Source organism: Rhineura floridana, chromosome 19, assembly GCF_030035675.1.
Source record: "Rhineura floridana isolate rRhiFlo1 chromosome 19, rRhiFlo1.hap2, whole genome shotgun sequence".
In the NCBI taxonomy this organism is placed as follows: Eukaryota; Metazoa; Chordata; class Lepidosauria; order Squamata; family Rhineuridae; genus Rhineura; species Rhineura floridana.
This window is the reverse complement of record NC_084498.1, coordinates 26,936,928-27,058,823: the sequence shown is the minus strand read 5'-3', so window position 1 is coordinate 27,058,823 and position 121,896 is coordinate 26,936,928. Positions and strand designations below refer to the sequence as shown.

Below are 121,896 nucleotides of genomic sequence, written 5' to 3'. Positions count from 1 at the left end.
ATTACAATGGCCACAACAGGCAGTAAAAGCCTTAAGTCATCTGCCAACACTCAACAATTTTCAAGCAAAAACTTTAGGAACCACTAGGCTAGGGAATATTTTCCTTTCTTCTGTGTCATCCCTCACCCCCAAAATTAGAAAGTTTCATGGAAGAGGATCTATCGATGTCTGTTTGCCTTAGTAATGAAATGGCACCTCCACCTTCAGAGGCAGTCTACCTCACAATACTGGCTGCAAAGCAGGGAGGCTGTCACCTCCGTGTGCCACCTGCGAGCTTCTCAAGAGGATGCCAAACACTGGAATAGATGGGCCACCGACTAAGCAATTCTTGTGGTCTTTACTGTTATTTTCCACTGGCAATCTTTCTATTGCTTTGCTTAGAACATTTATAAACATTTATAAACTGCTTAATCAATGTGAACGTAAGCTGTTTTTTTTCTAGAGTTTTATTTATACTCTTAACTGTTTAGGAAAAACGGAGCTAACATTCACAAAACAAACTATCCATACTGGAACTCATTTACAAGGAAGTCACCCTACTACCCTGGAACCTCCCCCACCCCCAATTTTCCCCAGGGGGTCCTGAAAATCACTGTGATAAGCACCAGACAAACAGCAGCAGGGATTTGACCTCCCTCCAGTCAAAACCAAGAGCAACATTTGACTGGATACGAAAGCTCACTTGCGCAGGAACAAGTTGCTGGCAACATGTTACTCCTTTGCAGAGGGAACGGCACTGCTTATCAATCTGCTACTGGGCCAGGTTCAAGGGTGTCATGTTAATTCAAAAAACCCTAAATAACTTGGGCCCAAAGGGTGTCATGTTAATTCAAAAAACTTTTGGTGGTGCTCCATGCCCTGAAGCTCAGTAGCTTTCATCAAGAACTGAGCCTTTAGGGTGGCAGGCCCTGCCCCATGGAACTCTTTTAAAAACTGTAGTGTTCAGACAGGCTTTGGGGATGTGAATTTTTCAACCACTCTTTATCGATGTTTTTATTGAAGTTAATTACCTTTGTATGTTGTACATGTTTACTCACATATAAATAAAGTAAAATAAAGCCCCCCAGGAGACCACAATGAACACCCCCAGAGATAACTGGGTGGGGAAAGTTGCTGCAGAATCTCATTTCCTCTTCCTGCCTTTGGCCCTCCAGATGTTGAACTACAACTCCCATCAGCCCCAGCAACATAGCCAATGGCCAGGGATGATGGGAGCTGCACTTCAGCAAGATCCAGAGGGCCAAAGGTTCCCCACACCTGTGCAAGACTGGCCATGACAGAGCCCCACACTTTTAGATGCTGTAGAAAGCCTTAACACAGGGATAGCCCTCCAGATGTTGCTGAATTACAACTCCCATCATCCCCAGGCACTGGCCATGCTAGCTGGGGCGGATGCAAGTTGTAGCCCAACAATGTCTGGAAGGCATTAAGTTGGCTACTCTTGGACTAAGGGCAAGAGCAAGTACTCCCCACATTCAGAGGGGGTAGAAACTGCTTGAGGATGCTCATTTTTGCAGGCCAGAAAGGTATCTGAAGCAACTGAGGAGTTCTTCAGTAAAGCTCACCTGTCGACTGGCAGCCTGGCCAGCGCTTCAGGATGAGCACTGGCCCAGTTTCTTCTAAAATAGAAGTAGGGAACCTTTGGCCCTCCAGATGCTGCTACACTACAACTCCCATCAGCCTCAGCAAACTGATGATGGGAGCTGTAGTTCAGCAACATCTGGAAGGCCAAAGCTAACCCACACCTGCTCTAGCATCTCATTTTTAAAAAATCTGTTCTTGCAATGCCCCAAAGGATTTTAGAGGCAGGTTTGGTATTATGGAAGGACACAGTCTGACTCGGGGAAGGCCGCCCAATCAGTCCAGCCAGCCAAACACTTTGAACCACAGGTTCATTCATTCTCCTGCTCCTTCGTCATCCCAAAATCACTTTTCCCTGCGCTGATGCTGAACAGGGGGGCAAGTAATTATGTTTATTGCCTCCCTTGGAGGTCAGAATTCCTGCACCACCATTTCAAAACATCAGCCTTGAGATAAATGGAAATTCCACAACAGATTTTTTTTAAAAAATAACACAAAATAAATAAAAAATAAACATGGAAACAAACTGAACTTTTGGGCCTCCTTAGCTGTGGGCATTAGAAAGCCCCCTCCCACCCCACCTATGCTTCTCCCTCCCCACTGAAAAGGGGCAACTCCCACCCCCTTGGATCCTCTTTCCTTCTGCAGTCTGGTAAAGGAATTGGGTGTACCAGCCTTTATATATGAAAATAAAACACTGACTGATCTCCTTTAGCATGACTCCCACAGAGGATCGTGCCTAGAAATGGGAGGGGGGGGAGCAGTTATCGTGCCCTCCCCCTTCTCAAGAGAAAGGCTTTCTTGGCTGCAATTCCTTTTGCTGCAGCTTTCGAATTAGCTCCAACAGATTCATCTGGAGAGTCAGTTCCTGTGAAAGGAAAACAATTATTATTGTTACATCGGAAAGAGCCCCATTCCTCCACCCATGTCAATATTAGGGTGATATATGAAGATATCGACTGGGTTGGGGAGAAGCAAAAATGCACCGAGCCTTATTCCAGCCCTCCTCTAGGCGGTCACTTGCCTGGTCACTTGTGGAAAGTAAAAAATTGCCTCCAGGTGACCAGGAAGTTCCCCCAGCTCATATGTGGCAGAGAAGACTAGGGGGCCATGAGATTTATTTTCAAGGTTGTCTTATCTTTTGATTACCCAGGTAAGGGGCAGTTATCTGTGGAACCTCCTGTGTGGACAAATTAACAACTCTTCTACACACACACCTGAGGGTTTGTTGTAATATAAAACCCAGAGACGCCAGCTTTCTCCAGCGTGCTCTGCTGGTCAACAACTTTCTGATCCAGCTCCAGGACTATTTTCTCATCCATCATCTGCTGTTCATCATGAATCCGCTGCTCCATGGCCTAAGTGACAACAACGAGAGAGAGACAGGAGAGGGAAGGGGACAGGTAACCCAACAAAGGTATCTCCAAATCGAAAGGCGGGAAAAAGACCAGCCGGTTCAAAACGCTGTTGCAGTGAGGGTTTACCCACCCTCCTGATCACGTGGCTGGGCTACTCTTGCAAACAAGCTACAGAGGAAGGAAAATGCCCCACAGGGTCACTAGCCATTGCACAAGCTGCAAGACAACCCCAAATATGGAGGCTGCTCCTTACGCAAAAGTTCAGCCACAGAGGGATCACCAGGGAATTGCCTTGGGAGGGGGGTGGGCCTTACCTCCTGCTCCCTCTGCTGGGCTGCTTTGAGGAGGGGCAAGTTGTGAGGCTTGCAGGACTGCTGCGCCTCCTTGTGCTTATGGTGCATCTCCTGCTTGAGAACTGCAGGCAGAAATGGGGGGCAAGGGAACGACAAAAAGCAGAATGTCATTCGTTTTTCATTCATTCGTTTTTCAAATGTCATTCACGCGGGATAAGAACATAAGAAGAGCCTGCTGGATCAGGCCAGTGGCCCATCTAGTCCAGCATCCTGTTCTCACAGTGGCCAACCAGGTGCCTGGGGGGAAGCCCGCAAGCAGGACCTGAGTGCAAGAACACTCTCCCCTCCTGAGGCTTCCGGCAACTGGTTTTCAGAAGCATGCTGCCTCTGACTAGGCTGGCAGAGCACAGCCATCACGGCTAGTAGCCATTGATAGCCCTGTCCTCCATGAATTTGTCTAATCTTCTTTTAAAGCCATCCAAGCTGGTGGCCATTACTGCATCTTGTGGGAGCAAATTCCATCGTTTAACTATGAGCTGAGTAAAGAAGTACTTCCTTTTGTCTGTCCTGAATCTTCCAACATTCAGCTTCTAGTATTATGAGGGAAGAAAAACTTTTCTCTATCCACTTTCTCAATGCCATGCATAATTTTATACACTTCTATCATGTCTCCTCTGACCTGCCTTTTCTCTAAACTTAAAAGCCCCAAATGCTGCAACCTTTCCTCGTAAGGGAGTCGCTCCATCCCCTTGATCATTCTGGTTGCCCTCTTCTGAACCTTTTCCAACTATATGAACATAATCACCTTCCAGAGCTTGTGTGGTGCCAGCCCCTGCCCCGTCCTCAGGCAATTAGGATTTAGTGACTGTCTGCAGCAACCTTCGCCAACCTGGTGCCCTCCAACTCCCATCAGCCCCAGCCAACACAGCTGTGCTCCCATCAGCCCTCCAGGATTGCACAGCCATGCCAGCAGGGGCTGATGGGAATTGTAGTCCAAAACAGCTGGAGGGCACCAGGTTGGCAAAGGTTGATCTACAGAATGGGGGGCTAGAAGAGGATAGCAGAATGTCTAAACCACCACACAGCCAATCTGTAATTAACCTTATTTCCCCCTTTTAATTATCTGCTATCAAAGCAAATGGTTTGCCATCGCATTTTCTCTCCCCATGACATGGCAAGTAAATGGCTATGCCAATCTGTTGACAGAGCTTAGATATTCATAATTTGAACAATAATATATTCAATACCTGAAATTCTCTGGTATGCAATATTCATAATCTTTGGCTTCAAAAGTCTTTCAGCTCATTCTGTTTGGATAGGTCATGGATTCAGTTTTAGGGGCTAAAGAGTGAAGACTTTAACATGCTTGTTTTAAATTTAGATATCATTTTATACCAGTTTTTTTTAAAGAGTTGTGTGTACTTAACAAAACAAAATGAAAAATCCTATTTTTTTGGTTTAAAGATCATGGATTTCTTTCCACCTTGACCAGAGTTCTCAAGAGGATGTGGGAAGCATTCTTAAGAGCCAAGACACACTTGGTAGAGTCTTCTCTCCCTAATGCTGCAGAGATGCTCAACTCAGGTGCCTCAATATCTACTCAATTTCTGAATTCCCAATTTCTCTCTCCTGCAAAGTGTGTGGTGCAGTTGTGAGAGTGCATATGTGCAGATTGCCTCTGGTCCTGCATGATAATCTCAAACAGTCACCACCTCCTGTACTCATCAACTGGATGAGAGCCCTCATCTCACTCATTAAGAAGAGGAGGCTGAAATCACATATGCATCCCATTGTTTCACCACCCGGAAGGGCGAGGACAAGATGTTGGTTGGTGAGATGCAGCCAATTCATGCACGTGATCTACCCCCTCTTGCCTCGGTGTTCATTGTGCAGCTTGAGCCGCTGGTTGTAGAGGTTTCTTTCCGTCAGGTGCTGGATCTCCAGTAGGCCCTGGACAATCTCAAAGACTGTCCCATCAATGAGAGCCAATGCCAGGTCACTGAGGATGGTGTATGACAGCCTCTGCTGGGAAGAGCTGGAAGGGAAACGCAGCACTGAGTCAAGGACGCTTCAGAGTACAGGGCACAGCGTAACATATGAACAGCCTGTAGGACCAGGCCAGTGGTCCATCTAGTCCAGCATCTTGTTCACACGGTGGCCAACCAGATTCCCATGGGAAGCCTGGAAGCAGAACCTGAGTATAAAGATGGCTACCAATGACTATTAGCCCTGATGGCTACGCTCTGCCTTCAGGGTCAGAGGCAGCATGCTTTTGAATGCCAGTTGCTGGGAGCCACAAGTGGGGAAAGCACTGCTGCACTCAGGTCCTGCTTGCGGGCTTCCCAGAAGATGCAACTGGCTGGCCACTGGGAGAACAGGAGGCAGGATGGGCCCCCTTTGGCCGGATCCAGCTTCAGGGTTCTTCTTCTGCTCTGAAGTTTCTTTAAAAAAACCTCCTCAGCCTCTCTAATGGTGGTAATCAGACAAGAAAACACAGTGACCCACAAAGAACACAGAAACCAGGAAAGTGGATTTACAGTGCAACAGTGCTTTGGAACTTTAGGCTCAACTGGGCTTTCTCTAGTAGGTGGAGAGAGGGAGAAAAACTTCCCAGTATCTACTTTCTCCACCCCATGCATAATTTCATGCGCCTCTGTCATGTCCCCCTCACCTTAACTCGTTTTTTCTAAACTAAAAAAGCTCCAAATATCTTAACCTTTCCTTATACGCTAGTTGCTCCAACCCTATGACCATTTTGATAGCACGTCTGTCATAATACATAAATGTACGATACAGAAACAACTAATAAACGCGTTATGTCCTGAAAGTTGCCACAGTATTCTTTTCGTTGTTTTATGATCATTGTGGGTGCCTCTTTTTCTGCAGAACTGCCTGCAGTTGCAAGTCATTTCAGGGCACAGTAAGTGACTACTACTACTACTACTAATTTATACTATAGAAATTAATAATTTGGTAAGTCCTGAAGGTGCCACAAGAATCTTTTGTTTTATGACCATTTTGAATGCTCCTTTCTCTGCAGAATTGCCTGCAGTTGTAACTTGCTTTGAGGCACTTTATGTAGTAAGCAACTAACAAAGGTTATTATTATTAATAATAATATTTACACTATAGAAGTAAATAATACATCTGGTAAGTCCTGAAGGTGCAGCACGACTCTCTTGACTGAGTAGGGAGAAACACAGATAGATCTAGGAAAACATTGTACATTCTATCAATTATTTTCTAACATCCTCATTAAACTGGCATCTTCCACCCCCAAGCTTGACCTTTTAGCATTTTAGCATGTGTTTTGTTTTAAATTTTTAAATTGTGTTTTAAATTGTTTTTTCAAAGATGTATTTTAAATTGTATTTGTTTTTAGTTACTGTAAACCGCCCAGAGAGCTTGGGCTATGGGGCGGTATACAAGTAGAATAAATAAATAATAAATAAACAATGATCAGGGGGCGGGGGGGGCTCTTCCTGCAGAACTGCTTGCAAGTCGTAAATTGCTCTGAGACATTTTAGGTAGCAAGCGACTAACAAATGTAGTAGCAGTAGTCATCATCATCATCATCAATTTGCAATTTTGTTTTTTCTATTAAAATGGTGAGCTGCCCTGCGTGCTGTTTCTGCAGAAAGGCAAGACAGAAAACGTTGCAACCGAACAAGAAGAAGAATAAACAGCCAGCCCGGCCCCCACCCGGGCACCCCCTGACTAGGCAGCGGCCTTCCCCCGCCCCGAGGCTCCTCCAAAACAGCCCCCCAAGCGGGGCGGGTGCCCCCGGGCGCCCCACCTGGGCAGCTCCTTGACGAGGGCCTGCAGCTCGGAGAGGAGCTGGTAGTGGCGCGCCTGCTGCCGGGCCTGCCGCTCGCCCGCGCCGGCTCCGGCGAGGCCTGTCCCCGCAGCGGCGGCGGCGGCGTCCTCGTAGGCGAAGCCCGTCCCGAAGCGCGCCATGGAAGCAGGCGGCTAGGCCGGAGCGGGGGCCTCCGCTGCGGCCTTTCCTATCCTTGCCCGCTCGGCCTCCGCCTCTCGCTGGAAGGCGGCGGCGGCGGCTGGCGGGACCTGCCCCAGATCAGGCGCTTCTCTCTTCAGGCCGCGGGCGGGCGGGCGTGTCGAGAGGCCGCCCCCGCGAGTGCCTCTGAGCATGGGCAGAGGGCCCTGCCTCTTTAACCCCCCCCCCAAAAGCAGAACCTGAAGTATTTTCTCTTGCTTTTTGCGTGCCCTGTGTAAGGACGAGGTGCTTCTGAGCGATAACAGAGTGCCTCCCCTCCCCCGTCTCCAAACTGAAGTATTTCTTTTACTTTTGGGTCTGCACAGCGAGGGCTAGGTGCATCTGAGCATGGGCAGAGTGTCCTCGCCCCTCGCGAAAGCAGAATCTGAAGTATTTTTCTCTCGTTTTTGTCTGTGCAGAATGAAGACTAGGAGCTTCTGAGCATGGGCAGAGGGCCCTGCCTGTTCGCCCTCCCTCCGTCCCAAAACCCCAGAACCTGAAGCATTTCTTACACTTTGGGGTGTGCAGAATGAGCACTAGGTGTCTCTGAGCATGAACAGAGTGACTCACCCCCTCCAAAAGTAGAAACTGAAATACCTTATTTTGCTTTTGTCTGTGCAGAATAAGGAGTATGTGCCTCTGAGCATAGGCAGAGGGCCCTCCCTATCTCCCCAAAGAAGAATGTGAAGTATTTTCTCCCTTTTTTCTGTGCAGAATACAGGTGGGAGCCTTTGAGCATGGGCACAATCCCCTCACCGCTAGCAGAATGTTTTTTGGGGTACAAAGTGAATGCAAAGGCATAAATTATCTGTGATTCTTTCTGATGCCTGTTAGTGGAACAGGTTTTCCAAGGGCACGTGTTTGCTCCTGGCCATTCATTATTATTTTTCCTTCAGCTGAGCCTCAGCACAAATGGGCATTTTATTTTTATTTTTTGTGTACCTTTCAGGGTCTCAAATACAAAAATGACCAATGGGGCAGGTCTGGAGTACCACTGTTGACCTCTTTTACCCAGGAGTCCCAGCCAATGGTTATTTCTTAAAATGAACAATGTGCGGAGTTTTCCTCCCGGCCTCCGCTCAGCAGAACAGTTAATACATAAAAGCGTAGCACCTCTGAGCATGTTTATAAAGTTCCCCCCCTTTAATCAACAAAAACATGCTTTTGTAAAATAGGGATGTAAAAGTCAGTGTATGTTTGTTAAATTTAATTCTGGCTCTTCACCTCAAGGTTGGCTCACAGGCATTAAATTACGATACGAAATTGTTCTAGAGCTGAGCCCAATCTAGCTTTCAAATAACTTCTGGGGCTGAGCCTTGCCGTCAGTTAAGGCCTTGCAACCAATTCATGTGTTTGCTCAGTAGTAGTGTCATTGTTTATATTTCAACAAGCCTTTTAAGTTGAGACCTATCCCAGTCTGCATCTGTGTTGGAACTGCTTTTTAATATGTTCTTAAACTTTCTTTTTTTAAATGTTTTTAATCTTAGAAGATGTTTTGATAGCTTTTTTGAAGTAATGTTTTTGAAGATGTTTTTGTTTTAATGTGTTTTAAAGTTTGTTTTTATGATGTTTTAATGTTTTTAGTGCTTTTGGTTGCTGCCCTGGGCTCCTACTGGGAGGAAGGGCGGGATACAAATTATTATTATTATTATTATTATTATTATTATTATTATTATTATTATTATTATTATTATTATTATTATTATTATTATTATTAATAATAATAATAATAATAATAATAATAATAATAATAATTTGATTTATATCCCGCCCTTCCTCCCAGCAGCAGCCCAGGGTGGCTAACAAAAGCACTAAAAACACTTTAAACATAATAAAAACAGACTTTCATATTCATATCTCCACTCTGGCATCCTTTATGTTACTGCAGACAATCTTAGGTTGTGCTTTTTCAACGGTCTGCTCTTCATTGATGCCTGCCAAATTGTTTGGGAGCTCCGTAGCTCAGTGGTTAGAGCATCTGCTTTGCACACGCAAAAGGTCCCAGGTTCAGTCCCCGAGGGCATCTCTAGGTAGGGCTGGAAATGTCCCCTGAGAGCTGCTGCCAGTCAGTGCGGACAATAGTGAGGTAGGTGGACCAATGGCTGGACTGTAAGGCAGGTTCCCCCTCCAAGCCACTCTTTGTGTTGCCTTTTGGAGCCATCCCAGAACTGGCTCCACGCAGCAGAGGATAAAGCCTCTCCAAACATTCCTGACTCCTTTTGCCCTTTTATTGACCAGCCTTCCCCAACCTGGTGCCTTCCAGATGTTTTTGGCTGGGGTGGATGGGAGCTGGAGTTCAAAGCATCTTTAAGGCACCAGGTTGGGGAAGTCTGCTCTATGCTGTCTTGACTTCTCCCACAATTCCTTGCGCTCCCCCTCCCCACAACCCCTCTTAATAGCTACCAGATGTAGGTCCCCAGCGTTTTCTAATTCGGCTAGCAAGAGCCGCCGTGCTCAGGATTCTGTCGTTTTCAGCTGCCTGCCTGTCTCTGGGAAGGGCAGGGTGGGTGGTGATACCGTGCCCCAGGAGGGACTTAATACTGGGAACGATCTATCGTCCCCCTGATCAAAATGCTCAGGGAGACCTTGAGATGAGATATGAAATTGAGGAAGCATCCAAACTAGGAAATGTGGTAGTAATGGGTGACTTCAACTACCCGGACATAGACTGGCTGCATATGTGTTCCAGTCATGACAAAGAAGCAAAGTTTCTAGATACTCTAAATGACTATTCCCTAGATCAGTTGGTCATGGAACCGACCAGAGGGACGGCAACCCTGGACTTAATCCTCAGTGGGGACCGGGACCTGGTGCGAGATGTAAGTGTTGTTGAACCGATTGGGAGCAGTGACCACAGTGCTATTAAATTAAACATACATGTAACTGGCCAATTGCCAAGAAAATCCAACACGGTCACATTTGACTTCAAAAGAGGAAACTTCACAAAAATTAGGGGATTGGTAAAAAGAACGCTGAAAAACAAAGTCCAGAGGGTCACATCACTCGAAAATGCTTGGAAGTTGTTTAAAAACACTATATTATAAGCTCAACTGGAGTGCATACCGCAGATCAGAAAAGGTACCGCCAGGGCCAAGAAGATGCCAGCATGGTTAACGAGCAAAGTCAAGGAAGCTCTTAAGAGGCAAAAAGTCTTCCTTCAGAAAATGGAAGTCTTGTCCGAATGAAGAAAATAAAAAAGAACACAAACTCTGGCAAAAGAAATGCAAGAAGACAATAAGGGATGCTAAAAAAGATTTTGAGGAGCACATTGCTAAGAACATAAAAACCAACAACAAAAAATTCTATAAATACATTCAAAGCAGGAGACCATCTAGGGAGACAATTGGACCCTTGGATGATAAGGGAGTCAAAGGTGTACTAAAGAACGATAAGGAGATTGCAGAGAAGCTAAATGAATTCTTTGCATCTGTCTTCACAGTGGAAGATATAGGGCAGATCCCTGAACCTGAACTAACATTTGCAGGAAGGGATTCTGAGGAACTGAGACAAATAGTGGTAACGAGAGAGGAAGTTCTAAGCTTAATGGACAATATAAAAACTGACAAATCACCGGGCCCGGATGGCATCCACCCGAGAGTTCTCAAAGAACTCAAAGGTGAAATTGCTGATCTGCTAACTAAAATATGTAACTTGTCCCTCGGGTCCTCCTCCGTGCCTGAGGACTGGAAAGTGGCAAATGTAATGCCAATCTTCAAAAAGGGATCCAGAGGGGATCCCGGAAATTACAGGCCAGTTAGCTTAACTTCTGTCCCTGGAAAACTGGTAGAAAGTATAATTAAAGCTAGATTAACTAAGCACATAGAAGAACAAGCCTTGCTGAAGCAGAGCCAGCATGGCTTCTGCAAGGGAAAGTCCTGTCTTAGTAACCTATTAGAATTCTTTGAGAGTGTCAACAAGCATATAGATAGAGGTGATCCAGTGGACATAGTGTACTTAGACTTTCAAAAAGCGTTTGACAAGGTACCTCACCAAAGGCTTCTGAGGAAGCTTAGCAGTCATGGAATAAGAGGAGAGGTCCTCTTGTGGATAAGGAATTGGTTAAGAAGCAGAAAGCAGAGAGTAGGAATAAACGGACAGTTCTCCCAATGGAGGGCTGTAGAAAGTGGAGTCCCTCAAGGATCGGTATTGGGACCTGTACTTTTCAACTTGTTCATTAATGACCTAGAATTAGGAGTGAGCAGTGAAGTGGCCAAGTTTGCTGACGACACTAAATTGTTCAGGGTTGTTAAAACAAAAAGGAATTGCGAAGAGTTCCAAAAAGACCTCTCCAAACTGAGTGAACGGGCGGAAAAATGGCAAATGCAATTCAATATAAACAAGTGTAAAATTATGCATATTGGAGCAAAAAATCTGAATTTCACATATACGCACATGGGGTCTGAACTGGCGGTGACCGACCAGGAGAGAGACCTCGGGGTTGTAGTGGACAGCACGATGAAAATGTCGACCCAGTGTGCGGCAGCTGTGAAAAAGGCACATTCCATGCTAGCGATAATTAGGAAAGGTATTGAAAATAAAACAGCCAATATCATAATGCCGTTGTATAAATCTATGGTGCGGCCGCATTTGGAATACTGTGTACAGTTCTGGTCGCCTCATCTCAAAAAGGATATTATAGAGTTGCAAAAGGTTCAGAAGAGGGCAACCAGAATGATCAAGGGGATGGAGCGACTCCCTTACGAGGAAAGGTTACAGCATTTGGGGCTTTTTAGTTTAGAGAAAAGGTGGCTCAGAGGAGACATGATAGAAGTGTATAAAATTATGCATGGCATTGAGAAAGTGGATAGAGAAAAGTTCTTCTCCCTCTCTCATAATACTAGAACTCGTGGACATTCAAAGAAGCTGAATGTTGGAAGATTCAGGACAGACAAAAGGAAGTACTTCTTTACTCAGCGCATAGTTAAACTATGGAATTTGCTCCCACAAGATGCAGTAATGGCCACCAGCTTGGATGGCTTTAAAAGAAGATTAGACAAATTCATGGAGGACAGGGCTATCAATGGCTACTAGCCATGATGGCTGTGCTCTGCCACCCTAGTCAGAGGCAGCATGCTTCTGAAAACCAGTTGCCGGAAGCCTCAGGAGGGGAGAGTGTTCTTGCACTCGGGTCCTGCTTGCGGGCTTTCCCCAGGCACCTGGTTGGCCACTGTGAGAACAGGATGCTGGACTAGATGGGCCACTGGCCTAATCCACCAGGCTCTTCTTATGTTCTTATGTTCTTAAGGGCCGGGTTCCTTGCGGGAACTGCGGCTGTGCCCAGAGATGTTTAACTTGGCAAGAAGCAAACAGGGCGCTGTTAAGAGTAAGGCTGCCTCTTGCAGGCTGCGTTCAGCAAGTGTGGCTTGGCTGGCCAGTGGGGGAAGGAGAAGGATGACTGACGTTGCACCCTGCCGCAAAAGCTTTGCCTGTGTCAGTGTACAACCCTGTCGCTCCCTGGACAGACCACCTTGGGCCCATCAAACATTTCTAGACAGTCCACAGAGCCCTTTCCCAGCACGGTGGGCAGGCGCCAAGAGCCACTCTGAGCCATGGGGCACTCTCCCTTTCTCTGCGGCAAGATTCGCAACGTCACTGGTCGCCTTGGAAGTTTATCCTGTCACTTTGTACTGGAATGCTTTTCTATTGCATCGTATCTTTTGTATTGCTTCCTTAATGGCCTTGATGGCTGGTGGCTACTAGCAATTGCATACACGCCCCCAGTTCAGATGGTGCCTGGAGGAAACAGTTTGATAATCTGGAGTCAGACAGCCAGGGAAGGAGAGAGAAGCCTTGAGGTTTTGTAGCTGGCTGGCTGGCAAGGAGAAGCCGGCTTATACTAAGAACATAAGAAGAGCCTTGCTAGATCAGATCAAAGACTCATATATTAAGAAGAGCCTGCAGGATCAGGCCAATGGCCCCTCTAGTCCAGCATCCTGTTCTCACTGTGGCCAACCAGAAGCAAACAAACAGGACCTGAGCGCAAGAGCACTCTCCCCTCCGGCGGTTTCCAGCAATTGGCATTCAGAAGATTGCTAGTAACCATTGATAGCCATATTCTCCTTCATGATTTTGTTTAAACCTCTTTTAAAGCCCTCCAAGTTGGTGGCCACCACTGCCTCTTGTGAGAGTTAATTCCATAGTTAAATGATGTGCTGAAGTCCTTTCCTTACTCGCAGGGGAGGGTGTGTGTGAGCCCACGGTGGTGGCAGCTGTAAAGTCGTCTTGCCCATGGAAGGAATCTTCTTTCTTCTCTAAGCTTTACTCGCAACCTTTGCTAACCTGGTGCCCTTTGGATATTTTGGCCTAAAACTGCCATCACCCGCAGCCAGTACTGGCGTATGACAATGGGTCTGGTGGGAGTGCGGAGGGCACCCAGGTTGGCAAAGGCTGCTTTAGTATAACTGTGAAGCACGCCTGGACTCATAAAAGACCTTTCTGAGCGTGGCAGCCATTTCCTCCCTGCAAGTCCAGCATTGATGTAATAGTGAACACATTTTTGTAAGAGCGAGCAAGCGCCAGTGGCGTGGCCTCTCCACTTATTCAAGAAGGCAGCGCAAATGCTGTGGTTGAACTGGCTTACACCAGCAACTTCTCAGCCCCACTCCCCCCCTCTCAAATCTCTGAAAGGATAGCTCCTCAAGGTTTCCAGCCCAATTCCTTCTGCTGACAGCGGCTGGCTGTGTTGCAGGAGCAATGCTCCACCAGGAACCCTGCTGGTATTGCTTCTTCACTCCAGGGGCCCCTCCAGACGATCTGTTTCATCAGCATTCATTCACCCCAAGTTCCTTGCACAAAATGTACGGGCCTTAATTGGGCATTCTGGGTTACTTGCCGGCTGTTTACACGTCTTCTCGTTTTTTTATGTACTGCCTTCAAGTCGATCCCGACTTATGGCGACCCTATGAATCTTTTTCTGGATATATTTGTAGGTTGAGTCGTTGGTTTATCTGACACTGTTCGATGCATTTTCCTCGGCACTTTCCTAGCTGCAGAAATGGTTTCTTTAAGTGGATTTGTTGTGCTAGGGGGATAGTGCTCTTGAATGCACTTTAAATTGAATCCCCTCCTACCAAAGAGCGACCAGCAGAGAGGCAGAGCCAGACTTTCAGGCAGCCTTTCCCAGCTTAGAAGCGGGTAAGCAAAGAAAGTGCAAAGGAGCCCTTGCCCCCTGCATCCTGCAGAGGATGTATTCTGGGTGGGGAGGCATCAGCTGAGACAGCCCACGTGGGCCCTAATGAAAGCCAGAGTGATGACATCCGGCTGTGATTTGTGCTCTCCTGCACAGACTAAACAGGGAAAAGAAAAAAGGAACTTTGGAACGAGCCGCGCCACAGACCCAAATATAAACCAGGGAGCAGCTAACAGCTGCGCAGTCTCCAGCAAGGGCATCCCTCCATCTTTCTCTGGTTTCAAATAGTCACCGTCTGCCAGCTGAACCGAGATGGCCATGGAATCGTTTATAAAGACCCGTCCAAATTTTGCTTATGGAACCTGTGAAGGGGCACATGGGGATACTACTAATTCCATCAACATTATATAATATAAATATGTGTATACACAGACGCACACATATCTATATGTGCAAGAGCAGGCGGTGGATGCTGTTAAAGGTGGCAGACCTGTGCCTGGCACACCACCAGGAGTTGACTCATTAGCTTCCGGTCTACGAACGCCCACGGCAGTACCTTGTCCTTGAAGACTGCACAGATCTGGCTCAAGGAGCCACAACCCATTGAGGCATTCTCCTGCACAACATCCGTTCAAATACTCATTTCAATGGGGGACTGTAGAGAAGAGCAGCCCGGTGGATCGTGAGCCACGTTCGTTCGTGGAACAGAAGGCCACCTCTGAGCTTGCAGCCTCTCTCCCTCTTTTCCTTCAAAGCTCATTCCTGCTGGGAAGCCTTTTTGGCCTAGCCCTTAACTCCTGACACTTCACAGCACCCTTTGCTGTCCAAGCGCCCTCCAGTTATTTCGGGCCAAAACGTCCACCAGCCCCAGGCACCGTGGCTGTGCTCCCATGAGCCTCAGCATCACATGGCGGGGCTAGCTGGGCTCATGGGAGCAGCTTTCCCTAGCACTCTGCTCCTCAGAGGCTGGCTCCTACGTTGAGGGGCCATTAGCAAAGAGCCCTCTGGTGGGACTCCTATGGCGGTGGGCCATGGGCCAGAAGCATGTGCTGTCCTGGCAACAGCAATGCGTGGCTGGGAGCCGCCATTTTTAATTTCCCAACTAACACAGCGTCTGTCCCAGGGCACTGTGGGAAATTAAAGTGGCAGCTCACCGAGCCAGGATGGAGGGTCGGGGGCACACTAACCTGCAGGGTGCCAATTCCTGGCCTGCTTGAGGGCCAGCTGACCTTACCCGGATGCAGACCATTGGGAGGAGAGTAGACTATCACCTGGAAAAGGGTGGGGAGGATGGAATGCAGTAAGGGCAGGCAGGGAAACCACGCAAGCTAAGAGAGAAATACATCATTTCTTTTTAATGGAGATAGCTTTCGGTGGAGATGCTAGACTTGCGTACCAAACTGCCCTCGTTGGAGCCAGGACAGGCGGGCTTTCATGGCGGCCATACTGCCGATGCCAAAAAAAAGGGCAGGCCTCCGTCGAAGCCAGCTCGAGGCAGCACGGCTGCACGGGAGGACAGCGCCCAAAACGGCCATGGGGAAAAGCGGGTCCAGTCAGGTTTGGGATGCTAGGCAAAGCCACGTGTGAGCAGAGTCTCCGGGCCAGCGCGAGGCCTGCACACGTGGCCGGGAAGAGAGGAAAAGTAGCCCCCCCTCTAGAGTCACAGAGCAGCCTTTACCAACCAGACGCCCTCTGTAGATGTTTTGGACAACAACCCCAGCATCACACGGCCAAGCTGACTAGGGCTGATGGGAATTTTAGTCCAAAATATCTGCACGGGGCACCAGGTTGGCGAAGGCTGCTCCACAGAGCTTATGCCGTGGCCTTTTGAGGCCACTGTGGCAAGAACCCAACAAGGTTACAGAAAGCCAGCAACTCCATTCTGCAGGTTATAAAAACTGGGACATTCCTAGGGAGAGAAGCAGGGTGTATGCAATTATAATACTGGTACAAATAAGGACATGCCCAACCCACTCTGCTAACCCTCCCCCTCCCCGAGCGCCCAGCGCTTGGTCCACAAAACCCCCTCCCCGCTCCACAAAGGTGGAATGAATTCAGAAGTGCTTTTGGTATGCTGGTGGGGGGGGCTCTGTTGTCATCAGGGTCCGTGTCTCAGTGTGGGGGCCACACTCAACAGTCTCTGCCAGACTCCTGGTTCCCCCCAAGACAGATCTGTCCCTCCCTGCCCAACCCGCAATTCCCACTTCCTCTTTGGCAGGCCTCTTTGAGCCACGAGGCCGCCTTTACTGCACAGTCTGAGGGGACGTGGCGGCAGGTGCTTTGGGCTGCTGCTCCACGGCGACTTCTCTGCTCTTCTTCCTGGGTGGCTTTTTAATGGGGGTTTTCTTGACCACCTGGTCACCGGCCGCAGGGGCTGGCTCCTGGGTGCTGCTGGAGCTGTGCTTCTCCCCCCTTTTGGGGTCACCGGCCGGCGCCTCCACAACGGGGCTGATAAGTTTCTGCAAGTTGGGGGACGTTGGCAGCAGGGGCTTGCTGGACTTCTGGCCGCCGGCCGCTATGGACCGCTTGGCCTTCTGCGGGGGAGTCGGCTTCTCCCTCTGGGCCGGCAGGGGGCTCACCCCGTTCTGCCTTGCACCCCCGTCGCCCCTATTCAGGCTTTGAGTCTTTTCCTTCAGTTGTGCCGCCAGCAGCGTGGCCGCTTCCGAAGACAGATGGGGATGGATGACTTCAGAGCGCAGTTTGCTGTGACTGGGGCTTTTGGGGGCATCACCCCCTTTCCGGTCTGGGGGGTAGCTCCCTATCTTTTTGATCACGTTCTGGACGGCCCCGTTGATGTTCTCCATCTGTTCTGGGCTGGTCTTGTGCCTCTGCTTGAGTTTGGACGGGGAAAGGTGCTCCCCGGAAGCACAGAGGGTCTTGCCTTCAGAGGAGCTCACCTCCTTCGGGTGCTTCGGGGCCTTATCTTTGCCCCTCGCAGGCGCCTTGTCGTCGGGTCGGCCATGGACCCCGGCCGACGTCTCGCTGGGGCTCCTCTTCCGCTTAGCTAGCCCCTGTTTGTGGTCCGACAGGTCGGCCATCCCAATGGCAGGTAAGGAGTTGGACTGATTGGAGCTGTACTTGCTGTGGATCCAAGAGACTTTGGGCTTCGTTGAGGGGTCCGGTGGAGGGGGCTTAGCTCGCTCCGGCGATGGGGGCTTGGTGCTTTTGTTTTCCACAGCGTTTTCATCCTCATCTCTGGACTGCTTGGAGAGGCGAGCTATCCTGGCGTAGAGGGCCCCACTGACCGAACCGGAGCCAGAAGAGGAGCGCTCACTGTCGGAAGACTTGAGCAACGGCGTCTCGCTGCTGTCCACCTGGATGGAGCTGCTCTCTTTTAAGACGGTGTACTCTCCGGCTTCCTCCTCGCTGATGGGCGGCACCACCTTCTCCACTGGGTTGCAAGGAGCAGCGACTCTGTCTTTGCTGTCACTCACACTCTCTGGAGAGGCAAAGCAGGCAGAGCTCATTAGATTTGTAAGAACAGCAGCCGTGTTGAGCCACGTTTTAAAACCCTTTAGACCAAGAATGGGGGAGCTGGTGGCCCTCTAGATTCTGCTGGATGACAGACTGGATTATGGCACTGCACACTACATGGGGCTGCCCTTGAAGATGACTCGGAAACTTCCACTGGTCCAAAATGTAGTGGCCAGATTACTGGCTGGGTTTCCATTTAGACTGCATAAAATTGGTTGCCAGTTCCTTTCCGGGCCCAATTGAAGGTACTCTCAGTGTTTAAAGCACTAGACGACGTAGGCCCCCAATATAAGAGAGACCCCCTCCTTCCCTATAGATCCTCTCAGGTGTTGAGGTCAGCAGAGTGGGCCCTTTTGGTAGTTGTGCCATCCTCAGAAATTGTGTGTGTGTGTGTGTGTGTAACCCGGGTGAGGGCATCCTCTGTGTGGCACCCCCTCCCCACAGAGGTGTGTCTCGCTCCTTCACTGTACAGCTTTCATCCTATGCTGAAGATGCACCTCTTTGCCCTGGCCTTTGACACCTGAGATGTATAATTGTAGGACGCACCCGTTTCTTGTGATTGTAATTTGTATTAACCTGTTTTTCATGTTGCATTTTAAATGGTTGTGACTTGCCCTGGGACCTTAGAGTAAAGGGCAGGTAATAAATCATCATCATCACCACCCCTGATCATTGGCTATGCTGGCTGGGGCGGATGGGAGTTGGAACTCAACAGCATCCGGAGGGCCACAGTCCCCCACCTCGAATAAACAAAGCCAAAGCCAAAAGAATGGAGAATGCAAGCTCTTCCCCATCCCCCTGCATGGTGGGCGGGTGGGGGCGGTGGCTTGATCCATCTGACTGTGTTGCCAAACGGGTCAAAGCAGCCTTTCCGAAACGTGTTGCTCTCTAGCTGTTTTGCACTACAACTCACACTGGTCTTTGGTAGCCGTAGTCCAAAACAGCTGGAGAGCACCACATTGGCAAAGGCTGAACTAGAGAGAGTCAGATATTCCATTTGCATTCCCACCCCCCACCTTTGGAAATCAGGCACTGGTATCCTAGGAGTTAATTTCCACTGGTGGGAAACTTTTGGCCGCACAATTATGGTTTTCTTTTTGCTCTCTTTTTCTTTCGGAGTCATGCATGTGTGGCCTTAGAATTCTTTAGTCATTACAGGGCTATTTTGCAAAGGCCTGTGATTTGCTACAGAAGGTTTGCGGTGGGGCTGGGCTTGCGCCAAATTCTTTTGCTGTGTAACGATTGCCAGAATTAAAGAGAAGGGGACATAAAGGAGCTGAACGGCTGGTATAGCCATTTAACCACCTAGCTGCAGTCAGACTGCAAGATGGAAACTCGGGCTTCTAGCGCTGTCATCGCTGATGCGCCCATCTGCTTTGTGACAACCTCCACTCTTACTGTTAAAGGGTTCTAGTCCTCAGTGCCGCAGATGAAAGCTGAAAGATGACAGCAGGGTCTGCTAAAGTCATATTCTTAAGTCTACCCATTTAAAACTATGGGTCTGCTTTGACAGATGGATACAGCTCAGTATTTTTTGTATATATTAGAAATGTTCAAAAAGTACTTGAATTCTGTAATTACAAATGAATTCTGCCCAGACTGCAGTCCTGCCGGTTTCCCCGGACTGCCACCTGGCCTGTGCTCACCTTCGTGTGGGACACAGTAGACAGGGCCTTCGTCTGTGGTGTCAAAGGATGAGAAGGAGCCCCGCGAGGACCACGAAGGCGACGGCTGCTCCACCACAGAAGGGGGCTCAATGAAGCTGCAGTTCATGGTGTTCTCCAGGTCGTGATGAGCCACTGCAAGACACAGAGAGGGCTGAGAAAGAGGTTCTTGTTCAGCATCTGGAGAAAGGAGAAAGGCAGCCATGCTGGCCCCCAAAGGAGTGGGTGGGGGAACCCACACTACGGATATCAGAATACTTTTATTCGGCTGACCAAGACGTTACAAAAAGGAGCTTTTGGATTGTCCTACTCAGAGGAGCCCCACTGAAATTAACGGGCCCATGTTAGTCATGTCCATTAATTTCAATGGGTTTACTCTGAGTAGGACTAGAATTGAATGCAATGGGTAGTATCCAATGATGGTCCTACTCAGAGTAGGCGTGTTGAAGTTAAGGGACACGACTAGCCTAGGTTCATTGATTTCAGTGGGTCTATTTTGAATAGGAATCAGACACAATCCAATCCTTTACGTTTTCCAGAACACTTCATAAGGTTAGATCAGGGGTGGGATGTGTGGCCCTTTAGAGGTTGTTGATCATCATCATCATCATTTATTACCTGCCCTTTGCCCAGCGGTCCCATGGCAGGTTACAACAATTTTAAAATACGGCATTAAAAGCATTTTAAAACAACCTAAAATCATAAAATAGGAAGGGTCCTATATATACATCTCGGGTGTCGAAGGCCAGGGTAAAGAAGTGCGTCTTCAGCATTTGCCTGAAACGGTACATCAGCCTTTTCCTCCATGGATTTGTCTAAACCTCTTTTAATCCAAGTTGGTGGCCATCACTGCCTCCTGTGGGAGCAAATTCCATCGTTTTAACTCTGCCCCGAGTGCAGAAGCCCTTTCTTTTGTCTGTCCTGAATCTTCCAACATTCAGCTTCGCTGGACGACCCCCGGAGTTTTAGTGTTATGAAATCGACATGAAAAATGTCAGGAGACTGAATCACGACTCTCCCGTGCAGTAGCGTGACGTTCAGCCTTCAGCTGCCCCAGAATGCTCTGCAAAAGCGGCTGAGGCCCGGCTGCGCCGACAGCCTGGGCCCAAGAAGACCCCAAACAGGACGGCTTCTGTGCAAAGCAAACCCCGGGGGATGCGGCGCTTCCTGTAGCCGCTCAGCACTCAGACATCTGGTTCTGGGTGACTCGTTGCCAAATAAATCATGCCAAGAGCGGCTGCGAGTGCGCCATCCGCTTCCTGTGGGCCTCTCGCTTCCCCCCCTGCTCAGAACGTTTCTCCTCACAGCTCCCCATTCCCACTGGTCGGCCTCCTGGGCTGATCCTAATTGGGGAAAGCCTCAGCCCTTGTTTCACTGTTAGAAAAGGAGGCCGGGACAGGTGAAGGATGGACCTACAAAGCAAAGGTTTACACAGATAACGAACTCTTTGGAATGGTGAAAACAACTGAGGCTCGTGGGAGATGCAGGGTGGAAAATCCTCACGAGGGGATAGGGATGTAAAGAGGCAGCAATTTCTGTCCCGTCTGGCATTGGTCACAATCAGCGATGTTTCCATTCTGCTACAGTTCAACTAAAACTTACATTTCACTATCTGCTGTCACCAAAACTCATATTTATTTATTTATTTATTGCATATTTATATCCTCTTTCCTCCAAGGAGCTCAAGGTGGCATACAAACATGGTTCTCCCCCTTCCCCATTTTATCCTCACAACAACCCCGTGAGGTAGGTTAGGCTGAGAGGCAGCGACCGGCCCAAGGTCACCCAGTGAGCTTCCTGGCAGAGCAGGGATTTCAATCCGGGTCTCCCGGGCTCTCTGACACTAATCACAATACCACCACTGGCTCTCAATGACATAAACAATTAATGACATAATGAATTACGCAATCGATTTCAGTCGAAGGGAAGCATCATAAAATCATGGAGAAATCCACACTGGGTTTTCTGGAAAGGAGAGCGAATGCAAAGTGCAAATGCAAAATATGTTCAAGTGTTTGGTGAAAAGGAACAGTAAAACTACTTAAAACGGAGAGCATCCACGTGTGCGATTGCTCATTTGAAATTACAACTCAAAAACAGTGTGACAAGCCTGTGACCCAGGATGGAGTGGGATCTTGTTTTATTTTCAGGGGCAAGGGCCATAGCTCAGTGGAAGGTCCCAGGTTCAATTCCTGGCATCTCCAACTCCAGGTGTGGCTTGGGTAGGTTCCACTGTGTGAAACCCCAGAGACCGGCTGACAGTCAGTATCGACCACACTAAGCTATATGGACTAACAGACTGTTGGTACAAGGCAGCTTTGTATGTTTCCCCACTGGCCTGGCCCGCAGCTGCCGCCGCCTCAATTCTGCAGCCTTTCCGCTGGATGGGCTCCTCCTAAAGCGAGGGTGACAGACAACACCTTCCGTTTCCGCCTTGCATTCCCTTGATGCTCAGGAGAGGAGGAGTTGGTGGGAACTCCACTTCTTCCATTTCCCTCCTGGGGAAGTTGAGATGCCTTCAGGGAGGAAGCTGCAGAAATCCCCGCTGGATCAAAAACAGCTTTGAAGGCGGCAAAGGAGGCGACCCCCTCCGGGCAGAACAAACAACTTCCTCAGCTACTGCAGAAACAGAGACTTTCTTAGCTGTCAAGCAGAAAGGTTAGGCCTGTCCAAGAGCCTGCCTCTTCCTCACAGAGCCAGGGCAGGCGGACGGAAGGTCTGGGAAGCCCTCCAGCCCAGCCCTGACATGTTCCAGGGCCAAGTGGACGAGAGGGCAAGCCTGGAGGTGTGTGCGCAGAGAGGTATTTTTAGCTCCCAGGTGCTTTCAGATCGTGCCTTTTTAACGGCTGTGGGCAAGAAGACATTGTTTTACTCCACTGGCTCTCAATGATAACTAAGAGGAACCTCCATGTGCTGGGGCAGCATATCTCAGAGCACTAGATGCTGGGGGCAGGCAACAGAGGAGGAGGGTGGTTGTCGCATTCATGCCCTGCTTGTGGGCACCCTGGAGGCACTGGGCTGGATACAAGATTCTGCTCTTCCATGTTGGAATCACTGCTGCCTTCTATCGAGCCAGGCCATTGAGTTCCATCTGGCTCAGTACTGTCTGCATTGATTGGCAGCGCCTCTCCAGGATTTCAGGCAGGGGACATTCCCAGCCCTCCCTGGAGATGCCAGTGGGGACTGAACCTGGGGCTTTCTGCGTGCGACACAGATGCTCAGCCGCTGAGCTATGGCACTTCCCCTCAACGTAACGCAGGATTCCAGTCCTCATGGCTCATGGATGTTTTCAGGACTCGCCCTATTCTTGTGACTGAAATGTGTTTTAACTCTTGTTGACATTGTATTTTAGATTTTCTAACCCACCCTGGGACCTATGGGTGAAGGGTCGGCAACAACAACAGGAATACTAATAATTCTGAGCCCTAGCCAGAGATGCTGCCAGGGATTGAGTTTGGGATCTTCTGCATGCCAAACAGATGCTCTGCCCGTGAGCTACCGCCCCTTCCAGAGACCCTGGACTGGCTTTTCAAACTGTGCCAGGATTTCGGAAAGAAAGGAGAGGGAAGGCATGGAAAGCCAAAGAGGTGTGCACGAGCGGGCCCCTTGCCCTGGTCTCCCCCAGTGGCTCCAGCCCAGGCCCCGCCCCTCCTTCTGCTACAGCTGTGCAGGGCCTCGGCTCTCTGCGGTAAGGGATGGATAAAAGGAGCATATGGCAAGGCCCGCACGCCAAGGCAAACAAGAAGCCTGTGACCAAAGCATTTCATTCCAGTGAAACAACAGCCCCTCTGGCAGTCAAGCACAGCCACGGAAAGGCCTGCCTTGGAGAGGGTGTGCGCAGACGGGAGGGGGGGAAGAGAGAGAGAGAGCGCGCACTCCAGCAACAGTGCTAACCAGCTTCTTAATGCCACAGGGTCCAGGCTGCCAGGACTGTGTCCTAGAGCACAGGATCTATTGGCAATACCATGCAAGAGTTCTGTTGTTGTTTTGGAGAGAGAGGGAGATGTACGACGCTGCCATACTGTGCCTGATCACTGGCCCATCTAATTTTGCCTACGAAAGGATTTCAGAGGAGCCCTGCTAGATCAGGCCGAAGGGGGCCCATCTGGCCCAGCATCTGTCCTCACAGTGGTCAGCAGAATGCCCCAGTGGGAAGCCCCAAAACAAGAAGGACCTGAGCGCTAGAGCACTCTCCCCTCCTGTGGTTTCCAGCAACTTGCATTCAGGGGCATCCCGCCTCTGACTCCAAGCAGCCCTACAGGTGGTGCAGAGTAGCTCAGTGACCGTGGCAGACTCCCCTGGGATCCAGCCACCATGAGATGATGGAGATGGGATTCTGGGTAAGCTGGCTTGTTTTAGCAAGGCCAATCTTCCATCCTTACATGTGTCTGGAACTGGAAGGGGCAGTGGAGCTATAGCATGATGAACGAGGACCCCACATTTCTCTTGGAGGCCCCCCAAATGTGTCCGTCCGAGGCAACCTTCTGCAGCTCCAGCGGAGGGAGCAGCCAGAGTTGGCCTTCAAGTCAGCAGAGGCCAAGAGGGGAGCTCTCGCCGCCCCCTGTTTATCCAAAACCCCCGAGGAGCAGCCAAGTGCCAGGAAATGCGGAGACACAGAGCCATTCAGCCTGGGCCTCCGCTTCACAGAAGGAGCCTCTGTTCGGAGGAGGGAAAAAAGCCGGCCCAGCGCCCTTCTGTAAACACAGCCCTTGTTATCGTTTCAGTGGGGAAATGGTTCCCGCCATCCCCAGCCGCAGGCTTGCCAGGGCCAGGGACGTACCAACATGCTCCCCCAGCCGAGGGGGGGTGGGAGGCAGCTCTTGGAAAAAGCTGGATACAAAAAAATTCTGACCAGCTCAAAGTTGCTGAAAAGACGGGACAGGACAGAAACTGGTTTCTGCTAGCACTGCACCAAATGCTTCTCAAAGTTTGGCTTTTCTGTGCAGAGATCACAGCGGGTGTGGGGAGATCCATGATCTTCCCTACTATTCCCCAGGTTTCTCTGGCCCGCTGCTGCTTTGTCATCATATTGTATCAACTTGACAGGGCTTCTTTACTGTTGGGATCCTCCCCGCCAATCAGGGAGCCCATGATGATCAGGATGACATCACAGTGACTCGCAGCCAGATCATTGCAGACGTTGGCTGCATTCTCACACATAATGCTAAGCTTTGATCATCTTAACTACGGTTATTTCAGACAAACCAAGCATGAGCCATCTTCACAGACAAGCAAACAAACCATGGCTTCTTCCCCCAAAACCTGGCTCATTTACCAACTGCTCTCACCTCATGTCTCTGTGGCTTGGTGAGCGTCTGTAGTGGGGCAGCCAACTAAGCCAAGGTAAAGCAAGGCTGATGTGTTCAGACATAACACCAAACCATAGTTCAAAATAAGCCACGGTTTGTGAGCCAACAGCAAACCATGACTTCACATTGTGGTTTCTTGCAAGCAAACAAACCATGGTTAATCTGCCACAGAGATTAATCTGTCAAAAACTATACCAGTGACAACATAATTATTTATTATTTATGTCTTGCATTTATATCCTGCCTTTCTTCCATGATGTGGTTCCCAGGCAGTCTCCCATCCAGGCACTGACCAGACCCAGACCCTGCTTAGCTTCAGCAAGGCAGGGGCCTCATATGTCTTCACACTATATATCTGGAACCAGGAGATAAACAAACCATGGCTTAGAGTCGGGCACAAAGTGGACTGATGTCACTGAGGGCAAATAAAGCCCCCCCATTTGCCTTCACTCAAATTGGGGGACAGAGCCCCATTAATTCAAGTAACTGCATAGATGTTCCACCGTCCGGGGCCGCCTGCCTCTGAATGCCAGTCGGTGGAAAGTGCAGGAGGGGAGAGCGCTGTTGCGTTCAGGCCCTGATTGCGGGCTTCCCCTTAGAGCATCTGCTTGGCCACTGGGAGAACAGGATGCTAGACCAGATGGGCCACTGCTGGCCTGATCCAGCAGGCTCTTCTTAGGTCCTTACATGCTTAGGAACGCTTATACAGCCACAGCAGTGTATTGCGTACACTGACTGGCAGCAGCTCTCCAGGGTTTCAGGCGAGAGCCTTTTCCCAGTCCAACCTAGAGTTGCTGGGGGTCAAACCTGGGACCTCTCGCATGCCAGGCAGGTGCTCTGCCACGCAGTGATGCCCTTGCCAGGCTGCAAGGGGGGTTTCATTGCCTCTCAGCGCTGCACAGGAAGGCTCGCTCGCGTTGCACAGAGTTAAGCGTGACTAGTTGGGGCAGGACATGGACAGGGCCCAGGCAGATGTGCATCCTGGCTCATATTCTTCCCCAGCTGCTCAACCACACGTGAGAGTACTAGGGCAAGGGCGCCTCCGGAATGAGCACCCAGGCTCTTCCCTTCCCTCCTTTGCAAACAGGATTGTACCTCTTTCTACAAAGAGGCATGAAAAGTGTCTGAAACAGGAAGGGTGGTGGCGGTTACAGGAAAGTGAAAAGGTTTGCAGAATGCGCCCCCCCATTTCACCCTCAGCTCAGCTCCTCTCCTTGCTAAATAAAACAGAACGAAACAAAATGAAACCGGAAATTCTGTGCTTATGCAGTTCACGGCCTGACACCAAAGGCACAGACTTCATGAACTGGGCAAATCTGGGTAGTTTTTCTTTATTTGCAGCTGTTAATTTTGCACTGCGTGCAATGTTTGCACAATTTATTCTCCTTTTGCTAGTCAGAGAGGGAGGGGGCAAAGAAGCCCCAAAAGCCCCCGCCCCCAGGACCAGAAATCTCCAGCAAACAGAGAGTCTCAGGAAGCAGAATTCTGGACCCAGCCCTCTGCTTCTTCTGCACCCCTGCAGACTCACTGTCTACACACAGCCCTGCTAGCAGTCATGGTTGCCAACTTTTCTGCTGCCACTGCTCCTGTGCAGCTTGGCTCACAGAAATTGAACGGGTGAAGTGCCCCCCCCCGGCGCACAGCAAAAGACTCACACAGGGGCCCTCCGGCTGTCCTCTGCTGTTGTGCATCCATGATTGTTTGAGCTCATGATGGTTTGGGGGCAGTTCCATGTGAACTTGCTTTCAGTACTGTTTGTACCTGCAAATGTTTTGGGACAGATTTCCGTGCTGAAATCAGGTAAATTTTCATACCCCAAATGTTGGGGGGAAGGAGGGGGTTGTCCTGCTTTTGTTGTGCTATAGCAAAAGTGGCCCCCTCCCAGACAGCAATAATTTAGTCACATTGCAGAACAACTAATAAAGCAGAATGGTGTGTGGACAGTCCAGTATAAATCCACCACTAATGCACTATGATTGCATCAATCACATGTTGTAGAAAACACCTGCAACCCCCCACCAGTCTGCAGGGGCCCCTCCTGAACTATTAGAACGGATCTTGACACACTCGTAAACCTAACCCAAGCCCTTGCATCACCATTACCAAAATTCTAAATCGTTTGCATTTACGCATCGCTCGTTCATCTACACCAGGAACTTTGATGTCCTGCAGTCAAAGACACACAAAGGCTAATGATGGGGTTGTCAGCAAGACAGACCACTTGCAGGCACACCTCCCGCCGCTGATGCCACAGAGACCAACACTTACCGACAACTTTTGGCAGCTTCTGACGGCGAAGAGGAATCCGAGGGAGTTTCATGCTGATCCGGCTGAATCTGCCACAAAGACGTCTCGGAGATTTCTTGTGGGGCGAGTCCTGGTTTGAGCTGCAAAAAAAGAAGAAGGGCATTTGGCTTAGACAAAATCAAGAATTTTGAAACAGAGAGGGAAACAGAAAGCGGAGTGAATTAAAGCTGACTCCACTGTTGCCAAATAAATGCCCTCCAAGTGTTTTGGACTACAACTCACATCAGCCCCAGCCAGCACATCATCTAGAAATGCTCATTACAAAGCGAGAGCCCTGCTCCCTACTCTTGGCAGGAGCTGCCCATGGGCATTAAAATTTGAAGGTGCAGGAATGTTAAGGTCACGACCATTTGTCCAAAATATGCCCCTCTCCAGTGTCTTAACCGCACTGGCAGGGAAGAACGGGAGCTTTACACACACAAGGTCCCAGGTTCAGTCCCCAATGGCATCTCCAGGTAGGGCTGGGAAAGATCCTCGGCTTGAAACCCTGCAGAGCCGCTGCCAGTCCGTGTAGACAATACTGAGCTAGATGCACCAATTGTTTGACTCAGTGCAAGGCCCCTTCCTGTGTCCCCCAAGCAGGACTGCTGCGTTTGGTTAGGAGAATCCCTCGTAGTCCGTTCCCCTTTCTCCACTTCCGGAAGATCTTCAGCCCCTGATCCCACCCTTGTTTTGCCTCCTGTAACTGATGCCCCCTCAGAGCAGGAGGAGCATCTGGAGGGGGAGCCCAGGAGTGAACTGGCTGAGATGTCTCCATCTCTACTGCCAAGGACGCGCAAGTGTCTGCACAGGCACGAGCAAACCAAGCCCGCTCACCAACTGAGTGGTAGGAGTGCCTGTCTGCTCACCCAGTGCCAGGCCGAGAATCGGTTCCCGTGCAAGTAGGGTACCCGCCCCACTCCTACACAAGGGAGTCTCTGAGGGGGGATCAAACATTGCCACAGTGACTTCACTTGAGTGGCCGAGTCATGCCTTGCAAAGACCGAGAGACCAGGAAGACCTGTTATCTGCTTTATGTACCTGTCACGTGCTGAATTCTGGATTCAAGCCTTCCACAGAAGCCAAGTTGGTGCTCCCAAGTCTGATTCCGTGGGGGATAGCCGGGGCAGAATCAGGCCACTGGGCCATCTAAGCTCAGTATTGTCAACACTGACTGGTTGGTTGGTTGGCTGAGTGTATTTATATGCCGCCTTTCTACAGCAAGCTGTGCCCAAAGCAGCTTACAGCAAACATTCAAAATACGTTTCATTGGGGCAGGGGGAGAGAAATCAGTTTACAAAACATAATACATTCAAATGGGACAAAACTCAGCAAGTTAACAAACGTAAAATAAATCCGGTATTACAAAAGAAGTAATCTAGACTGGCAGAGGCTTTCCCGGACTCCAGAGTGGGAACCCTAACTGGAGATGCCAGGGGCGGAATCTGGGGGCTTCTACGTGCAAAGCAGTTGCTCTGCCCCTGAGCGACAGCCCTACCCACGGCTCCTCAGTAAACACCTCCCTCTCCCGAGGGTTGGTTCCCAACATCACCACTTACTCCCGAGGATGGTCCTTCTTGCGGCAGATGCAGCAGCACCAGAGGAGGGACAGCAGCAGTATCAGCAGGAAGGCCAAGAGGGCCCCGGCTCCAATCACCCCCATCCGCTGGTTGGCTTCTGAAATGGAATCAAAAGAGAGGCCCCCCCACCCGCAGAATTTAATTTGATTTAATTATTTAACAGGATTTGTAAAAACATCTACGTGGTTTCTAGAACAATAAAATGTACATTAAAATGATTGATAAAAAAATATGATCTTACTGAGATCACCTGGGTGAACACTCTTAGGGGTCTCCCATGGGGCAGAAGCACAACTCATGTCGACAAGGAGTCGTGCCTTCCATGTTGTGGTTCCAACTCTGTGGAACTCTCTCCCACTAGAAGTCAGATAGGCACAGTCCCTGCTGAGTGTCATGAGCCTGGTTAAATCTGTTTTATTCCAGTAGGCCTTTGCCTCATGAATATCTCCGATGTTTTAGTATTTTCTGATTTGTGGTTTTTTTTGGTTTAAATTTCTGAGATTTAATTTATGTTTCAAATTTTATACAATGTACATTGTCATTGTTGTAAACTGCTTTGAGACCTAGATGGTGGAAAGTGGGATATAAATTTTAAAAATCAATCAACAAAAGTCAGAGTTAAAAACAAGTTAACCGAAAAAAATAAAAATTATAAATAAAACCAGCAGTTATTATATATATATACATAATATGATATATATGAAGGCGCCTGCCTAGTGTCCATGGGCAAGAAGTTCCAAAGTGTAGGTGCTGCCACACCAAAAGACCAACTCCTTGCAAGCACGGAACGGACATTCTGCGGCACTTGCAAAAGGGCCACTTTCACTGATTGAAGGGGTTGAGTGGGCATATATGGAGTAAAGCGATCCCTTCCCATAAACTGGTCCCAAGCTGTGAGTGGGCCGACAGTCTCACCACAGCACTCCCCAGATCCCTAACCCCCTAAGGGGGAGGGTTGGGAACCAGCAGCCTGGGGCTCAAATCAGCCCCCAGACATTGTTGATGTCTATTTGCTGAGTCCTCACCCATGTGGCAGGTTCCGGTCAGGGGGTCGCAAGAATCTTCATGGCAATTGCAAGATTCCGCACAGTTCACGCCATACTGACCAACTGGACACGTCACGTTACACCTGCGGAAAGAATTACTGGGTGAGTGGAAAAGAGAGGAGGAGGAATGGGAGTCACCATTTGCTCTCCTCTCCGCTAGCTGGCTTTCTCCACTGGAGGAGAGGAATGAAAACCAAAAATGAACACCAAAAAAGTCATCACATGGTGCCAAATAGATTTCAGATTTGATGCCAGGTGAGGTTTTCTGGACAGGACACTCCATATGATACACCTTCTCCACATTTAAGCAACAGCACAGCATTTTCAAGCTCCCTCTCCCTCTCCTCTGACCATGAGGACTGGAAGCATGGCGAAGTTTGGAAATGAGAGATGATATGCTCAGGATTTTAGTTACGTTGCTGGAGTCTGCATTCAAGGCCAGAACCCAGGCTTCAAGGCACAACTATGATCACCTGCCTGCGTGGAGGAAGATGTGGCATCTCGATTGTTGACATATGCCAGTTCAACACAAGGTTACAGACTTCTCGCTAGCCACATGATGGGAGGATGTCAACAAACCAAAAAGGCATTCTGAAACCCGGGAGAAAAGCTGCTGGTCAGCAGAGAGTACTGAGCTGTATGCCTCTGAATGCAGTGCTGGAATCACAAGCTCAGGTCCTGCTTTTGGGCTTCCCATAATGGGCATCTGGTCGGCCACTTTGAGAACAGGATGCTGGACTAGAGGGGCCAGTGGCCTGAGCCAGCCGCTGGGCTCTTCTTACTTTCTTACCGACCGACGGTTTGGCTCAGTGTCAGAGGCGGTTTCCTATGTCCCTATGATCAGAGCTTTACTGTATCTGGTTGACGCGGCGTCCCACTGATCACTGGGTGAAAGTCAGGCTAAAGCGGTTGCTGTTGCTCCACCGCCAGCAGTCTCCCAGGAATGTTCATGCCTCTTGAACATCCAAAGCTTTTCCCGTTGGCCTGGGTCCCTCCCTCCTCCATGCCACGTGCCTGTTGGCATGGAGTAGGGAGAGATCCCCAGCTCCTCATGGCAGCTGCAAGCGGCCTTGCTCTAAAGATAGCATTTGGCAAACAGGCTGGATTTCCTCTCCACCCTCCTCCCCCAAATTGTCTTTATATTCTGCACACCTTCAGAACTGTACATTTGTTGCAGAATTCAGTATCTGGAGAATCGCCACAATGCTGCAAGGACAGGCCAACCCCTTCGAGGAAAAGTATTGGCAAGAGATTCAAGGCAGACAAAGAACATTTTTGTCCAACACCTCTTCGTTAATGGATGGGATCTGCTGCCAGAAGAGGCAGCGGCAGGCAGGAGGAATTCAGGTGGCTTGAAAACAGCCTCTGGGCCCACCAGCTGTTTGAGACACATCTCCCATCAGCCCCAGCCAGCATGGCCTTCTGATGCTGCAGGCTGATGGGAGCAGTCATCCAAAAGAGCTGGAAGGCACCAGGTTGGGGCGGGCTGCTTTGAAGGGAGGTTAGACAATTTCAACAGGAGCGGTGGTGACTGGGGACTGTGATGGATTAGAAGGGCCACAGCTCAGTGGTAGAGCCCTTACATTGCAGGCAGAAGATCCCAGGATCAATTCCTGCCCATGTCTCTTGGGTAAAGCCCTAGCGAGCTACTGCCTGTCAGTGCAGACAGTGCTGAATAAGGTGGACCAGTGGTCTGGCTCAGGAGAAGGGCAGCTTCCTGAGAGATACTGGACATGCAGCCTCCAGGTTCAGAAGTGATATGCTGCTTGATACCAATTTTCTGGGAGACAAAGATGCGCACGCCCTGTTTGCAGGCTGCCTGCAGGCGTCTGATGGGCCCCTGTAAGGATGCTGGAGTAGATGGGCCCCCTCTGGCTTGATCCAGCACCAAGTATGTTCGTAGCATGTTCTTAAATAATATATTGTCCAGTGTCAGTGAGTGCGGGTTTCCTTTAGAAAAGTGAGATAACGCCATCACCATGGGTAAAGTGTGCATATAATAACAACAACAACAACAATAATAATAATAATAATATCCCACACTTTCTCCCAGTAGGAGCCCAAGGCGGCATACATTTGTGAAAATAACACAGAAACGCATTATGTTAGAGAAAAGTGGTTTGCAAAAATGTGTACATTAGGAGATATTTGCACTAAATTGCTGATTTACATGAGAACTTTTTTTTAAAAAAAATTGCAAACAGATGTGGAAATGTGGAGAACCAACCCTTAAGATTTGAAAAAAAAGAAGAAATTGAGAGAATCCGAAATGGACAGATCTGCCCATTCCTAGTTCTAAATCAGTTCAGCTTTCCCACCCAGGAGGAGAGTCAATGTTGCCTTGCAGCTGCAAAGCACAAGGGCCTTGCTTCAGAACAGCAGCTGTGGACAGATCTAGATTTAAATGGGGTTTTTTTTGGGGGGGGAGGTCTCTGTGACTCCCCACTCCTACCCCACCCGCAGCTTTCTTGGAAACCGTTCCTTCAGGAGACTTTCCAGCTGAGCTTCATGCTCAGGAAGGGGGGGGGAAGGTTCCCCTTAATTGTCTAGCTGTCATGACTTCATGGATAATTCACAACAGAGCAGCTCTGCCAGTTAGATCTTGGCAAGGCGGCGCTCACCATCTGCAGTCCTCGCGGCTGAAGGACCCCTTTGCCAGAAGGGAACTGGGGCTACTTTCTGTCTCCTTTCTTTGGTGAAACTTCCTGGGCTAAACAGATATAAAGAGATGTTGCTACTGGAACCACTGACTGGTGCAAAATAAGTGGGACTGTCACAGAGACCCTTCTGCAGCTGGACAATCCTCTATGCGCCTGCACAGAAACTTAGTGTGCAACGTGGAGAACAAAGTGTGCTGTTTTGGGGAAACAGGAAGAGCTCAGGGGCAGAGCATCTGCTTGGCATGCAGAAGTTCTCAGGTTCAGTCCCTGGCATCTCCATTGCCTGAAGCTCCTGGAGAGCTGCTGCCAGTCAGTGTGGACATACTGAGTCAGGCAGACCAAGGGCCTGACTCAGTAGAAGAAAGCTTCCTATGTTCCCATTGAAATCAGGTTTTTATTCAGAATCATGAGGACTGGGATCTTACTTTATTTTAAGGGGAAGGCCCACAGCTCAGTGCTTGCAAACTGCTTAGAGGTCTTTTTTTGTTCTAGTAAGCGGCATATAAAGTCTGCTAAATACATAAACAAAATAGCACCATCTGTCTCCTCGGCACAAATTCTGCTCGGGCGGGAGAGGATGAAGCCGGCTCTAGAAGGTCTCTGATCTGTTCTTTAGCTTTTCCGATTAAAAAAAGAGAAAGAAACCGAAACAACACGTCCTTTCCACTCTTGATTCCTCCCACGAAACCTATGCAGAAATCCTCACTTCTTACTCAGGCAATTTTTTAAAAAATAAATAAAAAGAACTGCAAAACAAACAAAGAGCTTTTGCTTTGCAAACAGTCACACCACGGAGTCCCTTTGAACGAAGTCTGTCTTGGGAGCCAGCAACCAAGCTGAGTAACTCCTGACCAAATCTTATTTGTAGCTCAGGGCTTTCTATCTGCTGACAAAGCTCTGCGGTTGGGCAGATTGCTCAATTTGCCAGGGAAGCTGTGGGCAACAGACTCCAAGACATTTAGGTGCCCATGGGGGAAATCCAAATCTCTCTCCCCCCACCTCATTAACTCACGTGTGAAGTTGTCTCATGGAAAGAAACAGGACCTCTGCAACAGCACAGAGCAATGGGTGGGGGACCCACAAACTTTTTTTCAAGCGAAAAGTGGGGGACTGAGGGTAGATGAGCTGGTGATTTATTTAGTTTTTTTAAAATCACATTTATATCTTACCTTTTTCCTCCAAGGAGCTCAAGGTGGCAAAATGGTTCTCCTCCCCCCTCTCCGTTTTATCCTCACAACAGCCCTGTGGGTTAGGTTAAGCTGAGAGAAAGCGACTGGTTCAAGGGCACCCAGTGAGCTTTCATGGCTGAGTAGGGATTTGAACTCTGGCCTCCCAGGTCTCAGTCCGACACTCTAACCGCTACATTGATCCATTTGTGTGCTTCATTTGATATGAAAAGTAGACTCCACCCCTGCTGTCTCATTGCCAAATGGGGTGGCCAGATGCCTTGGTTAAAAACACACACCCATCTAGCGTGGCTCCAAATCACTCTGCTTTGGAGAACGACTCCATAATAGAAAGGCACACCAACGTCCCCATGCCTCTGCTTAAGAGAAGACCCCCCCTGAGTAGAGAGCAAGGGTGAGGACCCTGTGGCCTCCAGAGGCTTTTGGGCCCATTGCCAGGAAAGACGGCAACTGAAGAGCCAAAGGTTCCCCTGGTCCACGCTGACTGGTCCCCAGGGTATCAGGTAGGGGACATCCAGCCCTCCCTGGAGATGCCATTGGGGACTGAACCTGGGCCCTTCTGCATGCAAGGCAGACACTCTGCCACTGAGCTATAGCCCTTCTTGAAATGTACCTGCTGGATTTGAGGACTCGAACCGCACTTGACAAGAGGAGCGGCTCCCATCTGGTGACATATTACTCCGGGCACATAAAGTAAAGCCAAAAAAGGAAAAAGTGCCCCTGCACACTTGCAGATGGAACTCCTTGCTCTGCTGAAAATATACCCAGTGTTTGTTGAGAAATGGAAAAAAATAAGCCCTGGCCCGTTACAATCTGGAGCCGAAGAAGGAAGTGATGAGTAATGGCCTGAAGGCACATGATGACAGAGCTGAGGAGGAGGAAGGCATCATGATGCCCTGATTGGAACTCTTCGAAAAGCCCCACCACTCCCACCCCGAAGGACCGGCACGGGGAACGTGGCCCAAACTGCGCCGTGGGAACAGGCTAAGCAGCCGCATGTACGAAAGGCAGCCAGCTCCCCATCCCCCTTTCTAGGCTTGCTAGAATTACAGCCGCTGCAACAAAAGCCTATTTTTCCTTCCTTAATTTTTTTTTAATTACCACGAGACAATAAATCTAGACCTGAAGAGACAGGACATGCTACCTCACTGAATGTTTTAAAAAATATTGAAATCATCGACAAATGGCGTGGGAATTAATCAACTTTTCTTTTTGCCATTCTTCCACAAATGAAGAAGCTTTTGCAGGGCTGGGGTGTGGAGGGGATTTTATCATTCCAAGCCAAATTGAAATGTGTCTCTTGGTGGTAAAATGTTCCCCTCCTCCCCAAAGGGAGTCAAGTGCGTTGCATCAGCTGCAGGGTACTTTACTTCCCTGGCTCAGTTTCGGCTGGAAAAAAAATGCATGAGACATTTTAATTTTTTGTACACCAATACATGATCATCAGTGGGGACAAAAAAACATTCCAATGGAGGAAAACAAAGACGATTTTGAAAGTTTTTGTTTTGCTTTGCTGTGCTTTCCTCTAGTTCAACCTGACCCACCTGTTGTGCATTCATGATGACTTGTGCTCGTGCTGTGATTGGTGCAGTTACACACAATCCTGCTTTCAAAACACCTGCAAATGTTTTGGGGTGGTCATAGTGCTTCATTTGCAAGCGGTGCATGCTCTGTCACTTCCTGCCAATATCCCAAAACTTTTCACACCACAAACGTTCTGGTTTATTTTTGTCCCACTGTTGTTATGCAAGGGTGCCCCTCCAGACAGCACTAAAATAGTAACACTGGGAAACATAAAAACCTAAGCACAGCCTGATGGAAAAGGCTAGTGGCCCATCTAGTCCAGCATCCTGTTCTTACAGTGGCCAATCAGATGCCTGTGGGAAGCCCTCAAGCAGGACCTGCGCGCAAGAGCATTCTCCTCTCCTGTGGTTTCCGCAACTGGTATTTGGAAGCATACTACGTCTGACCATGGAGACAGAGCATAGTCATCATGGCTAGTAATATGACAGCTATTGGAGTGGGAAACATCACAGATCAACTAATAAAGCAGAACAAATCCACCACTAATGCACCATTATTGTGTCAAGAAGAAGTTGCAGAATAGACCTGCAAACCAACCAACCAACCAACCAACCAACCAACCAGTCCATCCCAGTCTGGAGGGGCTCTGCATTTCTACCCATCTTTGCTCTAAGTAGGTCTGGCCCCATAAGACTGTGGGGGAGCCCCATATAAGCTCTTCAGAGGAAGAGCAGGGACCATATGCCAAATGAAGTATGTCAGAGGAGCAGTCCCTCTCTGAACGCAGTTCCCCGTTTCAGAGAGCTGGCAATGACGCCTGTGCATATTTCATAGCTGTCTGAGTTTCAGATTTGGCATAGGATTAATCACCCAGAGAATCACAGCTTTTGCTTTAAGAGGAAAGCAAGTTTCCAGTCCTCATTAACTGTGATAGATCCTGAAAATGTGTAGGAGTCCTTGGAGGAACCCCAGAAGCCAAAGGACGCAGCTCCAGGGTTCTGCAACACCCTTTCCTACCCTTGCTGCAAGCAGGACTACTGGAAGTGAACATGGTGGTGCAAATTTTGCTTAGTTAATTCTGGCCACCAAATTTGCCCCGAGTTCCAGAAGTGAGTTTATGTCGGTAAAAAATTTGGCTGATTTGCTTACACACAGCCCTGTGGGCAAAAGCCAAAGGCCCGTCTCACCCCATAGATCCCTGCCCGGCAAGTGTGCTCCTCAGGTTGGGCACTACTGAGAGTATTGTGTGCCCCAGGAGTGCCCTTAGTTTGTGCTAGGAACTGGGCTTCTAGTGCTGTAACTCCAGCCCTCTGGAATCAATTACCAGCCACAATTAGACAAGCACCTAGCATCTCAATACTTATTCAACTACTAAAGATATTTTTTGGTGAACAAGGTTTTCCCTGAAGTGTGACCCAGGCATTTACAGATATAGTCGTTCTTTGTATTGAATTTCAAATGTTTCTTTTTCCATATGAAATTGCTTTTACATAAGGAATGGCTTTTTAACTGTTTGAATATATGGAATTGTTCTGAATTGGTTATATTGTGAAATCACTTTGAGATATTTGGTGGGAAGCCATAAACGGAAACAAATAAGTAAAAGTAGAAAAATTGTAATTTTAAGGAATGTGAATTGTATAAACAGGTTTACAAACATTTAACTGATTGAGTTTGTAATCTGTTGCATTTCAGCTACACTGATTGGGTTGGGAAACACTTTATATGTTTGTACATAAATAAATGAAAGAGCGTGGGGGCCCCTGAGCCAGGGCACAAGACACTTACGAAACCCCCTGGAACCCAGGCCGACAGAGGCACCTTCCCGTCTCAAAGTCGCACTCGCCATTGAAACAGTCGCTGCAGACAAAGGCGCAGTCCTCCCCGTAGGTCCCGTTGCGACATTTAGTCTCGCACCTAGAGGAAGGCCAAGATGGAATGGGTGAGGACCAAGAAAGGACAGCATTTTTGTGTGCGTGCTTATCATCATGGCTTTTAACATCATAACCTTCAGCAGTCTATTGTCTTGAGCACGAGACAGGAGTGGGCAGAAAACATCAGGATCTACTAATAGATCTCTGGGTGATTTGCAGTACATCAGCAAGGGCTTCTGGCTCTAAAACGTTTTAATAATAGCAACAGCAACGTTTATTTTTTTCACTGCAATTAGGCTGCTGAAATGAAGAACTCTGACTCGGACTGGACAGTTGCATGAAAGTTTAGTGCCATTCCAGGACTGAAAACAAATTCCTGGGCTCAGAACGTGAATTATACTTTAATTCTAAGTGCATGTCTTTTGTACCAAGCTCTGGTGGACAGATCTTGGGGTTTTAGTTAAAAAAAAAAAAAAGCCTGAAATCAGCCCACAGTGTAATAAAAGAAAAAGCAAGTCTAGAGATTACCATCTTCACCTGCCACTGAGCTGTGCCTGCTTTCCTATCATAGGAGGCTGCCTTATACCATGTCAGGCCATTGGTCCATCAAGTTCACTATTGTTTGCACTGACTGGCAGCAATCTCCAGGGTTTCAGGCAGGGGACATCCCAGTCCTACCTGGAGATGCCATAAGGGATTAAACATGGGACCTTCTGAATGCAAAGAAGATGTTGTACTGATGAGTTACAGCCCTCCCCTGCAAAAAGTGAAGCCACAGGAGAGAAATCATTATTATTATTAATTATACATATATTAATATAGTAAAGACATTGGCCTTCAGCAGCAGGGAGGAGAGGCCCAGTGGCTGGAGGTCTGCACCATTATCTTGAGGGCAGATATATTTCTTGATTGATGCAGATCCTTGTGGCCAAAAAGTCCAGGCTGCCTGTCCCCTCTCGGTTGACCCACACAACAGGGTGGAAATACTGGGAACTTGGGAGCTTAAGCAAGGATCTTCTGGGCTGAGCCCGGGGCCTAGCCAAGGGAACTCCCTGAGTCTGGCCATGCTTAAACTTCAGAACTCTCATCGGATATGGATGTGAAAAGGGGGTCTGCCATGACAACCTCTGTGACTGGCAAGAGGCATTAATCCTCTGGTGTAAACGTACTAATGTGCTACATTTTTATCCCATTCTTCCTCCCAGTTGCTCAGGACAGTATACCTGGCTCACCCACCCATTTTATCCTCCTAACAACCTTGTGAGGTAGGCTAGGCTAAGGAAGGGTACCATGGGTCAGTCCTTGCGACCTACATGGCCGACTGGGGATTTATTTGTGTCTCTCTGTTCCTAGTTCGACACTCTAACCACTACACCACACTGCCTCTCCACTAAATACCCCTTACCTGCCTGGTCAATGGAGCACTCACAAGCCATAAAAGCACTTTTGCAAGTGGCAGATAGTGTTCGTTCCTTAGCTTTATGGAATTAACCCTTTAGTGTGATACACCACCTACCACTTTGGAACTCCCTGCTCCTTGACACCGGGCAGGCCCCTTTGGTGTACTGTTTCCCATCTGAAACCCTGGAGGTGCTGCTGCCTGCTAGTGTTGACACTTTTGAGCGAGATGGACCAATGGTCTGACTCAGTCTAAGGCGGTTCCTAACTTTTTTTGTCACAGGGAGCTGACCCAGGCGGGTAATTTTTATCGGACAATTTTAACACGTGATTTCAGTAAGCATGCGTGTTTCTAAATTGCTGATGGTATTTTACCTTTTTTTTTATGTAGCTTGTTTTTAACATTTTTGTATTCACATTTTTGATGGCTATTTTAGACTGCCTGCTGTAAACCACTTAGAGGTCTAGTTCTAGGGGGCGGCATACCAGTTTCGCTAAATAAAGGAGACCCTGAGCTGCAGACGTCTCCCGCCCCCCTCTGGACTTAGAGCCAGGTGGCAACCCACTGCCTGGCCGCAGGGCCGTTAAGAAGCCCATGGCCCTCCCCCTTCCCGGACTCACCTGTCTCCAATCCAGCCCGGATTGCAGTGAGAACACTTGCCGTTGATGTGGTTACAGGTGTGGCCGTCCTTACAAGGGGGGCAGGCCTGGTCACAGCCCTCTCCGTAAAAGCCGGCGGAGCAGATCTGATCGCACTTGGTGCCGTTCCAGCCCGCTTCACATGCTAGGCAGCGCCCCTCCGCAATCGTGCAAGGCTGCAGCTCTTTGCATTGCCCGCACCTGGAAAAGGCAGGGAGAGGCAGGCGGGTGATGAGGAACACCCACAAAGTCCCACGAGGCAAAGTCCTGTTCTAGCCAAAGGCAAGCCTGGAGCAAGGACTCTGGCACCCAGAGTTGGGGGCATTTGGGGAAGGGCTGTGGTGGCTCAGTGGTTAGAGCATCTGCTTTGTGTGCAGAAGATCCCAGGTACAATCCCCAATGGAGGATTGAGATGGAGATCCCCTGCTTGAAACCCTGGAGAGCTGCTGCCAGTCAGTGTGGACAATACTGACCCAGATGGACCCATGGTCTGACTCATGTGTAAGGCAGCTTCCTGGATTCCTATGTGACCCACAGGGCTGGCCTTAGCCACTAGGGCTGAACTAAGCGCTGCATGTATGTTTTGAAGGGCCGTTTGCCTTCCACATTTATTTTATTTATTGATTTAATTTGACACATTTCAGCCATCTGAAAGACAGCCTCTTCCAGAAGCTGCCAGCATGTGTAATAAGATCTGCTGGTAGTTCCATTTGTAGCCACACTGCAGTGCGTGGCAGGGCCTTTGTGGGTTTGGCACCCGAGTCACTGATACGGAGACACCTGAACTTTCAGCATGCACGACTGGGAATTCTGCCACATGGACTTTGTGTGGCACCCCCTCCTTACCGTCTCCTGCAGCCTTGCCCGTAGAAGCCGGCCGGGCACGGCTCTCGGCAGAACTTGCCGCGGTAGCCTGGCTCGCAGGTGCAGGTCCCGTCGACCTGGTTGCACTTCCCCATGTGGCACTGGCAGTAGCGGTCGCAACGGGGGCCGAAGGTGCGTCCGCGGCACTGGCAGCGCCCGGTGAACTGCTCACAGGGGGAGTTGTTGCAGGTGCACTGGTTGTTGCAGCTGCGGCCCCACCAGCCGGGCTGGCAAATGCAGGTCCCCATCTGCTGGTCGCACTGGGAGTTGAGGCTGCAATAGCAGGTGCTGGAGCACTGGGCCCCCCACCAGTTGGGTTCGCACGTGCACTTGCCGGTCTTCTGGTCACACTTGCCATGCTTGCACAAGCAGGCGTTCTCGCACTTTGGCCCCCAGCGGTTGGCGTTGCAGGTGCACTGCCCGGTGACGTCCTCGCACTGCCCGTTGGGGTGGCACTGGCACATCTCTTTGCAGTCGGGACCCCAGAACTGGCGCGGACACTCTGCAGGAGGACAGGAAGAACGGGTTCACACAGGGGTGGGTGGGGAAGCATTTTCAGCCGGAGGGCCACTTTAGTTTCCAGGGAGCCATCTGGGGGGCACATGCCAGTAGTGGTAGCGGCAGTCTGACGCAAACATGGGCAGAGCAACAAACGTAAATTTTATAGAGCGGGTGTGGGGAACCTTTGGCCCTGCAGCTGTTGCTGGACTACAACTCCCATCGTCCTTGGCCATAGGCTGTGCTTGCTGGTGCTGATGGGAGTTGTAGTTCAGCAACATCTGGAGGGCCAAAGTTTCCCCACACCCAGTTGTGGCTGCTGGCTCTGATGTCAGTGGGAGCTCCTTGAAGGTTTGGATTAAAACCAGGAGCAGATTGCGCTGCCCCACAGACATGGCGCCATCAGCTACTGCTGTCCACACCTGACACAGAGATTTCTTTTTTTTTTTAAGGCATATTCACCATTAGAGAATTGAAGTTTCACAGATCAATTCTGAATAGTATTCTTTTTATTATTTAACAAAACTCATGTATAACTTCCTAGAACAAAAGACCTTTAAGTAATTCCACGTAAAACTGTTGAAGCAGTAAAACTACCATCAAAGCTGAACTGTCAAAGTAAATCTGACGGTAGTAAAGCTGTCCATTTAGGCAAATTTCATATATTCATTTCAAACTCAATTTGGAAGACAGAAGGAAAATAGCCCTGTGAGCCAGTTAGGCCCTCCAGAGGTTGTTGAGCCTCAGACCTGGCAGCCAGCATGGCCAATGGTCAGGGCTGATGGGTGTTGGAGTCCATCAACCTCTGGAGAGATGCTGGTTCCCCACCCATCCTCTAGAGCAGCCCTGCCAACCTGGTGCCCTCCAACTGCAGTATGGTGCTAGGGCTGGTGGGAGTTGTAGTCCAAAACGTCTGGAAGGTACCAGACTGGCAAAGGCTGCTGGAGAGCATCCCTTGCCCCCGGGGTCAGGTGCAACACAGCTCAACCCCGAGAGCTTCAAGGCACACAGAGTCACCACAACAGATAGGCACAGTCCTACAGATGCTCACTCTAATTACTGGTTGGGTGGGCGAAGCTGTCAGTTTTTCATCTTACATTCAACACTCCACAGTTTGTGATTATTACTTTTTTTTTAAAAAAAGGTCTCGTGAAAATTCATCAACATCCAAGTGCAACTTTCTGCTAACGTGCACATTTTTGCATGCCATTTTTCTTAATATACATAGTTTTGCAAAGCAATTCCCCACATTATAAGTCATTTTGTATGTTATTTTCATGAATATATGCATTGCTGTGCACACCTTCCCACAATGCACCCACTTCTGTACACAGTATTTGGCTGGAGAGCTGCATTTGAAAATTCAGAGGAGTGCAAATTTCAAAGGACAGGTATCGTTTCAGAAAGTGCAGATTTGGTTGGTTCGCCTTTAAACACACACTGAGTCGCATTTCCTCCCCTGGCCCTACTTACTGGTTTCGCAGTTAGCGCCGAAGTACCCATGGCGACAGCGGCACTCATTAGGCCTGACACACACCTCGTTCTCCTTGCAGGTGAAGTTCCCCTCACACACGGCTACAAAGGGGAGAGAGAAGAAGCAACTGAGAAAACAGTGCTTTGAGGAGCAGCTGGCAGGGCACCCACACAAAGACAACGGAAGCCTCTCTTGACCTGTGTCTGCCCTTTTCCCCCTGACAGACGTGCAGGTAGGCGGAGACCCCTAGCAGATGCCAGCGAACTTGGCCATCAAGTCAATTCGAAGCACGGTGCAAGAAGTCTACTGGAAAAAAAACAAATTAACCCAGAAGCCATTTCCACAGACAGGGATCCCTTTCTAAGTTCGGTAATGGGCACCGGCTGCAAGAGAACGTGCTAGAAATTGTTCTCTTGTCCAAGTTTCCTTGGGAGTAAGTCCCACCATGTTCCATGGGGCTTGCTCCTGGGTAAGTGTGTGCAGGGCTGCAACCTAAGGGCGGCCTCCTCGCCTCTCACTGGAGTCTCTGTGGGAAACTCCTACAGGGTATAGCAGAGACAGAATGCAATGAATAACCGCGACCACTTTGGGGTTGGTTAAAGGAAGCCAGTTCACTTCGTGTTGGCATAACAAAGTTTTGAAACAGAAACTAAGAAACTGACATCAAAAGTTTCGGAGGTTATTTTTCTACCCTGAGCCGAAATCTCATGGTGGTAAAATGTCCCCAAATAAAGCCCACAAAGTGGTTTGTCAGAAGATGGGGACTTTTCTGTTCCTCTCTGCATTAGTTTATGCTTGAAAAACCACACAGGACATTTTTTTACAACCCCAATGGGTTACTATAGCCTGGAGTTGAAAACACCACCACCACTGCATTTGTAGAAATCTGTTGGTTTCCTTGGGATGTGTTTCTGGCCCAAGTGTTTTTTATTTACGGAACAAAAACTGAAAATGGAAAGTGGCTGCAAATTCAGACAGTTTGCTACTGTCCGGCCAGGCGGCAATACCCTAAAAGGCCCGGATTGTAGGTTGACTTCACTGACAGCATCATTGACCGTCCTTCATTAGAGCACAGGACTGCATTTGCTGATTTCTGGGCTCGGTCATTCATCGGAGGAATGGGGTGGGGGAGGTAGACCATAGGCAGAGCCCCCCAAGTAAAAGGGTCTGCCAGAAACACCATCCTTCCTTCAGGTTCCCAAATTGGGCCTTTGTTTCCCAAGTGGTAAAGCACCATCTACAACCCGGGCAGCAAACTGTCCCCGGCAGCCCCCCCATTTTTCCTGGGAACCACCACCGAACAGACATCGACGTGCTCCCCAGTCTCCATACAGAGGTGTCGAGGGAGGAAATGGAAGGCTCCAGAAAACCCAAAGAAAGACACCAGACAGAAATGCAGAAAAGCACACCGACATTATTAGATCATGGCAGGCTAGACCAAGGGAGGAGGAAAGCAGGAAGGCTTGAACGAAACTCCCAGACCCCAGAGATCAGCCAATTCCCATCACAAGTGAGATGCCAAGCAAAGCACTTACTTACCCGTTTACGGTGGAGACACTACTCTGGCCCCTGGAGAAGTGTTTTGGAAGCATCCGGCCAAGGCGCTAAAGACATGCAAAGGAGGAGTTGGGGAGGGGGAAGCGATTAGTCTTGAAACTGAGAACTCTGAGGTATTAGTTGGTTATGCAGATGACACAAACATTTGCGGACCACGCGCCGTTTCATTAGACAATCCGCAGAAGCCGAAGCCAGCCTGGAAAACAATTCCCATTGGCCTCAGCTGCATCTGCCACGGAGGTTAATCATCACTGTGACGGGGCCCACTTCCAAATTTAAGTCCTGGGCAGGGACCCCCAAAGTTCCAGCCCACAAGAGTACCACTTCACGTGGATGATCTGCCTAAGCATCCCAGCCCCCCTTTAGAGGAAAGGCTGAGGTTCACTGGTGGAGCCCTGCTTTGCAGGCAGATTCAATTCCCAGCATCTCCACGTAGGGCTGGGAATGTCTCCATGCCTAAAATCCTGGAGATCCGCTGCCAGTCAGGGTAGACAGTACTGAGCTAGATGGGCCAATGACTTGACTTGGTACATGGCATTCTCTTGTGAGCAATGCATAGGGGGTCCCTCCCTCTCTAAGAAATAAGAGGCACGTGGCATGTTTCTTGAACAGGTTTGCCCTTTGCAATACATCTGATAGCAAGCATGGAGAAAGGCGGGGTGGAAAACTGCAACCTTCCCCATGTTGCTTGACAGCACAGCCCACCGTCTTTGTCCACTGGCGACACTTGCTGGGGCTAGTGGGAGTTAGAGTCCAACAACATCTGGAGGCCCGCAACTTCCCCACTCCTGAGGCAACGGTAGAAAGCACCAGCTTAAGCCTTGGAAGACCCAGGAATGAAGCTCAGCAGTGACATAACCTCATCCTAACCTAACCTCCCTTACAGGGTTGTTGTGAAGATAAAATGGGAAACAGGGAAGAGTAACTCAAGGTTCCGGGGCGAAAGGTGGGATATGTCTAGATAAGCAAGTTTCTCTCCTGAGTGCCAGTGTGGTGACGTGGTTAGAGAGTCAGACTTGGAGCTGGGAGACCAGGGTTCGAATCCCCACTCAGCCAGGAAGCTCACTTGGGTAACTCTTTCAGCCTAACCTGCCTCACAGGATGAAATAGGGAGGGAGAGATTCACGCACACCACACTGAGATCCTTGGAGGAAGCAGGGGATGTGAAGATGTGAATGCCACACATAAATAAATACATAAACGTTGGGGATGTTTGGCTTGTGGATGCCCCACTGAAAAAACAAGCAGGAGCCGCATGGGTTGTTCTTGGGTAGTTCCCGACAGGAGTGAGGCAGAACTATGGGGAGCTGCCCCGCATGTGGATCAGCCTTGCAGTCCTGGAGGGCAGCCTCTCTCAGGCCTGACTAGGGAGGTGAGCAGATCTGTCCATTTCATTTCCTCATTTTTCCAATCCTAAATTGGATCCTCCACATTTTCACCTCAGTTTGCAATTTAAAAAAAAGTCCTGAAAATTCACCAGCATTTCAGTGCAATTTCTCCTATAATACACCCTTTTGTATGCCCTTTTGCCTAATAGACATCAGCTTCCCCTAATATAATGCATCTTTGCATTCTATTTTCACTAATATCTGCATTCATATCCACACTTTACCCTGGTACATGCATTTTTCTACATGTCACTTGGCTTCGGAACTGCATTGCAAAATTCGGAGATGGGCGAATTTCGAAGGATGCCTGTGTCTCCATTTGTGTCTTCTTCCCCCCCCCCGGAAGTGCAAATTATGTAAGTTCGCCTTTAAATGTGAACTGCATCAAATTTCTCCCCCATCCCGAGTGCTTGCTCAATCCTGAGGCTTCTTGCTGGCTGCCAATCATGGGGGCTGGTGGGACAACTGGAGAGGGCTCTTGAGGTCCGAGAGCTCCAAGGTCCAACCATACGCAGTCCCAGGTCATGAGGATCCTGGCCAACCCCCCCCCCCCCAAATCCCTGGCGTACCCATTCATGTCAACAAGACTGACATTCACGGGGCTTAACCTCCTTGAACGAACCCCAAATGTATCAGTGGTGGAGGCAGATGCCCCTCTGCACACAGCAGGGCTGTCGCTGCTGCCCAACAGATTTGAGCACTGAGCTCCACTCCATCTGCACCTCTGGACAATTACACACACATACAAACACTGACGCTGGCTGCCGCAGAGGCCAAAACGCAGCCACTGTTGATGAGCACTGAGAAATATTACTCCACAGGAAAGGAAGAGGGCCTCAGCCAACTGGAACGGCCGCGGATTTAAGAGGCATCCAAAAATAGCTTCTCCAAGTTTCCCAGCAGCGCCTTGGGACTCTAAGTCCCGAGAACTTGCAGCCTTTCACTGCCGCCCGCCTGCCCCCAATCCCCACTCCATAAAGCGCTACAAAGGATTCTAGCCGTAATCTTTGGATGCCAAGTTCCAGAGGCGAGGGGAGCGGGGGGAAACCTTCTGGCCACAGACATAATAAAGAATGGAAAAAGGAATGGCAAAGTCTGCTGCTTCCTCTGGCCTAGTTCTTTGCCTGCACAAGCAACAACTCCACTAAAAGTACTCAAGGCCCCACACCCTGGCTGTTTGGGGGCATGAGTGATGCCCTTGCTTGGTCCCTCAGGTGACCGAAAGCCAGGGCTGCTGGCCGTCCACTGGCAACTTGAATTCCGCAGCATGAAAAGCCAATTCTGCAAGCTGTACAAATTATGCCTCCTTTGCATAATTTGTCCGGGTTCGACTAGCAATGAGTGCAGGAGCAAGAAGCTACAGGAGACAGGGCAGTGAACAACCGGATAGCTGACTCCACAGCTGATCTGCCTTTTCCACTAGGCTTCTATACCAGGCAGTGTCCTCAAAGTTCCAGCTGTATCTCAGCAGTCACTAGGACTAGAAGCTTGCTTTGGAAAATAAAAACAGCGAAGCTGAATTCTACCCCCAATATCACGTGCGGTGGGTCTCTACCACTCCTTTGGAATCACAGGCCATGTAGACAGCACTTCCAATAGCGCTTAGGATGGAGCAGATTAGAAGCAGGATACATTGTCAAGGTCTAGTTTCCCATAATTGGGCAGTACACAGTCCTAGTTGACCGTGGCCTCTCAAAGCTTTGCTTCTACCTATTCGTTTCTACACACCATATATTTAAAGCACTATGATGCCACTTTAAACAGTCATGATTTCCCACAAAGAATCCTGGGAACTGTAGTTCAGGGTGCTGAGAGTTGTTGGGGGACCTCTGTACCCCCGACAGAGCTACAATTCCCAGAGTTCCCTGGGAAGAGGGATTGATTGCTAAACCACTCTAGGAATTGTAGTTCTTTGAGGGAAATAGGCAGTCTCGTAACAACTCTCAGTGCCCTTAGCAAACTACAGTTCCCAGGATGCTTTGGGGGGAGCCAGGGCTATTTAAAGAAATATGATACTGCTTTAAATGGATGATGTGGATGTGGCCACAGACTAAAGCTAACAAAATAGATACATAAAGAGAGTGACTGACTGAGAAATACGGCACCACATTGTGAGCATCTCTATTTAGTTCTTGTTTTCTGCACGTGTGGCTTAAAGTTGCAATCCTGATAAATCTCCCTTGAGGGGCTTACTTATGAGTAGACCTGCACAGGACTGCACCTTCAACTGTGGAGGGGATGGCACAGGCTTAATTTGAGCCAGGATGTCACCCTGGCACCTGTCCTCACCCTCAGTACCTCGCCCCGACCTTTGGGGTGCGTGTCCTAATGGAAGAAGAGGCTGTGTTAGAGCATGGACAGAGTTCCTTCCTCTCACCACTGAATGACCCCTGCCAGGTGACAAGCAGGCAAGGAGAAAGCTGGGCTATTAAGCCCGCTCAGCCCCTAGGCTGCCCCCTTAGAACATTTGCCGGAGGCCCCATTCCTGAATGTTTGCAAAAGATCTAGCTTAACAGAGTCTTTGGACACAGGCAACTCTTGCTAGCACAGACCCACATGTCTCTTTGCTCTGCCCCACACTGTAAGGAAAGGCCGTAGTCCAGCGGCAGAGCACCTGCTTTGCATGCAGGAGGACCCAGGTTTGATCCTTGGCATCTCCAGGCAGGACTGGGAAAGACTCCCTGCCTTAAACCCGGGGAGTTGCTGCCAGTCAGTGCAGGCAATACTGAGCTAGATGGAAGAGTGGCCTGGCTCAGCATAGTGAAAGCGCATAGCTCAGTGGCAGAGCCCCTGCATTGCATGCAGAAGGTCCCCAACAGCGTCTCCATGTAGAACTGGGACAGGCTCCCTGCCTGAAGTCCTGGAGAGCTGCTGCCAGTCAGTGCAGACAATACAGAGCTCGATAACCCTGGCCCCATGGCACCCACGGAGATGAGCCCAGCAAAGGAGTGCCACAGGTGGATCTCTTGGACAACGGAAGGGAAAAGGTCTCTCTCCCCAAACCGAAAAGAGAAGAAGCGCATTCGTTCTGGGCAGCCCCCCAGACCTGCTCAGGAAAGGGATGACGCTGTCTCTTACCGATTAAACACTCCTCGCCTTGTTGCCTCCATCCCGAGCAGCAGACAAAGCCAGCGGAGCTGCAGGAAGAACGGTAGAGGAAGCCAGTTAGAAAAAGGGCTGCAAACTCACACGCCTCCTCCTTTCCAGCTGTAAATTCACACTGCAGCCTCAAAGGAGGGAGAGGGAAGCGCTCGCTCAGCCTGAGGGCCGCACTCCTCCATGGGGGGAACCTTCTGGGGGCTGCATGCTGGTGGTGGGAGGGGCCAAACGCAAGAAGGGGGTGGAGCAAGAGACATAAAAAGAAGCGTATAGGCTACATTCTGGCCACTGAAAAGCCGGAGGTTTCTGCGCCTCCTGCCACGCAAGCAAGAGACGTTATTGCTTTCGGAGATATTATTATGTTTATCTATTGAATTTATTTATTTATTGAATTTATTATTTATTTATTTATTTTCATTTCTAGACCGCCCATAGCTAATAGCTCTCTGGGCGGTGTACAAAACGAGATTAAAATACAATATAGAATAAAATCAGTAACAAAGGAACACATTAAACTAAAAACATTAAACATAAAGCATTAAACATTAAAATGCCTGGGAGTATAGCCAGGTCTTAACCTGGCGCCTAAAAGAAAGAACCGTAGGCGCCAGGCGTATTTCCTCCGGTAAGCTGTTCCATAATTTGGGGGCCACCACAGAAAAGGCCCTAGATCTAGTAACAGTCCTCCGGGCATCCTGGTAAGTTGGTAAGTTATTAGTCGCCCATCTGGCCGGTTATTCAACCACTCTGGGCGACATACAAAATAGACATTCAAATACATTAGACATTAAACATCTGAAAACAATGATCATAAAATCTAGCCCACCCCAAAAGCCTGCCTGAAGAGCCAGGTCTTTATGATACGTTACAGTTTATTGCTATGCCGCCTTTTGGCCATAAAGGCCCTCAAGGCAGCTCACAAAAAATAGACACAAATACAAAATACACATCAGAAAGGAACAATACAGTTTACAAACATTTAAACAAAATATTAACACTGTTAAGAAAAAAAGCAACAGCAACATCTTTCAATAACAGCACAATAACAATCAGCGCTTTCCTAATGTCTACTAGTTCTTAAACCGATCCAGTCACCTTTACTGTGCAGAGGAATCTGGAAACGAGTGCTCCAGCAAAGCTGTTTCTACCCCAATGCTGTAAGGTCTGGCCCTGATTCGCCTTCCTCTAGCGGAGAACTTCCTTGCCCATTTCCAGACTGGCATGGAAACTTTCCACGCTTGGCAGAAAAATCAAGGCATGACCAATCGGATGTGCCCTGAGGGTGTCAGGAGTGGCGTGGCGTGGCGAAGTCATCACATGGGACTGTTTCCAGCTCCCTCCCCTCAAAAAAGGGTAGCATGGCATCTAGACCTTTGGCCAAGATTTCATCTGTGTGCATTCTCATCCAAAACTATTCAAACCACTTACAAGAAGCCATTTAAAAACAGTACAGAGCTGTATACAAATACCCAGTTTGACCATCATATGATCAAATGGCTTCAGTTGTATGAACTGTCTGGGCCTGAGCAGTCTGGCTGTTCAAAATGCACTGAAGGAATTAGACACAAGAAAATAAAAACCTGAGTCTTATCTGCAACGTCACTTCCCCCAGTCTGAACCAAACTCTCCAAGCAGCTTGTTTCTAGGCAAATCATGGATGAGGCAACACTATCAATAAGGATAAACATCTTCAGTTTCAGCCAGCCGCACATGCACAGAAGTCACTCTAATGCTATTTGGAACTCAAGGAGGTGCACATGGAGGCAAGGAGCAGACCATGATGTGCTCAGCTACAGCATGGGTGCTACATCAAAAGAATCCACACCAGCCTTCCCCAACCTGGCGCTCTCTGGATGCTTTGGATGATGGCACGTAAGGCCATAAGGAGAGTCTGCTAGATGAGGCCAATAGCCCATCTAGTCCAGCATCCTGTTTTCCCAGCTTCTTGGAAGCCCCAAAACAGGACTCTGAGTGCAAAGGTGCTCTCTCCGCTTGGTTTCCGAGCAACTGATACTCAGGGGCATATGAACAGAGGAGCTAGGACAGAGGTCAGTAGCTGTTGATAGCCTGACCTCCATGAATCTGTAAGTCGCCCCGAGTTTCATTTTGGAAAAAAGGGAATAATAATTAATAATAATAATAATAATAATAATAATTCTCTTTTAAAGCCCTTGCTACTTCTTGGAGGAGCGAATTCTGGAGTTTAACTGTGTGAAGAAGCACATTCTTTGGCCTGCCCTGAAACGCTCATCAGCGGGGTGGGGGGGAACCTTTTTCAGTCCAAGGGCCGCTTTCCCTCCTGGGCAAGTTTCAGGGGGCTGCAGACCAGGGGTTGGCAGGGCCAGAAGAAAAAGTAGGTGGAGCAACAGATGTGACTCTTACGGTAGGCTACAATGGCTCTGTGCAGAACCAGAGGTCTAAACACACTTGCTCCCCTCGTTCCCCTTCCAGACAAGCAAGATGCATTATCCCAGGTCAAGGACATGTCCCAGCAGCGGTGGCCGGTGGCTCTGTGTCAGTGGGACAGTGGAACCCACTCTGGGTTTTAATCATGGAAATACAAGGCGCTTCATCACCTTGGACAGCTCCTTGAAAGTTCAGACTAAAACCCAGAGTAGATTCCACTGACCCACTGACACGGAGCCACTTGCAGCCACTGCATCGCAGCCTGGCAAAGCCACTCGGAACAGGGCTGGTGAGGGGAGGGTTTAGGGGGCCAAAGAGAGTGGCCTGGGAGGCTGCATTCGGACCGTGGGGCCAAGGTTCCTCACCCCGACGTATAGGATTGCACTGCACGCTGTTAACATATTCAGTCCAAAAGGCATTTCCACTTCATGCCTCTCCTTAGTTAAGAGCCTGTTCCTCTTTAAGAAAGTGTCAGGACCTAAAGTTTGGATGAGGATCGGCAGGCATTTCGCCAGCGTCCAAGCGTTTTTGTGATGCACAATCCTGCCAAAGGCTGCCTCGGTTTCAATAAATGCGGCAGGCCAATATTTCTTACCAACTTCTCCATCCTTAAAACAAAGCACTTCCCTATGGTTGGTCTTCCTGAGCCTAAATCCAGCTTGCTCTTCCACAGTTATCTTACGTTGTTGCATCCCATGTAGAGCTGGAATGCCGAATCCAGCTACTGCATTGGCCAGGTATTCATTTGTTTAAGGGTGCTGATGGCGTTTACTGATCTGATGAGTTCTGCATTAATTGTGGCCTTGCACTTTAATAAAATGTTAAGTATAGGATGAAATGTTGTAAACCGCCCTGTCAACCCTTGAAGGGCAGGTAACAGCAGCAGCATCAACAACAAGAATAAGCTGCATTCGATGGTAGTCCTACTCAGAGTAGAGCCGGTGTAGACAGGAGTGAGCGAGGTGGACCCCGGTTCTGACTCAGGGGTAGAGCTTCTGCTCTGCATGCAAAAAAATAATAATCCCCAGTTCAATGCCCAGCGGCATCTCCAGGCAGGGCTGGAAGAGACTCCCTGCCGGAAACTCCTGCTGTCAGTCAGCATGGACAATACCGAGCGTGAAGGCCTGACTCGGTCCAAGGCAGCCTCTGATGTTCCTCCACTTGTGCCAGGAAACATTTGCCACCTGTGGCTCCTTCTGGGAGGAAGGTTGGGATAAAAATCTAATAAATAAAAAAAATAAAAAATATCTGTTTGGTCCCCAACATGCACTTCTCTTCCATGGAGGAAGGTTGGCCGTTGGGTAAGTTTAGGATGAATCGAAAGCATGGTACTCAAGCGTGAAGGTGACACAAGGCTGTCGAAACCCTCAGAGGAAACTGGGCTGGCGGTAGGGGGAGCGACTGTGGAGCAACCCCCTCTGTGCCCCCCCATCCTGGCCAAAAGGAACCAGCGTCCACAAGACCTCACGGCTTGCAGGCAGAAGGCTGTTCCGCTGCGTACAACCTCCGGTCAGGAAGCACACGAGCAAAGCAGAGTCATTTCTCTGAATGAAGGCTTCATACAAAAGCCTGCGCGGCCTCCCGTCCGCCAGAGGTGGCATTAGCCGGAGGGAAGGCAAAGGCAGTAGAATGAGGAGCGGCTGATGGACCGGAGGATGGGACACTTCCCTTCAGCCCAACTGAAGGCTTAGCTGAGAGAACCACAGAAGAGGCCAGAACCAGTAGTGAGGTGGCACATTCAGAGGTGCAGGATCCCTTCATGATAGTCACACACCCCTCACACCGACACCCCTTTGCCCATGTTCCCTCCTCTCCCTTGCTCTCCCTGTCATCTCGTGAGCCAACCAGCATGAAAGAAGAGGCTGTGTGTTAGCTACTGAGAAGAGTCTTCTCAGTGACTGGCTCACCTCCTCTCATTCTGATTTGCTCCAATCAGCATGAAAGGCCAAGGACTTTTCTCAGTGGCTAACATACTCCCTTTTCACCCTGATTGGCTTTGGCTGATACATAGGGACCTGGCTGGGACCCTGCTCCCTAAAACGTAATGCATCTACGACACCCCCCCAACTTCCCTGGATGACTACAGCTCTGCCCAGAACTGCTGGATCAGGCCAGAGGGGGCTCATCTAGCCTAGTTCTCACAGTGGCCAACCAGATGCCTCTGCAAAGCTTGCACATGCTCAGATGCACCCTGTTCCTTAATTCTTACTGTTATGTGCACCCAGTTGAACCGCACCTGGCTGGAGTTGGTGAACCTTGGGGTTCTCGTTAAAAATAAAGGAAATCTCACGAGCCAGATGCCTGTACACTCCTGCACTAAACCATCTTTTGCACTTTGGAGAGAACTTAATGAAAGTCCTGCTGGATCGAGCCAAAGGCTCATCTGAAAGCAGGACTTGAAAGCAGCACCCTGAAAGCTGGGCTTGAGCGCAACAGCCCTTTCCCGTCCGGCGGTTTCCAGTGACTGGCATTCAAAAGCATTCTGCCTCCGGCAGCAGAGGCAGAACCCTTGCTGAAAACCAGTTTCTGGGGGTCGCTAGCAAGGAGAGCGCTGTTGCACCCAGAACCTGCTTGTGGGCATCCCGGATGCAAGATGATTCTCACTGTGTGCAGGTGAGGCTACCGGGCCTTGGGGTGGTTGCGGCAGATGCAGAATCCAGGCGAGCAGAGCCCGCTTTGTAAAGGGAAGAAAAGCCCTGCTGGATCAGGCCCATCTAGTCTAGTATCCCGTTTCACAGCGACCAACCAAATGCCTGTGAGAAGCCAACATGGAGGACCCGAGTGTGGCACGCCTCGGAATGGCAGTTGCTGGGAATCACCAGGGAAGAGAGTGCTTTCCGCTCGGGTCCTGTTTGCGGGCTTCCCACAGCGGCATCTGGGTGGCCACCGTGAGGCCAGGATGCTGGACTAGATGCCCCCTTTTGCCTGATCCAGCAGCCAGGCTGTTCTAACATTTAAAGAGTGAAGGACCACCCAACACATTTAAAGAGTGAAGGACCACCCAACCTGGTGCCCTGTAGATATTTGGGACTACAACTCCCATCAGCCCCAACCAGCACAGCTGTGCTCCCATCAGTCTCAGCATCATCCAGTTGGGGCTCATGGGAGTTGTAGTCTAAAACATCCGGAGGGCACCAGGTTGGGGGAAATGGCTGCTCTAAGCACATGCGTGGGCCAGGAATGTGAACGCCTCCAGTATTGGAGAGCCCACCGTCTCCATTGGCTCCTCTCCATTGAAAGCGGACTCCTAGTTTCCACCCCAAGCACTCGTCATTTTGGCAACTGAAAGGGTCTTTTTTGGGGGGGGAGGGTTGGTTGGTTGTTGTTATTGCTAAACCATTGGAGGTCAGAACTTTTGGCATACTTTTTTGTAAAGCAACACAGAAATCTCCCAAGAGATCTCAGGCTCCCCTTCTGATCACTGCTAGGCGACCCTGTAATTGCAAGGGAATTCTGATTATTGGGATTTGAGTTTTGGAGTGAAGGATCCTTTGGGGGCCCTCCAATTTGCAGGAAATCCAAGCAAACCTAAATTTGCAATCCAGAGTCTGCTTAGATCACACCAACTGATCAAGAAGGCTCAGCGGAATGCCCCTCCTGACCCCCCTCAAAAAGCAAAACCACATTCTACCTCTTCCCCCCCCCCCAATTTCTATGAGGTTTCCTTCATCACAAAACAGACTTTGTCTTGGGAGGAAAACCATGGACCAGAGTGCTTCTATTGTGGGGGGGGGGGAGAGAAGAGAGAGAGAGATCCTTCATCCAGAAATTCCACAGCAGAAATGGCAACGTTCTCTCTCCCTCTAAGAGAGCTTGTTTGGAAGAGTTTAAATTGAAAACAGATGTACCATCTCTTTCCATTGGGTTTTAAGTTACACTTGGAGGGACGGCTGGTGGTTTCCCCCCCTTTCTTTTGGTGTGCATTTTGTTATGTTCTCTGAGCCTCATGGAAAAAATGGGGGGTACCTGTTGGGAAAGGGAGGGAGTGGGTCCCCCGAAACGTCCCTTTAACGTTGATCGCTCAGATCTCCATTTTGAAAACGGTGATCTCTGTGGCACCGTAGCGATGTCAGTGGGAAATGTGCAGGGGGGTGGGCGGGTAACTTTTGCAAGAGGGGGGATGGGGAGCAAAACCCCACAGCTTGAGACCCTTCGGTATAGGATGGGGTTAATCCTCTGGGCAGTGGTTTTTGCTGGAGAGACAGAGAGAGGAAGACAGTGGGTTCCAAGAAGAACCGTCTGTTGCGGCTGGCCTCCTTGGAAGCCTAAATACAGGGTTCCAAGAGAAGTCATAATTAATACCCCCCACAGCCCCTCTCAGCCAGTGTGATCACGGAACCCTCCCCAGGGCAACCCCCCCCCCAGCCTTGCAAGCAAGCCTAGCAGTCGCCATGGCATATCTGAGGAGGAAAACCTTTGCATCGACAAGGGACGACCCCCCCCCTGGTGGCATAGGAAACTGGTCCAGACTTGGGAGGTCTTTAGACTAGGAGAGAAGACTTTGGGGAAGGGGACTCCCCCCCACCCGGCAACTGTCGAAAATCCTTGAAAGAAATCTACAGGCTGTGTGTGGAAGCTGGCCCAGTCAACACAAGGGAGGGAGGGGACAGACACCCCCAGTTTGCTGACGCCTCCCAGCTTGGCAAAGGCCACCCTTTGGAAGAGTGCATGGACAGGACGGGACGGGGTGGGGGGGTGCGTGTCTCAAAGACCAACCCTCCCCAATCTATCGATCCTTGTAGCCCAGCAAGTAGCACCCACCATCAATATCCCTCTGGGTGGAGGGAGCACACTCTGGACCATCTTTTCTCTCCCCCCCCCCGTCCCATGACAAGAAAGGCTAGATAGTGGGGTGTCAAACAAACTCTCCCCCCCGCAATTTGGGAGAACGGGCATATCAGGCACCGAGGAGAGAAGAGGGGGCACCTCATCTTTTGGAAAGGCGAGGAGAGGAGGAAGGGGTGTGTGTGTGTCCGTTCGAGTGTGTGGGGAGCGCCCTGGTGCAGCAGAAGTCTGTCTCCCCCCCAAAAAAGCCCCAACCTCAGATTACCCCCAATGAAGGTATAACTTTTCACCCCATGGACCAGGAAAAGGGGTTGGCGGCTGGAGAAACGGCAGCAAAAGCCGCCACCGCCGCCGCGAGCAGCGGGGCTCTTTCGAGGGCGCGGACGCAGCCGGGCGCCACAAAGGAAGGCAAGCCAAGAAGAAAACTGCTTTTGCTTGTCCTAACGGGGAGATCTTGGGCGGCGGCGGGGCTGACGGGGCTGGGGAAGCCGAGGGCACCAGGCCCTCCCCGCGCGCAAAAGCGGAGTGGGTCGCCGGCGGCGCGCCCTGGATGCGCGACGGCTCTTACCCAGGCGCCGGGCAGACGTTCCTCCCGCGGGGACTCAGCTCCCGGGCAGCCGCTCCCAAGCCCAGCAGGAGAAGGAAAAGAGGGAGGAGCGCCCCGGCGGCAGCGGTGGCTCTGACGGCTCCCTCGCCGGCCCGCCGGGCCCTGCTCGGCGTCTCCATGCGTGGCGGGGCGCAGCGCTCTCCGGCCCTGCTCGGGCAGCCTGGCTCGGCGGCGGCGGCTCCTCCTGGCTGCTGCCAGAGCCCGGCCGGAAGCTGCAGTGCGAGCGCCGCCGCCTCCCCCTCGCCCCTCTCGGCGGCAGCAGGAGGGGCGGCCGGCCAAGCAGCCAGCCAGGAAATGCCGCGTTGGTTCCCCCCCTTCCCAGGGCCGGCGGAGGATTGACAGACCGATGGACGGCGGCGAGGGGCAACGCCGCCGGCTCCCCCGGGCTGGAACTGCCCAGCTCAGAAGGGGGGGCACTGGGGGCCTCCGGCAGCTTGGCAAGGAAGCGCCGAGGCTGCCTGGAGAAGCGCCGCCGTCCAACCAGCTTCGCAGGCGCGAGCCCCAACTCCGTTTCGGATCGGAGCGGTCGATTAACCACAGACCTCGGCGGCATCTGCATCTGCTTTGCATGCCAAAGGTTCAGTCCCCGCAGCATCTCCAGGTCGGCCTGGGAGAGCCTCCCTGCCTGAAACCTTGGGAAGCCGCTGCCAGTCAGTGCAGGTATTACTGAGCTGTATGGACCAATGGTCAGACGCAGTGTAAGGCGGCCTCCAATGCGATGCAATCCTGTATAGGAACCTGTATAGATCCAGATGTTGCTAGACTCCAATCGCCATAATTCCTGATCCTTGGCCAGGCTTGCTGCTGGGACTTGGCAACATCTGGAGGGCCACAGGGATACATCCAAGCAGTATATAAGGGGTAGCCAACGTGGTGCCCTCTAGTCGTTGTGGGGCTCCAACTCCCCTCTGCCTCAGCTAGGGAAAGGGGATGATGGGAAATATCCGAAATCATCGGTCGGGTGCCATGTTGGCTATAGAGACTTCCCTTCTTCCTCTCAGCCCAAATGGTGCAACGTTCTGCTCCCTGCACCCCAGTTAGGTCGTCATCCTAGGCAAGCTTTCATGGGAATAGGCCTCACTGAGCGCAGTGGGACTTGCTCCTGAGGAAACCTGCTGAGGACTTCTCATTTCAAGACCAGGCCAGAGGGTCCTGATCCCAGAGGCGTGCTCTTCTTAGCATCTCTTGCAGGGCAAAATGACTTTTTCTGCCTGTTGTAGCCATTGTCATGCGCAGCGTTACATTTTACATGCATTTTTAAATATGTTTGTGTTGCTTCTCATGTTGTATTGTATTACAATTTCCATTCCTGGAACCGCATATAGAATTGTAAGACAAGAAAATGCAACATGAGAGACAAAAAGAAGCAATAAAGTACAATTAAAAATCAGCACGAGTATTTCATATGGAGACGCTGCGGAGCAACTAAATGAAGCTCACAGACCACAGCTTGGGAACTCCTGTGGTAGAGAACGGGCAGGGCACTTATGGGTCCTCCAGAGGGTTACTGGACTCCCAGTTCCCATAATTCCTGGACCATCGATGACTAATGATGGTGTCCATTTGCATGCACAGTCTTCTTTGTTTCCAGGCCTAGCTTGAATCCCAAACGTGCTTGCTTGCAAATGGCATGCTACTGAGTGTCAGTGATTTGCAGCGCCCTGTTGCGCCTTTGTAGGCACCAGCAACTTGCTGGTTGTTGGCACTTGGCAAGGCACAGCAAGGCTTTGCAGGTGCTGCGGCGCCTGCAATCGCCCTGCCACATCTTTACCTGCCCTGGGCAGTGCTCGATTGGATGGTGGGGGTTGGGAAGTTCCGTGTTGCTCTCTAGCGCAGGGGTGAGGAACGTTTGGCCCTCCAGATGTTGCTGAGCTACAACTCCCATCATTGCTGGCCATTGGCCATGGTTGCTGGGGCTGATGGGAGTTGTGGTTTAGCAACATCCAGGGGGCAAAAGGTTCCCCGCACCATGATTAGACAAATTCATGGAGGATAAGGCTGTCAGTGACCACTAGGCATGGTGGCTATATTCGCCCTCCACTCTGCCTTCGAATACCAGTTGCTGGAATCATGGGGGGGGGAGTTTCTGTTGGACTCATGTCCTGCTTGCAGGCTTCCTATTGGGGCATCTGGTTTTGCCCCCTGTGAGAACAGGATGCTGGGCCTCCTTTGGCCTCACCCAGCACTCTTATGTTCCAGGTAAGGTGGTGCACAGCACCCCCTTTCAATCACTGCACCAGTTGTAGAACTCTTGCACAGGAGGTTTATCAGATCTTTAGCACTCTTCAAGTACATGAAAGGTTGCCACATAGAGGAGGGCTGGGATTTTTCCTCGATCGTCCCAGAGTGCAGGACACAGAATAATGGGCTCAAGTTGCAGGAAGCCAGATTTCGGCTGAACATCGGAAAAAACTTCCTGTTAGAGTGCTATGACCATAGAACCATTGACCTAGGGAGGTGGTGGGGTCTCCGACACTGGAGGCATTCAAGAGGCAGCTGGACGGCCATCTGTTGGGAATGCTTTGATTGGGATTCCTGTATTGAGCAGGGGGTTGGACTGGATGGCCTTATAGGCCCCTTCCAACTCTACTTTTCTATGATTCTCTCTTTTTCGCTCCCTCCTTTCTTTTTCTTTCTTCATTAATTAGTGCTGTCGCTGCTTTGGGGATTTTCTTTTTTTAATAGTTGAGTATTTGTCATAGTGTTCTTCGAATGTTAGCAGACGTGAGTGCTCCTTTTGTAAGGCAGCGGTGGGAAACTTGCGGCCTTCCAGCTGTTGTGGACTAGAACTCCCATCAGCCCCAGGCAGCAAGGCCAACAGCGACGGATGATGGGAGCTCTTTTCCAAAACGTCTGGCGGGCTCCCCATTGTGTGCTCCTAGACTACAGTAACTCTGCTGGATGTAGGTCAGGGGCCTCCCTCAACCCTGCCTGGAGATAGATTGAACCTGGGACCTTCTGCATGCAAGGCTGATGCAGTAACCCCTACAACGCTACAGCTGTTCATTCTTAGAGAGACAAGTGTACACCAGTTCAGGATTCACTTTCTGACCGGCACTGTGAGGGTTACAAGAATTCAAGCCTTGCTCTTGTTACACAGCCCCTTTGAATTACAAGCAAATTGAAATATGCTTGATCTCCTCTGCCCCTTAGTGGGAAAGATTATTATTATGCAAATCAGCTGAAAAGACTGGTACCAGGCAGGCTTTACCGTTAGGCAGAGCGAGGCAGATGCTGGGTCTACAGGGGGCAGCAGCAACAGCTCCCCTGCACCTTTCCAGCCATTCTGCTCTGCTGGAGGGCCACAGCTGTGCATGACCTGTGTGGCCTGCACCCTCAGCTGTGGTGGAGGATCGCATCCCACAACTACCGTTATAGTAAAATATGCTTAATGCTGCCAGGAATTGTTTGTAGCAGAGACGTTCGCTGCCTTAAACTGAGTTGGACCATTGGCCCATCTAGCTCAGTATTGTCTACACTGACTGGCAGCAGCTCTCCAGTGTTTCAGGCAGGGGTCTTTCCCAGCCCTACCTGGAGGTACTTCTGGGGATTGAACCTGGGCCTTCTGCCCACCCACAAGGCAGATGCTGAACCACAGAGCTAGGGCCCTTCCCTCGGTTGGCTGAGAATTAGCTGTGTTATGGGTCTGGCGAGTGGAAATGCTTGAGCGAGATTTGTTCGTGAAAGATTCAGGAGAGAAGAAAGTGCTTCATCCCAGAGCTAAACCATGGCACTCAAGGTGGAGTGACAGCCACAACCTTGGAGGGTTTTAAAAAAGGGGGGCTGGCAAATTCATGGAGGAGAAGGCTTGTGAGGGCCACAATGGTTATGCTCACCCTCCCATGGTGGAGGCAGTAAATGCCTCTGGAAACCAGCAACTGGGAAGCACAGGGGGGAGAGGGCTGTTGTGCTCAGATTCAGCTTGTGGGTGTCCTAGAGGCACCTGGCTGGCCACTGTGAGAACAGGATGCTGGACGAAAGATGGGCCTCTGGCCTGATCTAGCAGGACTGTCGACTAGTGCCGTAATCTTTCCTCACTGTAGTTATCAAGGGCTTCACAGCAGGCTTTTTGTTTTTTAAAAAGAACTGATTAAGGGACATTTTCTAAGCACATTGCAATGTGTTAGGACGCAACTGCAGAGAATGATCTTCATTCCTTTCGTTCTTGCTGCCCTGAGCTCCTACTGGGAGGAATGGCGGGTTATAAATCTGATAAAATAAAATAAATAAATTTACCCTCCATCCCCTTAACTGCAGGCAAGGAGGGGGACAGAGGCCAAGAGACTCTGGGTGCTTCTAGGTGGCCATCTAAAGCCAGGAGTGGCCAGGCTCATGCAACACCAGCCCCTGGGGCAAACCCAGGACGATGTTCAACTAGGGGCTAGAAGTTCTTTCATCCTCTCCAGCTGCAGCCCGCTACCCTGCTGTGCAACAGACAGATGCAAGAGACTGCCAAGTCCATTTTTATTGGGGCTGCCATCTCCACCCTTGACAAGCCTGAGGATGAACCCAGAAGCAGAAGTGGTGCTCAGCGGGGATCGTTCCTACACACAGAACAAAAAAATCACAAGCCGCCCGATGGCAAAAGGCAGGTCACACCAAAGGGGTTCTGGGGGCCGGTACAGGCGCAATCTCGTGTCTACAAGAGCCCCAGCGTGCCAAGGACCAGGACTGATGTAGCATCCGTTGCCAAGTTGCAGAGAGAGAGAGGAGAGCTGTCACGCTTTTAAAAAGCAGCAAAAGTGGTATTAGATGCTTTCACGCCCTCTTTGGTCCAACTGGGACATTTTGCTCTGACCGTTCTATTCTACCTCCCCCCCCAAAAAAGGTGGGGTCTGGGGGGCAAGTCTATGGCGGGCTTGGGGCGGAGAGGAGGGTGCCTGCAAACAGCCGCCTTTTCAGCTCGATCCAGAGAAGCTCCTGTTCCTCCTTGGCTCTCGCCATGAAGCCCCGATTCTCCTGGGCTCTCCTTGACAGGTATGGCAGCACTTCGTTGACAGGCCCGTAGGGGACATATTTGTACACTGGGAATCCGGCTTGACCTGAAGGCAGCAGGGTTGGGATGAAAAAGAAAACTGGTCCCATCCTGAATTCTCAGTACAGCGCCAAGGCTATTTACGGTGCTGGATGAATACAGCCCCCTCTGGAACTATACATTTAAAGCAGCCTCATACCACTGTAAACAGTCATGGCTTCTCCCAAAGAATCCTGGGAACTGTAGTTTAAGGGTGCCACCCCCTCTCCCCTTCATAGAACTATCCCAGAGTAGTTTAGCAATCAGTCCCTCTTGCCGGGGAACTTTGATTTCCCCTGGCTCCTAGCAACAGTTGTCCAAGGCTTACCAAGAGGGAAAGTGATTTGGTCGCACATGCCCAGGAGCTGCCCAAAGGAGATCTTGTTTTCAGAAGGGTGGATGCCCAGATCTGCCATCCTGCATAATATAAGGAGGAGGGACATACGATTTTTAAAATTGCAATTTCATTAAAGAAAAAAGGAAGTCAATAGGAACCTCCCCCCCCATCGGTTCACATTAACAGAACATTTAAACAATACATCAATTTTAGTTTATACTAAATATATGCCGGCCAAATACACATCCAAAGTTGGTGATTATTATGGGAGGTATGCTCAAATACGGCAAGGGTGATGATGCCATTGCATAATAGTTGGCAGGTATTTGTCTTCCCAAGGTCGAAGTATGAGTCTCTTAGTGGCCTTTAAGGTATGTCACAACCATTCTTGTTGCCCTGCCATTAATCTCCACATAACAGGAATATTATTTAAAAGGGCATGGGCATGTGCAAATTTCTGAGATTTTGCCAATACAAAGTTAAGATGGGCAATGGCTTCAGACCACAAATAAAATATCACTGGACATGCCTCCATCAGAGGCCTCAGTGAGAAGGGATATAAGGGTCCTCTGCAAGAACTGGGCACCTTTGGGTCTTTCCCTGCTGATCCCCCTTCAGGCTTTGCTGTCCAGGGTCTCCCAGCTGCCAGGAGATGGAGGGGGGGACCCTTGCCCTACATACCTGCGGAGTGTGAACTTCACTGTGTCCTTGTTGTGGGAAGCCACCATCACGTTGGCGTTGCGGCTGTGCCGAATCTCCTCAAGAATATAGTCCAGGCATCTGCAGGCAGGAGACGAGGAGGAAGGTGACCCCACCACACTGGTGGAACATGCCCTTCCTCTCCTCTGAAGCTCGGAGCCACCTCGCAGGGACGTCAGAAGCTGCTCGTTGAGGTCCGGCTAGCTTAGTATCGTCTACACTGACTGGCAGCGGCTTCTCACAGGGTTGCATCCAGCGCTAATCCAGAGTAGACCCATTGGAATTAATGGGCATGGCTAGCTGAGCTCCCTTAATTTCATTGGGTCCGCTCCGAGCAGAACTTAGTTTGATTTAGCCCATGCTTTCAGAATGGGGACATTCCTAACCCCACCTAGAAATGCTGGGGGTTGAACCTGGGCCCTTCTGCATGCAAAGCAGGGGCTCTACCACTGAGCTACGGCCTGAGCCTTAGGACCTAGGAAGCTGCTTTATGCCGAGCCAGACCACTGGTCCATCTAGTCTGGTATTGTCTACCCTGACTGGCAGCAGTTCTCCATGTTTTCCGGCAGGGGGCGCTCACAGCCACACCTGGAGAAGCCGCTGGGAATTGAACCTGGGCCCTTCTGTGTGCAGAGCAGATGGTACGGCTCTTCCCCCACCTGTGGTACATCTCGCTGGTCTTTTTGTAAGTGGGATTGATGGGGTCCTCGTAGCCCACTTCGGCTGCCCGGCTGCGCTCCTGCTCCATGTAGGCCCCTCTCACCAGCTTGGCTCCGAAATGCCAGCCTTCCCGGCGAGAGAGCTCCACGTCCACTGTCACGTTGTCGTAAGCATTCTGCTCAGAGGGCGGCAAAAACGGAGAGGGCGTCAGGAACCCAGGAAGAGGCCTCAGAAGGAGCCAGGTCAACGGTCCACTGAGCTCAGGGTTGTCAACCTGGTTCGCCTTTGGGCTGCACTGATGTGGTCAACCTCCTCCGCCGAGGCCCACTTGCCAGTGGTGGGCATAAGTAGCACACGCACACACGCATGTTCACAGAGCTGCACACATTTCCAGCCCTCCCCGCTCCAGCACTGGAGTGAGGGCTGGCTGGAGCAGCAGTGCCTTTCGCTCTTGAAAGAGCAGGGAGATTTGTGGGGGCTGCTTTTTCTGGCTTAGGGGGCCAAATCTGGCCTGCGGGCTCCTAGTTAGCCACCTCTGGTCTACATTGACTGGCAGTGGCTCTCCAAGGTTTCAGAGGGGGGGTGCCTTTCCCAGCCTTACCTGGGACCCTCTGCACTGAGCTATGGCCCTTTCCCCTGTAATCTCAAAACACTGTCTACAAGTACCTCAAAAGAGCACCTTCCCAGTATCAACCATCTTGGACCCTACAATTGGCAAGCAGGGCCTTGTTGATGATGCTGCCACTGGCGCAGCCTGGTTGGCAGTGAACCGTGACAGGGCCTTTTCAGTGGAGGCTCCCCATTTGTGGAATGCCTTCCCCATTGAGGTGCATCTGTCTCCATAACTACTGACTTTTAGGAGGAATCTGAAAACATTCCTGCTTACTCAGGCATTTGATAGCTGAAGGAGACTGTTCCTGGGCAACCTGGAGATCACTGGATGGAAGCAGTGTTTTGTTTGTTTGTTTTAAACTGAAACTGTTTTTTAGCATGTTTTCAACCAATTTTAGAATGCCTTTCTTTTTGTTGTTAAATGGTTTTGTTGATGTGTTTGTCGCCTTGGGCTCCTTCACAAATATATGTCTGTCTAGCTCAGTGTTGTCAACACTGACTGGCAGTGATACTCCAGGGTCTCAGGGCAAGGGACATTCCCAGTCCTACTTGGAGATGCTGCCGGGGATCGAACCTCTGACCGCCTGCTTTGGGGAACAAAGTGGTGGCGTTTAGCCAACAGCAGCAATTTAAGAGACCCACAGAATCCCTGACGTCCGCTGCCAGCGTTTGTGCTGTGAGCACAACTCGCCTTCTTAAGTCGTCTCTGGCCCGGCCTCTCACCTTCAAGTAGCACTGGAAAGTGTTGAAGATGGCCGCTTTCTCCTGGTTGAACTTCCGCTGCATTTCCAGGGTGAGGCGGCTGATGGCTGGCTGGAAGTAGGTCTGCTCGGCATCCACCATCAGCCTCACGCCCATCTCCACAGCTTTCTGTAAACGCAGAGGCAGGGCAGGTCACAGCCGCACGGAGGCCATCTTGGGCTTGCTCAGGGCCTCATTCACTACATGCCCAAACCCACTGCCTAGGGTAGAGGTTAGGAACCTTTTCCAGCCTGGGGGCCACATTCCTTTCTGGGTAACCTCCCAGGGGCCACTTGCCAGTGGTGGGCAGAGCCAGAGCCAACAAATACAAATTTTATCTTTGGATCGCAGGCTAGTTTTTGCACACTCATCCCCCTCATCCAGAAAAGCAAGGGGCATCATCAAAATTCAAGGCTATATTCTAGCAAAGACACGTTCCTGTCAGGCAAGAATGCAGGGCCAGTGAGGACTGTAGCCTGGGGAGAATTCTGAGGGCCAGATACAGAGGCTTGGAGGCCGAACTTGGGCCATGGGTCTGAGGCTCCCCACCCCTGGGCTTCAGAGTAATGCTGGAAGCAGCGTGAGGGATCTGGGGAGCTTGAAAACTTTCCAGTAACTTTGACCTTCTAAACTACCTTGCTGTATATATTATATTTGCTGCTTTGTAAACCGCTAGAGCAACCGTGCGGGGAACTTTTGGCCCTCCAGATGTTGCTGAAGCACAACTCCCATCATCCTAAGCCACTGGCCATGCTTGCTGGGGCTGACAGGAGCCAGAGTTCTGAAGGGCCAAAGGTTCCCCGCACAGCAGCTCTAAGTGCAGAAATGCATCCCTCCGGCATATACAGGAATAGTCAATCCGTCAGTGCTGTTGATCATCCTTGCCCAACACGTCTGCATGTTCAAAAAGGCAAAAGCAGCATGGAGGAGTTGCCCTGAAGTAGCTCTAGGTGGCTCCCATCAGCAAGCCAAGATGCCCATCTGCAGAGGAAAGGACCCAATCCCCTCCAAAGCTGCAACCCACCCGCCTCCAGGCACCATCCCCAGCTCCAGACAGGGCAATCTACAAACCATCCCACTGAAACAATTAAAAAAAGAGAAGGTATTTTTAATGGGCACGAGCTTCTCCGCCTTGTCCAAGCGTCCCATCTCTCTCTCAGGAGTGGACCCTGGGAGGAGGAGGAAAATCCCTCCTGACTCATTTGTAAGACATTTGTGTACCACTGAATCATTTGCGTTTCTTACCTTGGCAAGAACATCCATGCGCTGGAGCATCCGCTTCATCTGCTGCTCCTCCTCCTCAGTGAAGGAAGAGAGAAGGGGCTCCAGCTGTCCTGTCTGGGGGGAGAGAGGACATGGAGGGTGATGGGGGGCATGACAGACACCCACCACACGCACAGAACGAGGCGGCCCAGGCAGCTGCCTTATGCTGTCAGTCCGCTGGTGCGTCCAGCTCATTATGGCTGACACTGACTGGCAGCAGCTCTCCAGGGCTTCAGGCAGGGAGGGTCTTTCGGGGTTTTGTTTGCATGCACGCAAAGCGGATGCTCTTCCACGGAGCTATGGCTCTCCCCCAACTCAAAGCCTGGATGGGAAGCACAGCTATTTACAGACGATCAGAGGTTGTGATGGGAGAGATCTGGCCGGCTGCATCTGCCGGTGGGGGATGGACTAGGCAGCCCCCCCCCCGCTCAATCCTCAGCTGCAAGTGGATTTTTGCAGGGGTGCAGTATTTTAATGGGCCTGCAGGGGGCAGCATCTCAGTGCATACAGACAAGCCCATTCTAAAAGGAAGACCGTGGAGCGAGAGAAGGACCAGTGGGACTCCCCTCCCGTTCCACTAACGGTGCAATCCTGTCCTCGGGTTACACGAGCACCACGAGAAGAGGGCTGTTGTCATCCCTGGAGCACAAGGACAGACACATCTGTGTCACCGGGCCTTTCCAGGCCCAAAGAGACGGCTGCAGTTTCTGCATCACTTCCGTTTTACATGTTGGGACACACCCGTTGCAATTTTACTGCAGATGCGCATGTTGTATTTTATTGTGCCTTGTGGCACTGCCATGAGAACATCGATGGAAAGCGGGTCTAAACATCAAATAAATACAACCAGATAAAGCCAGACACTCTACCACTGAGCTACAACCCTTCCTGTCAGACAGCACATAACTAAGGGACAAATAAAAGTGTGTTTGCCAGGCAGTCCATGGGGGACATGAGCCAGCCTGATGCTCCCCCGGGCAACAGCTTTGCAATCAAGTGGGCTGCTGATAGCAAACCACCCCACCCTGCCTCTCCCTTAGCTGGAGACGAGAGATTACAGGATGGCTGGCAATACTGACACTGGGCCACTGCTAACATGCAGAGCCAGACTGTACTCTACTCTATCGGAGCCTTTGCCAGCCGGCTGGCCTTCAGCCGTTTCGGACTACATCTCCCAAGAGCCCAAATCGGCATGGACGCATCATGCTGGGGTGGGAGGGAGCTGTTGTCTAAAATATGGCCGTGCTGGCTGGGGCTGATGGCAGCCGTGCTCCAAAACATCTCGGTGGCACCAGGCTGAGGGCAGGCTGCCCCGGCGCGATCAGTTGGACAGGACTCTGCAGAGCTGTGCAGACACCGCAAGGCTCTTGCTGCTTTCTCTATGATAAGTTGGGGAGACGAGGGGAAGGTTCCCCATAGCCACATAAAAGTCCTTAACCCCCCCCCCCATGGGCTCCAGTCATTTACCTCAATGTTTGGAATAAGCAGGAGTTTGGAGATCTCCGTCCGAGAATCAATCAGGCTGTTCCAGTCAAGCAAATCTACTGTTCTGGGGGTGGAAGGAGTGAAAGCGAAAGGAAGTTTCAGAAGCAGCCTTTGGGATATGGAGTCAGACCTATATAGGTTATTATTTTATTTATTACATTTATATCCTGCTTTTCCCCAAGGAGCTCAAGGCAGCTTAGAAACATGGCTCTCCCCCTCCTGATTTTATCTTCAGAACAACCCTGCGAGGTAGGTTAAGCTGAGAGTCTGTGACTGGCCCCAAGGTCCCCCAGTGACCTTCATGGCTAAGCAGGAATTTGAACCCCGGCCTCCCGGGTCCCATCCCAACACTCTCAACCAATACACCACACTGTCTACACTGACTGGCAGCAGCGCTACCAGGGTTTCAGACAGGCAGCCTCCCCAGCCCTACCTGGGGTTCAACATGGGGCCTTCTGCACTCAAAGCAGATGCTCTACCACCCAGCAATGGCCCGTCCCTTTTCGGGATGGGGAAACGCCACCTCAGCCCACCTCAATGTTTCGCACCGGGGTCTGCCCACCCCAGATGCGGGGATCTCCAGATCCACTCACAGGAGACCTGTGCTGCAGAACTCTGAAGCTGGGATACAGCATTCCAAGTGCATCTGAGTTTTCATAAGAAGTCCGGAATTCAGGGATTGGGAATGATATGGCCCTTCAGGTGTATTTAGACTGCACCTGCCATTGGCCCTAACTGGCAACATAGCCAATAGTCAGGGATGATGGGAGGTGGAGTCTGGTAACATCTGGGGAGGGGGGCATCACGTGGGGGAAAGGCTGTAGTTCAGTGACGGGACGTTGGTTGAACGGATGTGTGAAGCCCCCCTCCCTACAAAGCCAGCACTAATGAGTCTTGTTCCCAGGACACCGGAGGCCAGGGAGCGCTTACCCAGACATGCCCAGCTTCTCGCCCGTGAACCAGTGCTGGCTCTCTGCTTTCGTGGCAATCCCCAGCTTGGCTAGTGCTTCCTGCCGGAGAAACCCAAACAAACCCATTTTAATTATTGTTCTTGGTGCTGACGGCACCATTTGCCCGCTGCTTAACCGAAATAGCTTTCCAAAGCAGCTTTGTAAGGCCAATCGCAAGACAGGCCCTCCAACCCTTCAGGCTTGCAATCTTAAAGAGGAAAAAAAAGACACGACATGAAAGGAAAAAAGGACAGGGAGGGAGGAGAACAAAAGAGCAAAAGCCAGGCACCGCCATCTGGAAATTACAGGGCTGTATCCAGTGTAACCCTACTCAGAGTAGACCCACTGAAACAATTTATTTCAGTGGGACTACTCTGAGTAGGACATAGCAGCATACAATCCATAGTTCTTGTAACCACCAACCGGGCTGGGAAACAATTCAGAAGCTCCCGGCGGAAGAGTTGCTGCTAGATATTTCCGCAGTTGTGCATCACAAGCTAGGACTCACCTGCAGCTTCTCCACTTCCAGTTTGGTCTCCAGGGCTGCCAGGCCCACTTTGCCCTGCTCTGCGGCCAGCTGGTGGAAGAAGCGCCGCCACTTCACCAGCACTTCTGAGAACTGCAGCTGGAAAAGGGGCACAGAGAGACAGGAGAAGGTGAGCGTGTGCATGCATGCGTCTGTGACGGGGCCTGTCTGGAAAAGTCTGAACTGGACAATTTTCCTGCCAAGTATTATTACAAACTTTCTTTTGCTGATGTTTTGTTTTTAAAGTGGTTTTTAAGATGTTTAAAATCTGTTTTATAGAATTTTCAGTGTTTTGTCGTTCGTTTGCCACCCTGGGAGGAAGGGTGGGATATAAATCAAATAAATAAATAGTTGTAGCAGTTCTATTTATTCGTCACTTGCCACATAAGGCATCTCCAAGCAACTTACAACACTGAAGGAGTATAACCGTAATGCTTTTTAAAAAAAAGTTACAATAGAAGTCATGCAATAGTCTATGAAACAGAACCTAGTAACAGACCCAATTTTAGTTCTGACAGGCTTTCCCAGCAGGATGAATAGGCCACCCTCATTGCTGTCTACCCTGCATTGTTTTTAAATTCATCCCATCATCCCTAACCACTGACCATGCTGACTGCTAACTTAGCACCTTCATTTTACTTCCATTCAAGTAAAGCTAAAAAAAAAAAAATTGAAACCATCAAGCTTGCTGAATATGTCTTTGCAATTGGCATACATTTGTCAGAGGCAGCATGCTTCTGAAAACCAGTTGCCGGAAGCCTCAGGAGGGGAGAGTGTTCTTGCACTCGGGTCCTGCTTGCGGGCTTCCCCCAGGCACCTGGTTGGCCACTGTGAGAACAGGATGCTGGACTAGATGGGCCACTGGCCTGATCCAGCAGGCTCTTCTGATGTTATTGATGAACGTATGAAAAAAGGGCAAATTTTCTCCAGGGAAATAAATCACTTCTTAACATTGTGTTAATCGAGGTACTTCCTAAATAGCAGTGCAGGCCAATTGGTCACTACGACTGATCAAAGACTGACACCCCACCCCAGCGCCAGAGTGGCCTCATTGCTTCCGGTGACTCTTCCCATTCCACAATTCCTCCCCCTCCCCACAGGCCCTCAGTCCCAGGGCCTGTGGATGATCCGCAAGTCAGCAACAGAAGCCTGCATCAGACAGAGAGACAGCCGGCATCGGAGAGGAAAAAGACAAGCCACAGAGCCCAAGTGTGTGTCTGCTTACCAGGAACTGTGGCCTCCCCAGTGCTGTCAACTTAATGGCAGAGAAACCATCTTCTGAGCTCCCACCTGCCAAGGAGACAAAGCAGGTTCACCTCTCTTGCCAAAGCCCCAACAGCCAAAGGGGACCCCAGCCCCTTCCTCCACAGAGCTCAGGGCAGCACCTCCAGAGAGAGTCTGCCTTTTATCCTCACGACAATCCTGAGAGGTAGGCAAGGCTGGGCAGAGATATCAACCCGGGCCCCTGTAGTCCACATCAGACACTCTTGGGTGTGATACCACATGAGGTTAGTTTGTGTATCAGTTAAGACAGCGTTTACAGCAGAGGCAGCTAACCTGTTTTCAGCTTGAGGGCTGCATCCAGCTTTAGCCAGCACTCCAGGGGCCACATCCAGCATTGTGTATGGCCACCCTGCACTCCGCGCAGATCGGCTGCTGAGATTTTTGTCCCCTCCTTACTCATCAAGTCATCTATCTAACGAGTACACAGAGGGTAATTTGGGTTCCCCGGAAGGGCACTCGGCACTCCGACAACCCAAAGAGATGTTAAATACATTGTTTTCTTTTTTTACTGCAACTGCAAAAATTAGTGGGGCTGCCAGAAAGAAACAAACAGCCGGGGGGGTGTCATATCAAGCCCGTGGGTGAGGATTGAGCCACCTCCGGTTTGTGGCTCACCCTGAGTTTGCAGCTTGGAAGTACACATGCATGCATCCGTCCCAACCTGCTCTGTCCTGCCAGATGTCTGGAAGCAACAAACCATAAGCACGATGTGCGAAGCACAAGGAAAGGAGAAACAAATCACCAGGGCTGGCTCACACATTGTGCTTGTGGTTTGTTGCTCCCGGAGCACAATGGGTGCAATTCAGCATCATGCGCTAGCACACTGCGCGTTCGCTCTTAAGCCGTAAACTGTGACTTAATCATGATGGGGAAGCCAGCCCGTCGGCTCTCTCTAAGGTGTCCTCAAGCATAGCTGATATGAAGCTAAGCTGACGCAGCTTAATACCAAATCTGATCCCCCTGCCAAGCACTGCCTCTTTTGAATGATACAATATGTTTATTGCTTAGCGCAAAGACCATTGCAGGACAGAACTAAATACAAAACATTTAGACATTAAATGACTTTCATACAATTTTGAATGGATGGTGGTGCCTCAAGGCATTTCCCAATCCAACGAGACAAGTTGCCAATCCTGGGACCTTCTCCATTTCCTCTGTAGAAGGCAGACCCTTCTGCTGTCTGGCCAAGCTTCTCTTGCAAGGTTTCGGGAAGAGCTGGCATACAGGGGGTGTGTGAGTGCATGCGCGTGCAAGGCTTCTGGGAGGGCCGGTGCTGCCTACCTGAGGCCTCAATGCATCGCAGGAAGGTGTCCATGTGCCGGTCGCATTTGGCTTCGTCTGCATAGAAGTATGTGCGGGCACTGATGACACCATCCCGCCGGTCGCCAAACTTTCGGTGCACGCTGTAGCGTTTCTCTCTCTGCTCTGTTGGGAAGAAGGGATGGATGCGAGAGCAAACAAAGTGAATCAAGGTGCGGGGGGTGTTAAGAAAATGAAACTAACAGGCCTGGCCCAAACCGAATGTCAGATCCCTAGAAATAATGTTGCACCATAAAGACGTTTGCACCTGCTCTTGGGTTTCTCAGCCCCCCTGAGACTGTTGAGCAGTGCTCCAAATTCTGGGATTAAAAAAAGGCGATCTCTTGGAGAGTTGCAATGACTTGCATTCAGTAGCATATTTAGCCCCCCGCACTGGTCAATCCCCACAGTTCAGGGCTTGCTCCATTTAACCCAGGGAGAGTCAACTTGGAGCCCTCCCGCTGTTTTAGACTACAGCCCCCAACGGCTCCAGCCAGTGCAGCCAATGGCAGAAGACGCTGGGAGTTGTAGTCCAACATCCTCTGGAAGGCACCATACGGTGACTGCATGCCGTCTATCTTTGCTACACAAGGGGAAATGAAACAGCTGGGAACCAGGAAGTCTGTTGTTTCTCACCATAAAAAGCTCTCAAAAGTGGACACAGGCTTGCATAAAAATGGCATATACCAACGTCTATGTATAGATGGCTATTTAGGAAGACAGAGCAGAGAAATTCAATATCTCTCACCGCAGTAGAGAAGACAGCGAGGAGGTGATCTGTATACTTGCTCAGTCTGTTGATGATGAGTGTTGATAGGCAACTTCAAGCCTCCCCCCCGCTGTCCCTTCTTAAGAGTTATATTTAAACTGGATTTGGACCAGACAGTCCTTCAGAGGACACCTTCAAATAAAGGACTGTCCTCTGTAAAGCCAGGAAGGGCTGCAGCTCAGTGGCAGAGCACCAGCTTTGCATGCAGAAGGCCCCAGGTTCAATCCCTGACAGCCTCTCCAGGGAGGGCTGGGGAAAGACTTCCTGCCTGAAACCCTGGGGAGCCACTGCTGCTGGTCAGTGTAGACAATACTGAGCTAGACAGACCAATATTTTAATAACAAAAATGGTTGGGTAATCTAGTTGGCCTTCCGGTTGCCTGATGAAAAGGAGATGGCCCCCGAAAAAAGCAAAGGGGGAAAATAAAAAAGTTTGCTCCATTTTGCATGCCGGGATGCACAGTGCAAAGGTGAATGATGGGGGAGAGAGATCAAGGTTACTGGTGGGGCAGGCGCTAGGGGGTATCACAAACATGAAAAAGTCTTGACTTACTGCCAGTCTCCTTCTCAAACGCAGAGGTACAGGAGCTGAAAAGAAAGAGGAAGCCTTGCTTTACTACCAGAGGTGGGAAACAGGGAGATCGCTGGGTGATTTATGGGAGATCGCTGGGTGATTTATGGGGCATCACCAAGGGCTTCCTATGCCCAATTTTTTAAACACTGCCTCCCCCCTCCTCGCCACCTGGGGCCCATCAGATAATGTTTTCCTCCATCTGCCATCAGCCCTGGTCAAGGGTGGCAGATGGTCAGGGGTGATGCGAATGGCAATCCAGCAACATCTAAAGGTTTTGGTGTACCAAATCCCTACTCAGCTTGGGACCAGGATACCTGAAAGACTGTTTTACCCCTTGTATACCCAGTCAATCAATGCGCTCTGCAGGTGAGGGCCTCCTGCAGATATCATCTTATCAGGAGGTCCGTTCTGCACAACACAGGAAGCGGACCTTTAATGTGGCAGCACCTGCCCCTTGGAACTCCCTCCCCTTAAATATTAGACAGGAGCTATCTCTGTTATCTTTTTGGTGCCTGCTGAAGACCTTCCTCCTTCAACAAGCCTTTTAAGCAGAGACCGTATCCCAGTCTGCGTCTATGCTGGAATTCCTTTTTAAGATGTTTTAAAAGCTTTTTTTAAAAAAGATGTTTTTAAAGGTGTTCTTTATATATTTTAAAGTATGTTTTTATGATATTTTTTTATTAAGTTTAGTGTTTCTGTTTGCTGCCCTGAGCACCTACTCGGAGGAAGGGCGGGATAAAATAACAACAAGAAGAACAAGAATAGCAACAAGAATAATAAAGAGTTATTGTTATTATAAAGGGTGCTAGGCTGGGGAAGGTTGCTTCAGCAATAACAAGAACGCTTCCCCCCCAAGCCGCCTCCTAAATTAGGCTACTGAGATTAAGAAAGTTTGGGGGTAAACCACGAGTGGATTTTTGTGTGACAGGACTGTGAGCTCAGTACTGCTATGGAGTATAGATTCCTGAGATGAGCACCTTGTTCCTAACTCTGTGTTGATACTCCACCCTCCTTGCAAGTCACTAGTTTGCACCCAGTGCTGGTTGGCAGACCTTGTGGTTCTATTAAAAAAACAAGCCCTGCAAGCCTGAACTGTGCTCACCCCTGTTCTCTGCCGACTCACCGCAAGCGACTCTGGTGAGTCACTACACAAACGGCAAGTGCAGCCAAACCACGAGGGGGGTGGGGGAGAAGCGTTACATATTCTCAGCATGGTGCAGGAGAAGCCAGCAAGCCCACAGAGTACTTGCAGCAAAGAAGGTGGCAGGTCTCTTGGTGAGTTCATCGGCAACAGGCAAAACTGGCAGCCTCAAAACAGTGGAGGCTGTTTGCCTTGCAGTCCTACAGGCCAACCCTGCTCCTTTAACATAACATCTCCAACTAACTCTTCTTTAAGGACATAGTACAGCTTGACGACACTCACTCTCACACACATTTCAGGGCCTGTAGAGGCAGGGGTTGCCAATACGGTGCCCACATGCACCAGCGGGCCCATCTGTACTTTCTAAGGTGCTGACACAAGGCCCGAAACAGCCCCTCAAAAATCAACCTCTCCTACAGTGAAGCCAATATGCCACATCTCCATGGCAGACATTTGGTGACATGCCACACCCCTAATGGCACCCATGGCTCTCTCTCAAAATTTAAAATGTGCCACCAGCCCCCCAAAAGGCTGGCAATCCTTTCTTTATAGCCATTAAGCATAGCCAGTGATGCACAAATCTAGGCTTGGCTGACATATCGCAAACAAAATGCCCAGGTGTTTCCCCCCACTTTGATTTTCTACTGGTTGCACAAACACGAAAAGGCGCCATGGGTCCAGGATGCCATGCGCCCACGGTAAGGTCTTCCCTCTGCATAATGAACACCAGAAAAACAGACAGGCCAGAAATGTGGGAGGGGGCTGCAACTATGAAACAGAAAGGTCGGGTTTCAAGGAACTGCGCAGGTCTGCTTCACTCAAGCTCAACAGTAAAGGGCAGGCACTGAAGAGAGATTGCAACACAAGAGCTCTGCAGGAATAAGCTCCATTCTATTCGCATAAGGAAGCTCTGCGACGTGGATTAGAGAGGCTGGCTGAGCTCATAAACTTGGTAGCCTGCGCAGAATAAGAGATTTGGGGAGGGCGAGGCTTCATCTGAAGCACAAAGATGTGCTGGGGAGACATTCAGTGGCAGAACATGTGCCTGGCCTGCAGGAGGTCCAGGTTCAACCTCTGGCATCGCCTGGTAGCGCTGGGAAAAGGCATGCTCGCTGACACCCTGGAGAGCCACTGCCTGTCAGTGTAGACAAGAGTGAGCTTGTCTGCTGCTTCCTAAAGATGCTTAAAAGGGGTTCAGACAGATGGATGGAGAGTAACCCTCTTGGCGGCTACAAGCCACAACGGCTGCCTTCCACCCCGCCAACAGAGGCAGCAAGTCTCTCAATGCCAGTTGCTGGGAATCGCAAGCGGAGAGAGCTGCTGTTGCTCTCAGGGCCGGCTGGGGGCCCTTCCCTTTGGGGCACCTGGTTGGCCGCTGAGAGAACAGAACTCTGGACTAGCTGGGCCTTCAGCTCCGAACTGGATTAGAACAATAGTGCTGGGAGGTATTTCAACCCCTTGCCCGTGCAAGATCAAAACTGCCCCCGTGATCCACCTTGAAGGGGTGTTCTTATGAGGCCAGCACCCCACCAAAATGAATGGAAGCCCTGCAGAAGCGGCTCTTAAAAGGCTTCACCGAAAAAGGACGGCACAATCTGCCAACAGCCAATGCCAGAATAGATGACTGGAAGGCAGTTTCAACCAGGGGGGGGCTGCCTCTCTCCCTGCCCCCACCCCGAGCAGGATGAAGGAAAGAAACCCAAGGCAGCCCCTCCACTAAGAGCCAGCTGGGGCTTTCGCAGAGTGGCACCTGTTGCAGGCACCTGTTCTGTTTGCGTTGCATAAGGGATCTGCCTCTCCAGCTGACCAAACTGAAGGGCAAAGGACTGCCCTCGACCAATCGCACAGCCGGAGTGTTTGGATTTTTTCCTCCCCCTCCTCTCTCTCTTCCCCCCCCCTTTTGCCCCAAGTTGCACATTCTGTACCAAACAGAGAGGACAACCCACCTTATGACGCAAGGCTGGCTAAGCTTCATCCTGGCCTTTAAAACACATTAAACCAAAACATCTTCACACACCCCAGTTTCTACACACACACCCCCCCCCTTCGTCATCCTACGTCCAGCCATGCAAGAGGCATAACTCAAGGGCGCATTCCCCCCAGCCGCAAAAGCTCAAGGAGGCTAGCGAGGGGGTGTGGCCTGGGGCCAAAGGGCGCGGCTGCGGAGGGGGTATGTCTTGGGGGAGAGTCCCAAGGGCCAGCCAGAAAGGCTTGGAGAGCCACATCCAGCCACGGTGTAGGCAACCACTGATCTAGGGGAACCAATGGTCTGCCTGCACATCAGGCAGCACCCCATGTTTGTCACGTGTGGCAGTGCTGTTTCCCTGACCCCAGTTATTCAGCCTGAGGCTTGCGTTTCGCACCCCTATTTGGAACGGCGCTCTCTGCACAAGTTGTGGAGTTCCTGTCCAAATGTTAGGGCAGGGCAATCCTGTGCCAACAGACTGAGCGCTGCACGTAGATGTTGGCGAGCCAGCCAGAGAGCCGGGTCCAACTCTCTGTGCAGCCACGGACTTCATCAAGCATCGGGTCTTCCCTCACTTTTTTTTCCTGAAGGGCTCGGCTTCAAGGCACGGCCTTTCGCACTGAGGAGCAAGAAGTGCATACTATGGACTACAAACTTGAGCCTTTGCAATCCTGCATGTGGTACTCCTTCAGAAAAGGGAAGGTCTCTGAAGGCAGGGCTAACTGACTGAGGTCCAGCGCACTTTGTCTCAGCCCAGCATGAGCAAAGGAACAGGCTACAAACCGTAACCCAACATGAAAAAAAAGACGTTTTGACATCTTCCCAAGCAATTCTTGAGGGGATGCTAATCATTCCTTCTTTGCATTTTTTGGAGAATTTTTATTTATTTATTAAGTTTATACCCTGCACTTCCTCCCGGTTGAGCCCAGGGTGGCAAAAATTGCTGCTTAAAAATGTGCCTCCTGCCAGGGTGGGTTTGTTCCAAAACACAAACATGCCTGGAATAAATTTCAGGTCAAGCACTAGATGTTTTTTATTGTTATTGACGAGCGACGCCCCTGCATCCATAATAAACACTGGAACATGGGAATCCACTTTATACAGAACCAGACCATTCATCCATCTAGCTCAGTATTGCTTACCCTGACTGGCAGTGGCATTCCAGGCAGGGATGATTCCCAGCCCTACCGGGGAATCCTGCCGTGAATTGAACCTGGAACCTGCTGCACTCAAAGCAAGTGCCCTACTCTGTGGATGGTCCTGTAACACAGAGGAACCTGCCATGTCAGACCAGTGGGCCATCTAACTCAGCACTGCTGTCACTGACTGGCCGTGACTCTCCGGGATGTCTGAGAGGAGTCTCTCCGAGATGCCAAGGGCTAAACCCGGGAACGCCTGCATGCAAAGCCAGTGCTCCACCACGGACCTACATCTCTTCAGTATAGAGAGTCAGAACACCGGCACATCTAGCTTAGCACTTCCAGTGAGCAGCAGCAGCTCTCTAAGCGTTTAGACAGAGGTCATGGCCAGCCTCCCTGCAGATGCCCTTGGGGACTGAACCTCTTGGGTACATCCCAGGTGCCCCAAAGCAGCCCCAGCATGCATCCTCACTTCCCTCTCCTCCCCCCCAAACAAAATGCTTTGTTTGCAGGGAAAAGACCACAGGTCAGAAGACAACACACAGGGCGACGATCAGGAGAAAGGCGAGCATGAACTTGGCCCTTTGCACATTGCTGAAATAGCTGCCCTGTGGCAAAATCATCCTGGTCAGCCTCCTCCCAGAGCCCAAAATGTGCATACCAACTGCCCTGGCTTCTCAGCCTGTCTTGGGCTAAACATCCCCCCCAAACCGGTCCTTCTGCTTGCTAAGGGGGCCGTTTCAAGCTGCTCCAGCTGCCTCTAGCCAGGGGGAAACTCCCTGCTGCAAGCCATTGCAACAGTTGTTATGGGAAGTCCCTTGAATCAGCTGTACGCACACACATCCCTCCCCTCCAGCCAGACCATGAAAACATCCTCTTACTCCAGTTCCTTCTTCTCCGCCTCCTCCGTGGTCAGGTCCTCCTCCACGCTGTAGTCCAGCACAGAGCCCACTCCGTAAGCACGGTTGCGACGGATGAGAGGCTTGATGGCGTCTTGATCTTCTCCGGCCACAAACTGCCCGTAGAAGGTCAGCTTCATCAGCTTCTCAAAGAGTCGCTGGCCCAACAGCTTCTGGCTGAGGCTCATCAGCTGCAGGAAAAGCAGTCAGGCTGTCAAGACCAGGCAGAGCTCCCCACTAGCAGCAAAGAGGCTCCTCAGGACTGTGGTCCCAGCAGGGCTGCTTGAGGCGGCTTTTTCCATGAACGCTCAGCTTGCATGAAAACAGATGTGCAAGCTTCTAGTCCCTTCAGTTGCCCAAAGATGAAGGGAAGCAGGCAGTATTACTCCACAACTGCTCAGGAAGAAATATCTTTTAGATTATTTCAACACTGAAGCACTTGGTGCCCTCGTCTGCTCATTTTCCTCTTCCCTCCTCTTCTTCTTCTTGTGTCATGTCTTTAGATTGTTAAGGTCGAGGGAAAGGACTGCATAATTGTTATTGATTTGTAAGCCGCTCAAGTAGCTTTTTTGGGAGTGGGGGTTTACCGGCTGAAAAGCATGGTGCTTTGAATAAATAAAGTGCATTCATATAAAGATTGCTTGTTTTTAGGATTTTTGCTGTTCCACTTTAACTTGTTACCAAGGTCTCTCACCAGGCGGCTTGTGATGTCAGTGGAGGCTGGTCAACTTGGGCAAATGGGACGCTGCCCTACCAACCTCCCTCCGCCAGCCCCACGTGCCCAGCCCCACCTGTCCGCCTTCTGACGTACAGCCAATTGGGGCGGGGGGGGGGGTTGGCTCTGCCTGTGATTGGCTCTGGCTCTGCGAACAGCTGGTCTTTCCACCTTCTGCCCCACTAGTGCCAGTGAGCACCAGCTGCCTCTTGCCTCTTGCCCAGTGCCTCACTGGCTATGAGTGGCCAGCTATAACGGGCAAGAACACCTAAAGCAAGCCTCTCCCCTCAGAGGCTGCCATCAGGACCTTTCCTGCAGCGTAGCGCAATAAAACTGATAACCAACAGAAGGATCATTTGTTAGTGGCACCTTCAGCATCCTTGTCCCGAGTCTGCCCCAAATGTGTCACATAAAGCAGCCGGGAGATGTTTTGGAGGACAACTCCCTTCAGCCCGGCTCCTCCTTGCATTGCCTAGGCAAGCCCCTGAACCCAGCAGCCCCCAGCTGCCTGTTTGCTTAGAAAACAAAAACCCTTCCACCCCCTTCCTCCACTGGGGCATTACATAAGCACAGCCTGGCCAACGGGGGGGGGGCTCTAGTCCAGCATCCTGGTCTCACAGTGGCCAACCAGATGCCACCAGGAAGCCGGTAAGCAGTGTCCAAACAGATGCCAATGGGAAGCCGGAGAGTAAGACCTGAGTGCAAGGGCATTCTCTCCTCCCGCATTCAGAGATAGACTGCCCCCGAACATCGAGGTTCTGCTATCCCAATAGCCCACCTAGTCCAGCCTCATGTTCTCTCAATAGCCAAGCAGATGCCCGTTACGGGAGGCAGGCGAGCAGGACCTGAGCGCAAGAGCAACTCTCCTTTCCTGCGCTTCCCAGCAACCGATATTCAGGGGCATCCTGCCTCTGACCGGATAGCCGGCGCACAGCCACTGTGGCTGGTGGCCACGGACAGCCTTATGCCGCGTTTCCCAGAACAGCCTTCGGGAGGTGCCTGGAAAGAAACGGGGCCAGGCGCGCCCTGATTCTAGTTACCGGCTCCTGGAGGAAGGGAAAGATGGAAAGGAGAGAAAAATGAGAGGGAGGGAGGGAGGGAGGGAAGAAAGAAAGGGCAGGAAAAGAGAATACAGGAAAGGGCGAAGAAAGCGAAAGCGACGCAGCGGGGGCACGCGGATCTTGCGCCGCGCCCCTCCGCCCCGCGGTGCCCCGGGCGGCTCACCTTGTTGCCGTGCTCCACCAGCGGCTCGAGGGAGCAGAGGCCCAGCACCAGGAGCCCCCGCGCCAGCTCGCCGCTGCTCTTGCTCCGGAAAGCCTCCCGCGCGTCCGCGAAGTCCACCGCGCGCGGCGGAGGCGGCAGGGGCGGCTGCTGCGAATCCCGGAGGTGAACGCCCGGCGGCGCGGCGGCTAGAGGCGGCGCAAGGGCAGCCAGAGGCGGCTCCGGAGCGGGCGCCGCGGCCGTTGCGGAGCGCAGGCAGCTCCGCGGGGCGAAGGTCTGGGCTGCGCGCACCGCCAAAAAGGCGCCCCCGGAGCTCCGGCAACGCCTAGCCATGGCCGCGCAGAGAAAAGGAGAAAGAGCCGGCGGGCGCCGCGGGCGCGCTTAAATACGCGCCGCTTCCTTCGAGCGACGCCCACTCGCTCCCGTAGGGGGCCCTCCATTGGCCGGAGCGCTCGCTAGGGGGACCCCGCCCCCCGAGCCACGCCCACTGTCCTGTTGGCTGCCTTCCTTATTGGTCCTTCCTTCTCCAAGTCACGCCCTCCCGGGCGGGCAGAGGCAACACCCACCACCCGCACCTCTTCTCCGGCTCGTAGACTTAACGGGGGCGCTTGACACGTGTATGGCGGTTCACGTGTATCTGGATTAGGATGGGGGCCCTCAAGGCTGGCACCAAAAGGAAGCGGCCTCTGGCTCTGCGCCCCTGCCTCCAAGGAACTTAGGTCATCCTGGAAGGGGGAAGATCAAACCAATAGTGTAGTGGCAAATTCAGAGGTGCAGGGTCCCTTTGTGATAGTCACAGCCACTCCCTCTCCCACCCTTGCCCCCCACCCTGCTGGGCTGAGAATGAGATCCTTGTTAATGCAGAGTGTTAGCTGCTGAGAAGAGTCTTGGTGGCTGACTCACCTCCTTTAGCTCTAACTGGCTCCAAATCAGCAGGAAAGGACAAGGTGGTATGTTATCAGACTCTTCTCAGTGGCTAACGCACCTCCTTTCATGCTGATTGGCTCATAGGATGCTGGAGACGTTGGGACCCTGCTCCCTAAAAACCAAGATGTCTAAGACCCCCTTGAGTCCCCAGACTACTACACCCCTAGACCTAACTGACCCTACCTATCTGCCAGTAAAGGAGCAAGTGCTCTAATGCTTGCTTTCCTCTTCCCTCCAAGTTCCTTTTTCCTTTTTTGTCATGTGTATTAGATTGAGATCCTGCAGGCAGGGACTATTTTATCTTCTAATACACACACACACAATTTGGTGATTTGTAAGTGCTAGATCATTGTCATGAATATTCTAGCTCTATAACAACCTTTTAAAAGTAAAGACTTTCTGCATAAAGGAAGTCAGCACACAAATTCATGGAGGGTAAGCCTATCCGCGGCTACTAGCCACAATGGTTACGCTCTGTTTCCAATATTGGTTGGGGGCATGCCTGTGAATACCAGTTGCTGGGAATCACAGGGGGGGGGAGTCCTGCTGTCAGTAGCCGTGCCAAGAGGAAAAAGGCCCCCCAAATAAGGCACTTGCTGCCCTAGGTTATTTTGCCCACCTGGAAATATAGTTTGCCCCTTCCGTGCCCTCCCACCAAATGTTTTTTCTGGTGCCATTGCTGGCTGCTGTTGCGCTCACGTCCTGCTTCTGGGCTTCCCGTAATGGGCATCTGGTTGGCCACTGTGAGAACAGGACGCTGGACTAGATGGCCACTGGCCTGATCTAGCAGGGTCTTCTTCAGTGCCGTGTTCACAGATGGCATTATACCAGTGGTTCCCAAACTCTGCCCCACCCCGCAACCGCTTGAAAATTGCTGTGGGTCTTGGCAGACCACTGTCCTATTTTTCAGCCATCCCGTGGAATCCACATCGTAATACAAGAAAATCCATACCATGTAAGAAAAAAAGGAAGCAATTGAAATGCAATTAAAAATCACTCTGAACAATATTCAGTGGGACGGAGGTGTGTGGCTCCTATCTTCAACCACAAATCCGCAGACACACTGCAGATCCACCAGAACAAAGCTTTTGGACCACCGGGGGTCTATGGACCACAGTTTGGGAATCCCTACATTGTAGTGGTACAGTGCTTTCCAAATGTTGGGGTCTTTAAGTCCCATCGTCTCTGACCATTGGCCATGCTGGCTAGGGCTGATGGAAGTGGTAGTCCACAGCACCTGGAAGGCACTTACATTGGTGATCCCTGCCATAGCAAATAGCCTTTCTGGTTTATACTGGATTCCACAGGTCTCTCTCCCTCTCTCTCTTTCTCTGCCCCCCTTCCCCGGCCCTCCTGCCCTTCCCATTGGGAGGGCAAACGAAAAATGCAAGCGTGTTTCAGCAGTTGGTTATCTATGGCTCCCCCTTGATATCGCAATGCCCTTGTGAGGCGGAGATGCGATAAGGGGGAATATCACCGCATTAGCTTAAGCTGAAGGTCAGTTTGTGAGGCAATCCAGCTAGGTCACATCATCAGAGAATCAATATGGACCCTCTGAAATTTTGTCTGGAAAAGCGCCTCTTACGGGCTTGACCGGCTTGGCTGACAAGAGCATTTATAGCCGGTTGGTCACAGACTATGAAACATGACAGTACAGGCAGAGAGATTCAGGAAGATACCAGCGGAGGCTGGCTGGCCCATTAGGGCAAGTTGGGTGCTGCCCTGCTAATCTCTGTCTTGATTCCTCCAAGCCCACCTGCTTCTTACTTACAGCAGGTGGTCTCCAATGTTAAACCTAGTCAGAGGAGACCCATTGAAATTAATGGATGTGACTCACTTGGGCCCATCCATTTCAGCGGGTCTGCTCTGTGTAGGACTGACATCGAGTGGATGCAACCTGACCAGCCAAGTGGGTGGAATGCCCGCCAGCTTCCGGAAGGGCCATCGCCTGGTGGCAGAGCACCAGCCTTGCATGCAGAAGGTCCCAGGTGCAGTCCCCAAGGGCATCTCCAGGGAGGGATGGGAGAGATCTCTGCCTGAAACAAGAGCCGCTGCCAGTCCGTATCGACAACACTGAGCTAGATGGACCGACGGTCTGACTCAGTATCGCTTCCTGTCTTCCTTCACCTGCATCTCAGTGTTGCGCCTTGCAGGACTCAGCAGGGAGAGCAAGAAGATGGGAGCCAAAGCAGAGTTAGTTGGCTCTGCCTGCACCCGCTGCTGGGCTCCCGCATCCTGCCCCGCCAGTCCCAAGCTCTGGCCCTTTCGCCTGGTGAGGCACAGGGCAAGCACAGATAGTTGCCGCTGCAAGATCTAGGCTAGGAACAGGGAACCTGTGGCTCTCCAGTTGCTGGTGAACTCCAGCTGCCCATGATCCCTGGCCGTTGGCCATACTGGCTGCTGAGGGTGCTTGGAGTTGTTTATTATTATTATTATTATTATTATTATTATTATTATTATTATTATTATTATTATTATTATTATTATTATTATCCCACCTTTTATCCAAGGAGCTCAAGGTGGAGTACAAACATGGTTCTCCCCCTCCTCATTTAATCCCCACAACAACTCTGTGAGGTAGGTCAGGCTCAAAGACTGGCTCAAGGTCACCCAGTGAGCTTCATGGCTATGTGGGGATTTGATCCCTGGCCTCCCAGGTCCTAGGCTGGCACTCTAACCACTCACCATATTGGTGTTGTGTGCCCTGTAACATCTGGTGGGCCACAGGTCCCCCATTCTGGACTGGGGTGGACTAGGTCCACCTAGCTTAACCTTCTTTGCAAGAATCCCAGTGACTTGCAAGCACTCAAGCTCACAGATGGGGAATCCTGTGGCCGTCATTGTACTGGTCCCATTCTCATGCAGGAGGCGTGACTCACAGACTTGTTACACTTAATAATTACCTGTTGACAAGGAAATCTGAGGAGCTGTGTCACTTAGGGGCTTGCTGTATTTGCAGATTGATCTGAAAAAGCTTGAGCCTAGTTATTGGAAGTTAATGCTGCCATGTCTTTGCATTATAACCCTCTCCAAACTTGATCCAACAGGACAATCTTTCCAAATCAGGTTTTGCATTGACCGTGCGCCGTCCTGATGGGGACTTCCTTTGATTATTATTTATTTTTACTGCTGTTGCATTTATTTAACAGATGATGCTGTAAAGGCTAATGGCCAAATCAATAACAGAATCAGAATCACCATTGTGTGATGGTCAAAGGGCCACTCTTGGTATAATGTTGTGTTTACTCAACAGCACTGGAGAATGCCAAAGTGTTGCACAGTCTGCGTGCTCGCTTGCAATACCCTATGAGGTACGCTGTTGATGGTCCCACTTTAAAAACAGTAGCGTCAAGGTTCAGAGCCAGGGGGCAGCCAGGTGGATTATGGGAGTGTAAGTGTTCGAAGTCAGGTCCAAGCAGTCTAATATTCTATCTCAGCCTTCCCTAACGCAGACCCTCTGGAAGTTTTGGACTACAACTCCCATCAGTCCCAGCATCATAAGGCTGTGGTGGCTGAGACTGGTAAGAGTTGCAGCTCAACACACTTGGAGGGCACCATGTTGAGGAAAGCTGCTGCCAGTGCAATGGGGGCACCGAGTCTTCAAGTGTCAGTGTGCAGGGCAGGGAATGAATGTTGTAGACTAGGAAGTCTCCAACCTCTGCCACAAACTCAGGGGATACGTAAAGTCCACCCATTCTCTTCCAGTGATCCTTGACTGGTGTAAACCGCCCAGAGAGCTTCGGCTATGGGGCGGTATACAATTGTAATAAATAAAATAAATAAGGTAAATTGACTTCTGAGTAATATCGGTAGTATAAAGGAAGGGTGGGGAGCCTTTGTCAGCTCAAGGGCAGCAGTCGCTTTGGGGCAACCCTTCAATGCCCACATGCCAAGGGTGAGTGATCTGGAAAAAGTGGAGGCCAGTTTCTACACATGTGCTCACACACACACATGCACACACATGTGGAGGATGCAAACCAGGGAGTGTGGCTGGGGAGGAGGTATGGCCAAGATAAAGTCTCAAGGGCCAGATAGGCAGGTCCAGAGGGATGCATTTGGCCCCCAGGCTTGAGGTCCCCCTGCCATAAAGGCCTACAAAGATGATATATGTGAAACACCTTGAACTCAGCAAGTGCTGTGATTCATTAACCAGCCTTGGCTCTTCAACAATGTAGGGCTAATTTCTCAATGTGCATTCCTGTGCTTGTGCCTTCTGCTCGAACCGGGTGCAACACTGACTTCCTGAACCCTCTTAACCCCTGACCTCACATTTCTAACCTCTTAACCTTTTGTGTGATAAATGCCACATGCTAAGCTCTTTAAGGGCTGCTGCTGAAAGATGTGTGTGTGCACAAGAATGCACATAGCTGAACACACACACAGGAACATGACTGTGATTGCCAGAGCAAAAAAGAAAAAATATATATCACGGGTAGTCTTGCAGGGCTGGCCTAATGTTACATTGCAGGACCCATAGTGCCCAGATCCGTCCCCACCACAAAGCAACGTTAGCTAGCAGATTCTGGGTTCCATTGAGGTTTGTAGGGGGTGAGGGGGTGGTCATGGAAGAGGTCTGACCATCCAGAGAACACAAGCTGCCCTGCAGGTCAGAGGCCTGTAATGGAGAAGCCAGAGGTGTCACCGGAAAGAGCCCCAACTTGTGTTGTGGGAGGAACCATGCTGCTCTTAAGAGCAGAGGTGGGGTAGTTTTTCAGCCCAAGGGCCGCATTCCCTTCTGGGTAACTTTCTGAGGGCCGTATGCCAATGGTGGGTGGGGCCAAAGGCAAAAGTGGGCGGAGCAACAAACCTAAATTTTACCTTTGCAAAGCAGGCCAGTTTCTACACCCTCCCCTCTCTCCCCTCCGTCCGGGCAAGCAAGAGGCATGATCAGAGTTCACAGATGCTTCCTACCTAGGCACAGACACTCAGGATGTGAAGCATGTTATCCATTATTTCTTTATTACATTTCTACCTCGCCTTTCTTTTCATGAGAGAAACCCAAGGCAGCTTCCATATGGTTCCCAGCGGTCTCCCATCCAGGCACTGACCAGACCTGACCCTGCTTAGCTTCAGCAGGGAGCTGGCCTCATGTGCCTTCGGACCAAAGCCTGGGACCATGCAAGGTGTTACCTGGGGAGAGGGGATGTGCCCTGACTGTGCATTGGCGCCCACCCTGACTCCCACCAGCTGAGTCAGACTCAGGACTCTCAGCTCAGTTATGGCCAACCCTTTTCAATCCACAGTTTAGCACACGACTGGAACAAAGATCAAATTACAGAGCTAAGTTCATGGCAAGGCACCCCTGGTGTGGCTACATGAGCGTTGTTGTCGCAACACTTGACACCCCCCCTGAGTCCCCCTTACGAAGGATGGGGTGCAAGACTTGTCGCTCATCTCGGGACTGGGCACACAAACGGGCACTCCTGTGGGTAGGCTGGTTAGTGGACTCTCTTTGTGCCTGTGCAGTCTATGGTGCATCCGTGCCAAAGGACATGGCTGGATCACCCCCTTGCTCCCCCCCCCAGCATCCTCTCCTGTGCTGGAGGCGGATCAGCAAGAGGAGACTGGCCGGGAGGAAGAATGACCTCTGGAGGTGGAGGAATGGGACGGAGTGATAGCTCAGCTCCTTCATCTGTGACAGCTGGTACTCTGAGGGAGGAGCTGTCGACCAGCAGATCACGGCCCCCCTCCCTGGCATCCCCATCCACTGGGCCTGTCTCTTAGATTCCAGACCTCTTCCTCCTCTTGCCAGTCCTGCCGAGAGTTCTTCATGGAGCTCATGACAAATGGAGTAAGCACAGATCAGCAGACCGGTACTGACAGTGAGCCCTGCTTGCCAAGGAACAATCAGGAGTGCACTTCAAAGCTTCCAATTGTTGCACTGACAGTAAGCCCTGCTATCCGAGGAACAATCAGGATGTCAAGGCTTCCAGTTGTTGCTTTGCAGCCCGAGCTTTACCTGCTTCACACCAGATGCCACAAGTGACATCAGGTATAGGGTAGGTGGGTGTAGTTTGGGGGAAATTGCCTTGTGGGCCTAATTAGGACCCCTGCCCAGCCTAATCTGGCTCGTAGGCCAGAGGTTCCCCACTCCTGCCCTAGAATAGCGTTCACCAGTCTGTTGCCCTCCAGCTGTTGTGGACCACAACTCCCATCAGCTGATGGGAGAATGGCCATGCCGACTGAGGCTAAAGGACATTGTGGTCCAAACCAACTTTGGGGCACTAGGTTGGGGAAGGCTAGCATGAGTCTTTGAAATCCGTGAGTTTCTGCTTAAACAGGTAACTGCGAACAGAATTTTTCTGGAGTCAAGGATCAGCGGAGGTAAAATTAATTTGACTCGGGTTGACCTCTAGCGGTCAGAAATGTAAGCACTAATAAATAGAAAATGAAATCTATCGGAAAGCATCCTGACTACATACTGCTGAGCAGAAAGTGAAGCTCTAAGAAATGCTGTCCAGTGGCGGGAGGGATTTCTTTGCATATTTTTCCAGGTGAGAGAGGAAGGATAGAAGCAGGTCTACTCTGCCCCCCCCCGTATCTTTGTTCTGGAATCAAGGGCCAAGGGTTGCAGGTTCCCCGTCCCTGCAATCGGCCGATCCATGGCAATCAGATGTCCAAACTCAGGGCATTATTTTTTCTCTAAGTGGCCCACAGAAGCAGAGGTGGTCTTTTCTTGGGGTGGGTCAGTGGGAGCGTTGTTGTCGTGTGACCTGGGCTACTTGAGTAGCAATTTCTGCTTACCTGAGACATCATTTTCACCTCCCTGGTGTGGAGAACGAGTTGATTCCTAGCTATGGGATTTCACAACGCGCACAGAGTTTATCCTGCAAAATCTGTCTGTCTTCAATGAGGCATGCTTTGGCTGGCAGAAGCCCAACGGGATGGATCACCATGATGAGGATTGGTAATATGTGCACTGCCATTCTGGAATCACACCAGCAGGTGGCAGTATCGGGGCTATTATAACAGTATTTTATTTTTTTTGCAAGGTACAGGGTTTTTCTTATTCGGGGGGGGGGAGGGAATGAAGAGTTTCTTTGTACTTGTCTCTCCCCCCCCAGCTGAACCCACTTCTGCTTCTGCTTCCAGCTTTGCACTGGTCTCAGTACAGCATGCTGGCTCCTGATAACCCCAATTTTGAGGCCTCCCCCCCCCCCCGTTAGCTTCTTGAATGCTGCCCTCCTCTTTGAAAGAGGCTTTCATTTTTCTGCCTTATTCTCAGGTTGCTTGAGAGCTTCTCTAGAATTTTGGACGGTGTGGGCTTTGAGCTTACAGAACATTATTGCTGTGAGATGGCCAAGGGGTGATATGGGCCTGCTTTTCTTTTCTCTGTTTTTTACCTTTCTGCAGTAAACTCTGCAGCCTTTCCCATAATATTACATTTTTGTGCATAACTTCCGCATGCATAATGCATATTCGACTGTTGTTGTCGTTATTGGAAATCTGCATTGCAAAATTGGAGAAACGAGCCTGCTGTACAATGTTAATGCTTGCATCCATTGCTCCATCCACGTTTGCCTCCGGCCCCATCCACCCATGGCACATGGCCCCTGAAAAGTTACCCAGAAGAGAATGTGGCCCTCAGTCTCAGAAAGGGTTCCTAGCCTCTGCTCTAGAGAGAGATCCGGGTTCTGGGCCAGCCTTATGATGCTGAGGTTGAGGGGAACACAGCCATGCTGGCGGGGGCTGATGGGAGTTGTAGTCCAAAAGATCTGGAGGGCACAGGGTTGGCGAAAGCCGCAGTAGTGATCCAATGAAACAATGTCCTAACACGGCACTCCACAAAAGGCAGACATGACCGAGGATTGGTGACGCAAAAGTGCAACAGAATTGGGATTCTCCCTGGTAAAGAGAGAGAACTGGAAGATGTGACGGCATTTGATGGATGGCAGGTCTGACCTGATACAAAAAGCTCTTGTGTTATTCTTCCACTCCCTGCCCCCCACAAAGCTGGCAGATGTGGAGGCTGGTAAAATAACCAGTGCTGTCGCAGCCCAGCAGGTGAGCCTTTGCAGCAGCTTTGCAAGAGGCTCCATGTGATGAAGGAACTGCCTGTAAATCTATAAATAAGTAATTAGCGCTTCTTCCATCAAGATCCACACGAGGTGGGGACACAGGAGCTTTTCCCCAGCAAAGATCCTTGCTGGAGGAACAGACAGGTGCATCTGTACAGTGTTTTGCAATCGTTTAGTATTCCCATTGCAAAAAAAATTTTTTTTGCTCTGTGCAATGAGAACTTTAATTGCATTCCTCTCCCCAAAACTGCACTTTTCCACCCCCCAACAAATCCACATCTTTGCTTGCCTCCCCCTGACAACATGTTCAACTGAATCTCGCATGCTAATCATGGCTGCAAAAGCTTAATAACAGTCTTGCATCGGAGCAGGCCGGCTGATGTGCGTTGGCTAATTAGACAAGCATGGAAATAGCTGCTGCCCCACGGCCGGGCCTTCATCTTGGAAGAGTGCCAGTCGCCTCCTTGCCTGGGAGATTCTCTTCCTGGCATTTCCCTCCCATAGTGGAAGCTGCCTTATACTGAACCTGACCAATGGTCCATCTATCTCAGTATGGTCCACACAGATGGGCAGCAGCTCTCCAGCGTTTCAGGCAGGGAACCTCTCCCAGCCCTCTCTGGAGATGCCGTTGGGGCTTGAACCTGGGGCCTTCCTCATGCAAAGCAGATGCTCTAACCACTGAGCTACGGGCCTCTGCTTTGGCCATTGCAACCCAGTCGGGGCAATGCTCATTCCTCCCTTTGGGCAAGGGAGAGAAGGTCACTGGCAGCCAACAAGGAGGCCACTTCCAGATGCTGCATTTCACGGATGCCACAAACCTCGTTGGAAAGCAAGCATCTGGCGGTCTTTGTGGAAGGGGCTCCGTTGGGCCATGCAGACCACTGACCTCAAGGGCTGCAGGCAGAAGCGGGTTCCTGAACCCCCTTGAGAATAAGGTGGGGGGCATGAGGGAGGTGTATAAGAGGGTGCCTGGTGTGGAGAAAGTGGACCGAGAAAGGCTTTTCTCCCTCTTCCATAATACTTCGGACATTTGATGAAACCAAATGATGGAAGATTCAGCACAGACAAAAGAATGGACTTCTTCACCCAGTGCATGGTTAAACTCTGGAATTTGCTCCCACATGAGGCTGCGATGGTCAGCAACTTGGATGGCTTGGAAAGAGAACCGAGTCGCATCCACACCATACATGTAAAGCATGTTTAAGGCACATTTAAAACACATGGCTCCCCTCCCCCCCAAACCCTGGGAGCTGTAGTTTGTTAAGGGCGCTGGGAATTGTAGCTCTGTGAGGGGTAAACAACAATTCCCAGGATTCCTTGGAGAAAGCCATGTACTTTAAATTTGCTTTAAATGTGCAATGCGGATGTGACCTTAGACAAATAGGTGGAAGATAAGGCTATCAATGGCTACTAACAACAATGGCTACTAGCCACGATGACTATGTTCCCCCTTCATTGGGCCTCTCAATACCTTTTGCTGGGAATGAAATGTGTGGAAAGCGCTGTGGTGCTCAGGTCCTGCTTGAAGGCTTCCCAGAGGTATCTAGCTGGCTACAGTGACGACAGGATGCCGGACTGGGCACATCCCAGCGCATGTGCAAAGGGCATAGGGCAGCTAAGAGTTTAAAGTTAACAGGGTCTTCTTCGCTTTGGATTCAGAATCGGCAGGTACAAGGCTTCGGGAAAATGACTGCAAGGATTACATTTGTACGATGCGTTATAAGAGGTGTAATCATTAACTTCATTCACAGGGTGCAATTATGCTGATAAATCTCTTCAGGCTGCACTGATCAGTAAAACAGACTGGGATATTTACGTATTCCCATCTTCTCAATCCCCTCACCTCCTTTCCCCATCCAAAATGGGTTGAATTAGTTAAGTCTTGGGAAGAAAATGATTTGCCTCCTCCCTTAATAGTAATAAATTTTGTCTCTCCCTCTAATATAATCACTGTTGTGTTGTTACTGCCTGTGAGAAACCATTTATCGCTCGCAGTTTTCTCCTCTGAAATAGACCGGTTGTGCCCTTTGTGAAGGTTAAAACTAATTAGAGAAGCAATTCAGGTCTGGTCCTGGAAATAAATTCTACAGGTTGCTTCATGGTTGTTGCAATGATGATTCAATGGTCTGCTTCGTTTCATTGCATTTGAAGCATTTTGAAGGTGGGTGCAAGGAAGGAGGTTGGAGAGCGGGCAATGGACCTTGGATTTGCGGGAGCTCTAAGCAGACATGGGCCCCACTCCCTCCCTGATCTGAGGCAGGAATAGACAAATCTGTCAGTTTCAGGTTTTCTCAGTTGCTCATTTTTCTAATCTTCTGTTCTCCACATTTCCTCATTAACCTGAGAATTTTTAGACAAACTCCTCAGGACCACGTGTCAGCATTTGAAGCATTTTAAAAAATATACACATTGTGGTAGGCAGTTTCCCCCAACATACACATTTTTTGCCAGCATTTTTGTATGTTATTTTCGTGGATTCATGCATTTTTATGCATGCTTTACCCTAGTACATGCATTCTTGTACGCAGTACTTGGGTGGAGATTGAACTGCATTGCAAAATTCAGAGAAGTGCAACTTCTGAAGGATGGCTGTGTCTCCTGGTTTTGGCAACTGCGAATTGACATAACACTGAGCTCTGTTTTCCTCCCTAAACAATTGCTGTCATAGTCAGACTTGACCCTCCATCAGTTGATAAAATGGGGGTGGGGTGGTATTCCAGAGTGGGGTTGCCAACAAGAAGTCAACTCCATTACACTTTTTATTTCCTTCAGGTGCCACGTAATCGTGGGCAACACTTTTTAAAAAATCCACCAGGGAGCTCTTTGGAAACCACATGCAAAAGGAAATCAACTTTCCACTCTGGAGGAGGAAATTGAAAAGGGGTGGGGGAAGTGTTTATAGAACAATATCTCTGGCTCTCCTTGGATGGGACAAAATTGTAGCTGTCACTCATAAATTGTTAATGTTATTTTTTTTTGCCGCTTTTTGTCAGTGTGTGTTTGGTAGGGATGGGATCTGTCGGTCGGTTCGAAAACATTCTGTCAGCCTGGCATCGATTCGAGTTTGTTCTTTGCCCACACTGCTTTTACTTACCCATGGTATTTTTCCATTGCAAAAAATGATACCAATATTTTTAAAGGAAATATTGATAATTTTAAAGGAAATATCGATATTTTGAAAGGAAATGTTGATAAATGAAAAGAATTATCAATAAAAATGATCATTTTTAATATTGATATTTTAGAGGCAGACTTTTAAAAAAAACATTTTTGAAAGTAGTTGTGGAAAATCACTATATAAAAATCCGTTCTGCAGTGCTAGAGTATAAGTGAATTAATGGGAAATGCGGTCACAGATCAGAAGTGGGCGGAATTCTAGTACATCATATATATGTTTATGTATGTGAGTGTGTGAGTGTTGCTTGCAAACACCGGAGGAAGACAGAGGGCTGTTTAGCAGAAGATGGGCGGGGAGGGGAGCTTTCCTATTCAAGGCATGGATCAAAGCTGCAGAGTTTGCTTACTTGTTTGTTTAAATATTTATAAACCACACTTTCATAGAAAACATAACAAGGCGCTGTACAGCATAAAAATACATTACTATTGTTACAACGGTAAAACATCATTAACGTGTCTATAGCCATAGTGATGGGCTAGTAATTTGGATGTCTTTAAAAGAGGATTAGGCAAATTCACGGAGGAGAAGGCTATCAATGGCTACCAGCCACAATGGCTATGTTCTTCTTCCCCTGGTGGAGGCAGGATGTCTCTGAATGTCAGTTGGTAAGTAGCACGGCTGGGGAGACTCAGGTTCTGATTGTGGGCTTCCCTTTTATTTATTTATTTAATTTATTACATTTATACCCCGCCTTTCTTTTCATGAAACCCAAGGTGGCTTACATATGGTCCCCAGGCGGTCTCCCGTCCAGGCACTGACCAACAGGATTCTTCTGATGTTTTTAATGAATATGGCCCATTGCAGGCTGAAGGAGGCTTTTTCCACCTCTGCTTCAGTGTTTACTGTGGACTCAGCCCCTGACTTCAAAGGCTTTTCACGGTTGCAGCAGTATTGCCTTTCAGACACTAGGTGTCCTGGTTGCCATCTCCTCATGAAAACAGACCCGGCCAAAACCATCAGTGGAGTGTCTGCCGTAAAAGACGTGCCTACTGTCCCAAGTGTGCTTGTTCAAAAGAAAAGGACATTGAAAAATGGATGTCAGATGTTCAGGACATAGAGAAATATTGTCTTCTGGTAAGGGAAAAAAACCCCCACAATCCAAGAACCCATCCATCACCAAATAAATAAAAATTATAATCAAAGAACAGAGTGATTCAAAAACCTGGAAGGCAGGTGATAAAGTCACTTCTGCAGGAGGCGATAAATCAATGAGCTAAACTTTTACTTGGAGTTAGCGCTCAGGAACTGAGGCCCAGGAAAGCAGAATAGACAAGTTGCTTTGCTAGAAGGGAATGCCAAAGGGTCCCTAACTCTCTCTCTCTCCAATAATTGCAGGCGGCATTGCTGAATAGTCAGCACCGCTCAATGGACATCATCCAAGATTTCAAGTGTTTACCGTGTCATCTCTGAGCCTAATGGGGAATTACATGAAGGGCTTTGGTGGGGCTTGAAAAGTAATAGCATTGTTGAAAGCAGTTAAGATCAATGGCGGGTTGTCAGCATCACGACTTTCAACGGGGGCTGCGGGCACAGAGGTGCCGTGCCGTTCTCTAGGTGGGATGCTGTTCATCAGCCCGAACGCTGTACTCCCATAAAATAGATGGAAAAGTTAGCCAAAGAAAACAGGCTGCCTGGGGGGCTGATTTAATGGGGCAGGATGCGGGATGCTCTTCTGTAATTCAAAGCTGGAAATGTTCTCTCCTGGAAACTTTTGGGCTTTTAAAAGGATCTGTGCCAAGCCAGCAAAACTTGTATCCCTCCAAATAGCCTCACATACACTGTGTGGCCTGCAAGGCGCTTTGGGGTTGCCAACTAACCAGGAAAAAAAATCTGGCCTGGATGGCTCCTGCATTTTTGAACATTAGCACGAGCTGCAGAAATCAGCAGGGAAAGCTTGTCACCTCGAGAAGTCTTACAGAGTCAGGGTGAAAAGGTGGGAGGCCTGAAGGGGCTATTGAAGATTCATTGAGCCCCAGGAGGGCCACTGAACAGGGCTGTATGGTGGCCACATGCCCCTCTCCCATTCCCAAGAGGAAATGAATCATCGAAAAAAAGAGGACACCAATTTGGATAAGATTTCCATACGCTAATTTCTATGCATATATATAAATTTAGACATAATGTATTTCATTTAGATAGAAATGCAATACATAATTTGTTTTAAACTGTTTTTAATGTTGTAGTTTAAATTGTTGTGACTCACCCTGGGACCTTATAGCGAAGGGCGGGTAGGAAATCAAAATCATAATGCTAATGTCACAGCTGCGCAGAAGACAGTGACTGGTTGAGCTGTGTGCCTGTTCAGCCTGCTGTCCAGGTGCTCTTTGGTGACGGGCCCCTTCAGCCCCCCCCGCTCTCCATTTTTAATTAATTAATATACCGTCTAATGCCTTTACAAATATAAAAATCAGTTACACAAGCCTTAAAAAATAAACATCCATAATTAAAATATGCAAGAAAACAATCCATTTAAAATAGGAAAGAATAAACATCCATAATTAATACAGGCAATAAAAAAATCCCATTAAAACAACACAGTAATTAAAACAGGAATCTCAGGTTGAGAGATCTTATGGTTCTTGAGCTTTAAGCTTGGTTTGGACTAGGAGCCGTTCAAACAGAGGACTGTCCTTTGTCAAGTTGGACACCTGGCCACTGGCCACAGCTGGTGGGCTTTGTCTGCGGCTTAACAGGCCCCAAGCAGTGCAGCTCAGATGCAGAGGGAAAGTTAACAACAAGACAAAACTCATTTTCTGTTGCTGAGATATGGAGGACACACACACACCACCCAAGATGGTGCTTACTTTCTTTCTTTCTTTGCAGGGCTAAGTCTTCAGCGAAGAAGTCTTGAGTGCAATGCTGATTATGCCACAAACATCTCTTAGTTTCACCCCCTCACATCTCCTACGGGCCCTAAAACATGGCTTAGGGACAGACCATTCAACACTCTTTGCGTATGTGTGTGCACAGGGCCAGGCCTGGGATAAACGGCCCCGGGGCAAAAAGTGTCTGTGGTGACACCCCAACAGTCCGGTTCTTGCAGTGTTCTTATACGGCTTGTGCTGGAGTGCAGAACGTAGCAGCGTAACAGGCCCTGTTGCTCCCAGGATTTCTCAGGTGTCATGTTCTGGTCCCAGTGGCGGGAAATTGCAGGAGGGGAACGGGCTCTTGTGCACAAGTCCTGCTCACGGGCGTCCCATTGGGGCACCTGGTTGGCCACTATGAGAACAGGATGCTGGACTAGACGAGCCTTTGGCCTGATCCAGCAGCCAGGATCTTCGGAGGTTTTTCTGTCTGATGATGGATCCCACGCAGCAAGGCAGGTCAGGAGTTGCAGGACCAAGGATAGCTCCAGATGAGCAACTTGCCCCAAGAGAGGTGGAGGGCAGACTGACGCCTTTTAAGTTTCTGCTGCCAGACTTCCTCTCCTAAGCTCCACCCCTTTGTGGGGCACTCCTCTTCTGGTGCTCCCTTGCTGCTGCCCCAGGGCACTCCCTGGGCCACTCGGCTGGTTCCTCAGGCCCCAGGAAAGATGCCTGTGAGGGTCCTGGCTCTGACCCTACAGGCCCCAGTGGTACGGCACATTCTCCTGCCTGACAGCCTCAGGTGCAGTGGTTGTCTGAGCAGTGGGCTTAGCAGATGCCTCTGCAGCCTCCAACTCTGTGTCTGGATTGCTGCCGGATTCAGGGGGTCATATCACTCAAAAATTCTACCTGAGCTCACGGCAGACTGAACAAACACAGAGTTCAGCTCAGCGCCCGGGGTGAGCACCAGCTGCCCTACACCCCTAAGGCTGGCCCTGTTTGTGTGTGTGTGTGTGTGTGTGTGTATGAACACCAGAAATCACAGCAAGATTGGTCCCTCTTCCCCTCCTCCATGGGTCACAACCTCAGACGATAATATTCTTTGTTCTTCTCAGTTTATGAAGGTGCACTGCAGTCCTTGTTCCTGGACATGCGCCAGTGAATTTACACGATTTAATATCTCTTTTTGGCATGTGGCCTTTATCTATATTTGATCATTTGTCTTACTGCCCACCCTTCTGTCAGAGCATCTTCTGCCAGAGTTTGGAGCTGTCTTCCCCCCCCCCGCAAAGGTCTGACGTGTAGCTGATCCTTCCTGTGGTTGTAGATCACCAGAGCAAGGGGTGGCGGTTGACACCAGTAAGCCCACCTTGGAGGGTATGGCTCTGGTCTGGAGCAGTGGTGACTAGGAACAGGTGAATCTATTCATTTTGGTTGCTTCCAAGTTCTGCTTTTTCTAATCAGTTCTTCATATTTCCACATCACTTTGCATTGTTGTTGTTGTTTTAAAAAAATGTTCTCAGGAAAATTGATCAGCGTTTTTGTGCAAATTTTCCCCACTGCTCACATTTCTATATGCAATATTTCCTGATGCACACATTTTTGCAACCCTGAGGGAGGCCTCGAGGTGAATGATACAGGGCTCTGTGCCATTCAATAGCTGCATCAATGACTCGGATAAAGGCACAGAAGAGATGCTGATCAAATATCCAGATGGGATGAAGCTGGGAGTAGTAGTTAACCCCATAAACAACAGATTCAAAATCCAAAATGATCTTGACAGGTTGGGACACTGGGCCGACCCCAGCAAGATGAAATTCAACAGCGATAAATTTAAAGTCCTGCATTTAGGTGGAAGGTACCTGCTCGTGATTTAAGATCAGCTGGTTCTGGTCTCCTCTGCGTGCCTGGAAAGAAAGATGTCAGATTGGCAGGCATGCAGGAGAGGGCCTTTTCAGCCATGGCCCCAATCTTTGGAATACCCTACCCTAGGATGCCTGCTCTGCTCCCTCCCTGATGGCACGCCTGAGGCTTCCGAAAACCATCTTGTTCTGGAGAGCCTTTGGGAGGGACTGAAGGTATAGCCTGAAATTGATTTTATTCCCCCCTTTTTAGTTTTACCTCTTTAGTCCTCTTTTAACATAACTCCCCTAGATTTCATAACTGTGTTTTGTGAATTTTTAAAATCTATTTTAAAGTTTTTTGTTTTTCATTGTATTATGATTTTATTCTGAGCCATCCTGAGTGCCCTACTGTAGAGTAGAAAGGGTGGGATAGAAATATTTTAAATTAGACTAAATAAATACATAAAGGTACAGGCTGTGAAGAGGATCTAGTTTTCTTCACTCAGCCAGGAGTGCAGTGCTGTGGCTCAAAAGGCGAATGCGATCTGAGGCTTCATGAACAGGAGCAGAGTGCCCAGATCACAAGAGTAGTTCCCCAGTAGTTTGCACTGGTTGGACGGCATCTGGAGTACAGTTCCCCATTCTGGGCACCCCATTTTAAGCAGGGCATTGGACCACCTAGAGCATGCTCTGAAGAGGGTGACTAGGATGGTGAGGTGTTTGGAAACCCACTGCTGCTGAAAGACCTAGGTGTGTTTACCCAGCAGCCTTCAAATATCTGCAGATGAAGCAGATTAATTCTCTGCTGCTTCACAGAGCAAAACCATGGACAGAGAGGCCAGGGAAGCAGATTTTGGTTAAATGGTAGGAGAAACTTCCCAATGCTAAGAGCTATTTGACAGTGGCACAGTCCCCCTCAGGAGGTGGTGGGCTCTCCATCACTGGGGGTATTTAAGCAGAGACTGAAAAGCCATTTGCCATGGATTCTGTAGTTGTTGCATCCTGCACGGCAGATTCTGCACTGGGCAGGGGGGTTGGAATGGATGACCTCCAGGGTCCTCTCCAACCCTATAGTCCTCTAATTCTATCTCTGCAGCAGGCAATGCATCTGACTGAGATGGAAACTGTTCTTTTTCAGTGTTACACATTTTTCTGACTTGTTAATAGGATGAGGAAGTAGCTGATCTGTTGACCTCAGATTCTCCGTCCACTGGCTAATTGCGGTTCCTGAAGCAGCCAATGGCCCAGGGGTGTTGACACAAAGGGAGTAAATGATAGAGAGGAAGCTGCAATTTCCCGGGATTTTGGAAGTGTTATTCTTCTCTTATAATGTGCGAACAATGGTCAAGTGCCTCTCTTCCTCTGGGAAGATACAGAGAAGTCAGCACCCTCCCAAATGGAATGGATTACAGGTGTATCATTAATACAGGGGCCCCCTGACAGTGCTCGACAGATTTAATTTTGGTGCCAAGATGAGTGGCACCAGGATTCTCCCTTGCCTCTATGCTGGAAATGAAAAAGAGATTTTGCCCGCAACTAGTAAATATTGGGGCTTAAGCAAATAGAAAGTCAAGGAGGAAAAAAGCAATTTTCCTCCTGCTTCACTCTCAATATGTGTCATGTGAAAGGTTGTGTGTTGCCTGATGGATTCATCTTCAATTATATCACGCCTTCAAATTTATGTGGCCTTCGCTCTTTCAAAGGAGAGAGAGAAAGAGAGTGCTGGAACGTAGCTGTGCTTTCAGGCTGGTAAGGAGGGATGGGCAGACAAATCTGTCAATTTTGGTTTCTCATTTTTCCGGTTATAAGTTCAATTCACCCCATTTCCATGCCAGTTTCCTGAAAAACTCTCACACATTTTTGTGCACATTTCTCTGCCTTAGGGGTGGAAGAAGGCATCATTTTCTGCTCTCCCCTGTATTCGTTGCATGTGGCACTGTGTCTGTTCCGCTGCAGATTGCTTTCGTCAAAACCCAGGTTATTGTCTCACCGTCTGCTGTGGCAAAATTACGCAGCTTACCTAAGTTACATAATTAGTAAGGGAAATGATGTAAGTTACATTGTCAATATGGTATTTGATTTATTATGTTTATATTCACCTTTCCTCCAAGGAGCTCAAGGTGGCGTACTCAGTACTCCTCCTTCTCAATCGTTCCCCCGAGAAGCGGTGACAGCCACCAACTTGGATGGCTTTAAAAGAGGATTTCGCAAATTCTTGGAGGGTAAGGCTATCAGTGGCTCTCTCTCCACTGTTAGAAGGCAGAATGCCTCTGAATGCTAGTTGCTAAGAAGGAAGAGCATGCAAAACGCAGGTGGGGAGAGTGCTCTTGCCCTCAGGTCCTGCTTGCAGACCTCCTTATAATGGGGTGTCTGGTTGGCCACTGTGAGAACAGGAGGCTGGACTAGATGGGCTCTCTTTGGCCTGATCCGGCAGCCGGGCTCCTCTGATGTTCTTCCTAATGCTTTTTAGTTGGGTGCTACTTTTGAGGTGGGCTGTATTGTTCGCTGCCAGGAAAAGGCCTGCAAACGTTACGTGGGAGAGATGCGCAGGCCAGGGAATCGAGAAGGTTCCAGCAGCTCCTCAGTCCCTCTCCTCTAACCCACCACTGCCAATCTTCTCTTCCTCCCCAACTCTTCGGCCTCCGTTTCTCTGCTCCATCCCCGTCCAGGGATCATGAGCTGCAAGAGATAGAAGAGAAAGAAGAATTTGGGGAGGAAAATTCTATCGCTCCACATCGCTTCCAGTTACAGGAAACGATCGTGTAAAACTAGGCCCAATTCCTTCAGAAAGAGGTTGATGGAGCCATAAACAACTCAATCCCATTAGTTAAGAGGAGAGGTTTACAGCTCTGTCCGGTCAATAACTTAGAGAGAGCGAGCTCTGGCTCAGAGACCCAATGGCTGACCTCAGTATGCGCAACCATGTCTCGATTTTTATGGCTGGGGATTACAGCTTGTGATTTGAAAAGGCTGCCACAAGCCGTGGGCTCAGTGGCAAGCAGCAGATGATGGAGAATTTTTCTCCATGGGATCTGGAGGAGGACAGAATGGGGCTGTTCCCTGGCAACCCGGGACTTGTGACCTTGCAGGGATTAAGGAGTGGCCTGTTAAGGGCGGGCGTGGGGGAAACTCAGTCCCAGAGCCATTGATCGGGGCTCTTTCTGGAAGGAAGGGCGGGAGATAAATTTATTAAATATATAAATATCAGGTTACCTCTCAAAAAGAAAGCCCAAATGCAAACCCACATATACTGCAGTTCCTGTGTTCCTCCAAAAAAAGACTTTTGATTGAGACCCAGAAGGCTGGGAGTAAAGCACCAACGCATGTTACAAGTGACCTGAACCAGTATGTGTGTCTGTTTGTGTGTATGTAGGTGATAGTCAGAAAGATATTCTTCCCTTTGGTTATTCCTCCTCTAAAGTGTTTGTTGTTTTTATAGGCTTTTCTCCTTCCCCTCCTCCCTCCTCTTCCTGTCTTTGTTCTCAGTTACTTATAATGGCTCCCTGAGTGCAGGACGCATGGCTGCTTCAGCATGTATGACTTTACAGCTTTGCAGTAGTAGACCTTCAGGTTCTTTCTTCTTTCAACTACCAGAATAGTTATTTGTATATTCTGCTGCAATATATCTCTACCAAAAACTCTAACACAGGAGAGTTGCCAGTCAGTGTAGACCAGGGGTGGGAAACCGCCAGCTTGCAGGATATAGCCTGCAGCTGGATTTCATCTGGCCTTCTAGGTCCTCTCCTGCCCACCATCTGCTCAGTGGGGACCAGCTGAGGGAGAAAAGGTTTTTGATGTTGTGCCGAGTATGCAATAGCAGCTCCTTCCTCTGCAAGAAGATCAAGCAGAGGGGAACATGTTTCAGCAGTGAGAAAGGTTGTTTTCTGTTCTTTGGAAAATATGCCCAAAATGTCCATGCATTTTGCAATTGCAGGCATGCCATTTTGAGGGACGCAATTGCATTTTGAAGTGTGAGGCTTCAAATTGCTGTAATGCACGGATTGCAGTTACATTGATGTCCCTTGCATTCTTCTGCTGGGATCACCAAGTCCTTTTCGCCTTTTGCACAGTCGGGTAAGTTAAAGGGTGCTGGAGAGATGTTTAAAATTCTTTTTCTTTACAAACTTTGTGGGAGAAAATGGAAGGATAAACCTGAGTGGAGTTATGAAGAATTAAAAAGATGTTTTCATGGAAATAGCTCTGTGGTGTATGATTCTCTCTCTCCCCCCCATGTGTGTGTGCAGTTAACAGTGTGCAGTTGTGGGTGGTTCTAGTCCTACCCACTACTAGAATGCACCCCTCAGCTTTCCACAGGGATAATGACGCCCTTGCCCCCCCTAAAGGTCTGACCTGATATAATGCAGCGTCTTTTGTCTCCAACTCCAACTGATGGTGGCAAATTCAAGAAACAGATGATGTTGGTTTTTTTAAGTGGGGGAAGCAAGCAGTAGTTTTAATTCCAGAGACCCATTGCCGATGGATTTGAGTTGGAGATGAAATCCATTTATTTCCCAAATTCTCTTCCAATAATTTTGCTGGAGAACACCCTCTCAATATTCTCTGGTTGTGTGGGTGTTCTGAGAATGTTTGATATTCTGCATTAGCATGTGAGCCGACGGTTGGAATAGATAGCCTCGAAGTACTTGAAGATTCTATGATCAGCAGGTCTGATGCGGTCACTGCACGGAGCTACTTAAAGACAGGCACATTTGACTTTCGAGATCAAACAGAACATGGATGGCAAAATCCTGCTTCAGTTGCACGCTTGAGCCGTTCTGGCTGTCGATGATGGGAGTTAAGAGTCCAAAGCATCGGGGGGGGGGGCACCAGCCTTGGGAAAGGCCTGCTTAGGCCAATGGCAGGAGACAGCCCTCTGTGGTATTCTGCCCCTCCTCTCTCCACCCCAGCTGATAACTCTCTCTCTCTCCCTTCCTCCTGACAAGGTCTTTATCTTTACTAGGCCTGCCTAAGCCATATGATAAATTGGAGGGCTGATGCTAGAGACTGTCTCCTATTAACCTCAAGGCCATTTCCCAAGATAAAGCCAGAAGCCGCTGGTGGGATGACAAGGTGGGCAATGGCACCATTTGGGCTTCAGAAGAATAGACGGAGGTGATTGATTGGCACCCTTCTGCTGCTTCTCTGCTGCTGAGGGGTTGAAGGACCCCCTGGCTCTTACCAGGGTACAGGCAAGTCTATGATGCTGCAGCATTTGGGGAATGTAAGAAGGGAAATAGTGCTCTGCCTGCCTCACTAAGGGGGGGAGGGAGAGAGATCGCCTGCCAGAGCTCTCCAAGGTGGACATTTTGGCACTGTGATGCCTCCACCAAGATCCCTTCCTGGTATCAGCTGACGGGATTTCCAGAAAGGGCAGGCCCCAGTTTGGTAACCTGAACAGTCCCACCTGATTTTCCACAATTTTGCCCCAAGGAGATGGAGAAGGAAGGAACAAAAACACAACCTCAACAGAAGGGAAGGGAAGGCTCCTTCCGGTGTCCCTTGTACTGTGTATACATGATGACTGGTGGTCATGATGGTATCGGGGATGTTCTACACAACCCCGCTTTTGACACCTGAACGCTCATGCCACCCCTTATATACCCAGTGGATCACTGTGCTCTGAGGGTGAGGGCCTCCTGCAGATACCATCTTATCATGACATGTGTTCTGCACAATATAGGAACTGGGCCTTTAGTGTTGTGGCACCCACCCATCTCTGTTACCTTTTTGGCACCTACTGAAGACCTTCCACTTTCAACAAGCCTTTTAAGTAGAGACCTTTTCCCAGTCTGCGTTGGTGTTGGAATTGCTTTTTAAGATGTTTTATTGTTTGTGTGTTTGCTCCTTTTGGCTCCTTTTTGGAGGCCGGGTGGGATACAAATATAAGTATTAATAATAATAGCAGGGCTGGCTGGGACGGAAGGGAGTTGTAGTTGAAAATATCTGGAGGGCCCCAAGTTGGGGAAGTCTGTGCTAGAATCCTGACTCTCCACAGCCACATTCCTTCACTGCCATAAATTCTTTTCCTTGAACCCGTCTCATAATCCCCCTTTTTAATCAAACTCTCCTGAGCCTTAAATCATTGTCACAGCCACCTGGTTATATCCTTCCTGAAATGTCGAATAAAGAATCCCTGTTATAAATAATTGGGTACAGGCATGAATGCTAAGCGCCTTGGCGTATTTCATAGAAAAAAGGATAATGGGGAACTGTCTGTCGCTTGTCTTGCTAAAGCCTAGAGAAATCCAGGCCCTCGTAGATCAATTGGAACCAACAATTCTCTCTCTTGTATTCTCAGCTGCAGGGGAAAAGAAGAGAAACAGGCCAAGGCCAGCCTCGCAGCTAGGAAGCCTCTGCTGCAAACAGGCGAGGGCAAGAGCAAGCAGGGCTGTTGCGTGCAGGGCCTAGTGCAAAAAGGTTCCCCTTAGGCTAGCCTTTCCCAGCTAGTGGGCCACCAGATGTTGTTGGACTACAACTCCCATCAGCCTCAGCCAGCATTGCCAATGGTCAGGAAAGATGGGAATTGAGGTCCAACAACATCTGGTGGCCCACTAGTTGGGAAAGGCTGGCTTAAGCCCTCTCCAAGCACTTTTCCTGGCGAGAGGAGGGGGAGGAGGGAGTGCAGGAGCTCCGCCCCTTCCGTCACATCACCCCCCCTGCCCCTCTCCATGCATTGGAGGCAGAAATGGGGGAATCTGTGAATCTGAATTTGGGTTTTCCTCAGTTTCTGGTCCATCCCCCCCCCCAAAAAAAATAAGTTTGGTTCTCCACATAATTTCTGATTTATTTTTTTAAAAATCCTCCTGAAAATTCACCAGCATTTTAGTGTGAATTTCTCTGAATATTGTTTGCCATTTGGGGTAATATAAAATGTTTTTTCAAAGCAATGCTCCCTAATGCAATACTTTTTTTTGGTCTGTTGTATTTTCACTCAGATATATATTTTAATGCAGACTTTCCCCTTTTATGTGCACTTTTGTCCACAACACTTTGCTGGAGAGCTGCGTTGCAAAATTTGAAGAAGTGCAGCTTTTGAAGGATGGCTGCGTTTTGGCTTGCATATTGTTCCAGAAAGGGCAAATTGGGTAGATGAATTAATTCATTAAACGTAATAAAAAAAATAAAATGTATGTCCTGCCCTTCGTCCCAAAGTAGCCAAGGGCCTCAAAGACCCAAGTGATAAAACAGTTAGAACATCTAGAAACAATTCCGTTCAATGCAAAACTGAATCAAATTCCTCCCACATCCCTAATTGCAGGGCTGACTTTTGGATCTGGGAGTCCGCCGCGGGCTCTCTGTGCCATTTAGGACCCTGCATGCTAGACTGACCTTAACATTAGGCAGAGTGAGGCCGACCTCTCAGCCAGCAAATGTGGGAGGCAAGGAGTGGTGGCAGCAACACGTGGGAAGACAGAGCTTGTAGCAGCCTAATTTAGTTGGGGAAGGCCATTTTGTTGCTGCTGCTATTGAGTAATTGAGCACCGGAAACCCTTGCCAATGTATTGCACATCACAGCGAGAGCTACCAATAGATGCTGATCGACTTTCTGCCCACCCCTGCCTCAAGGCAGCCTTTGCCAACCTGGTGTAGCCCTCCAGATGCTTTGGACTACAACTCCCATCCTCTGCAGCCAGTGGGGTCATATGATGCTGGGGCTGACGAGAGCATAGCCCTGCTGGCTGTGGCGGATGGGAGTTGTAGTCCAACGACCTCTGGAGGGCACCAGGTTGGCCAAGGCTATCCTAAGGCAATTGGCAAGGCAATCACTACCCTGCTCATTGTATTTCAGTAGACCCTTCCCAGTTTCCCACAATCCTTCTCTGTAGCAAGAAGCAGATATTTATCGATGCGTCTTTTCAACGATCCTTTGGATTGATTGGGTTGAGAGGCAAATATTGACAACACATCTCTATGCCCATTGAGACACAGAGTCGATTTGCATACTTTTCCCCCTCCGTTGTTTTCATTCGAGATCAGTGAAAACAATTTGGGCCTGGGCTTTCAGTGGAGTTTTTCCTCTCTCCCCTAGAAGATGAGAGAAAAGAAGGGGCCAATTTTATGACCTTCACAGATTTAGGAAAAGCAACTGATGCGAAGCGGGTTTATTCAGAGATGTTTGTCAGGCACAGCAGGGCCTATTGTTATGATTAGCCTCATTATTTTACTAATCTGCCCCAATTTGCAATGAAAAGTGTTTTCTTGTTCATACACATCCCCAAAAGCTCTCCATAAGAGTTGTGATTGTGCCAAAGGGCTCACAATTCCCTGGTGAGGGAACCCATGCACACACACATGAAAACCATGCACCTATATTTTTGTTTTTATGGTTTATGGATGTATCTTAATGTTTTGTTACCATGAGCTTTAATTGTTGCCGTGGTTTTTAGGAGGCATGCAAACACTGCAGACAAATACATAATAAATAAGCCTAGGCAAACCAGTGTCATTATTGTTCTGCATAATTTAGGCTGGTTTTGCTAGCTCTGTAGGTCAAGAATACCGAAGCCCCTCCCCAGCTAATGGAAATTAATTCCACCATCTCTCTTGCTTAAGAGATCGCAACAGACCGTGGCTGCACTCTTCCATGCATATCTCCATGGCCTAAGGGGTGGAAACTTGTTATTATTTTTGTTACAAAACAAAAGAACTGTTTTCTGGAAGCTGAGTTCTCCACCTATCGCTTCATTCAGCACTTTCCCAGCATTGCTGTGGAATTATGTCACACCCACAGCCCTGAATGTGTTGGTCATTCATTCAGAGTTATCTTCTGACTGTTATGCAATTTACTACAGAGCAGATTTGATTGCACTTAAAAAATTTACCCCTCCCAATGACAACAATACAGGAAAATATCTATATATATATAAAGTACTTAACAAGATCCAGTCTTGCCTACTAACCTATAGGCCAGGGTGTGGAAACCTTTTCAGCTTGAGGGCCACCTTTCCTTCTCAGCAACCTTCCAGGGGCCAGTGGTGGGCAAAAGCAACAAATGTGAATTTGTTGCTTTTTCAGTGGTGGCCCCTCAATGCTGGAACTCACATTCAGTGCCAGCGTGCAAGATCAGTGTGACTGGGCCCATTTAGAAAGTGTCCTGATCAATGGGGGATGCCTACCATCCATGTCAGGTAATGGCCTAAGCAAGGGGAAAGTCAGTAGCCTCAGGCAGACAGGATGTTGAGGTGGGATCAGCACCTTCGAGAGAGACATAGGCATGACTTTCAGGACCATGGTTAGCAATCCTGCAGCTGAGACAGGACATACAAGTTGTCTCAACAGTGGCTTGGAGCAACTGGGAGATCTGTATAGGCCATGTTGACTAGAGGTCCCACCTCCTGATGCTACAAGGACCGGTGCCTTCTTCTGCATCTATTGGCTTCTTCTAGCTTCTGGGATTTCAAGCTGTGGAGATGTCTCTTTAGCACCCTCCTAATCCTATGAGATGTCTGTGGGCCAGTAACCAAAGTCTGGGGCCATAGGTGTCTCCCTGGGGTTCAGGGGAGAAAATGTGGGTTCCTGTGATTGTAGCTTCTTGTAGGGCAGACCAGGGAGTGGTTCCATCTCATCCTCAGGGCTGCTATTCTTGGAGGACTCTGCCTCTGTGGACTCCTGGTCTGGGGCCATGACAGAAAGGCAATAAAACCTTTCGTATCCAGCCCAGCCTCTGATATGCAGGCTGCTGAGACCTGTTGGTTCATTAGTTACCTTTGGTTTCCACATTATGGTAGAACAGCATTTATTGCATTAGTCCATAGACCATAGCAGAATAAAACAAAGTACCCAAACTTTCATTAAACATATACATATCCTTAAAATAAGCAGAGCTTTGCTCATAAAACAAACATTATGAATGAAATATAATAATAGAATCATAGGATAGTATAGTTGGAAGGGCCCTATAAGGCCACTGAGTCCAACCAACCAACCACACGCCCGCCCGCCCGCACACACACACAGAGAGAATGACACTAGAAGATTATGTTAGGATACATTTAGGAATCTTATATCTTCATATCTCCATGACAATCTAAGGAAATGGAATCATCCTTTACTGCAAACTATGTTTCTACACTATATTTTTTAGCATCCACCTTATTTTTGGGATTGTAAGTTGTTTTTTCAATTGTTTTTAAGGATGTATTTTAAATTGTTGTATCCCCCAGCCGGAACCCCAGGGTGAAGGTCCAGTAACAAATTAAAATAATAATGATGATGATAATTCTGTTGGCTGCCACAATGTTGCTTTTGTTCTATGTTGCAATAAGATGTTTTTGTAATATGCTCTGAATTGCCTTGAGGATCTCGATTGAAAAGCAGGTTATGATGTTTAAAAGTAAACAAATAAATTGGGGAAAGCAATATCCCCCCCAAAAGCTGTGAGGCAGGTGGAAGGCAAAGGGTCAAGCACCTGCTCCTCCCATCAACAGCACCTCCACTTCAGATGGCACCTTCCCTCTTGCTCCTTTGCAGTCGTTGAGTGAAGACCTGTCTTCCCGGATCCAGAGCCCTGCCGAGTTGTGCCCAGAGAGTGTAATTGGAAATGTCATGAAAAAGAAGCGAGTCTGGAGAGGGAGGTCTGTGTAATGCAGATCCACTGCCTTGAAAGGACATCCGCTTAATGAGATTGAATTCTAAGCAGAGAGAGAGAGGGCGAGAGAGGGACAGTTCCTACGGCAGATATCTCTGCACAAATGCCAGAGAAGAAGTAGAAATGGTGCATTGTGAAAAACCTTTGTGTTACTGCCAGGCTCTCTTGTTTCGTTGAACTGAAACTGAGGCTGCGTTGAAAAAGATGAGAGAGAAGATGGGGTGGGGGTGGGAGGGATGACGGTCTCTCATCCCCTCCCCCACTTTTCTTCTTTTTTGTCCTTGAAAATATCAGGTTGTGTGTCTTTCATTCTCCCCTCTTCTCCTGTTGGCTCCATCCTCCCACGGAAACTTACAGATCTAAGTGGAGCTTAGAAAACACACAAGGTATTTTGCACAACAGCCACAAGGGGGACCCCCCTCTCTCCCATAGTGTGATGCCATGGCTACGGCGGCAGCAGCTCAGGGGCAGAGCACCTGCTTGGCAGGCAGGAGGTCCCAGGCTCAGTACTTGGCAGCATCTCTAGGTAGGGCTGGGAGAGATTCCTTTCCTGAAGCCTTGGAGAGCCGCTGCCAGTCAGTGTAGACAATCTGGAGCCGGAAGGACTGGTGGCCTGGCTTAGAATAAGGCAGCTGCCTACCTTCCTAAAGCATTTGTCCAGCCACTTGTGTCCCTCTGTCTTCTGGGCAAGAGAGAAGTTCAGAGGAATCCAATGAATGAATGAATGTGGCCATTGCTCTTGCTGGCTCAGTATTGGTCAGCGGCGGCTGGTGCCTCCATGTCAGTAGGGCAGTGGAATCTGCTCCTGGTTTTAGTCCAAACTTCCAGCACCTTGGATAGCTCATTGAAAATTTGGACTAAAACCCAGAGCAGATTCTACTGCCCCACTGACATGACTGACCACTGGTCTTGGTGGCTTTTTCTGTGGATACCTTCCCCAGGATATCGCTGAGGAGAAGCCTATGAAGTGCTGGACGAGCCTTCCTCAATCTGATGCCCTCCAGATGTCTTGGTGTACAACTGCTTGTGGGCTTCCCCCGGGCACCTGGTTGGCCACTGTGAGAACAGGATGCTGGACTAGGTGGGCCACTGGCTTGATCTGGCAGGCTCTTCTGATGTTCTTATAGAATCCATCAGTGCCCTCTGAGGGCAGCAGGCTAGATTAGGCAGGCACACAGTCTTGTGGCACATATATCTCTCATTTTCAACAGAGGGGAATGTCTGGGGCATCAGTAGCTATGGGTGCTGTCCATCCCCTTGCATCAACCAGCTGCAGCGATTACTTCACTCTGCCTAATGATAGGGCAGGCTCTCTTCAGTGAACCAAATAGATACTGTGGCTCTCATGAACGATTTTGCAGTCAGACCTTGGAACATCTGAGCTGAATCTGTAAAACCAGCTCCTTCTCTAAGGTGGCGTTAGTCAGCATGGTATAGAGGTTAGAGAGTCGGACAGGGACTTGGGAGACCAGGGTTCAGTTCCCCACTCAACCGTAAAGCTTTACTGGGTGACCTTGGGCCAGTCACACTTTCTCAGCCTAACCTACCTCACAGGGTTGTTTTGAGGATAAAAGGGGGAGAACCATGCACACTACCTTGAACTCCTAGGAGGAAGAGGGGGATATAAATGTAATCGCAAACAGACAAACAAACACGCGAGCCACTTGGCTGGGACCGTGCGGAACATCTTCTCCTGACTAGGGATGGAGAAATATGTCAGTTTAGGTTCTCCAAGTTTTTCATTTTCCCAATCTTAAATGAGCTCTTTACATTTCTGCAACCAATTTTGTTTTTTTGTTTTTGTACAAAAAACCTCATGAAAACCCAGCATTTTAGTGCAGATTTCTCCTAATCAACATATTTTTGTATGCCGTTTTCACTGATACACAATTTTGCAAAGCACACGGCATCTCTGTGTGTAATTTTCACAAATATATGCACTTTTCTGCACCCTTTACCCTTGGATATGCATTTTTATGTACATTACTTGACTGGAGAACTGCTCTCCAAAATCTGGAGGATGGCTGTGTTTCGATTCGCGGACTGTTTTGGAAAATGCGAATTTGCTAGGTTCGCCTTTAAATGTGAACTGAATCAAATTTTTCTCCCATCCCTCCTCCTGACATCAAATCTGCACAGTCACTCTGAACAAAAGTCTTCAGTTCTGTGTCACAGAGCAAGCAGCGGGGAAATTATCCAAAGGAAAACATGAAACATTAGCTTGCTGGCTTTGTCATTTGGAGGAAATGCACTCAGAGGCCCCAAGAGGCCAGCCATTTAATCTCGGCCAGCCAAGGGAAAGGGTTGGATGGTGGAAGATGCATTTACCGGTTGGACTAGCAAGCAGCGGATGAATATTCATGGCCAAGGTCTGAATAAAGATTGCGTGTTTAGCCTGATTAAGTGAAACATGCAGATACATTTGTTAGCCACTTTTGAGGTTACACCAACCCTGGCCCAGGGCACATTAAGTATTCCAGGAATCGTGGAAGGGAGCTGGTAATTAAGACATAATATGCAAGGGGACCTAATGGAAAGCGAATAGCGGTAAGAGCCAATTCCAGGCATCAGATCAAGAATTTCTCATTTGCTGCTCTTAGCTGGCTTTCAAAGTTTGGGCAACATCTTTTTTTTAAAAAAAAATAAAAATAAAGGGCAGGCAAGGGGGAGATAATGAAATGTGGGCAGAATTGGACTAGAGTGGAGAGCCCTCAGGGCCCCGAGCAACGCTTGATGGGGGCTTTGCTGGAGCAGGAGACAGACAGCACCAGACTGGACATATACATCTCCACTGTTGGAGGCAGTAAATGCCTCTGAATAGCAGTTGCTGGGAGTCGCTCTTGGGAAGAGTGCTGTTCTGCTCAGGTCCCTGCTGGGGAGCTGCCATAATGGGCATCTGGTTGGCCACTGTGAGTACAGGAGGCTGGACGAGATGGGCCACTGGCTTGATCCAGCTTCAGGGCTCTTCTCAGGTGTATTGGCTCGCTCACAAAAAATCACTAACAGTTTTGTGAACCTTTCTCCTAATATACATAATACATTTCTGTATGCAATTTCGCCTAATAAACACGTTTTTGCATTATATTGAGGAGTGAAGCAATTTCCCTTAATTTAATGCATTTTTGTGCCTTATTTTCATGTATACCTGCATTTCTAGCCACGCATTCCCCTAAATACACACTTTTGGACCCTTGTTTTGGTTGGAGAACTGCATCACAAACTTCGATTAGGTGGGCCAATTGCTGCCCTTCCATACTTAATAATGGAGAGGAGAGGTCCTAGTTGTAAAATTATCAAGGCATGTCTTGATTGCCCCCTGGATGTGTTTAGAGATCCTGCTCACCTCCCAGAAGTGACTGCTGGTGGCTTCACATCAGTGGGGCAGTGGAATCCACTCTGGGCTTTAGTACCAAGTTTCAATGAACTGTCCGAGGAGTTGAAACCTATTTCCCAAATGTTCTCCAGGTTGCCAGGAACAATCCCCTTCAGCCACCCAATACCTAGGTACACAGGAGTATGTTCAACTTCCTTCTGAAAGTCAATAGCAATGGAGGCCTGGCACATCTCGTTGGGGACAGCATTCCACAAATGGGGACCACCACTGTAAAATGATCTGTGGCCATTGGCCAGATAGGCGATGAAGAAATTAAATTTATTATTTATTATTATCTGCATATTTTTCTTTGGCAAACTGCTGTTGAAACAAGAGCAAAAATGCCATTGCAAGAGTGTTGGTCAAATGAGACACAGTAGAGAAAGGAGCAGGTTGCATGATGGGGTGTGTGTGTGTGTGTTGGGATGGATGAATCCACCAGTTCTGATTTCTTCCACTTTCTCATTTTTTCCAATCTTAAATTCAAGTTGCCGGTCCTCATAAAAATTCATTAGCATTTTAGGGTGCCTTTCTCCTATGACACACAGCAAATTTTTGTATGCAATTTTGCCAGCTATACACATTTTTGCATGAAATGAAGCAATTTCCCTTAATTTAATACATTTTTGTACCCTAAGCTGGTGAATAGATGCATTTCCCCCTCACATAAACATATATTGGGGGTACATATATTTGGTTGGAGGACTGCATCCCAAGTTTTGGAGAAGTGCACACTTGGAAGGATAACTGTGTTTTGGTCTGCGTATTTTTTTGGAAAGTGTGGATTAGGTAGGTTCGCATTAAAATGTGAAACGAATGTAATGCCTTCCCCAGTGCTATGTATTCATGTGAAATGTATTGGGGAGGTATTGTGCAACTTGTTGAATAAGTTTCTAAATGCAAGTAGTCCTGAAGAATATACAACAAGCAACCACTTTCAATCAAGGAAATAGGACTGTGTGACGCTTTTGATCTATAACAACATTGTTCACAGGAGCCACTGCAAACACACTTGAAGCATATGACTCCCTGCCCTCCCTTTGGCACACTAGTTTTGAATGTAGCTTTATGTGCCAATTGCCTTATGCTCCAATTGTCCCCTCCTTCCATGGGGCAGCCCGTTTCTAGTAATTGCTGCCGAACGTGTCTGAAGTCGCAGTTTAATTCAGTCTGAAATTGTTAGTTAAAGCATTTCTCGTGGCATTTTCACAGTCCTTCTCCCGGACCAGTGGCGGCTGGTGGCTTTGTGTCAGTGGGGCAGTGGAATCTGCTGAAGTACCTTGGACAGTTCCTTGAAAGTTCAGACTAAAACCCATAGCGGATTCCACTGCCCCACTGACACAGAGCCACCATCCGCCACGTATTGGGCCACGCGAGTGTCCGTTGGCAAGCGGCTTGGCGAAGCTGTCTCACCTCAGCGTGTGGGCACAGCCTGATCCGATCTGACAGGAGCCAAGCCGAGATTACATTCTGACTGGGGGTTAGTGTGATTTATTATTCCCAAGCCCTTTTAGCACAACAGAGCTTGAGAGTCCACGGCAGAAAGCGGCCTGCATTTCACTGCCCGTATAAATCATTTTATGGCGCAAGGATGGAAGAATGGGAAAGGTTAGTGTAGAGTAAAGAATCCCCAGGTTTCTCGCTGGTAACTAGGAAGACGAGATAATCAATTTCTATAAGTCAAAGCACCAGTGTAAAAAAATAAAAAGGAAAACAAAAAGAGAGAAGGAACAGAAATAAAATCGAGGCAGCAAAACAAATCAAGAAACACACAGTCCCCCTCCCAATTTTACTGTAAAAATGCCTTATTTTTGCCTTGGCTGTCAGAAATAGGCAGCGATTATAAAAAAAAGAGGAAGAAATTGCTCAGCAGGGAGTTAGGGAAGGTTCCAGGAGGGCTGGCAGGTAAAAGGCCGTCCATTTTGCAACCAAGCGAACTGAATCCTGCCAAAATGTCTTTCACAACTAGGGACAGGGGAGGCCTTGGCTTAGACCTAGGGTTGCCAGGTTCAGGGCCTGAGACTGATCCTGTATCTTTAGGAGAAGAGAAAGTCAGCCAAGTGCAGGTGTCATTGCAACTCTGTAATAGGAAAAACCACAAGGTGGAATTCTCCCTTCCCCCTGCACAACTTTTAAAGATACAGAAGACCTCTTGGTTGCCAGGCCCCCCTGAACCTGGCAACCCTACTTAGACCAGTTTTGTAGTAGTCCGGCCTGATCTGATGCTCCTGAACTGAGCTTGTGAATCAGAATATGGCTCCCGGCTGATTGGCCTGCTTCTCTGGAGGCGGGAATGCAATTTTTGGGTGTGTAGAGTGTGCCCATTGAGATAGGTTGTGGCTGAAAAGTGCATGAGGACTGCACTGGTGAATGTATTGAAAAGTGTGCATTAAGTAAAAAGTGTGTATTCTTTAATGTAAAAAAACTGCACACAACATGCGTACAAAATGCGTCCAGCAGGACGGAATAGGATGCCGAGACCAAAACGGGATGGGATTAGCTGCTCCGTTCATCCCTCTTCACAACACGGTTTCTAAGGTGGTGGAGGGGAGGGGAACTTTTTGAGCCAGTGGGCCGGATTGTTATCTCTCCTCCACCCTGCAGGCCAACTTTGGATGGGTGGGTGACAACCCCCCACCAATGATCTGATGTCACAATGGCGTCAGGTGTTTTGACAACCCGGTGGTCCTGTCCCCATGTCAAAACCTGGCCTTTGGGGATGAGGCAGAGGCTCACCAAGCAGGATTGAAATTCCTGCCCCCCCCAGCTGAAGTGCAGGGGATGCCGTTTTGCTCACTGCAGCGTTTGGGGACATGAGGGAGTTCCCCGCGGATCGAACTCTCCACACAGTGTCAACCTGCCAGCTGTCTGCGCTGCTGGGACCCTGCTCTCCAAAACATAAGGGGTCTATGACCTCTCCGAGACCCTGGATGACTACACTCCTGCTCCCAGCTCTACCTGGAGATGCTGGGAACTGAACTTGGGACCTTTTTCATGCAAAGCAGATGCTCTAACCACTAGGATAAGGCCCTCCCTACCTCATGGGAAGGTGGTAATGGATATATTCTGTCGCCCTGGCCAGCTACTGTGGGCTCTTCCCACCCACTATCACCTCATTGCTACTGGGACAATTTCACGGGGAGTTTCCTCATGCAATTTGCATTTCAATCCAATGAGTTTTGCAGCAGGATCCAGTCTGCTCAGCAGCGGGGTGAATGTTAATGAGGCACTAATGAGGCGGAAGTAGCTTCTCGCTGAATCTCCTGGGCACCCCGGAGGTGAAGAGAAACATCTTTTTCACAGCTAACCCTTTAAAATACAATCTTCAATGCCAGAGGATTTTCTAGAAGACACACAAAAAGCAAGGGCCTGTCTACACTGGGAACATTACACTGGTTCAAGCAGGGCTGCTGCCAGGCATGACTGGGCCCTTGGGTGCCAGCCTGCCCCGGGCCCCCTGCTCCCAGCCCGCCCCCTACAGACTGTGTGGGACCGCTCCACCTGCTTCTTCTCTCTTTCTGTGAATGACCTGCGCGCTGGGTGTGCAGGTTGCTGCCATCAACCAAGATGGCGTCGGAGACTTCTCCAAGGGGCTGACACCCCCTCTGCCATCTTTGTTGATGGCACGGGTGCGCACTACACTGCATGCGTGCACATGCCTGCCATCAGTCAAGATGGCGGTAGGGTCATCAGCCCCTTAGAGAAGCCTCTGCTGCCATCTTGGTTGGTGGCAGCTGAGAGCGCAGCATGCAGGGAATTCACAGAAAGGGAGGAGAGGTAGGTGGAGCGGGTGGGTGCTGTGGGTCTGCACAGTCTGTAGGTGGGGCTGGGAGCTCCATCTCTGCGATCTGCAGGAGGGTCCGAAGTCAACAAGTTGTTAATCTGAAGTTTGGCTCACCACATTTGCACGAGGGTTTTTTTTTTTTTAAAGTCCTCATGAAAATCCACTTTGGCACACATCTCTCCTAATGTAAATATTTTTTATTTGCCCTTCTTTGTTTTGCCAATATGCACATTTTTTTTTTGCAAAAAAGTCCCCCTAACAGGATGCATCTCTCTCTCTCTGCTGTTTTTCACTTATATAATGCATTCTTATGCCTGCTTCCCCCTAGTACATACTTTTGAGCACATTGTCTTTGGTGGGCACCACAGAAATTGAAGGTGTGCATTTCAAAGGATAGCTGCGCTTCAGTTTGCATGTGATGCAAACCAAATCCCCCCCATCCCTCTTCCTTCTCCCCAGCTGCGTTAAATCCCTGTCAGTCAGTCACTCCATGCCTGGCTTCACCTGTAGAGCTTAATCATTCCAAGCCACATTTAAGGTGCTCATCCTTACATGGGGATGACCCATGTTAAACAAACACCTGTTGTTCCTTGGATGGGCAGAAGGCAAAGGGTTTGTATTGGGGAATAAGCAGGCAGGTGAAGGTGGATCTGAAAGGGGGGTGGTGGTGACTGGGGTTGAAGCTCACCCATTCATTTGAAAGGACCCCTCATCCATTTAGCTCCATTTGAGCCGCATTCTTGCTTTACGAATGACATCTAACGTACGGACACAAGAACAGCCCTGCAGCTGCCGGCTCCATGTCAGTGGAGTAGTGGAATCCACTCTGGGTTTTACCCAGAACTTCCAAGGAGCTGTCCGAGGTGCAACCTGGAGCGGATTCCACTGCTCCACTGACATGAAGCCACCAGCCGCTGCTGAGAGGAGCCCTGTAGCTGGATTAGGCCAAAGGGGGCCCATCTAGTCCCTCATCCTGGTCTCTCAGTGGCCAACCAGATGCTCTAAGGCAGCCTTGCCCAACCTTTGGGTCCCCAGATGTTGCTGGACTACAACTCCCATCAGCCCCAGCCAGCATGGCCAATGGTCAGGAATTATGGGAGCTGTAGTCCAGGAACATCTGGGGACCCAAAGGTTGGGCAAGGCTGCCCTAAGGGGAAGCCCTCAAGCAGGACCTGAGCACAAACAGCACTCTCCCCTCCTGCAGTTTCCAGCAACTGGCATTCAGAAGCATCACCATCTTAATATTATTATTATTATTATTATTATTATTATTATTATTATTAATAATAGCAGCAGCAGCAGCAGCAGCAGCAATAATAATAATTTAATATCCCACCTTTCCTCCAAACTTTATCACCTGGCGAACAAGTGATAAAAACATCTTAGAAACAGTTCAAAATCAGATGCAGGCTGGGAGAGGTCTCTACTGCAAAGACTTCTTGTATCCATTTGATTCGTTCCATCAGTGCAAAGACTTCTGCTTGCATAATGGACGTTTCCTCTTTCTTCTCTACCCTCACACACCCTGCACCCTCCCCAAATCTGCTCCAGAGAGTCGGGGGAACCCCCAAACAGATTTAAGTGGTGCATGGGAGGAGGGGGGGAAAGCTCTGTTGCGCAAGTGGAAACCTTTGGGTGGTTGGAACAAGTAAGCTGGATACTGCTCCATCATCTTCATCTTCATCATCAATAATTACTGACCAACATAAAAGTTTAATTAAAATGCCTGAGTGCGGGCAAAGGGTTCCCTGAAAAGGAGGCATGCAATCGATAGGGAGGGAACTACAAGAATTGTGGTAGCCCCTTCAAGACTAACTAATATATGATGCCCTTAAGCCTTTGTGGCCAGTTGGCAAGACACATACGTGGATGCAGAGCAATGCTGGTGAATTGCTGACCTATAGGGATGGCCCCCCCAATGATTTTTTTTCTGCCCTCCAACTCCCCTGCCCCGGGGGAGGAATATCGTGCCCTCCCTGCTCTTCAGATCAATCACCTATAGAGCAGAAAGGGCAGGATTTTCTGTCCTAGCACATCACTGGGCTTTTACTTCCCATCATGGCGTGAGGCTTAAATCTCTCCACCCAGCCCTGAGCCACTATGGGGAAGAAAATCCCCCACTATTCCTCTGCTGATCTGCATGGAACAGCTCAGGCAGGGGGAGGGCTTGGGGGTCTACATGTTTGTGTGATGTGATGAGTGCACACCCTCTTGCATGTGTGTATTCATCCCTGTGCAAGGGTGTGGAATGGGCACATCCACCCTTAGTATGTGGCCCCTTGAAGGTTTGCAATGGGGCGATGTGGCCCTCAGGCCGAAAAGCACGCATCAGCCATCCCTGGCGTAGTGGAAATAACAGGTGAACAGTGGAATTAAATTGCAATGAAATGAACACAGTACAGCCTGAGACAGACAATTAAAGCGTAAATGTATGCAAACTATACACAGTTACCTTGTACAACAGCAATAATTGGCGATAACGCCATCATCTTAGCCCTGCTAAGTAAATTATCGACTCTAGTGGAACAGGAAGCTGTTGTTTCCATTCAAGCCCAAATGAACAGAATCAAAGGTGGTTATTCCTTCTAATTCGGGTGTTTCATGCTGGAGTCTAAATGGAATAAATTAGAGTGCTACGTAGGTTAACTGCATGCAACATGGGCTTTAATAGTTCTGCAGAAGTGGAGATGCCAGAAGGTGAATGGTGTCATAACCAGTCATTTCTGTGCTAGGAGAGACACGCAGTTTTTCCTCTCCTGGAAAACTGCAGTGGGATTGAGATGGATTCTTTTGGACAGTGATTGGAGACAGTGGTGGCTGGTGGGGTGGCAGGCAAGGAGCCCAACAGTAGATGGCGCCAGAGCCAACAACTGGCAGAGCCAACTCATTCTAGTTTTGCCCCTGCTGGGTTGTACAAGGGGCAACGCTGAGGACGAGGAGAAGGAAGCTGGCAGCCAGGGACACCCCCTGGAGTGGTTGTAAGTTATAAGGCAGGCAAGAGGGGGGCTGGCTGAGGGTGGACTGAGACTGGTGGGGCAATGCCTCTCGTGCCCTAATGGACCAGCCTCTCTCTTTTTTCTGTTCCCACCCACTATTCAGTGGCTAAATGCACTCCTCTGTGTAAGGCTGCAGGCACAGAATCTGCAGTGGTGCAACTCCGTTTCACCTGCTGCCCTCCGTGAAACTCCCAGGAAGACGACACCTGGATTTTCATGTCCCACCCTTTGCTGGTCATTGACCAAAATAAACTTACTTACATTTACATGTCCCACCCTGTAAACGTGCCTGATTGCTCTACCCTGAGAAGACAACATTGCATAATTCAGCATGGTTAATAACTGCCCATTTATCACATGACCTTTCAAGCCCATTTGGAGCCCCCCCCTTCCAGGATACTGCTGGGACTGGTGACCCTCTATGTCACCCTCTTGAAAAATTACCTGTGGGTTGATTTCTTTGAGAGTGATTGGCAAGATCTGGGGATTTTCTTTCTCCATTAGCAGAATTTGGTTGCTGAATGGACTTCCTTGTGCAAGGCCCTAGCAGGGGTTGCCAAGCTGGTGCCCTCCAGATGTGGCTGGATCGCAGCTCCCCTAATCCCTGACCAGTAGCCGCTGGGATGGTGGAAGGTATAGTCCAACCATATCTGGAGGACACAGCTTTGGCTACCCCTGGGCGATAGTGTCACTGCTAGCTACATAGGAAGAGGCTGGGCATTGAGACAGGCCGTTGGTCTTTTCAGCTCAGTGTCACCAAACACTGACAGGCAGCAGCTCTCCGGGGTTTCAGACAGGGGGCATTCCAGCCCTACCTGGAGATAACCAGGGATTGTACTTGGCACCTTCCACCTGCAAAGCAGATGCTGACAGGTTGAGCTTGCAGGGATCCAGTGCTGCAAGGGGTAAGACAAGCAGATGTCCAAATTCTATGTTGCACACAGTGACTTTTGGCAGATGAGTCCTGCCATCTGGCTCACATAATGATGATGATGATGATAATATCCTGCCCTTCCTCCCAGAAGGAGCCCATGGCTGCAAACAAGCACTAAAAACATCTGTAAAACATCATAAAAACAAAACATCTTAAAAAAGAGCTTTTTTTTTAAAAAAAAAAAACAAACCTTTAGAAACATCTTTAAAAACATCCTAAACAAATTCCAAGATCTATGCGGACCGGGCTAAGGTCTCTACTTAAAAGGCTTGTTGACAGGCTAAATGCCACAAGGGCACAATTGCTGGGCAGCGGAAGATTCCTGCGATGTCCTTGATGGGTGGGTGTGAAACGCCAGCCAGACGAAGCAAGAAACTGAGATGCTTCGAAGTTGTACTCGAGCTGCCATTGCGACTAATTGGACCCAGAGGCCGCAGAGCAGAGGGCCCGCCCATCTCGGGGTTCATGTTGCTGCATTCCTCTCCTTTCCCAGAGTGTTGCCACCCTCCCATGGAAGGCGAGATCCCTGAGAAACCGCCGCTGGGGTTGTACTCCCTTTCATTCCATTCATGCGCTCATCTTTTATTGTGCTATATTTTTAGGCAGAACAAATCCCTTGCCAAATTGGCTGGCTCCCATTGTCCACTATTAACCACACTTTCCTCCTCTAATTGGAAGTCTGTCTCTTTTGCCAAGGCTTTCTGATTGTAAGAGATGCTTTGCGTGCAGGCACACACACACACACACACACAAATGCTGCATTGTGTGTTGTGTGCATAAGGTAGACATTTGCGTCTCAAATGCATCATAAATTCTCTGGCTGTCAGCCCTGCTCTAGATAAGCACTTTGAAGGCAAAGACACAGAAATCTGCTCAACCATAGACTTTCCTGACTTTTGTCATACTGAGCTTCCCCCTTCTGCTTATGGGGTAGCTTGAAAGGTGGCTCTGTGTGTGTGTGTGGGGGGGCTGGGCCAAAGCGGTAGACAACCTCTGGGCATGGAAGGACTACAACTCAAGCTAGAGGCACTTATGGATCATCACAAGGAGGAAGCACCACCAGGAATGGAGAAATCTGCCAGTTTTAGCTCTCAAGATTCTCATTCTCCAAAGTTAAATTCAGTTCTTCAGATTTCCACAACATTTTTTGCTATTTTTTAATCCTCATGAAAATTCTCATCATAAATGTATTTCTGTATGCAGTTTTGACTAATATAAGCATTTTTATCCTCGTCTTTGTACACCAAAACTAGAACCTTGAACTTGGCCCAGAAGCAAATGAGCATCCAGTGTAATTCTTTCCAAATGTTGCTGGGCTGCCACTCCCATCATGCCCGACCATTGGCCATGCTAGCTAGGACCGGTGGGAGGTGGAGCCTAATGACATTGGTGGGCAGGCCAGGATGGAGAAGGCTTCTCTGTGCTTTCCCCAAAAAACTGCAATGGGGACAGGGCCCAGTGCAGCTCCCTGGAAGGCTGCAACTAGCCCTGGAGGCTGCTCTGTGAGGGCAAATGGCACACTGCCCCACCAGCCTCAGCCTGCCCTCAGCCAGCCATTTCCCCCACCCCCTGGCTGCCTTCCTTCCTACTTACAACCAGCCCAAGAGGTGGCCCTGGCTGGCAGCTTCTGCCCCCTCCTCAGTCTCAGGGTTGCCTCTTGTAGAACTCAGCAGGTCCATGCAAGGTCCTGAGTGCAAGAGCACCCTCCCCTCCCTTGCGGTTCCAGCAACTGCCATCCAGAGGCATATTGCCTCCAGCTGTGGAGGCAGAGCATAGCCATGGTGGCTAGTAGCCATTGTAGCCTAATTATCCCGCATGAATTTGTCTAATCCTCTTTTAAAGCCACCCACGTTGCTGGCCATCGCTGCCATTTGCCTCTGAAGGTTGCCCAGAAAGGAAGGTGGCCTTTTGGCTGGAAAAGGTCCTCCACCCCATTTAAAGGATAATTCAGATGCTGCCCCCCATGACTTTGGAAAAGAGCCAATTTTCCTTGCATGTTCCTGACTCTACCCTCATCTCTTCCTTCAGCTCACACGTTCAGGGTCTTCCCCAGAGACATCTCACCCCCCCGCAGCCCGCATGATGCTATTTTAGCAATTCCTTCCAGCTCTGATTCTTCTAAACATTTGCCAGCAACTTCTTCCTAGATGCCATTTCTCCAGCTCTCAGATCTTGCTTCTACCAGGTCCCCTCGGTCCAGTTTGAATAAGCAGGCTGTCAGCTCGGCATCCGCTTAACTATTCACATCGATCTGGGCAGCCTTTGGATTCCCATCGTCTCTCCGAGGGGCCTTTGCGCTCCCAAATAAGGCTATTTGCATCAAGATCCATTTCGAAAGGTATAGGCCATTTAGCACCCACACAAGTACATCTAGTGATCTATGCGCTGTTATGTTACAAAAGGAGCAGCCTCTCCCTAAGCCGTAGGGCAGGGGCCAGGAGCCTTTTTATAGCCAGAGGGCAGCATTCCTTTCTGGGCAACCTCCCAGGGCCACATGCCAGGGGCAGGCAGGGCCAGAGGCAAAAGTGAGGAGAGCCACAAAGGTGAATTTGGAGAGTAGGGTAGCTTCTACAAATGCTCACACACCCCTCTGTCTCGCTCATCCGGGCGAGCAAGAGGCATTTGCCAGAGTTTGAGGCCATTCTCCAGCACCCAAGGAAAGTGCAAAGCAGGGAATGGGAGGAGTGTGGCCTGGGAAGAGTCTCAGGGGCCAGATGGAGAGGCCTGGAGGACCGCATTTGGGCTCCAGGCCTGAGGTTTCCCCATCTGTTCCATAGGGCCTGACTGACTTAGGTTTGAACCCGAAATCTTGGCACAGAGCAACGTGAGAGACTTAGGGGTCTGAAACACAACCCCCTGTGACAGAAGTGGGTGGGGGGCGACCAAAGCACCATGTGGCAGCATAAGAGAGCCAGCGTGGCCATGTGGCTGGAGTGCTGGATTATGGCCTGGGAGACCTGGGTTCAAATCCCCAGTCAGCCATGAAGCTGATGGGGTGACCTTGGGCCACTCCCGCCTTTCAGCCTAACCTACCTGACAGGGGGGTTGTTGGGGAGAAGGAGAGAGACACGTATGCCACCTTGAGCTCCTTGGAGGAGAGGTCGATTATAAATGTGACCGTCGTAACCATCATCTCTCCATATGAACCAACCCAGACTCTGCATTCATGTGCCACTTCCACAGGAGGCTCGGACAACGGGCCTTTTCAGTGGTGGCCCCAGGGAGGCACATCTGGCGCTATCTCTATCTATTTTTGGCACCCAGCAAAGCCCTTCCTTTCCACACAGGCCTTTAGCCCTCGAGGTGGGGCTGTCTTACTTTCTGTCTTGTTTTTATAGTGCCCCTTTTAAAATTTGTTCCATATGGCACATGTTAAAATCTTGTTTCATATTGCATGCTTTTCAATCTGTTGGAAGTCGCCTAGGGACCTTTGGGTAGGAGGCGACTGGCAACCGAAAGAGAAAATAAATAAATAAATAAAGTATAGTATCGTATAGGGGTTGCCAACAGGGTGCCCTCCAGATGTTGGTCTGAAACTCCCATTAGACCTGAAGGCAGCATGGCCCATGGCCAGGCATGATGGGAGCTGTAGTCTAGCAACATCTGGAGGACACCAGCCTTGCCTTACCCCTGGTTTAGTAGGAGGTGACTGCTCTAGGAACTAAACCAGCCTTTCTCCAACCTGGTGCCCTTTAGATGTTTGAGGCCACAACTCCCCTTGGACTCCAAAGGATCCCAGGCCTTCTTAATACCCCAGACAGGGAGAAGAGCCCACCAGCCCAGGGACTGGTGGTTTATTTCCCTTCTGTTGCTCCCAAAAGGAGGGAAGTTGCTTAAGGTGGTGGGAGGGGGGGGGGAGAATCCAGAAAAGGAGGCAGGAGCACGAGAACATTTGGTGGGAACTTTGGGGAAATCTCTCCTTCAGCCATGCTGAGCCCAGCTGCCTGGACCCTGATACGCAGTCAGCATGAATGGGGGAAACGTCCACTGGGGCCCCGGAAGCGGTGCAGGATGGGCAAATCACTTTCTCGTCTTTCCAACCTTAAGTTCAGTTCTCAGTTTTTAATGTCCTCATGCAAATCCTTCAGCATTTTAGTGGGAATTTCTCCTAATGTACACATTTATGCATGCAACGTTGCCCAATAGACACATTTTAGCAAAGCAGTTTCCCCTTATATAATGCATTTTCATTAATACGTGCGTGTTGATGCACATTGGACCCCCAGTTTATGTATTTTTGCATTTTGCTTGGTTGGACAACGACGCTGCAAAACCTGGAGAAACAGAATTTTTGTGTTTTGCTTGCGCTCCATTCCAGGATGTGCAGATTAGGGGGTTCGCCTTTAAATGGGAACAGAATCAGATTCCTCCTCTGCAAGGCCAAAAAAGGAAAGGGAGACTTGTGAGGGCCATGTGGCATCAGTAGAGGGCAGTATTGCACAAGTCTGAGAGAGGCTGTCTCAAAGACGGGCCGCAAGGGGAT

At 49.6% G+C, this 121,896-nt stretch overlaps 3 protein-coding genes across 4 annotated transcripts; all 3 read right to left on the bottom strand.

Annotated features, from left to right (window-relative positions):
- Nucleotides 1-966: 966 nt before the first annotated feature.
- On the bottom strand, nt 967-7,508 carry DGCR6 (DiGeorge syndrome critical region gene 6). Its single transcript, XM_061602317.1, has 5 exons — nt 7,029-7,508; nt 5,107-5,267; nt 3,254-3,354; nt 2,799-2,939; nt 967-2,449 (listed from the first exon to the last, which is right to left on the bottom strand). Exons 1-5 carry the CDS (start codon nt 7,187-7,189, stop codon nt 2,366-2,368), a joined length of 648 nt encoding a protein of 215 aa, XP_061458301.1. The 5' UTR covers nt 7,190-7,508; the 3' UTR covers nt 967-2,365.
- Nucleotides 7,509-15,681: 8,173 nt separating this feature from the next.
- On the bottom strand, nt 15,682-56,064 carry SCARF2 (scavenger receptor class F member 2). Of its 2 annotated transcripts, none has more exons than XM_061602314.1 (11): nt 55,636-56,064; nt 47,856-47,914; nt 41,832-41,933; nt 39,843-40,362; nt 38,979-39,197; nt 36,874-37,002; nt 29,694-29,797; nt 28,648-28,765; nt 27,071-27,189; nt 19,476-19,628; nt 15,682-17,794 (listed from the first exon to the last, which is right to left on the bottom strand). In XM_061602314.1, the coding sequence occupies exons 1-11, from the start codon at nt 55,791-55,793 to the stop codon at nt 16,599-16,601; spliced, it is 2,877 nt and encodes a 958-aa protein (XP_061458298.1). In that variant the 5' UTR covers nt 55,794-56,064; the 3' UTR covers nt 15,682-16,598. The 2 variants fall into 2 exon arrangements, with proteins under 2 accessions (XP_061458298.1, XP_061458299.1); XM_061602315.1 differs by lacking the exon at nt 55,636-56,064 and adding an exon at nt 43,372-43,436 and having other exon boundaries at nt 15,685-17,794; nt 47,856-47,920.
- A 4,060-nt stretch (nt 56,065-60,124) lies between these two features.
- PRODH (proline dehydrogenase 1) lies at nt 60,125-79,331 on the bottom strand. The gene is made up of 14 exons (XM_061602934.1): nt 78,971-79,331; nt 77,014-77,222; nt 71,866-71,900; nt 70,527-70,670; nt 69,187-69,251; nt 67,944-68,060; nt 67,416-67,495; nt 66,468-66,549; nt 64,983-65,075; nt 63,720-63,866; nt 62,384-62,559; nt 61,707-61,805; nt 61,017-61,105; nt 60,125-60,716 (listed from the first exon to the last, which is right to left on the bottom strand). Exons 1-14 carry the CDS (start codon nt 79,298-79,300, stop codon nt 60,523-60,525), a joined length of 1,860 nt encoding a protein of 619 aa, XP_061458918.1. The 5' UTR covers nt 79,301-79,331; the 3' UTR covers nt 60,125-60,522.
- Nucleotides 79,332-121,896: the final 42,565 nt, after the last annotated feature.

Excerpts from the sequence above, each read along its gene's own strand:
- DGCR6 (XM_061602317.1), bottom strand. The coding sequence starts at position 7,189 with ATGGCGCGCTTCGGGACGGGCTTCGCCTACGAGGACGCCGCCGCCGCC. Across the intron at positions 3,355-5,106 it reads GCTGCACAATGAACACCGAG|TTCTCAAGCAGGAGATGCAC; the intron begins GCAAGAGGGGGT and ends TTCTGCCTGCAG. Across the intron at positions 2,940-3,253 it reads CCCAGCAGAGGGAGCAGGAG|GCCATGGAGCAGCGGATTCA; the intron begins GTAAGGCCCACC and ends GTTGTCACTTAG.
- SCARF2 (XM_061602314.1), bottom strand. The coding sequence starts at position 55,793 with ATGGAGACGCCGAGCAGGGCCCGGCGGGCCGGCGAGGGAGCCGTCAGA. Across the intron at positions 47,915-55,635 it reads AACGTCTGCCCGGCGCCTGG|CTCCGCTGGCTTTGTCTGCT; the intron begins GTAAGAGCCGTC and ends TTCTTCCTGCAG. Across the intron at positions 28,766-29,693 it reads GACCGGAACCTGCCACATGG|AAGCCAACCAGCGGATGGGG; the intron begins GTGAGGACTCAG and ends ATTCCATTTCAG.
- PRODH (XM_061602934.1), bottom strand. The coding sequence starts at position 79,300 with ATGGCTAGGCGTTGCCGGAGCTCCGGGGGCGCCTTTTTGGCGGTGCGC. Across the intron at positions 66,550-67,415 it reads GAGAAGCTGGGCATGTCTGG|AACAGTAGATTTGCTTGACT; the intron begins GTAAGCGCTCCC and ends TTCCACCCCCAG. Across the intron at positions 65,076-66,467 it reads TGCTTATTCCAAACATTGAG|ACAGGACAGCTGGAGCCCCT; the intron begins GTAAATGACTGG and ends CTCTCCCCCCAG.